General features: G+C 42.1%; 3 protein-coding genes across 18 annotated transcripts; all 3 read right to left on the reverse strand.

The window, feature by feature from the left end:
- Positions 1 to 359: 359 nt before the first annotated feature.
- On the reverse strand, positions 360 to 56661 carry ubash3ba (ubiquitin associated and SH3 domain containing Ba). Its single transcript, XM_039004882.1, has 13 exons — positions 56273 to 56661; positions 14316 to 14369; positions 13528 to 13714; positions 13034 to 13232; positions 8739 to 8908; positions 8254 to 8462; positions 7894 to 8038; positions 7522 to 7642; positions 7193 to 7408; positions 6925 to 7069; positions 5381 to 5487; positions 1010 to 1119; positions 360 to 787 (listed from the first exon to the last, which is right to left on the reverse strand). Exons 1-13 carry the CDS (start codon positions 56401 to 56403, stop codon positions 650 to 652), a joined length of 1932 nt encoding a protein of 643 aa, XP_038860810.1. The 5' UTR covers positions 56404 to 56661; the 3' UTR covers positions 360 to 649.
- A 783-nt stretch (positions 56662 to 57444) lies between these two features.
- On the reverse strand, positions 57445 to 93562 carry f11r.1 (F11 receptor, tandem duplicate 1). The gene is made up of 10 exons (XM_039005963.1): positions 93257 to 93562; positions 78044 to 78106; positions 77778 to 77894; positions 77426 to 77566; positions 73649 to 73851; positions 63541 to 63643; positions 60868 to 60975; positions 60569 to 60581; positions 60224 to 60281; positions 57445 to 59744 (listed from the first exon to the last, which is right to left on the reverse strand). Exons 1-10 carry the CDS (start codon positions 93303 to 93305, stop codon positions 59709 to 59711), a joined length of 891 nt encoding a protein of 296 aa, XP_038861891.1. The 5' UTR covers positions 93306 to 93562; the 3' UTR covers positions 57445 to 59708.
- Positions 93563 to 98423: 4861 nt separating this feature from the next.
- Positions 98424 to 115648, reverse strand: LOC120057371 (upstream stimulatory factor 1-like). 16 transcript variants are annotated; one of them, XM_039005967.1, is made up of 12 exons: positions 115497 to 115648; positions 114960 to 115030; positions 114764 to 114852; positions 113385 to 113530; positions 113115 to 113228; positions 112729 to 112870; positions 112425 to 112479; positions 112057 to 112115; positions 111832 to 111938; positions 99657 to 99785; positions 99233 to 99338; positions 98424 to 99077 (listed from the first exon to the last, which is right to left on the reverse strand). In XM_039005967.1, the coding sequence occupies exons 2-11, from the start codon at positions 114965 to 114967 to the stop codon at positions 99249 to 99251; spliced, it is 939 nt and encodes a 312-aa protein (XP_038861895.1). In that variant the 5' UTR covers positions 114968 to 115030; positions 115497 to 115648; the 3' UTR covers positions 98424 to 99077; positions 99233 to 99248. The 16 variants fall into 16 exon arrangements, 12 of the variants coding, with proteins under 12 accessions (XP_038861895.1, XP_038861894.1, XP_038861900.1 ...); XM_039005966.1 differs by having other exon boundaries at positions 98424 to 99081; XR_005477914.1 differs by lacking the exons at positions 98424 to 99077; positions 99233 to 99338 and adding exons at positions 107373 to 107496; positions 107611 to 107759 and having other exon boundaries at positions 99680 to 99785; positions 111844 to 111938.
- Between the last annotated feature and the right edge of the window lie 28531 nt (positions 115649 to 144179).

Here is a 144179-nt window from a genome sequence, read left to right on the forward strand (position 1 = left end):
ACCTGTTAAATCCACTTCAATCAGTGTAGACGAAGGAGAGGACACAGGTTAAAGAAGGATTTTTAAGCCTTGAGACATGGATTATGTATGTGTGCCAATCAGAGGGTGAATGGGCAAGACAAAATATTGAAGTGCCTTTGAACGAGGTATGGTTGCAAGTGCCAGGCGGTCCGGTTTGAGTGTGTAAAGAACTGCAACGCTGCTGGGTTTTTCATGCTCAATAATTTGCCGTGTGTATCAACCATTGGTCCACCAGCCAAAGGACATCCAGCCAACTTGACACAACTGTGGGAAGCATAGGAATCAACATGGGCCAGCATCCCTGTGGAACGCTTTCGACATCTGGTAGAGTCCACGCCCCAACGAATTGAGGCTGTTCAACTCAATACTAGGAAGGCATTCCTAATGTTTTGTACCCTCAGTGTATATAGACTCATTCAATGAGTGTGTTTTACACAGCATATGCGATGGAAGGCGTGGCATTTTTGGTCTGGTTTTGATAGCGGTGTGTGTGTGTGTGTGTGTACGTTTACCGCGCTAGTTAGATAGCAGAGGAAATGTTTGCTTTGCGCTTGCGTTAGCTGCATCCGTCTTAGCTCAGCAGTGTCTCTCTGGGCTGCTGGGAGATGGGGGCGTGGGCAGGAATTCCTCAGTCCTGCTGTAGCGTCTCCCTCCAATTGAAGCTGTGATTGGGCCCGTGGGTTAATGGAAGGATGGGCGGGTCCACCAGCTGCCACACCCCCGTCTCCCCCATCTCCTCAGCCGCACAGAAACCTAGGTAAGGAATCTATACAGGGAGAGAAGGAGAGATGGATGCGTATTGAGGGACAATCTGGTTTCATTAGAGAAGTGTGCGGGGGGAGGGGCAGAGAGAGAAAGGAGGCAGAGAGAAAAGGATAAAGAGAGAGAAAACGAGAGATACATTAGGAGGGAGAGAGCGAAAGCAAGCGAGATAGAGAGCAAGAAAGAGATAGCAGATCAAAAGATGTCCTGAAGAAAGCATGCTGACCTTCCTGACCACTTGTACAAAGTCCTTGGCGTTCTGTGGGCTGAGGCCCTGCATCTGGCGAGTACATGCCTCCAGGGAGGAAGCATGGGCCACGATCAGCACAGTGTTTCCTGTGTGAGAGCAGAGGGAGACCGCAGAGGTTACATACGTTTACATTTTTTGTCATTTAGCAGACGTTCTTATCCAGAGCGACTTACAAGAGCATTTGGGTTAAGTGCCTTGCTCAAGGGCACATCAACAGGTTTTTCACCTAGTCGGCTCGCGGATTCAAACCTTTCCGTTACTGGTCCAATGCTCTTAACCGCTAGGCTACCTACCACACATAACATGACTTACTTACAGTACATATGGACTTACACAAGCTAACTCACAAATACCATCACTTAAAGTACATGGACCAGTGGAGGCTTCTCAGAAGAGGAAGGGGAGGACCATCCTAATCAGTGAATTTCAGAAATAGATAAAACTATATTAAATATATTCACTTCACCAAGTAGCTGATTAAAACACACTGTTTTGCAATGGTCTATAGTAGTCTCAACAGCACCCTCTAGGGTAGCACCATGGTGTAGCCGGACGACAGCTATTTTCCATCCTCCTCTGGCTAAATTTATTTCAATACAAAACCTAGGAGGCTCGTGCTCCTCAACCCCTTCCATAGACCTACATGGTAATCATGACGACTTTCGGAGCACGTCCTCCAACCAATCAAAGCTTTTGCAGTATGAACTGACATGTTGTTCATCCAATTAAAGAATTAGAGAATGGACCTAGTACTACGCATGTGTGATTTAGAAGCTTGGTGAGTTGGTGACATTGTTGGTTAGATTGAGATTGGCATAGTGAATAGTGATAGCTAGTTAACTTATTATGGCTGAAGGGGCAGTATTGAGTAGCTTGGATGAAAGGTGCCCATTGTAAACGGCCAGCTCCTCAGTCGCTAATATATGCATATTATTATTAGTATTGGATAGAAAACTCTAAACTTTCCAAAACTGATTGAATTAAGTCTGTGAGATTAACAGAACTCATATGGCAGGCAAAAACCTGAGAAGTTCCACTTCCTGTTTTGATTTTTTTCTGGGGGTGCCATATTTTCAACCAAGCTCTTATTCAAAATACAGAGAGATATGGATGGGTTTTCACTTCCTACGGCTTCCACTAGATGTCAAGAGTCAATAGAACTAAGTCTGATGACTCTAATGTGAAGGGGGGGTCAAAGGAGACAGAATTTAGTAATCACTGCCATGGGGTGACCATGCATTCAACACGCGCGTTCACGTGAGAGGCAGCTCTGTTCCATCTCTCAATTGAAGTCGATTTAATTCTCCGGTTGGAACGTTATTCAAGATGTATGTTAACAACATTCTAAAGATTGATTCAGTACATCGTTTGCCATGTTTCTACTGACTAACGGAACGTTTGGACATTTCGTCACGTTATAGTGGTCGCACTTTGAGACTTTGGTTAAGGTATTTGGTAAACAATTCGAAAGTAGCTAATTTGACATAAATAACGGACATGAACGAACAAATCAAGCATTTATTGTGGACCTGGGATTCCTAGGACTGGATTCTGATGAATTCATCAAAGGTAAGGAAACATTTATCATGTATTTTCTGGTTTCTGTTGAGTCCAACATGGTGGCTAATTTGCCTAATCATCTGAGCTCCGTCTCAGATTATTGCATGGTTTATATTCCGTAAAGTTTTTTTGAAATCTGACACAGCGGTTGCATTAAGGAGAGGTATATCTATAATTCTATGTGTATTACTTGTATTATCATTTATATTTATGTTGAGTATTTCTGTTAACGATGTGGCTATGCAAAGTCACTTGATGTTTTTGCAACTAGTGAATCTAACGCCTCAATGTAAACTCAGATTTCTTTATATAAATATGAACTTAATCAAACAAAACATGCATGTATTGTGTAACATGAAGTCCTATGAGTGTCATCTGATGAAAATAATCGAAGGTTAGTGATTAATTTAATCTCTATTCTGGTTTTTGTGAAAGCTATCTTTAGCTGGAAAAAATGGCTGTGGTTATTGTGGTTTTGTGGTGACCTAACATAATCGTTTGTAGTGCTTTCGCTGAAAAGCCTATTTGAAATCGGACACTTTGGTGGGATTAACAACAAGATTACCTTTAAAATGATATAAGACACATGAATGTCTGAGGAATTTTAATTATGAGATTTCTGTTTTTTGAATTTGGCGCCCTGCACTTCGACTGGCTGTTGTCATATCGATCCCGTTAACGGGACTGCAGCCATAAGAAGTTAAGCGTTTTTAGGATATTCAATTAGTTTCTTCAAACTACAGGACACGAAGGTAAATTATATTGTTTTCTTGGTTTTATAACTTTATTTTTGTGTTAGTGCCGTTTATAAAAAAAAATGTGTAGCAAGTAGCTAGTTTAGCTACCAGAGTGCAGTTTTCTCTGCCAGAATTGCTGCTAATGCTAACAGCAATGTAGTGGATTTTTTGTTGAAGAACCCCTCATTGCCCACATCAGATGTTACGATGCTTTACTTGCTGAGCATATGGAAGTTTCTACTGTCTTCTTCTTCGATCATCTTCTTTGAGACAAAATCAATTCAGAATGATTTGATAGCTTCCATCGCACAATCCATCAAAAGTGAGATTAAAAGGTGACGCAGAGCATTTTGGCACATGGCAAATCAGCTGTCGCTCGCAGTTGTTAGCTGTGAATACAAATAGCCAATACAATTCCATTACAGAAGCGCCATCGTAGGTTTGTGCAACAAGTTTCTCCATGAAGTTAAACTCGGACTTTGCTCATTCCGAGATGTCCAACAGACTGCTCATTTGACACATCAAAGTAACCCAAGAAACGTTCCCGAATAAAGGCCTGATCATCCACATACCTGACGATAACTAACAACTGCGAGCGACAGCTGAGGTCTGTGGTTTCATCCATTTGCCATGAGACAAAATGCGCTGTCAACCTTTTAATATAACCTTTAAATGGATGGAAGCTATCAAATCATTCTGAATTGGCCTCCCGGGTGGCGCAGTGGTCTAGGGCACTGCATCGCAGTGCTAACTGCGCCACCAGAGTCTCTGGGTTCGCGCCCAGGCTCTGTCGCAGCCGGCCGCGACCGGGAGGTCCGTGGGGCGACGCACAATTGGCATAGCGTCGTCCGGGTTAGGGAGGGTTTGGCCGGTAGGGATATCCTTGTCTCATCGCGCTCCAGCGACTCCTGTGGCGGGCCGGGCGCAGTGCGCGCTAACCAAGGGGGCCAGGTACACGGTGTTTCCTCCGACACATTGGTGCGGCTGGCTTCCGGGTTGGAGGCGCGCTGTGTTAAGAAGCAGTGCGGCTTGGTTGGGTTGTGCTTCGGAGGACGCATGGCTTTCGACCTTCGTCTCTCCCGAGCCCGTACGGGAGTTGTAGCGATGAGACAAGATAGTAATTACTAGCGATTGGATACCACGAAAATTGGGGAGAAAATGGGATTAAAAAAAAATCGTTCTGAATTGATTTCGGCATCAAAGACGACAGTAGAGTCTTCCATATGCTCAGCAAGTAACGCATCGTAACTTGTTGCCCAAACCTAGGATGGCGCTTATGTAATGGAATGTATTGGCTATTTGTATTCACAGCCAAGTCCCCCCCTGTTCCCTGATGAAGAGGGGATGACCACTCCACTACCAGTGTCAACTCTCTCCTGACATGAACTGAAGCCGTGTCTCATGTGCCCTCTCATCCACTGGTGCATTGAATGTTTCCTCTCCAAGCATTGTGAGTAGACCTGTCAATTTTCTCTCATTACTGTATGTAGAGTCAATCACATTCACAATCACATTATTACACATCAGTGTGATTTCAATCCTTGCTTGGACTAACTCATTCTTTGCTCTTTTGTACTGCACCGTAGCCTTTGAACACAACTCATACCCACATTCAATCACTGCTGTGATCCCTTCCCAACACTGTAAGTAGCCATCTCATTCATTCCCATTCCCCATAATATTTCATTACAAATGTCTTTATTAAATGTATTAGGTTAAAATCCTTTGTCTTTGGCGATTTTTGAAACGCACCGTCTTCTTCGTGTGATCTGTGCCTATACCGTGGTTCTCTTATAATCCTCCATGTTTGAAGTTTACCAGCCTCTATTGATGTGGATACGCACACGCTAACTCAGGATCATCCCGAGCAATTAGTTGCACAGATTTGCTCATCTTGACCGCATCATGAGTAGTTATTTAGGATGCAGGATGATTTGTAGATCAGGGATTCTGCACAGAGCCTTGCTCAGGCCCATCCTCTGGAACACTCTGTATATGTAGCACAGTGTTACTTCACAGTGACTGTCTAATCTGCTTTGGTCCATCTTACCCAGGTTTTTGCACTCTGTCAGAATCTCCCTGGTGACCTGGAAGCTCCGGCTGATGTAGGTGTCATAGGACTCTGACACGCCAAGCTTGCTGATGGGAATATGAGGTCTGGAGGAGAAGGAGAGAAGAATCCGTTAGTTACACTGAGCCATGTCCTCTGTAGCTCAGTAGAGCATGACACTTGCAACGCCAGGATACTGGGTTCGATTCCCGGGACCACCGTACGTGAAATGTATGCAAGCATGACTATGTTACTTTGGATAAAAGCATCTGCTAAATTAAATATTCAGAAAATCCTTATAATGACACTCTATAACATTTTTATTGCTGGCTATTTTCTGTTTACAATGTATTTTCACCTGACTGCAACACTTACCAAAGAGCTGCAGTTAGTTTCAGAATGGGTAGCAAGGAATTAGTTAGTCCTAAATATTTCCAAAACTAAAAGGCATTGTATTTGGGACAAATCAATTATCTAAACCCTAAATCTCAACAACGTCTCGTAATGAATAATGTGGAAATTGAGCAAGTTGAGGTGACTAAACTGCTTGGTGTAACCCTGGATTGTAAAATGGTCAAAACATATTGATACAACAGAAGCTATGATAGGGAGAAGTCTGTCCATAATAAAGTGCTGCTCTGCCTTCTTAACAACACTGTCAACAAGGCAGGTCCTACAGGCCCTGGTTTTGTCGCACCTGGACAACTGTTCAGTCGTGTGGTCAGGTGCCACAAAGGGGGACTTGGGAAAATTGCAGTTGGCTCAGAACAGAGCAGTACGGCTGGCCCTTAAAAGTACACGGTGAGCTAACATTAATGTCGTGCATGTCAATCTCTCATGGCTCAAAGTGGAAGAGAGATTGACTTCATCATTACTTGTTTTTGTAAGAGGTTGACAAGCTGAATGTACCGAGCTGTCTGTTTAAAATTCTAGCATACAGCTCGGACATCCACGCATACCACACAAGACATGCCACCAGAGGTCTCTTCACAGTCCCCAAGTCCAGAACCGACTATGGAAGGCGCAGGGTACTACATAGAGCCATGACTACATGGAACTCTATTCCACATCAGGTAACTGATGCAAGCAGTAGAATCAGATTTAAAAAGCAGGTAAAAAATACGCCTTATGGAACAAAAGGTAGACACACACAAAGGCAGACACATGCATACGCACACATTGTGGTATTACATTTTTTGGGGGTTGTGGATATGTGGTGGTGAAGGGATGTTATATGATGTACTGTTTTACGTGGCCTTTAGATTGCAGGCCTACGTAAGAGTAAAGCAAAAGAACTGGCTAGGAACTGCTCTGATTCAGCCGCTATGGGGAGCCTAGCTGTGTGGAGGAGAAGGCACTTTTTGTTTCCTTAAGTGTCCTTGCATCACCAACCTTTGAAATGTTTGAATCCTTTACGATGTCATGTTATTTGTGGATTCAAATAAAGTATTTCAGGTGTGTGTATGTATGTATGTATGTATGTATGTATGTATGTATGTATATGTAGGTTCTGAGGTACTGTATTCAGACTAGGTGTACTGCACCTGTAGGTTGTGTCCACACACAGGCTAGCAGCAGCCATGTCAGTGGGAGGGATCCAGGCAGGGAGAGAGGTGCCAGACACCCACTTGGTCCACTCAAACAGACCAGGCTCTATACGGATCTTAGTCTTCCCCTCCTGCTGCAGGCCTGTGGAATAGAATAAAACAGAACAGAATACAATAGAATAGTTTATTGTAATCCGAGGAGGACATTCTTTGTTCATCAGACTGATGATTGTGGTGGATGGTGATGATATTGATCAGGACATACCTCTGAGGATGTTGTGGGCAGTCTGGACACAGCGCAGCGAGGGAGAACAGTACACAAAATCTATCACCGCTTGGCTCTCCAATAGGGCTTCACCCACAAGGCGGGCCTGAGTGGAGCCGAACACTGTGATTGGACAGTCTTTGTCGTAGTCTCGGAAGCCTCCACTCCTCGTTGGCAAACTAGACGGCATGTTGAGGTTGGAGCGAACATATCGGCCTAGAGTTATGAACGTAAAATAGGAGACAGACTGATTATCATAATGCAGTATGTACATAAGTACTACAGTAAAGCACATCCACTATTCAATCCAATACATTTCCCCCACTGACCTTTAGCATCAAAGCACTGAGTGATCCAGTGTTTCCCAAACACTACATCCATCCTCTCACCATGGCGACACACAAACAGACTCCTCTTGGGAAGACATGACTGAGTGGTGGGCCTCAGCATCTGGAGAACACAGTTTCATTACACAGTTAACACACCGTTCATACAGCATTGATACACTGTTAATACCCATTATTAAGTACTATTATTCAATCATGTCTGTACATAAACATTTTGAATTCTTATTCAGAGTAGAATAAGCAAGGTTGTACAGCCTTTAGTAACCTAAAAAATGCATTGTGAATTTTGTACATTTTATATATATCAAAAATGTGTTAAGTTTTGTGACAAATCATTCAGTGTAACACGACTACCTGGACAGGTGGACAGAGGACAGTGAGGCTGGATGGATCTCCAGGGTCGTCAAGAAAACGTCTGTCCAGCTGTCCATCAAATAACAGGCCGCCCACTGCACCCCCAGCGTTGGACGGGGAGGCTGGGTTGCTGAAAGAGTGAGATCTAGGGAACAGATATACAGAATCAGGAGATTAACTTGAACCTAAACCATATCAAAAGTAACAACGCTCTTTTAAAATCACTACGTTTTGGAGTAGCAAAACAGCAAGCAGAAAGGAAAGGGGACAACTCTACTGCATTAAAAACTCACTTTTATTTACAGAATCACATCCATAGCAAATCTCTACCCATTGAGTATGAAGCCTTCCTCTACTTACCCATGGAATACCCAGGTGTCACACTCATCTGCCCGCCTGACATAGTTCTCAGGCAGCAGTCCAGGTAGCCCAGTGCCCAGAGAGGTGCCATAGACCCAGCCCTCGCTGGCACTACCCTGCTCCACGGGGGTCATGAAGATAAAGTCGCCAGGCGCAAGCTCTAGCTCGTCCTCGTTCTGGGGCACGTATGGGTACATCACCCGCAGCGTCTGGGAGGGGGGGGGGGTTAGAGGGCAGGTATCAAACAGGTCACCAATCAGAGAGCAGGGCTCAAATCTAATTGCATTTAAAAGTTTTATTTAAAAATGTACTTTACAGTAAAACAATACAGTAAAACAATACAGTAAAACAATACAGCTAGACTAAAGTAAAAGAGATATAAGGAAAGGAAAACAAGAGATCAGTAATAAAGACAAAAAAGAGAGATGAATAACACATAGGCCACAACCAGGTCAGAGTAAGGCAGATTGGGGGGGCTGGTGTACCTCGTGGTTGGCAAATCGGATGTCCCGGGAGAAGAGCACGGCCAGCCAATCGCAGCCCAGCGACACGTCCACTCCCTTGGCCAGCTTCTCCAAGGCAGCCAGGTGATTGGTCTGGAAGTGGTAGGCCAGGGTCACATGGAGCTGCTTCTTATGGGGCTCCACGTGCACATCTGAGTTACGGAGGGAGAGAAACAGGAGCATTATAGACACCATTTATATATTTACAGCTATATGTTGTTTTTTTTTTTGAAAGTTCGATCATTGGAGAGAGACAGAAACGTTAGAGACATCTGAGCACAGAGGAGCATTAAAGACACTGTGTTGCTCTCATTTGCCATTTTTCTTTTTCATTCATTATAAGACACCACAGAGACAGAGGCGTGTGAGCACAGACATGTGAGCACAGAGGAACAGACACACACTACGTTTCAGGCACTATTATTGCTGGTATTGTCCATTTCTTTCTCATTCATTGCACCACAACACTGTACAGAGACACACAGAAGTATTCCATGCATTATTACGGCTATAATGCGGTTATTGCCCAGTTATTGTAATACAGAACAATACATGTTTACGATGGACTGAATGAATGTATTCTCCACTTCAGTCTCTGGTAGGAGCGCAGAATACATTCATTCAGTCCATCGTACACACTGAGGCAGAGGAACACAGTTCCCACCCGTCTGTATGACTGCAGTGGCTACAAAAGAGGGAGGAATGTACGAAGCATGAAACGTTACTGCTTTCATTCTTAGTATGTTGTATTGCTTAACAACGGGTGGATCTAATCCTGAATGCTGATTGGTTAAAACCGCATTCCAGCCGGTGTCTATTGCACGAGTTACCAACGTCTATGACGTTAAAATGGCTATTTACTCTGTTCCATCTGACTGCGCAATCCACTGTCTCATCAGCCCAGCCAGGGCAATTTAAAAACTTGATCTCCACTATAAAAAGCATCTAGACATCTCCCATTTCTTTTAGACTAACATTTTGTTTTCAACAGCGGAGATTTGAATAAACCTTGCTGTCTGTCCGACATTTGCAACATTTTTTCAATATTCAAATTCGATCTCCAGCTATCCCATAATAATGAACGTGTCGGGGTCGAGAGTCGGGACAAGAGACATGCAGGCAGCTTTTATCAGCCAGTCAAAATCATGAATCAGCATAATTTTTATGTATATACAGTATCAGTCAAAAGTTTGGGCACACCTACTCATTCAAGGATTTAGATTATTTTCTATATTGTAGTAACTATGAAATAACACATGACATTCTTCAAAGTAGCCACCTTTTGCCTTGATGACAGATTTTACACTTGGCATTCTCTCAACCAGCTTCATGAGGTAGTCACCTGGAATGCATTTCAATTAACAGGTGTGCCTTGTTAAAAGTTCATTTGTGGAATTTCTTTCCTTCTTAACGCGTTTGAGCCAATCAGTTATGTTGTGACAAGGTATGGGGTGGTATACAGAAGATATCCCTATTTGGTAAAAGACCAAGTCCATATTATGGCAAGAACAGCTCAAATAAGCAGTCCATCAATACTTAAAGACATGAAGGTCAGTCAATGCGGAACATTTCAAGAACTTCAAGTGCAGTTGCAAAAACCATCAAGCGATATGAGGCTCTCATGAGGACCGCCACAGGAAAGGAAGACCCAGAGTAACCTCTGTTGCAGAGGATAAGTTCATTAGAGTTACCAGCCTCAGAAATTGGCAATTAACTGCACCTCAGATTGCAGCCCAAATAAATGCTTCACAGAGTTCAAGTAACAGACACATCTCAACAACAACTGTTCAGAGGAGATTGCATGAATCAGGCATTCATGGTCAAATTGCTGCAAAGAAATCACTACTAAAGGACACTTTAATAATAAGAAGAGACTTTATTGGGCTTTATTGGGCCAAGAAACACGATCAATGGATATTAGACCGGTGGAAATTCAAAGGACTCATCTGAGTCACTGGCTTACTGGTGCTCTTCCATGCCATCCCTAGGAGGGGTGCGTCACTTGAGTGGGTTGAGTCACTGACGTGATCTTCCTGACCGGGTTGGCGCCCCCCCTGGGTTGTGCCGTGCGGGAGATCTTCGTGGGCTATACTCGGCCTTGTCTCAGGATGGTAAGTTGTATGGTTGGCGATATCCCTCTAGTGGTGTGGGGGCTGTACTTTGGCGAAGTGGGTGGGGTTATATCCTGCCTGTTTGGCCCTATCTGGGTGTATCGTCGGACGGGGCCACAGTGTCTCCCGACCCCTCCTGTCTCAGCCTCCAGTATTTATGTTGCAATAGTTTGTGTGTCGGGGGGCTAGGGTCAGTCTGTTATATCTGGAGAATTTCTCCTGTCTTATCCGGTGTCCTGTGTGAATTTAAGTATGCGCTCTCTAATTCTCTCTTTATTTCTCTCTCTCGGAGAACCTGAGCCCTAGGACCATGCCTCGGGACTACCTGGCCTGATGACTCCTTGCTGTCCCCAGTCCACCTGGTCGTGCTGCTGCTCCAGTTTCAACTGTTCTGCCTGCGGCTATGGAACCCTGACCTGTTCACCGGACGTGCTACCAGTCTCAGACCTGCTGCTCTACCTGCGGTAGAGATACTCTGAATGATCGGCTATGAAAAGCCAACTGACATTTACTCCTGAGGTGCTGACCTGTTGCACCCTCTACAACCACTGTGATTATTATTATTTGACCCTGCTGGTCATCTATGAACATTTGAAGATCTTGGCCATGTTCTGTTATGATCTCCGCCCGGCACAGCCAGAAGAGGACTCACCACCCCTCACAGCCTGGTTCCTCTCTGGGTTTCTTCCTAGGTTCTAGGGAGTTTTTCCTAGCCACCGTGCTTCTACACCTGCATTGCTAGCTGTTTGGGGTTTTAGGCTGGGTTTCTGTACAGCACTTTGTGACATCAGCTGATGTAAGAACGGCTTTATAAATAAATTTGATTGATGAGTCCAAATTTGAGATTTTTGGTTCCAAACGTCGTGTCTTTGTGAGACACAGAGTAGGTGAACGGATGATCTCCGCATGTGTGGTTCACCACCGTGAAGCATGGAGGAGGATGTGTGATGTTGCTTTGCTGGTGACACCATCTGTAATTTATTTCGAATTCAAGGCACACTTAACCAGCATGCCTACCACAGCATTCTTCAGCGATACGCCATCCCATCGGGTTTGCACTTAGTGTATCATTTGTTTTTCAACAGGACAATGACCCAAAACACACCTCCAGGCTGTGTAAAGGCTATTTGACCAAGAAGGAGAGTGATGGAGTGCTGCATCAGATGACCTGGCTTCCACAATCACCTGACCTCAACCCAATTGCGATGGTTTGGGATGAGTTAGACCGCAGAGTGAAGGAAAAGCAGCCAACAAGTGCTCAGCACATGTGGGAACTCCTTCAAGACTGTTGGAAATTCCAGATGAAACTGGCTAATGCCAAGTGTGTGCAAAGCTGTCATCAAGCCAAAGGGTGGCTACTTTGAAGAATCTAAAATATTTTGATTTGTTTAACACTTTTTGGATTACCACATGATTCCATATGTGTTATTTCATAGTTTTTGATGTCTTCACTATTATTCTCAATGTAGAAAATAGTAAAAATAAAGAAAAACCCTTGAATGAGTAGGTGTGTCCAAACTTTTGACTGGTACTGTATACAAAATAACTATCTATAGAAAACAGGTAAAACGAAATTAAGTGCAGCTAATTTGCAGTCTTTCCAGCTTCAGTTTGAAGTGATTGTGTTAGCTGTGTTGTTGGCTAGCTCTCGAACAACAGTGTCCTGAGCACATTGTCTATGGCAGGTCAAATCTCGCATGATTAGCTCATTGTTATGGATGTATCCAAATAAATATCACTAGAAAACAGCTTAAACAAATGCAAATGCAGCTACTTTGTTGTTATTCTGGCTGCCCTGTTTCACGTGACTGAAACTTAGCTGTAGTTGGCTAGCTAGCAAGCAAAGGATAAGAATGTGGCCAGCATGGTAATGGAACATTTAGAACAATCGACTGGGTCGCGTCCAGAGATACAGAACAAAAAGACTGAACGATTGGGTCGTGTCTCTGGCAACCCGAAACGATAGAACTAACGACCAGCCGGCTTGGGTAGCAACCCTAGATGTGTGTCGGAACTTGTGGAAGGATGAAACAGTGTGAATAAATGAATCAAAATACCATTTTCATTATTGGACTATGTTGGTAACCCGTTGTATATCCTCCAAACACCTGCTTCTCGGACAGTTTCATTTAAAAGTATTGTCCAATACATAAGTCCAATATATACCTGCTTTAGTAGCCGCCTCCGTAGCGAAGTCAGCGGCAAAGTCCTTGAGCACTTCTGCCACCTGCTCCTCCACAAAGAGGCCTATGAAGTTGGAGGAGGTATAGAGCTCCAGGGGGAGAGGGGTAGGGAAACGACCCCTCCACGACCCCACTGTAGCCTGTAGGGCCTCACTCAGTGCCTCCACCTTACCGTCCGCACACTGGAGAGAGAGGGTGACTGAGTTAGTTACATGTACAGTACAGACACGCAACTCTGTACACAGTGATGCGTAACACAGACATTGCACAGATACAGAGCGACGACAGCTGCGTCAAACCCAGTGAGCAGCATATACATGCACCATGGCACATTACACGGTAAAACAATGCCAAGAATCCAGGTCAAAGAAACCCAGCCAAGACGTGCAGTCACTGCCAGTACTGACGACAAACAGTCTCACGGTTTGTCCTGAAACAGACAAACAAGGGTCCCCCATTGGTCAGGGCAGTACTCACCATGAAGAACTGGCAGAGGGTGATGTGCGGGAAGATGTTGTGGGCCTTGTTCTTGCCGCAGGTGACCCGTGACTGCTGCCAGAAAGTGCTGAGCTGGTGGAGCAGGGGGCCGCTGGGGCGCAGGTACAACACATACTCCCTGGGGAGAGGGTCGTCCAGAAATGGGTCGTCCACATGAGAGAACAACCTTGGGCGAGGATAAGGGTAGGTGAGGAGAAGGAGAGGGGGAGGTGAGGAGGGAGGGTCAGTACACGGGGCGAATTCAAAGAGTCTCAGAGTAGGAGCACTGATTTAAGATCAGTCTTGCCTTTCAGATCATAACGAATATGACTATATGGACGAGCGTGGGGACCTGATCCTAGATCAGCATTCCTACACAGATGCCTTTGAAATATGAGCCTAGGGAACTGGATGTGGGTTACACCCTCAACCAACAACATGAGTCATGTCTTTATAATGAAGTGTCTGTCAAAATAGTATTTGACTTGACACTACAGTATTTTTCATTACTCTACAGTATATTCATTCATATAACAAAAAAACATATTTCTCCATTTTATAAAGCGGTACTGTGCAATAAAAAGAGTGTCGGGTAAGTGAGTGGTGCATTATTTGTTCCATCACCAGCAGCTAGCAACAGGGTTGCAGTAACAGAGTTACAGCGATGTCCTCATACAGTCTATGGACGGATGTCCTTAATGTGATCCGCTTGAATGATTACCACCTCTAACCAGGCCTTCACTATTAAGTCAGGAAGAAGTAAGTACGGGTGTGTGTTCAATACCCACCAATCACAGGCTGCCTGCACATTTCTGCCTCCCGTAGACACCAGAGCTTTTAGCCTGCAGAAAGAGAAAGAGAAAGACAGAGAGAGAGATGATCAGCAGAGTCTCAAAATCAATAGTGTCTTTTCCGGAGGATGTTTTATTAGAACTTTGTTTATTGGAACTTGTTCAAGAGTTTGTATTATTTCCATGTATCCCTGTATCACAGTACCCAGTACTGTCCCACAGCGAAAAATGTATCCAAGTGTGCAGGCCTTGCAGTAGGTATGGCTATAGTTTGCATTTTATATGGCTCTAAAATGCCACGACACAGTACAACCCCTGTCGGCAAAGTCAACTTCTGTTAATTTGCTTCGGAGAGTTATTAAATGAAGATGTGAAAACAGGGCTTATTAAGGGTTAAATAAACGACTGCTAATGCATGCTCAACACAAGCTAGTGTTCATTCTTTTCACACGCTAGGGAGGGAGGAGATATCACACGCTAGTTCCTCTTACACGTTATTAGTCATGAAGAAAAGTGTGGCCACTGACCATCTCAGACCGGCAAAGCATAGCCACTGTCCCTCATGTCACACAGCTGGAGTGGATGATATTCAGTGGACTGTAATCAATAGCTCCTTACACAACTCTTAACAGGCATCAATAACACACTTAGGCTTCCGTGGCAAGATTGAGCGGTCAAGATAGCGATAGCGTTTGACAACATGCATGTTTATTTGTGTCTTTATGGACGACGTGTATCCATGTGTGTCCGTGTCTGAGAGAGAGAGAAGAGTCATTGTGTGCAGTGATAAAAAAGGCAGCAGCTGCAGCTATATTTTCCTTGTTGAGATTAATGATTGAATATGTGAAGAAAATGCAAATGAGTTACTGCTGGGAAATTAGAAAAACATAAGCTCAAACTAAAGTGTGTGAAAGTCACTGAGGTCAATTAGAAACATTATTATCTACATTTGATGCTATCTATGAAGCTACGGTATAAAAAGCTAGCTAACTGTGCCATTTCCCAAAGCCAGTCAGCTGACATCTATGGGATTTTTTTTACTCTGAGTGAGCGAGAGCTAATGACATTACAGTTAATGAGAGCTTCTCAGATTATAATTGGTGTCTTTTTATAAAACCTCTAAAATCACATGTTCACACTCAACAGTAACTCTGTAGGGACTAGAATACCTGCTATGATGATCAGATGATCATAACTCCAAAGGACTACATATTAACCCAGAATACAAACTGACAACTGGACTACAACTCAGAAGGACTTCATAACCCAGAATCCCCACTGACTACGGCACTGGGGATGGTAATTAAATGTGAGCCGCATGGACAGAGTTAAGTGGATGGACTCTTATGGACACACACTCCCTACTCTCAGTGTGACACTGTTCTATGTCACATTGTTTCACACCCACCTCAGTCAGCCTGTCCTCAATGTGTCGTTTGTACCTGTGAAGGATCAATATTCACACACACGGACACCTGCACGCACGAATAAACACTTCAAGTGAATGACACAGATGAGAACTTTCACACACCGTCACACACGTTCGGATGCAACATACAACACCACGCTGTCTCTCTGACTCGAGCTGAGAATAGCAAAAGCCCTAGTTTATTTCAGATGACAATAGAACACCATTTGTTTGATGTTATCACAAAGAGGGCCATTGACTGATTCCTTTTCCTGGTTCTTCTCAAGGTTACTTCACTTCCTGCATCTCTTTCACAGGCTACTTACTAGTCACTTTAATAACGTTTACATATTTTGCATTACTCATCTCATATGTATATACTATATTCTATCCTATTCTACGGTATCTTAGTCTATGCCGCTCGGACATTGCTCATCCAAATATGTATATATTTCTAATTCCATTCCTTTACTTTAGATTGTGTCCAGATTGTGTGTTAGATATTACTTGTTAGATATTACTGCACTGTTGGATCTAGAAACACAAGCATTTCGCTACACCCGCAATAACATCTGCTAAACACGTGTATGTGACAAATAAAATGTTATTTGATAAACTGTATGCATTTTATTTCCGTTGGCGGTAAAGACTCGATCAAAAGTACTCGCGACTCTGCTCGATCACCATCAGCGAATGATTAACACACATTGTAAGAAGCACCACACAGACTAAATGTACTGTCTTTTTTTTTTTTTTTCCATTTCTGTTCGCAGCATAGAAACAACTGAGAAGACTAGTCTACCAATCACCCTGTTTGTGACTCTGCTCTCTTACTTTGCGTGTCTCATGATCTCACCATCTGTCTGTGAATGAGTTAAGTTTGAAGTTGTATTTGTCACATGCAAAATAACAGTGAAATGCTTAACTTGCAAGCCCTTCAAACAGTGCAACGACAGGTTGATGTAAGCTATATACAGGGTCAGTGCCAGTACCACACATACAATGTGCATACTAGAGCAGTAGAGGTAGATACAATGGTTTCATAAACTATTCATACCCCTTGACTTATGCCACAATTAGTTGTGTTTTTCGAAACGTTTGCAAATGTATTGAGAGTGAAATACAGAAATCTCATTGACATAATTATTCAGACCTCTGAGTCAATACTTTGTAGAAGCACCTTTGGCGGCGTTTACAGCTGGGAGTCTTTCTGGGTACGTCGAAGAAAGTGCCACACCTGACTGTGCAATACTGGACCATTATGTGGTCCAATATGTGGTCCCGTGTGGCTCAGTTGGTAGAGCATGGCGCTTGCAACGCCAGGGTTGTGGGTTCATTCCCCACGGGGGGACCAGGATGAATATGTATGAACTTTCCAATTTGTAAGTCGCTCTGGATAAGAGCGTCTGCTAAATGACTTAAATGTAAATGTAATTACGCTTTTCAAAATTCTTCAAGCTCTGTCAAATTGGTTGTTTATCATTGTTAGACAACCATTTGCAGGTGGTCGTAGAGTCAAGTCAAAACTGTAACTCGGACACTCGGGGACATTCACTGTCTCCTTGATAAGCAACTCCAGTGTAGATTTGCCCTTGTGTTTTAGGTTATTGTCCTGCTGAAAAGGTGAATTAATCTCCCAGCGTCTGATGGAAAGCAGACTAAACCAGGTTTTCCTCTAGGATTTTGTATGTGCTTAGCTCCTTTCCGTAATAATAACAATATAGCAGCAACATAAGTGGTGGGTGGGTGTGTGCATGGTGGTAAGTGTTTGTGTATATGTGACTGTGTGTGGGTGTAGTGTGTGTGTGTGTGCAAGAGTGTCAATGTGTATGAGTAGAGACTGAGTTTGCATTTAGTCAAAGGCATATGGTCCTTGGTGGGGGTAGGCAGCTATTGTCTATCTGTTTAAAAGTCTAATTGCTTGGGGGGGGTAGAAGCTGTCTTGGAGCCTGTTGTTCCGAGACCTAATACTCCGCTGCCGCCAGCCAGACGGAAGCAGAGAGAACAGTCTATGGAAGGGGTGGCTGGAATGTTTGGCCATTTTTCGGCCCTTCCACAGACACCGCTTGGTGTGTACAGTATGTCCTGAGGATAATTCAGTGTGTAGACTAGACACTTCATAAAGAGGTGGAAGCAAATAAGTGTCAAAGCCAACATTTACTATTACGTTTTTGTTAGCAGTATAGAAACTATCCAAGACACGAGCAACCAACCAACCAACCACCATGATTATGACTACTCACTGTGTGTGTGTGTCTCGGCTCTCTGTGTGTGAATGATTCATAATGGAAACAGAGCCTGCAGCCCAAATGGACCCCTTTTCCATGTATAGTGCACTAGAGTTGACCAGGGTCATAAAGCAATGCCCCATATAGGGAATCAGGTGCCATTTGGGACACATCCAGAGACCCCACCATCACCACTATGTGACCAGACCTCTTGGAGTGAGAAGCTAACAGTGAATGTAGTGCCACTCTGGTGTTCACAGTCGGCGAGCTATTTTTACACTAGCTATCCCCACAGAGAGAAAGCATGGCCCACAGAGCAGTGTGCCTGCCTGCCCTAGCTGCTGCCTGCCGCAATGCATTCTAGGATAAGAAAGTCCTGATTACCTCACCAGATGGCTCATACAGTCATGTAGAGAAAACACAAGAGACATACGGTCATTTCCATGTAAAATTACCCATGAGCACCAACATATGACGTTCAAAGGAGTATGTAAAATTGGGTGTGAAATATTTTGCAAAAGTAATTCATATATACACTACCAGTCAAAAGTTTAAGAACACCTACTCATTCAAGGGTCTTTATTTGTACTATTTTCTACATTGTATAATAATAGTGAAGACATCAAAACTATGAAATAATACATATGGAATCATGTAGCAACCAAAAAAGTGTTAAACAAATCAAAATATATTTTAGATGTTAGATTCTTCAAATGTGACCCATTTCAGGAAACTAGGCATATGTCGCTAGTCATGACTCACAGGAGAGACATTACATTTTTTTTTATCAAAATGCGTTTTTGGGCAGAAATGCCTTCTGGAATATGTGAACTTTCAAGTGCCTTAATAACAAACTTGTGTGGCATCTGTAAATACGAATACAATTGTAAAATTACGAGCCTTGTTGGTTAAGCCACAGAAAGAGACAGCAACCTTCCCACTAGCCATGATTGGCTGAGATAATGAGTGGGCTGGACATGCTGTGAGAGGAGTTCGGATTGGTCTGCCATATAGAGAGCTTCTGTCTATTTGAGCTGGACAGTATGTCTAGGTAATCATGTCAAACGTGGCATTAAAAAAAATATACACTGCATCTCAGTGCTAGAGGCAACACTACAGACCCTGGTTCGATCGGGAGTCCCATACGGCGGCGCACAATTGGCCAAGCGTCATCCGGGTTAGGGGAGGATTTGGCCGGAGTAGGCCGTCATTGTAAATAAGAATTTGTTCTTAACCTGATGAGGACAGAGGGCGCTGTTGTCACTTTGGGGGAAAAACGTGCCCAATTTAAACGGCCTCGTACTCAATTCTTGCTCGTACAATATGCATATTATTATTACTATTGGATAGAAAACACTCTAGTTTCTAAAACCGTTTGAATTATATCTGTGAGTGAAACAGAACTCATTTGGCACAAACTTCCTGACCAGGAAGTGGAAAATCTGAAATCGATGCTCTCTTCTGGGTCCTGCCTATAAATGGGCATGATACCTATTAGTATACATGCACGTCATACACCTTCCCCTGGATGTCAAGATCCAGTGAGAGAAGAAATGGAATGTTTATCTTGGTCTGAGATGGAATACGTCCTCTTGGAATGACGTGTCACCGATTTCCTGTTTTCAGGAAGGCGCGAGGAGGACAGTGGGATTGCCTTTTGAAAAGCTGTCGTTATAGGCGACTACTATCTCCGGCTTTGATTTTATTTGATACATGTGACAATATCATCGTAAAGTATGTTTTTTCAATATAGTTTTATTAGATTTTTGAAATTTATTTCGGGACGTTAGGCGTGTTGCGTTGTGTGCCTTTGTTCAGAAAGGAGAGCTTCGCGCCACTTGGCCAGTGTGCTTGCTAATTCAAGAGGGAAAAACGATGTTCTAAATCCAAACAACGACTGTTCTGGACAAAGGACCCCTTGTCCAACATTCTGATGGAAGATCACCAAAAGTAGGACCCATTTTGTGATGCTATTTCATACATCTGTCGAACTGTGTACTAGTAGTTTTGCGCCCAGGTTTTGGCCACTCTCTCGCTATAACATAAGCCTTATGTCGTAATGAAGATATTTTTAGAATTCTAACACTGCGATTGCATTAAGAACTAGTGTATCTATCATTTCCTATACAACATGTATTTTTTTGTAATGTTTATGAATAGCTATTTGGTCAGAATAGGTGAGAGTCTAATAGAAATATCCGCACATTCTGGGAAAAAGAAGCTACGTTAGCATAATGGATAACCACTGATTTCAGCTCTAAATATGCACATTTTCGAACAAAACATAAGTGTATGTATAACCTGATGTTATAGGACTGTCATCTGAGGAAGGTTTATGAAGGTTAGTGAAAATTAATATCTTTTGCTGGTTTATTCGCTAACGCTAACGTGCATATTGCTATCGCTAACGTGCCTTGATGAATGAATGCGGTAGTGTGGTAGGCTATTGTAGTAAGCTAATATAATGCTATATTGTGTTTTCGCTGTAAAACACTTAAAAAATCTGAAATATTGGCTGGATTCACAAGATGCTTGTCTTTCATTTGCTGTACACGATGCATTTTTCAGAAATGTTTTATGATGAGTATTTAGGTATTCCACGTTGGTCTCTATAATTACTCTGGCTGCTTCGGTGCTATTTTTGACGGTAGCTGTGATGGTAGCTGCAATGTAAAACTGATTTATACCTCAAATATGCACATTTTTCAAACAAAACATAGATTTATTGTGTAACATGTTATAAGACTGTCATCTGATGAAGTTGTTTCTTGGTTAGTTTGGTTGGTTCTTGGTTAGTTAGGTTGGCTTTGTGCATGCTACCTGTGCTGTGAAAAATGTCTGTCCTTTTTTGTATTTGGTGGTGAGCTAACATAAATATACGTGCTGTTTTCGCTGTAAAACATTTTAAAAATCGGACATGTTGGCTGGATTCACAAGATGTGTACCTTTCATTTGCTGTATTGGACTTGTTAATGTGTGAAAGTTAAATATTTCAAAAAAATATATTTTGAATTTCGCGCTCTGCCTTTTCAGTGGAATGTGGGAGGAGTTCCGCTGGCGGAACGCTGGAGCAGTAAAGGTTAACTAACTTGCCTAGTTAAATAAAACGGAGGTACATTTTACCGAAACTGTTACCAAACTTTGCATCGTCAGTAAAAATGTGTTTGTCGTCAAATGTTCTGTGTACATTGTTTATATATATATATATTTCAGCACAATTCCATTACCATGGAATTGCCCACATGTAGTGAGGGAGACATGTGGAAGCATAGGCCTACACACATACACAGTATATTCCACCTTTATTCAAGGGAGAAACTACGCTGAAGAAAAAAAATTAAACGCAACATGTAAAGTGTTGCTCCCATGTTTCATGAGTTGAAATGAAAGATCCCATTCATTTTCCATACTCACAAAAAGCTAATTTCTCTCAAATTGTATGTACACATTTGTTTACATACCTGTTACTGAGCATTTCTCCTTTGCCAAGATAATCCATCAACCTGACACGTGTGGCATATTAAGAAGCTGATTAAACAGCATTATCATTACATACTGTATATGCACCTAGAGACAAAAGGCCACTCTAAAATGTGCAGTTTTGTCACACAACACAATGCCACAGATGTCTCAAGTTGAGGGAGCAAGCAACTGACATGCTGACTGTAGGAATGTCCACCAGAGCTGTTGCCAAATAATTGAATGTTAATTTCTCTACCATGAGCCGCCTCCGTTGTCTTAGAGAATTTAGAAGTATGTCCAACTGGCCTCACAATCGCAGACCATGTATATGGCGTCGTGTGGGCGAGCAGTTTGCTGTTGTCAATGTTGTGAACAGAGTACCCCATGGTGGCGGTGGGGTCATGGTATGGGCAGGCGTAAGCTACGGACACTGAACACAATTGCATTGTATGGTGGCAATTTTAAATGGAAAGAGATGCCGTGAAGAGATCCTGAGGCCCATTTTCGTACCATTCATCCACCGCCATCATCTCATGTTTCAGCATGATAATGTATGGCCCCATTTCACAAGGATCTGTACACAATTCCTGGAATCTGAAAATGTCCCAGTTCTTCCATGGCCTGCATACTCACCAGACATGTCACCCATTGAGCACGTTTGGGATGCTCTGGATCAACGTGCATGTCAGCTTGTTCCAGTTACTGCCAATATCCAGCAACTTCGCACAGCCATTGAAGAGGAGTGGGAAAACAGTCCACAATCAACATCCTGATCAATTATATGCAAGAGACGTGTCGCGCTGCATTAGGCAAATGGTCTGACTGGTTCTGATCCACGCCCCTACTTTTTTCCCCCAGGTATCTGTGACTAACAGATGCATATCTGTATTCTCAGTCATGTGAAATCCATAATCCATAGATTAGGAGATAAAGAATTTATTCCAGTTGACTGATTTCCTTCTATGAACTGTAACTCAATAAAATCTTTGAAATTGTGGCATGTTGCGTTTATATTTTTGTTCAGTATATATAGATCTCCTATTTCTGCAGGAGATCTACTTATGAGATCACAGCGACCCAGAGGCGACCGAGTCTGACACCAATAACAAGTAGGACACTGCCCTCGCATAAAACATTTGGCACACAATCAAACGGAAGTGTGTTAGAACTCGTTTTCTCAATATTCTCAGTACAGCGTTCTATGGAAGACACCCCAGTGTGGTTAATATAAAGTAGCTAAATCTATGTAAGTGACACTTACAGCGACACAGACTAAAATACTTATCATCTCATGAGGATTAGTGTGAGAGAGTTTAACTCATTCAGGGGAGACTAGATGTAATATAACACACACACCTGTTAAAATGCTAGCTTGTCACATTCTCCAGTGTGTGTGCTGGCCAGATCTGGAGTTATTAACTCCAACCCCCTCCGCCCCTCACAATTCCTCTAGTCCCTAACAGTGATGGGAGAAAAAAAAAATCTATAGTTACATATCATATTTGATGATATTATAATAGACTATATCATATTGACAATATCTCAACATACTGTCATTTTTGCTCTAGTTGGCTGTACCTGCACCAAAAACCTTCATTAGCTAGATCTCCATCTTGTTTTTAAAAATAGGGAGGTACGCTCTTATTTCCACGACTGATCAAAACTCGTTTTCTCATGGCTCGTCCTTCTGCCGCCGACATACGGTCAGCGAAATGTTTGGAACATCGCAATACATATCGAACCGAGAGAGTCTCAATACATATCGTGTCGGCATTTAAGCATTGTGATAATATCGTATCGTGAGGTCCCTGGCAATTCCAGGCACTAGTTCCTAGCACCTCTCCTCACCTCGTCCACCCCGCCCCTCGGTTGCAAGCAGGAACTCAATGATTTATTTATAAACTGCATTTCCTGTTCAAGGCAAGCAAGGGATAAAAAAGGTTGGAGTGCACTCCGATAATGTACAATCATAGTAGTGGTGTGGTGAAAGGGAGTGTGGATTTGTCTGAATGGACATGTTGCATAGCCGTAGTGTATGTATGTTTTTGTTCTGGAATAAAATCACACAACAGGATCAAGCGGGAAGAACCTAACTGCTTGGTGATAAAGAAGAGGCGATATTTGAGCGAGTACAACATTTAGGAAACACTTTGGAGGGAGCTAAAAACCTAAAAACATACTCATCTGGTTGCATCCCCTATCAGCATCTGAGCTACAGCTCCCGCTGGCCCCTCCCCGACTCAGCCTCTATGGGGAAATTCACATTTCCTGTTTACAAAGCTGCCAGTGAGCACACATCACTCACCACTTATCACACTGACCGTGCAGAGAAAACTCCTCATCCACAACACACAAATCAACTGCACCTCCAAAACTATCAACAGAGGACGTGTCCTTCCCTGTATCTGGCCTGGCTTCTGACTCGCCCTTAGACAGCTGAGATAAGGCTTCACGGGCCTGATCCTCCTGCATCATCAGCCTGCATTTGAACTGAACCACACAGAATAAGAAAACACTTCCTCATCCTCACCAACTGTAGGGCCTTTTTTCAACAGCAGTTACCGCATTCATGTTGGATGACCTTGAAGAACAACACATTCTGTATGCCTCCGAAATGGCACCCTATAACCTACATAGTGTACTACTTCACAGTGCACCCTATGAGCCCTGGTCAATGTAGTGCACTGTGTAGAGAATAGGTGGCCATTGGGGACAGAGCCTATGTCTCAGTCTCGGTGCTCTGTTGTGCCGTAAACGCATCATCTCCAGCTCCGATCAGTCTCAATGAGACTCACTACATATCCCTACTCACTCAGGGAGGAGTGATGGCACACCTCGCTGTAATGTGCAGAGGTAGGCAGAGCACGGGGGGGGGAGAGGAGAGAGAGGGAGAAAGAGAGAGTTCTAAGACAGAGGATAGAGAGGGGGGGGGGGGGAGAAAGAAAAGGATATGGAAGACAACAGGAGGGAGACGGAAGAGAGTTAGGCGTGCTGATCCTCTGTGCTTAAACCACACAAAGCCCATTCTGTGCTGTATTGTCTTGCGAGCTGCTCAAACATCTTCTGAACCCAATAAAAAAGCTCAGCCCAGTAATTGGTTGTGTAAGACATCTTTGTTATCCAGGGCCAGTATTCATAAAGCCGCTCAGAATAGGAGTGCCAATCTAGGATCAGGTCTCCCTCCTGTCCATGTGATCTTATTCATTATCATCTAAAAAGGCAAAACGGATCCCTGATCAGCACTCTTACTATGAATACGGGCCCTGGTCTCTAGTACTGTGAATTAATTAATTGTGGTTAACAACTAGGCCTGAACTCTTTCCGTTCAGTGTCAGTGTTTCCCTCAGACCGTAGTCTCTCTACAAAGCCAACAGTATGATGAACCCCTCTGCCCTCCGCCAGTCTCACACAATCACTCAATTCATAAAAAACTATTTTTTTTAAAGAGGGTAGAGATAGCGGTGGGTGACACCATTAAACACAGAGCAAGAGAGAGAGAACGAGAAAGAAAAAACACATTTCCATGCACAGTTATGAGAGTTAAGTCATACCGTATAAAACATTTTTTTTTAAATCACAACAGCTGTGATGGAAACAGGAAGTTTCAGTACAATTTTTAATAAGTGGTGTGATCTGTGTCTGTAAAATGTATTATGCGAGAAATGGCGGTGGAAACATCTTTATGTGCAAATATTGATATAATAATCATATCGAAGTAAACTTGGAGTCACAGATGAAATAAATGATGAACTTCACAGGGTGGTGAAAGCGCACGGTGATGAATTGCCAATAAATATTGAGGCTCTTGTTCTGGTTACATGATCCATGCTTGACAAAAATATTCCATAATAAACTCATCCTGTAGGATAGCCTACCCACACAGCCTGCGAGCTGTTGGCTAGAGCGCACGTGCCAAGACCAGAGTAGGCACATTTGCTATTTAATGCAACGCTATTTGACAAAACTATCGGTAGAGGTGATAATGCGATGGAAACACACTGAACTTGAGATTTTTTTTATTTCGGTACATGAAAACGGAAGAAAGAAGAGAACAAGAAGCTCACATGGAAATGTAAAACCAACTACTAGTCCGTCTAACATTGGGAGTCTCCAGGCAGAACACTATACAGCAAGGACAGATGTGTGTGCAACGTTCTTCTTCATTGGTATAGTTTATCTTATCCGTTAGTCAGCACCACCTCATCTAAACGGTGTGTGTTCTTTATTTCATTCCCTTTCTCTCCAGAGCCACCAGAGAGATACGGTAGTGTCCTAAATGGCACCCCATCACCTATATAGTGCCCTACTTTTGACCAGAACCCTAAAGGGCCGTGGTCAAATGTAGTGCACTAAATAAGGAGTAGGGTGTAATTTGGGACATGGCCATAGCCTAACATCTGTCACACAGAAAGCCGAGTCAAGCTCAAGGAACCAGCAACATTTAATCCATCAGGTCCTCCCTATTCTACTCTAGCCTGGGTAGACCAGACTAAACACTGTACTTAGGTGGTGAGCGAATCGTACAGGCAGGTTTAACCAGGGCTGTGTTCAGTACAATTTTTAGTTCTGGCACGTTTAATTGAAGGGAACCGGTGCTGTACTGAACGACCATTTGAAAAACGGAACGTGGTTGGGTTGTGAAACGCTGTCAGCATGGCCACTGCCGTTTAAATATGTCACTCAATGCGTCAAGCCACACCCACCACGGTACATCCGCAAGACTAACCTAACTGTCAAACTGTAGAAATAGTAGCCCTTTACTGAAGTAGTACAACTTCAAAAGACTGGCTAGCTTTGCAAGGGGCACAAATAAAAATACTAAATAATACAACGATTAATAACCAAAAACGCTGATGTCACTGTAGCTATTTGGATATCTTTCCCCTCCATTGAATAATGCATGAGATGCTGAGTCCACAGAAACAGTAAAACACTAGTCTTTTGGTATTCACTTTTAGTTGACACAGAAGAGCCAGAGTAATCAATACAAAATATCTCCTCTCAAAGTCTGTTCTCAGTGGCTCAGATCAGGTTACAAATGCCCCACACACACAGTCAAACACCCAAAAACATTTTTTTTAACCGTCCCTCTCATTTTGGTTGTGGTCTAGTCCTTGTGTGTGGCTTTAAGCTACAGTATATTACCAATGACACTACAGCTTTCTGACTCAAGTCTACACTGTATGTACTGTCAGCAATCAAACCATACTTATTTTGAAATTCAAAAGAATTCCATCTATTCCAACAGATCTGAATCTGTCCACCATGCATGTTTGTCTCTCAGGGCCTGCTTGCTGAATGCACACGGTACAGAGCCTCAGTGAGCTATTCTGCAGACAGTCAGTCAGTAACCCCCCCCCCCCCCCCCCCCCCCCCACACACACACACACACACACACAAACAAACAAAGGAACATCAATATATCAATTTGCTTGTAGGCTACATCTAGCAATGTGGTAAACATCTCTACTGGATGTCCCTAGAAATGCAACTACAAAGCTTTTAGAAAACGGAAACAAGAACAGGAGAGAGAGAGTCTTTGCTAAAGTGTACTTTATACCAATAGTGTTGGATCTGTGACATTCACTTGTGTTGATCATATCTTCAATGCAATATCAGTTCCCATTGACTGTAGTGACCATAACATTGGCTTTCCTTGTTATTGCCACAAAGTACCAAAGGAAGGGCTTATAGTTATTGATAAGAGATCATACATGTTCTCAGGACTCGTTTGTTGAACATTTTAAAAGTGTATGTTAGTCTGATGTGTATAAGGAGGAGAATCCAGATGAAGCGCGGAGTATTTGTAAAATTATTCTTGCCAATTGTTGACAAGCATGCGTCTGTTAAGAAACTGTCGGAGCCCACTGGCTCGATGATGAATTGAAAAATTGTATGGTTCAAAGAAATGCAAAAAAAGGTGGCACACAAGTCAGGTTGTTTATCTGTTTGGTTGACATACCAAAACAAGATAAATAAATAAAAACTATGGATAAAGTCTTTGGAGCACCTTAAATGATAGGGAGTGGCTCCTAATCCATGACTGGATCTTTTATTTCTGAGGCTCAGTATCCGTGAGTGTGCAAATTCTTGCAGTATCTCACGGGAATTTGGGACTTCACTCATTTTCTCATGCCGAAATCAGATTAGATACATACAGTGCCTTCAGAAAGTGTTCATACCCCTTGACTTATTTCACAATCTGCTGTTTACAGCCCAAATTCAAAATTGATTAAATATTTTCTCACCCATCTACACACAATACCCCATAATGACAGTGAAAACATGTTTTTAGAAACTTTAGCAAATTTACTGAATTAAATTACAGAAATTCTCATTTACATAAGTATTCACACCCCTGAGTCAATACATGTAAGAATCACCTTTGGCAGTGATTACAGCTGCACATCTTTCTGGGTAATTCTTTAAGAGCTTTGCACACCTGGATTGTACAATGACTCCCTAGTCCTTGCTGATGCAAGCATACCCATAACATGATGCAGCCACCACCATGCTTGAAAATATGAAGTTTCTCAGTGATGTGGGTCGGATTTGCCCCAAACATAAAACTTTGTATTAAGGACATAAAGTTAATTTCTTTGGCACATTAGTTGCAGTATTACCTTAATGCCTTATTGTATATTTGTATGCGGTACAAGCTTCCTTCCTTTTACTCTGTCATTTAGGTTAGTAATTTGGAGTATCTACAATGTTTTGATCCATCCTACCATCAAAGCCATTAGACTAACTGTTTTAAATGTCACCATTGACCTCATGGTGAAATCCCTGAGCGGTTTCTGTCCTCTCCGGCACCTGACTTAGGAAGGATGCCTGTACTTTTGTAGTGACTGGGTGTATTGATACTCCATCCAAAGTGTAATTAACTTCACCATGATCAAAAGAATTTTCAATGTCTGTTTTCTTTTTTACCCATCTACCAATAGGTGCCTTCTTTGGGAGGTTTTCCAATGCCTCGCTTGTCTTTCTGGTTGAATCTTCGTTTGAAAATCAATGTTCGACTGAGGGACCTTACAGATAATTGTATGTATGTGTGGGGTAAAGAGACGAGGCAGTCAAAAAAAAAAATCATGTTAAACACGATTATTGAACAGAGTCCATGAAACTTATGTGACTTGTTGAATACCTAGCCACATAGCCAGCAGGGTTGCATCAGTTTTCATTGGACTAGAGCTAGCTAGGCTGGCTAGCTAGGTAGCTAACACTAGCTAGATAACATGAGCTGATCATCATGTAGCAGCCTCTGCTGACTAGCGTCGTTAGCATGCTAAAATTAGTTAGCTAGCTAGCAAAAATCAAGGAAAGTGTACTGAACGCATGACAAAATATTGTTTCAACATTGTAGTTGCTATTGATGTTTTGGTTGTTGTTTCTTTTGCTTAGTGACATTGTGAAAATCATATTTTTGCCATTTAACTCTAATTTAACTACCGGTATGTTTCTAAGAAGTCCTATAACTACCGGTATAAGAAGTCCTAAATTCCTGCGAAATTTTGTGCACTCACGGAGAGGGAGCCTCAGAAATAAAAGATCCGGTCACGCATTAGGAGACACACCATAAGTGATATTATGGGAAGAAAACCCAATTCATCTCCATAGTTTAGTGATGGGTCATTTATAACAAAACCTTTTGATATAGCCAGTCATTTCAATGATTATTTCACCGGTAAAGTGGACAAACTGAGAAGTGAAATGACAACATTGAACAGTGAACCGCCATATTTGTGTATTGAAGATCTATTAAATGTAAGAGAAGGATTGCCGTTTTGAATTTAGTCAAGTTTGTGTGTGGAAAAGGTGGAAAAACAGTTGTCATCAATGAAAAGCCACCAGGTATAGACAACCTAGATGGGAAATGATTGAGAATGGTAGCAGACTGTATAGCCACCCCTATTTGTCATGTCTTTAACCAAAGCCTAAAGAAATGGCACTGGAGGGGATGACTGACGTTTTACGGGACCCTAACTAATTGTGCTATTTTGTGTGTTTTTTCGCATTGTTTGTAATTTTGTATATGTTAATGCTAATGTCTCTTATCACTGAAAAGAGCTTCTGGATATCATAACAGCAATTACTCACCTCGAACTGGACAAAGATGTTTTCGTTAATGAGTCGGAAGCGAAGGATATAATGTTGCTCCCAGACAAGGCCCAAAACCCCGTCATACGCATTAAGAAAATAAGGAAATAGAGGGGGCGGAGATCATGGTGCCTTGTGAGAATTCGTTGGCAAGTGGGTAACCCGCCTCTACCATCCGTTCTATTAGCCAACATGCAATCCCTGGAAAATAAACTGGATGAGCGCCGTTCGAGACTATCCTACCAATGGGACATTAAAACCTGTAATATCTTATGTTTCACCAAGTCGTGGCTGAATGACAAGGATAATATACAGTTGGGTTGTCCGTGAATCGGCAGGACAGAACAGCTACGTCCGGTAAGACGATGGGTGGGGGTGTGGGTCTATTTGTCAAAAACAGCTGGTGCACAACGTCTAATATTAAGGTTCTCTCAAGTTATTGCTCGCCTGAGATAGAGTATCTCATGATAAGCTGTAGACTACACTATCTACCAAAGAGTTTATCTATATTTTTCATAGCAGTCTATTTACCACCACAAACCGAGGCTGGCAGTAAGACCACACTCAATGAGCTGTATTAGGCCATAAGCAAACAAGAAAATGCTAATCTAGAAGCGTCACTCCTGGTGGCCGGGGACTTTAATGCAGGCAACTTAAATCCGTTTTACCTCATTTCTAACATGTCAAATGTGCAACCAGAGGGGGAAAAGAAGACCACCATTACTCCACAGAGACGCGTACAAAGCTCTCCCTTACCCTTCATTTGGAAAATCTGACCATAATTCAATTCGCATGATTACAAGCAAAAAAATAAGGCAGGAAGTACCAGTGACTCACTGAATACAGAAGCGGTACAATGACACAGATGCTACAGGACTGTTTTGCTAGCACAGACTGGAATATGTTCCGGGATTCATCCAATGGCATTGAGGAGTATACCATCTCAGTCACAGGCTTCATCAATAAGTGCATCCACGACATCATCCCCACAGTGACCGTACATGAATATCCCAACCAGAAGCCATGGATTACAGACAACATCCGCACTGAGCTAAAGGCTAGAGCTGCTGCTTTCAAGGAGCGGGACACTAATCCGGACACTTATAAGACATCTCCCTAAGCCCTCAGACAAACCATCAAACAGGCAAAGCATCAATACAGGACTAAGATTGAATCCTACTACACCGGCTCGGACGCTCATCGGATGTGGCAGGGCTTGAAAACTATTACGGACTAAAGGGAAACCCAGCCACCAGCTGCAGAGTGACGCGAGCCTACCAGATGGGCTAAATGCCTTTTATGCTCGCTTTACGGCTCGCTTTATGCTTGCATGAGAGCACCAGATGTTCTGGACGACTGTGTGATCACGCTCTCCGTAGCCGATGTGGTCAAGACCTTTAAACAAGTCAACATTCACAAGGCCGCGGGGCTAGATGCATTACCAGGACGTGTACTCAGAGCAAGAGCGAACCAATTGGCAAGTTTCTTCACTGACATTTTCAACCTCTCCATGAGCGAGTCTGTAATACCTACATATTTCAAGCACAGCACCATAGTCCCTGTGCCCAAGGAAGTGAAGGTCACCTGCCAAAATGACTACTGCCCTGTAGCACTCATGAAGTGCTTTGAAAGGCTGGTCATGGCTCACAACACCATGATCCCGGAAACACTACACCCACTCCAATTTGCATACCGCCCTAACAGATCCAAAGATGACACAATCTCAGACTCCACACTGCCCTTTCCCACCTGGACAAAAGAAACACAAATGTGAGAATTCTGTTAATTGGCTACAGCTCAGCATTCAACACCATAGTGCCCACAATGCTCATTGCTAAGCTAAGGACCCAGGGATTAAACACCTCCCTCAAACTGGATCCTGGACTTCTGGACGGGCCGCCCCCAGGTGGTAAGGGTAGGCAACAACACATCTGCCACGCTGATCCTCAACACGGGAGCCCCTCAGTGGTGCATGCTGCTTTTCCCCCTCCTGTACTCCCTGTTCACTGACGACTGCGTGGCCAAGCACGACTCCAACATCATCATTAAGTTTACTTTTGACAACGATGACAGCCTATAGGGAGGAGGTCTGAGACAACCTCTCTCTCAACCTAAGCAAGACAAATGAGATGATTGTGGACTACAGGAAAAGGAGGGCCGAACACGCCCCCATTCACATCGACGGGGCTGTAGTGGAGCGAGTCGAGATTTAAGTTCCTTGGTTTCCACATCACCAACAAACTATCATGGTCCAAAACACACCAAGAAAGTCGCGAAGAGGGCACAACACCGTTTCCCTCTCAGGAGACTGAAAAGATTTGGCATGGGTCCCCAGATCCTCAAAAAGTTATAGAGCTGCACCACTGAGGGCATCCTGACCGGTTGCATCACCGGTATGGCAACTGCTTGGCATCCGACCGTAAGGCGCTAGAGGGTAATGCGTACAGGCCAGTACATCACTGGGGCCAATCTTCCTGCCATCCAGGACCTACAGTTGAAGTCGGATGTTTACATACACCTCTGCCAAATACATTTAAACTCAGTTTCACAATTCCTGACAATTAAACCTACTAATAATTCCCTGTCTTAGGTCAGTTAGTATCACCACTTTATTTTAAGAATGTGAAATGTCAGAATGATAGTAGAGAGAATGATTTATTTCAGCTTTTATTTATTTCATCACATTCCCCAGTGGGTCAGAAGTTTACATACACTCAATTAGTATTTGGTAGCATTGCCTTTTAAATTGTTTAACTTACATTTACATTTAAGTCATTTAGCAGACGCTCTTATCCAGAGCGACTTACAAATTGGTGCATTCACCTTATGATATCCAAGTTGGGTCAAATGTTTTGGGTAGCCTTCCACAAGCTTCCCACAATAAATGTAGTGAATTTTGGCCCATTCCTCCTGACAGAGCTGGTGTAAGTGAGTCAGGTTTGTAGGCCTCTTTGCTCGCACACGCTTTTTCAGTTCTGCCCACACATTTTCTATAGGATTGAGGTCAGTGCTTTGTGATGGCCACTCCAATACCTTGACATTGCTGTCCTTAAGCCATTTTGCCACAACTTTGGAAGTATGCTTGTGGTCATTGTCCATTTGCGACCAAGCATTAACTTCCTGACTGATGTCTTGAGATGTTGCTTCAATATATCCACAATTTTCCTGCCTCATGATTCCATCTATTTTGTGAAGTACACCAGTACCTCCTGCAGCAAAACATCCCCACAACATGATGCTCCCACCCCGTGCATCACGGTTGTGATGGTGTTCTTCGGCTTGCAAGCCTCCCCTATGCGGTGTCAGAGGAAGGCCCAAAAAAGTGTCAAGAACTCCAGTCACCCAAGTCATAGATTATTCTCTCTGCTACCGCATGGTAAGCGGTACTGGAGTGCCACGTCTAGATCCAAAAGGCTCCTTAACAGCGTCTACCCCCAAGCCATAAGACTGCTGAACAATTCATCAAATGGCCACCCTGACTATATGCATCGACACCCCTACTGACTTTCAGCATGCATATAGGGAAGGGCACTCAACTTGCACTACATTGACTCAAATGACTGATGATTGGCTAAAATAAATTGATAATAAGATAGTTGGCACTGTATTGTTAGATTTCAGTGCAACCTTTGATGTTATTGATCATAATTTGTTACTGAAAAAAACGCAATTGTTATGGCTTTACATCACATGAATGGAGAATTACTTATCCAATTGAACTCAGAGAATATTCATTAACGGAAGCTTCTCTAAAATCAGATATGTACAGTGCGGTATACCTGGGCCTTTACTCTTTATTTTTATACAAATTATTTGCCATTTGTCTTACAAGAAGCTAAAATGACTGTATGCCAATGATAACACACTCTACACATCAGCACCAACAGCCAGTGAACTCACTGAGACTCTTAGCAATCAGTTAGTCAGTGTCAGAATAGGTCATTAACAATAAACTGGTCTTAAATACATCTAAAACCAAAAGCATTGTATTCGGTTCAAAGCATTCTCTTAGACCTAAACCTCAACTGGAGTTGTGCATTGTCATGACTCTCTCTCCTTGGTGAGGATCAAAAGGCGCCAGATCAGCTCGGTACAGGGCTGACAGCCAGACCCCACCCCTCTCTCCCGCCAGAGAGGAAGGCCGGTTTGACACTTTCTCTCGCTTGCCCTGCAGTAAAAATCCCTTTGTTACACAGAGACTTCACCGCCAAAAACTTCAACATCAAACAACGGACACTGGGATAATATATTTCAACATCCAAACGTTGGAGATGAGGGATGGAATATGGAAAATTAAATGTCTATTTTGTGATGTCATAAAAAAAAAAATCAGAAAGACTGTACAACGGAAATACTAACTTAGGAAACACATTCTAGCTGTAAAGTTTCCGGCCTACAGGATGTTAATACAATATGAAGAGCAATGAAACTGTTTGAAAAGATCGAAAAATTTGTGTAATGAGTTTTTTCATGTCTGTTGCACATTAACTAAGCCACGCCCCTAATGAGGTCAGAGTTCATGTCCACATGGTTGAACCACCCTCCAAGGCCAGAGTGCTTAAAAGGACTCAGAGAATTTAAACACAGACCACGGGGACGTGGTCCACACGTTGAAATGGTTAAAACTACAAGACCAGAAAATGGTAAGACCCTCTGAAACTCGACGAGTGACGAAGGTGAAGACTAGACCAAACATTCATATTCTGCAGTCGGTATCTAAAGTAGTCTAGGATATTCGACCAAAGACGAGAGGGAAGAACAGATCCCTCTCACCACCATAGGTACCTCTGATGTCTTGGAGTGTTCGTTAAAATGGGTACAAGGACATTGTGAACTCTGGTGGACAACCAGAGACTTACATCGAACTACTCGCCATAGAGGGATCGAGTGGTTTACCGCACCCTCCCGCCCGACTAGATTCACTACTCTGGACGGTTCGGACCTAGAATATGTGGATAACTACAAATACCTAGGTGTCTGGCTAGACTGTAAACTCTCCTTCCAGACTCACATCAAGCATCTCCAATCCAAAATTAAATCTAAAATTGGCTTCCTATTTCGCAACAAAGCCTCCTTCACTCATGCCGCCAAAAATACCCTCGTAAACTGACTATCCTACCGATCCTTGACTTCAACGATGTAATTTACAAAATAGCCTCCACCACTCTACTCAGCAAACTGGATGTAGTCTATCACAGTGCCATCCGTTTTATCACCAAAGCCCCATATACTACCCACCACTGCTACCTGTATGCTCTCATTGGCTACATATCCGTCGCCAAACCTACTGGCTCCTGGTCATCTATAAGTCTTTGCTTTGCTAGGTAAAGTCCCGCCTTACCTCAGCTCACTGGTCACCATAGCAACACCCACCGTACCACGCGCTTCAGCTGGTATATTGCACTGGTCATCCAAAGCCAACACTTACTTTGGCCGCCTTTCCTTCCAGTTCTCTGCTGCCAATGACTGGAACGAATTGCAAAAATCTCTGAAGCTGTAGTTTTTTATCTCCCTCTCTAACTTTAAGCATCAGCTGTCTGAGCAGCTTACCTATCACTGCACTTGTATACAGCCAATCTGTAAATAGCACACCCGACTACCTCAACCCCATATTATTAATTACCCTCTTGCACCCCATTATCTCTACTTGCACATCATCATCTGCACATCTATGACTCCAGTATTAATGCTAATTTGTAATTATTTGCGCCTCAGGGCCTATTTATTGCCTACCTACCTCCCTACTCTTCTACATTTGCACACACTGTACATACATTTTTCTTTTGTGTTATTGACTGTACGTTTGTTAACGTGTAACTGTGCTGTTGTTTTTGTCACACTGCTTTGCTTTATCTTGGCCAGGTCGCAGTTGTAAATGAGAACTTGTTCTCAACTGGCCTACCTGGTTAACTAAAATATATATATATATTTTTTTAAAGAGACAGTAAGACATCTACGCGTAAATATGTTGCATGTCTAATCCGAATGAGCGGTTGTCAGGGTGCTAAATATTCTGACTCCGGTGGGCGTAGTTTCCAAATGTATGTACGAGAAGTTGACTCCGTCTCTCTCTCTCTCTCTCCTTACATACCCCCCCGCCCCTTTCCATTGTGTAACCAAACGGTCATGTTTTTGTTAGTCCACTAGGGACTGTTTTCATTGCTTTATGTTAGCAATCAATAACCTATACTGTGTGTGTTTATGTATTTCTGTGTGATTTAGTTAGTAAATAAATAAGCCAATTTGTGTATCGCTGATTCATCATCAGGGTTTGTGCAGATTTAAGAAAGTCAACAACGTTCAGAATGAGACCGATGAGGAAATAGTTAATAGTTGACTGTTATTGATGTAAGAGATATTTAGATTAAAGATGGGAGATAGTAACTTGTAAACAACTTTTCCCATGGTGCCCCAAATTCCTAATGAGTTAATTGTTACATGATTAATTAAAAAAAAATGTAAATTAAACCTAGGTAATTATTCAATAAAATAGCAGTTATCACATTAATGATAGTCATGACAGCATAAAGTGTGTAACCATTGAACAAGCTTGAAACATCTGCTTCCAACTCACTCTCAAACACATAGATCCCCTGAACGCAGCACACTCTCCAGATCCCAATCACCTGTTCACACACCTGTATGTCATTATCACACACCATTTAGTTCAGTTCTTTGCACCCCATCATTGTGAGGTATTGTTTGTTTTGTGACACCTATTCAGAGCTCTGTTTTTCCCGTAATTTAATCCTCCCGTGTATATAGTGAGGCAGGCCAAAACTAACGACTAGAGGTCGACCGATTAATCGAAATGGCCGATTTCAAGTTTTCATAACAATCGGAAATCTGTAATTTTGGAAGACGATTTTGCATTTTTTTTTTTTTTTTACACCTTTATTTAACTAGGAAGGTCAGTTAAGAACACGTTCTTATATTCAATGACGGCCTAGGAACGGTGGGTTAACTGCCTTGTTCAGGGGCAGAACGACAGATTTTTACCTTGTCAGCTCGGGGATTCAATCTTGCAACCTTACGGTTAACTAGTCCAACGCTCTAACCACCTGCCTCACGAGGAGCCCGCCTGTTACGTGAATGCAGTAAGAAGCCAAGGTAAGTTGCTAGCTAGCATTAAACTTAATCATAATCACTAGTTATAACTACACATGGTTGATGATATTACTAGTTTATCTAGCATGTTCCGCGTTGCATATAATCGATGCAGTGCGCATTCGCGAAAAAGGACTGTCGTTGCTCCAACGTGTACCTAACCATAAACATCAATGCCTTTCTTAAAATCAATACACAGAAGTATATATTTTCAAACCTGCTTATTTAGCTAAAAGAAATCCAGGTTAGCAGGCAATATTAACCAGGTGAAATTGTCACTTCTCTTGCGTTCATTGAACACAGAGTCAGGGTAAATGCAACAGTTTGGGCCGCCTGGCTCATTGCGAACTAATTTGCCAGAATTTTACGTAATTATGACATAACATTGCAAAACCTTCAATGTAACAGGAATATTTAGACTGATGGATGCCACCCGTTAGATAAAATACGGAACGGTTCCGTATTTCACTGAAAGAATAAATGTTTTGTTTGAGATGTTAGTTTCCGGATTCAACCATATTAATGACCTAAGGCTCGTATTTCTGTGTTATTATGTTATAATTAAGTCTATGATTTGATAGAGCAGTCTGAGCGATGGTGGGCACAAGCAGGCTCATAAGCATTAATTCAAACAGCACTTTTGTGCGTTTTGCCAGCAGCTCTGCTGTTTATGAATTCAAGCCTATCAACTTCCGAGATTAGGCTGGTGTAACCGATGTGAAATGGCTAGCTAGTTAGCGGGGTGTGCGTTAATAGCGTTTCAAACGTCACTCGCTCTGAGACTTGGAGTAGTTGTTCCCCTTCCTCTGCATGGGTAACGCTGCTTCGAGGGTGGCTGTTGTCGATGTGTTCCTGGTTCGAACCCAGGTAGCAGCGAGGAGAGGGACGGAAGCTATACTGTTACACTGGCAATACTAAAGTGCCTATAAGAACATCCAATAGTCAAAGGTATATGAAATACAAATGGTATAGAGAGAAATAGTCCTATAATAACTACAACCTAAAACTTCTTACCTGGCAATATTGAAGACTCATGTTAAAAGGAACCACCAGCTTTCATATGTTCTGAGCAAGGAACTTAAACGTTAGCTTTCTTACATGGCACATATTGCACTTTTACTTTCTTATCCAACACTTTGTTTTTGCATTATTTAAACCAAATTGAACAGGTTTCATTATTTATTTGAGGCTAAATTGATTTTATTGATGTATTATATTAAGTTAAAATAAGTGTTCATTCAGTATTGTTGTAATTGTCATTATTACAAATACTTTTTTTTTTTTTTTTTTTTTTTTAAATCGTCCGATTAAATCGGTATCGGCTTTTTTTGTCCTCCAATAATCGGTATCGAAAAATCATAATCGGTCGACCTCTACTACGACGCCTTTTGCCTATTCCCCGCCTGTACTTTAGCCTATTGGATTTCCTGTTATCAATCTATTGCCTGATCTCCCGGACGATGTTACTAGCCTTTTCCCTGCCTGTACTATTGCCTTTTTGGACCCCCTGTGTATGACCTTCTGCCTACCCCTGGACGCAGCTACCTGCCTCCTGCTGTGGTCCTTTACAATAAACACCCGCTGCGCCCTGCGCTTGCAACCAGCCCTCTGTGTCCCATCGTGTTCATTACAATAGCTGAACTCCTAGGAGAAACATTGAATGGTCAGTTATCATGTTCAAGTCAGTTGTTGTGAAGATGGGGAGAGGCTTGTCTGTTATAACATTTTGTGTTTAACACAAAGATCAACTGTACTAGTTGTTCAGGCTTTGATCTAGTCCCATCTTGATTACCATCCCGTAAAATGGTCAAGTGCAACAAGAAAGACCTAGCAAAGCTGCAACTGGCTCAAAAAACATGATTTCATGTGTTATTTCATATTTTTGATGTCTTAACTATTATTCCACAAAACAATTATCAGTACCAGTCAAACGCTTGGACGCCGACTTATTCAAGGGTTTCTTATTTTTTTTAAACTATTTTCTACATTGTAGAATAATAATGAAGACAAGCTATGAAATAACACATATGGAATCATGTAGTAACTAAGAAAAATAAAAAGTTAATCAAAAATACATTTTATGAGATTCTTCAAAGTAGCCACCCTTTGCCTTGACAGCTTTGCACAATCTAGGCATTCTCTCAACCAGCTTCATGAGGTAGTCACCTGGAATGCATTTCAATTAACAGGTGTGCCTTGTTAAAAATGTATTTCCTTCATAATGCGTATGAGCCAATCAGTTGTGTTGTGACAAGGTAGGGGTGGTATACAGAAGATAGCCCTATTTGATAAAATAACTAGTCCATATTATGGCAAGAACAGCTCAAATAAGCAAAGAGAAATGACAGTCCATCATTACAAGACATGAAGGTAAGTCAATACATAAAATGTAAACAACTTTGAAAGGTTTCTTCAAGTGCAGTTGCAAAAACCATCAAGCCCTATGATGTACTGGCACTCATGAGGACCGCCACAGGAAAGGAAGACCCAGAGTTACCTCTGCTGCAGGTTAATTAGAGTTAACTGTGCCTCAGATTCCAGCCCAAATAAATGCTTCACAGAAAACAAGTAACAGACATCAACTGTTCAGAGGAGACTGTGAAATCAGGCCTTCATGGTCAAATTGCTGCAAAGAAACCACTACTAAAGGACACCAATAATAAGAAGAAACTTGCTCGGGCCAAGAAACAAGAGCAATGGACATTACACCAGTGGAAAACCAGTCCTTTGTGTCCAAATGCGAATTTTTTGTTCCAACCGCCGTGTCTTTGCGAGTAGGTGAATGAATGATCTCTGCATGTGTGGTTCCCACCGTGAAGCATGGAGGAGAAGGTGTGATATGTGAGGGTGCTTTGCTGGTGACACTGTCAGTGATGTATTTAGAATTAAAAGGCACTTAACCAGCATGGCTACCAAAGCACTCGGCAGCAATACGCCATCCCATCTGGTTTGCACTTAGTGGGACTAAAATGACCCATAACACACCTCCAGGCTGTGTAAGGGCTATTTGACCAAGAAGAAGAGTGATGAGTGCTGCATCAGAAGACCTGGCCTCAATCCAATTGAGAAGGTTTGGGATGAGTTGGACCGCAGAGTGAATGAAAAGCAACAAGTGGTCAGCATATGTGGGAACTCCTTCAAGAGACTGTTGGAAAAGCATTCCTCATGAAGCTGGTGACAGATTGCCAAGAGCGTGCAAAGCTGTCATCAAGGCACTGGGTGGCTCCTTTAACTTCTTTGGTATAGGGGGCAGCATTTTCACTTTTGGATGAATTTTGTGCCCATAGTGAACTGCCTCATACTCTGTCCCAGATGCTAATATATGCATATTATTATTACTATTGGATAGAAAACACTCTGAAGTTTCTAAAACTGTTTGAATGATGTCTGAGAGTATAACATAACTCATATGGCAGGCAAAAACCTGAGAAAAAATCCAAACAGGAAGTGAAAATTCTGAGAGTGGTCGTTGTTAAAGTCATCGCCTATTCAATTCCCTGTAATATATGGATCTGTTTGCAATTCATACCCCTTCCACTAGATGTCAACAGTCAGTAGAACGTGGAATGAAGTTTATGCTGTGGGACCGGATGGGAGGGGAATGAGTTAGTGGTCTGGCAGATTGCCAGTTCTTGGTCACGCACTTTCCTCATGTTGTCGCCTTGCGTTCCATTACTTATACAGACATGAAATAATGCTTCGGTTGGAACGTTATTGGATATAAATGATAACATCCTGAAGATTGATTCTCTACTAAATTTGACCAGTTTATTCGACCTGGAATATAACTTTTTGAAGTTTTCGTCCAACGTTTGCCTGCATCTGCGCGAGCGTTTGGACACGTGTACTACACATGCTAGCAACATTATCTAATTGGACATAAGTAATGGACATTATCGAACAAAACGATTTATTGTGGAACTAGGATTCCTGGCACTGCATTCTGATGAAGATAATCAAAGGTAAGGGAATATTTATGCTGTAATTTCGTATTTCTGTTGACTCCAACAAGGCAGAGAAATTTTGTTAAATCTGAGCGCCATCTCAGATTATTGCATGGTGTGCTTTTTACGTAAAGTTTTTTTTTAATCTGACACAGCGGTTGCATTAAGAACAAGTGTATCTTTAATTATATGTAAAACATGTATCTTATCAAAGTTTGATGAGTATTTCTGTTATTTGACATGGCTCTGTAATTACTTCGGATATTTGGGAGGCATTTCTGAACATGGCGCCAATGTAAACCGAGATTTGTGGATATAAATATGCACATTTTCGAACAAAACATAAATGTATTGTGTAACATGATGTCATATGAGTGTCATCTGATGATGTTCAAAGGTTAGTGATTAATTTTATCTCTATTTCTGGTTTGTGTTACTATCTTTTGCTGGGAAAATGGCTGTGTTTTTCTGTGGCTATGTACTGAGCTAACATAATTGTTTGGTGTGCTTTCCCCGTAAATCCTTTTAGAAATCAGAAATGTTGGCTGGATTCACAACATGTGTAGCTTTAATTTGGTGTCTTTCAGGTGTGATTTCATGAAAGATTGATTTTTATAGTAATATATTGGAATTTGGCACGCTACATTTTTTCTGGATTTTGGCCAGGAGGGACGCTACCGTCCCACCTATCCTAGAGAAGTTAAAGAATCTCAAATATAAAAAATATTTTGATTTGTTTAACACTTTTTTGGTTATTACATGATTCCATGTGTTATTTCATAGCTTGGAGGTCTTCACTATTATACTACAATGTGGAAAATAGTAAAAATAAAGAAAAACCCTTGAATAAGTAGGTGTCCAAACTTTTGACTGGTACTGTATGTATGCATGCATGTACACACACTTGAAGTCGGAAGTTTACATACACATAGTCATTAAAACTCGTTTTTCAACCACACGTCTTGTTAACAAACTAGAGTTTTGGCAAGTTGGTTAGGACATCTACTTTGTGCATGACACAAGTAATTTTTCCAAATTGTTTACAGATTATTTTATGCTATCACAATTCCAGTGGGTCAGAAAATTCCAGAAAATGTCATGGCTTTAGAAGCTTCTGATAAATGATGTCAATTAGCCTGAGTCAATTTGAGGTGTACCTGTGGATGTATTTTAAGGCCTACCTTCAAACTCAGAGCATCTTTGCTTGACATCATGGGAAATTCAAAAGAAAATCAGCCAAGACCTCAGAAAAACAATTGTAGACCTCCACAAGTCTGGTTCATCTTTGGGAGCAATTTCCAAATGCCTGAAGTTACCACATTCATCTGTACAAACAATAGTACGCAAGTATAAACACCATGGGACCACGCAGCCGTCATACCGCTCAGGAAGGAGACGCGTTCTGTCTCCTAGAGATGAACATACTTTGGTGTGAAATGTGCAAATCAATCCGAGAACAGCAAAGGACCAGGTGAAGATGCTGGAGGAAACAGGTACAAAAGTATCTATATCCACATTAAAACGAGTCCTATATCGACATAACCTGAAAGGCCGCTCAGCAAGGAAGAAGCCACTGCTCCAAAACCACCATAAAAAAACAGACTACGGTTTGCAACTGCACATGGGGACAAATATAGTACTTTTAGGAGAAATATCCTCTGCTCTGATGAAACAAAAATAGAACTGTTTGGCCATAATGACCATTGTTATGTTTGGAGGAAAAAGGGAGGCTTGCAAGCCGAAGAACACCATCCCAACCGTGAAGCACGGGGGTGGCAGCATCATGGGGGTCTTTGCTGCAGGAGGGACTGGTGCACTTCACAAAATAGATGGCATCATGACGCAGGAAAATTATGTGGATATATTGAAGCAACATCTCAAGACATCAGTCAGGAAGTTAAAGCTTGGTCACAAATGGGTCTTCCAAATGGACAATGAACCCAAGCATACTTCCAAAGTTGTGGCAAAATGGCTTAAGGACAACAAAGTCAAGGTATTGGAGTGGCCATCAGAAAGCACTGACCTCAATCCTATAGAAAATGTGTGGGCAGAACTGAAAAAGTGTGTGCGAGTAAGGAGGCCTACAAACCTGACTCAGTTACACCAGCTCTGTCAGGAGGAATGGGACAAAATTCCCCCCAACTTAATGTGGGAAGATTGTGGAAGGCTACCCTAAACGTTTGACCCAAATGAAAAGGCAATGCTACCAAATACTAATTGAGTGTAAATGTCAACTTCTGACCCACTGGGAATGTGATGAAATTAAAGCTGAAAAATCTATTATTCTGGCATTTCACATTCTTAAAATAAAGTGGGGAGCCTAACTGACCTAAAATGGAATTTTTACTAGGATTAAATGTCAGGAATTGTGAAAAACTGAGTTTAAATGTATTTGGCTAAGGTGTATGTAAACTTCCGACTTCAACTGTACACACACATATAACTTATTTTATATTTAATTACATGTAATATCCTGTTCTGGTCTATTACTGTTCTGTTCTCTGTCATGTATTTGTAAGTTTTACATGGACCTGAGAACAGCAGCTGCTGCATGTGCAGTAGTTAATGGAGATCCTAATAAACTAAACTGTCTCGCTCTCAGCACTTTGATTCTGTAAAGGTCACAAACCACTTCCTCAAACAGTCCACTTCCTCTAGGCGAACAAATGAGAGACAGAGCCTGCCCTGCCAGCGTGGGTGGAGAATACGTGTGTGCATGAGTATGCATACATGTGTATTTGTGAGTGTGTGTGTAGACTTTCTTCTCTAATCAGAAAATGAATTAATAAAGAGAGGAAAAGGTGTACGTTGTTTGGTAGAGAGTAGTAGAGCATTTCAAAAGAGATATCTATTTTTACTCTCCGCATTATCATTCCGTGACCACAGAAAGAGAAAGACTGAAGTTCTCGGTTTAGGGAGGAGAGAAATAATAAACGAGAGGCTTGGTTGGAAGAGACATGTTGTTTAACACCACCATGAAGAAGAAAAATGGTGCTAATTATACAGGAAACGATTAATCCTCCCTGTATCATGTGACAAGAAGCCACACAGTGATCTAACGAGTGTCAAACATTAAGAATTTTACTTTCACTCCAGTATAATACAATGGCTCAGATATTTTGTCATGATCACACTATAGTAAGCAATTCTGTCTTAGCATGGTGCAAGTCGCCTATTTTAAGTGTGCAACATTGAAATACTGTTAATTTCATCAACAAAAATATTCAGTTTTTTTAAGTAAGCATTCCACTGTAAGGTGTACTACACCTGTTGTATTCGGCGCATGTGAGTAATAAAATTTGAATATTCATCAAACATTCATTTTTCAGTGGCAACTGACGAGACTATAACTGACTAAATAGACCCAGATAAAAAATATATTTCCAGTTGACTAAAACGAGAACATCTGACTAAAATCTGACTACTAAATGGACTGGATAAGAGTTGGAGAGATTAGAGCTTTTCAGTGATAAGCTAAATTAATATTAGAAGCACAGATGCAAAGCGTAATTCTGTTCAGCAGTTAGAAGGATGCGCCAAATCCGGCACATACAGCCTAGCCTACATCAGCTGGTGCGCTGCGGGAGAGCAAGAGATGAGTGTGGGCAGACGGGCTCCGCTCCAACGCCACCTCCGATTACACACGTCCCAGGCGACGCTTGCTTTCCAATAGCTAACCAGTCATCGCCAGCGTTCTAGTTAGATACCCTTTGCCTAGTTATGAAACACTAGCTGCTTTACGAAATTAAAAACAATAGCAGCATTAAGTTTAACAGTAAAACAAACAGCCTAGCTATGTTTCTCTCCCTTGAGTATAGAATGTTTTTGAATTTGTAGTCACGCTCAACCCTCGCACTTTCCCCACTGCATTTCATAGACAGGTACTGTAGCCAACGTACTAGCTGCGTCTCCCTCTTTTCCTCAGAGAAAACAGCTTGATTCTAGCCATTACTGTTCAAAAGTTTGGACCGATAAGACCGGCTATACGCATCTTTCCATCAGTGTATTGGAGGGCTGCATTTTACGTTCGTGAAACATATCGCAGGTCGTTGTAAAACTAGGCTACTTACCATTTTGTTTAGGCTACACCTTGTTCAATTCCGTAACCTCATCAGCTAGCTATAGCTAACAATCTGGGGTGAGTTCAGCACGATACAATGTTTTGGAACGTTTAGATAACATATTTCTATATAGAACAAACCTGCCTCTGACATGTTGAATAAGGAATAACGTCAATCTATTCATGGAATTTCTATCTGCAACGTATTGCAGCTGAACTTGGCCCTGGTAACATTACCAATAGCCTATATGTAAACATGTGGTGGCACGGGAAGACAGGAAAATGGATAGCAAACAATGTACTGACCAAATAACTTTATTTTGAGTTCATGTGGACTCAGTGACTCAGACTTGAGCACGGGGACTCTGACTTCAGCCATAGGGACTCGTGACTCGATAAGGGCTCTAGGTTTAGTGACTTGACTACATCTCTGGGCGTAATTACACAGTAACCACATTGTAGTATCACAGTAATAAGACAGTAGGACATAGGGCTGTTACTAAAAAATAAAAGTATTGCATGTCAGAGCAAAATGTCAGAGCTATTGTCCAGGGACAGTGGTATGCCATGCCTGCATATTGCCAAAGGTTGATTATCCATGTGACATACACTACATGGCCAAAAGTATGTGGACACCCGCTCGGCGAACATCTCATTACAAAATCATGGGCATTAATATAGGGATTTGCTTCGATTCAGCCACAAGAGCATTAGTGAGGTTGGGCGATTAGGCCTGGCACTCAGTCGGCGTCCCAAATCATCCCAAAGGCATTCAATGGAGTTGAGGTCGGGCTCTGTGCAGGCCAGTCAAGTTCTCCACACCGATCTTGCCAAACCATCTCTGTATGGACCTCGCTTTGTGCACAGGGGCACTGTCATGCTAAAACAAGAAAAGGCCTTCCCCAAACTGTTGCCACAAAGTTGGAAGCACAGAATCGTCTAGAATGTCATTGTATGCTGTAGTGTTAAGATGTCCTTTCTCTGGAACTAAGGGGCCTAGCCCAAACTGTGAAAAATAGCCCCAGACCATTATTCCTTCTCAACCAAACGTTATAGTTGGCACTATGCATTGGGGCACGTAGAGTTCTCCTGGCATCCACCAGACCCTGATTTATCCGTGGGACTGCCAGCTGGTGAAGCGTGATTTCGCACTCCAGAGAACGCGTTTCCAATGCTCAAGAGTTCAATAGCGGTGAGCTTTACACCACTCCAGACGACGTTTGGCTAGGGCTGGGCGATAGAGTGCATTCAGAAACTATTCCTTTGCTATGAAACTCGAAATTGAGATCAGGTGGATCCTGTTTCTATTGATCAACCTTGAGGTTGCTACAACTTGAATTGAGTCCACCTGTGGTAAATTCATTTGATTGGACATGATTTGGAAAGGCACACACCTATATAAAAAGGTCTCACAGTTGACAATGCATGTCAGAGCAAAAACCAAGCCATGAGGTTGAAGGAATTGTCCGTAGAGCTCCGAGACAGGATTGTGTCGAGGCACAGATCTGGGGGAGGGTACCACAAATTCTGCAGCATTGAAATTCCCCAAGCACATAGTGGCCTCCATTTTTAAATGAAAGAAGTTTGGAAGCGACAGGTAGCCTAGTGGTTAGAGCGTTGGGCCAGTCACCAAAAGGTTGCTAGATCGAATCCCCGAGCTGACAAGGTCGTTCTGTTGTTCTACTCCTGAACAAGGCAGTTAACCCACTGTTCCTGGGCCATCATTGTAAATAAGAATTTGTTCTTTACTGGCTTGCCTAGTTAAATAAAAAAAGTCTGTAACGTAACAAAATGTGGAGAAAGTCCAGGTCTAAATATTTTCTGAATGTATATCGAATACATTTGATTAATTTAAATTCATATTTTTGAGCGATATTCCAAATGCCTGTTTTGCAGAGTCAAGTTTTTTTTGTAATTTTCGTTTTGAGTGTTTATGTCCGCTTGTTCTCATGGTCACCTCTTTCTCCCAAGCCCATCCCTCTACCACTCACAACAAGATGAGAGATCAGGGACAGTGGAAAATGAATGCTCAGTTTGTCGTGCAAGCATTACGGCTGCATGTATTGCTAGCAACATTTAGTCAAATAAAGATAGCTATACTAGCTGTTTAGTCTGTTTTATAAATGTGCAATAAGCATTAAAAAATATATATATATATAAGGAATTGGCAACTAGTTCTCATTCTGAGAAATAACGTAGGCCACTTGATTTCAACATTGAACAAAGAGGACAGGCTAGCATGTTGATGAAAGTCTGAGACGGACAGAAGGTTGTGTTCATAATTCAACTGTGTTGCATTGTCAGCTGAATTCAGAGCTTGTACCTAGATCCAAGTTGGCAAAACTTGAAATATAAATATTAGCTGGCTACTCACTAGCACGTGGACTTGTGCTTGAGAGATTGTTTATGAGATCGGTGTTCATTTTATATAACGCCTGCTACATTATTAGTGAATGTGCATTATGCACGTTTCTGGTTAAATTTGTAACTAAAAGCTGCAGTTTGCCATGTTGCTAATGCTGGGTTACTATGTCACAACATCTCCCTGGTCATGTTTAGCAGTGTTTACATCTAACCAGAGTGGTCAGAGAATAAACAAACAAACAGAGGGAAGCTACAGGAGAAGAGAAAAATGAGGAAGAAAAGGAGGGGAAGAGGACAAGGCAGCAGTGAAATAAAAAACAAAATGTGCCAAGAAAAAGCAGATGGAGAAAATGGAGGAAGTATAGTCAGAGGAAGAGGCAGAGGCCGAAGAATAATAACAAAAGCAGAGCCGGGCTAAAGCCAGGCCAGTGAACCCCACGGTTGTGTCAAAGGGCCAAATGTAATCAGGCATTGTAATTAAAAGCCTATTACTCTGCAGCCATCCCATCCCAACCCAACAGAGAGCCAGAGAGCCATCTGCACTATGCTGTGTTGCACATGCCTTCCAGAGCCCTGCCAGACCCTACAGCCAGTGCCCACAGGCTCTCATCTCAGTATGGAAACAGACTGAGGATGGGCATTAACAGACTGGGAATGGATGGCGATTGAGCACGACCAGTATGGTACAGCAGGGAGGGATGCTTACTATGGCAACAGCGACTAGGCAGATGGCTCATCAATAAACACATGCACAGAGAGACACACTCGTACACAAAGACACCCTCCCTCTGTCAAACACACACACAAGGATAAACATGTGTTCAAACACACCAGTAATTACAGTCAAATGCATTACCCTCCAACAGAAGCATTGGCTACTCAAACATTAACAAGCAGCCTATGTCACATAATGCTAATGCAATGAGGCTGTGGAGTCAACACTTTTGTATTTTTCGGGTTGAGTAAGTACACACTTGTGGTCAACCTCATCTTAGATATACTGTACAGCAGACATGCAGGCACTGCGAAACACACTTCACCTGAACTGTGGAAACTGATGAAGACATCACTGTTAGTTTATACTGGTTGATTACAAAGCGGGGCTTAACTGCAATCTCACAGTCAAACTGCCAAAAAGATCTAATGAGCATGTGTGAGAGAAAGGTTAATACAGACATTTATGCTGTACAGAGACTTCCTGTCACAACATGTAAATGATTAAAGTTGTTTAAGTGAATAACTCAAATAAAAGGTTATAAAATGTTTAAACTGTACGTATAGATGTGTGGCAATACCTGGAGAAGCATAGCTTTTGTCCAGTAAAATACCGTACAAGCCACAGAGTCGCTCTGGCATCAACTCTGCTATCCTGGAAGGACACACTGGGCATTGAGATACACCCAAGTCATAAATTGTACTCTCCGCTATTGCATGGCAAGCGGTACCAATGCACCAAGTCTGGAACCAACAGGACCCTGAAGAGCATCTACCCCCAAGCCATAAGACAGCTAAATAGTTAAATAGCTAACCAATAACTACCCGGGTCTATCTGCATTAACCCTTTTTGCACTAACTCATCACATACGCTTCTGCTATTGTTTATCGTCTTTTTTATTTCACCTTTATTTAACCAGGTAAACTAGTTGAGAACAAGTTTATTTACAACTGCGACCTGGCCAAGATAAAGCAGTGCAACAGAAACAGTTACGCATGGAATAAACAAGTGTACAGTCAATAACAGAATAGAAAAAAAGAAAGTCTATATACAGTGTGTGCAAATGGCATGAGGTGGTATGGCAATAAATAGGCCATAGTAGCAAAGTAATTACAATTTAGCAGATTAACACGAGTGATAGATGAGCAGATGGTGTGTAAGTAGTGATACTGGTGTGCAAAAGAGCAGCAAAGTAAATAAAAACAATATGGGGGATGAGGCTATTTACAGATGGACTATGTACAGCTGCAGCGATCGGTTAGCTGCTCAGATAGCTGATGTTTAAAGTTAGTGAGGGAAATGTAAGTCTCCAACTTCAGCAATTTTCACAATTCGTTCCAGTCACTGGCAGCAGAGAACTGGAAGGAAAGGCGGCCAAAGCAGGTGTTGGCTTTGGGGATGACCAGTGACATATACCTGCTGGAGCACGTGCTACGGGTGGGTGTTGTTATCGTGACCAGTGAGCTGAGATAAGGCGGAGCTTTACCTAGCATTGACTTATAGATGACCTGGAGCCAGTGGGTCTGGCGACGAACATATAGCGAGGGCCAGCCGACTAGAGCATACAGGTCGCAGTGGTAGGTGGTAAAAGGCGCTTTGGTAACAAAACGGATGGCACTGTGATAGACTACATCCAATTTGTTGAGTAGAGTATTGGAAGCTATTTTGTAGAGGACGTCGCCTAAGTCGAGGATCGGTAGGATAGTCAGTTTTACTAGGGTAAGTTTGGCGGCGTGAGTGGAGGAGGCTTTGTTGCGAAATAGAAAGCCGATTCTAGATTTAATTTTGGATTGGAGATGTTTGATATGAGTCTGGAAGGAGAGTTTAGTCTAGCCAGACACCTAGGTATTTGTAGTTGTCCACGTATTCTAAGTCAGAACCGTCCAAAGTAGTGATGCCTAGTCACTTTATCCCCTGCACTGGTACCCCGTGTATATAGCCAAGTTATCTTGACTTGTGTATTTATTCCTCATGTTATAATTGTTCTATTTTTTCTCTGCATTTTTGGGAAGGGCCAGCAAGTAAGCATTTCACTGTTAGTCTATACTGGTTGTTTATGAAGCATGTGACATACAATTTGATTTGATGCAAACTTCAGCATTTCCAACCTTTCTCTTCCCTTTTTAATATCTTCTAGCTGTAAATTGTAAGTTCTTCTTCCTCAAGGTTGAGGGAGAGACTGGAGTGGAAATATTCCCCCCAGGAAGGGTAGTGTGTTTTGCAATGAAGGTCTACAGTAGCCTCAACAGCACTCTGTAGGGTGGCACCATGGTGGAGCCGGAGGACAGCTAGCTTCTGTCCTCCTCTGGGTAAATTTACTTCAACACAAAACCTAGGAGGCTCATGGTTCTCACCCCCTTCCATAGACTTACACCATAATTATGACAACTTCTGGGGAACATCCAACCTATCAGAGCTCTTGCAGCATGAACGGACATGTCCACCCAATCAAAACGATCAGAGAATGTATGAATCTAGTAGCTTGTTCAATGAACCATAATTAATGAACATGCACCTGTGGAACGGTCATTAAGACACTAACAGCGTACAGACAGTAGGCAATTAAGGTCACAGTTATGACAACTTAGGACACTAAAGAGGCCTTTCTACTGACTCTGAAAAAACCCAAAAGAAAGATGCCCAGGGTCCCTGCTCATCTGTGTGAATGTGCCTTAGGCATGCAGCAAGGAGGCATGAGCACATCAGATGTGGCCAGGGCAATAAATTGCAATGTCCATACTGTGAGACGCCTAAGACGGCGACACAGGGAGACAGGACGGACAGCTGATCGTCCTCGCAGTGGCAGACCACGTGTAACACCTGCACAGGAACGGTACATCCAAACATCACAGGTACAGGATGGCAACAACTGCCCAAGATACATCAGGAACGCACGATCCCTCCATCAGTGCTCAGACTGTCCGCAATAGGCTGAGAGAGGCTAGACTGAGGGCTTGTAGGCCTGTTGTAAGGCAGGTCCATGGGCACAAACCCACCGTCGCTGGACCAGAAAGGACTGGCAAAAAGTGCTCTTCACTGACAAGTCACGGTTTTGTCTCACCAGGGGGGATGGTCGAATTCGCGTTTATCGTCGAAGGAAGCCATGACCTCATAAAAAAAATTCTAGAACTCCACAAGTCTGGTTCATCCTTAGGAGCAATTTCCGAACACCTGAAGGTACCACATTCATCTGTACAAACAATAGAAAGCAAGTATAAACACCATGGGACCACGCAGCCGTCATACCGCTCAGGAAGGAGACGCGTTCTGTCTCCTAGAGATGAACTTACTTTGGTGCTAAATGTGCAAATCAATCCCAGAACAGCAGCAAAAGACCGTATGAAGATGCTGGAGGAAACAGGTACAAAAGTATCTATATCCACAGTAAAACGAGTCCTATATCGATACAACCTGAAAGGTCGCTCAGCAAGGAAGAAGCCACTGCTCGAACCTCAATAAAAAAGCAAGACAACAGTTTGCAACTGCACATTCGAGCGCTACAGACAGAAATGGACAATGACCCCAAGCATACTTCCAAAGTTGTGGCAAAATGGCTTAAGGACAACAAAGTCAAGGTATTGGAGTGGCCATCACAAAGCCCGGATCTGGGCAGAACTGAAAAAGCGTGTGCAAGCAAGGAGGCCTACAAACCTGACTCAGTTACACCAGCTGTCAGGTGGAATGGGCCAAAATTCACCCAACTTATTGTGGGAAGCTTGTGGAAGGCTACCCGAAACATTTGACCCAAGTTAAACAATTTAAAAAGGCAATGCTACCAAATACTAATTGAGTGTATGTAAACTTCTGACCCACTGGGAATGTGATGAAAGAAATAAAAGCTCAAATAAAAAAATCACTACTATTCTGACATTTCACATTCTTAAAATAAAGTGGTGATCATAACTAACCTAAGACAGGGAATTTTTTAATAGGATTAAATGTCAGGAATTGTGAAAAACTGAGTTTAAATCCGTTTGGCTAAGGTATATTTAAACTTCCGACCTCAACTGTGTGTGTGTGTGTGTGTGTGTGTGTGTGTGTATATAAAATCATTTTGGGGAAGGAAAGGAATAGCTCCCTTGTGTGCACTGCCGGTTATCAAGTCAACAGCCTTTCCTGCAAGACTTCTTGGAAACCAATCTTAAAATGGAGAAGCAGCAGGAAGCTAACAGCAACCACATTGAAATGTGAGATATTTACATCTTATAATTCTCTCAGACGGATCCATTTTCCACATGGCTGATCAAGCCTGGGTGCCAGTCTGTTTCTGCTCTCTTGCAACACACACACACACACACTTCCAGATCCCCTCTTGCAAGACAGCAGAAAGACTGGCACACAGGTTAGATCTGACCACCACACTCAGGATCACTGCCCCTTCCTCCTACAGTACTGCATGTGACAGTGGGTGACTGTGCGTGCAAGTGTCCAGTGCTGTGACAGTGGCTGACTGTCCAGCTAGATCACATCTCTGATTATCGCTGCTCAATGACAAATGATTCAGCATGAATTCCCTTCATACAACAGTAGGGTGGTATGATTCATGTTCTCCACACACACTGAAGCTCTTGTACTCGAAAGGCTATGCCAAAGATAGTTTCCCCCGGGACAAACATTTTGTCTTATCCTCATAGCTACAGTAGTCGGTGAGGCTTGTGTGTTTGTAGAGTGAATCATAACCCTTCTGTTGTAAGTATTAGTGCTTCTCTGTACCAGGAAACCTTCAATCACTACAGGGATTGACGGTAAAGAGACTCACTAAGCAATTAGCCATGCTAACAAACAGAAGGATACAGTGAAGTGAGGAGGGTTAAACCCCTGGTCAACTATCAATATTAAACTGTTTAAATACAAACCAATCAACACTCATTTCAAGATCTCAAATGTTTGGTTGAAAAACCATCATCTATAACAATTTGCTTGTCTTTCCCCATTTTCTCTCCTCCTTCCTCTGCTTACAAAGTTGGATACTTAAACCATCTGTGAAGCTCACATCTGGTGAGGAGTACTAGAGTTGAGTACACTAGCATGTAAAACAGTGTTTAGGCTCGGAGTATTGGAAGTATACTAGCATGTGAAACAGTGTTCAGGCTAGTATTCTAAGTATACTAGCATGTGAAACAGTGTTCAGGCCATTAGCATGCGATTGTGAAACAGTTCAGATTAATATGTAACACAATGCTGTTTGGTATAGGAAATGTTGAACACCCGACCAGTAAAAAAAAGTATATATATATTTTTTTTTAAACACCTGTTGCTACTTAGAGGTGTGACATGACGGTGCATTACTTTTAAGACAACAGATTTTCTTTGAGTGGTTTTGGTAAATCCTGAGAAGTATTTTCATATTACTTACAACCTCATGCTAATCACATTAGCCTACATTAGCTTAACTGTCCCGTAGGCGGGGGGGACAACAATCCTGTTCAGGTTAAGAAGAGTTTTTGGTAAATCCTGAGAAGTATTGCTTTAGCAGTACCCTCCTGTCCTGTCTTGACTGCCTGGGACGGTATTAAAAACAAACTAACATTTGGCCAGGAAGACAATTTCATTTCCCAAGACGCAATACATAAACAAATATGTGAACTCCTGTTTGTGTTCACATACTTTAGGTCATCTAGTGCATCATGGGCATTAAAATAGCAGCAAAGGGGGGACCAACTCCATAACAGCCTCCAATCTTCTGGGAAGGCTTTACATTAGATGGTGGAACATTGCTGCTTCCATTCAGCCACAAGAGCATTTGTGAGGTTGAGCACTGATGTTGGCCAGTTATGCCTGGCTTGTAGTCGGCATTCCCATTCATCCCAAAGGTGTTAGAAGAGGTTGAGATCAGGGTTCCTTGCAGGCCAGTCAAGTTCTTCCACACCGATTTCAACAAACCATTTCTGTATGGACCTCGCCTTGTGCACGGGGGCATTGCCATGCTGAAACAGGAAAAGGCCTTCCCCGAACTGTTGCTACAAAGTTGGAAGCACAGAATCGTCTAGAATGTCATTGTATGCTGTAGCGTTACAATTTCCCTTCACTGGAACTAAGGGGCCAGCCGGAACCATGAAAAAAAAAAACAGGCCATTATTTCTCCACCAAACTTTACAGTTGGCACTATGCATTGGGGCAGGTAGCATTCTACTGGCATCCGCAAAATCCAGATTTGTCAGTCGGACTGCCAGATGGGGGAAGAGTGATTCCTCACTCCAGAGAACGCGTTTCCACTGCTCCAAAGTCCAATGGCCGCAAGCTTTACACCACTCCAGCTGACACATGCATCGCGATCTTAGGCTTGTGTGTGGCTGCTCGGACATGGAAACCCCTTTCATGAAGCTCCCTACGAACAGTTCTTGTGCTGATATTGCTTCCAGAGGCAGTTTGGAACTAGTAGTGAGTGTTGCAACCAAGGACAGACGATTTTCACGCACTACAGCACTCTGCGGTCCAGTTCTGTGAGCTTGTGTGGCCTACCACTTCGCAGCTGAGCCGTTGTTGCTCCTAGACAATAACAACACTAACAGTTAACCGGGGCAGCTCTAGCAGGGCAGAAATTTGACAAACTGACTTGTTGGAAAGGTGGCATCCTATAACAGTGCAATGTTGAAAGTCACTGAGCTCTTCAGTAAGGTCCTTCTACTGCCAATGTCTATGGAGATTGCATGTCTGTGTGCTTGATTGTATATACCCGTCAGCAAAGGGTTTGGCCGAAATAGCCGAAACCACTAATTTGAAGGGGTGTCTCCAGACACACACACACACGTAATTCCAAAGCAACTAGGACAATTTTACAGTTGATCAATGTATTTATAAAAGGCTTTTTTACATCAGCAGTTGTCAAAGTGCTCATACAGAACTCAGCCCAAAACCTCAATGCAGATGTAGAAAACTCCCTAGAAAGGAAGTAACCTAGGAAGAAACCTAGAGAAGGACCAGGCTCTGAGGGGTGGCCGGTCATCTTCTGGCTGTGCCCGATGGAGATAAGACTACATGGCCATTCAGGCAAGATCGTTCAAGATATCCAACGCTCATAGATGACCAGCAGGGTCAAATAATAATCCAAGTGGTCATAGAGGGTGCAACAGGTCCAGGGGGGGGGGGGGTTGAAGAGAGCGCAAGAGAAAGAAGGGGATACTAGTCAGTTGCGCAACTGAATGCATTCAACCGAAATGTGTCTTCCACATTTAACCCAACCCCTTGAGATGTTAATGAAGGAGTTCAAGACCTGTCCAAGGTGGATGGTTGATCGTGACAACATTAGGCTATAGAGCAGGGATGGGCCATTTTGATAGGGGTGGGGGCCAAACAATTTATATACACACACACTTAATGACTCACAGGGAGTGCTGTTTTGAAGCCACCGCACGTCCATTTTGGTACTCAACCACGATTATAAAACAAATATTTGGGAAGCTATAGAAATGCATTGTGATGTCTACATTTAATATATTAGACACCTAAAATGCATACTTCAAGGAAAATGTTTAAGTAATAAAATGTTACGGTCCCCACTTCAAAATAAATAAAAAAAGACGTTACATTTTGTACTGTGGAATTCCATTCATTCCTATGGAGGACTGCTCCTTCTAGGGAGTGCCAATATGTCCAATCAGTGGCTTCATAGCCCCCCTTTAGCCATTACATCGCATCAGCAATCCAGGGTTTATATACACATCATTGGTCTGCATACCCACATGCAGTAAGAGCCAGCCCTAGCCTTTTGGGGGCCCTAAGCGACATTTTGTTGGGCCCTAGGCAGGCAAGGGCAATTACACAGCCATAATGCAAATACTCAAAAACAATACATCCAACACTAAAAATAAATAATGGATAGGTTATAAAGTCATCAGCGGTCATAGGTTTGGTTAAATTTGAGCCATGATTTAAATTTTCTCCAGTCCACGCAGTGTATTCCAGTTAATGGTAATTTTGTCAGTGACAATCTGCACTCAGTAAGTCAACTTTGACAATGGTGGTAACTGTTTGGTTTGTTATCAAAAATATGAAGTGTTTGTAGAGTGATTCAATTGATTCTAGAATGGTGGCTACTGCAAGTGAGAAAAAGGACTAATGTGAAAAGATCATTGCATGCAGTTGTGGGTTCCAGAGGTAGGTAAGGTCCTATAAACCTTAAATTTGATAGTCCAAACTAGACAGTGTTAACCACCTTCACCGGTTTCTTGAATGTCAAGTTGGAGTCCAAATGATGACGATATATAGGACATGGCATTTGACCCTCTACCAGTACCAACAATGGAGTGTTGTTTTTTTTTTTTTACACCGGTATGGAACAATATTGCTCTGCAACTTAAACTATAATAGCAGGCTTAAAAATAAAGCTTTGTTTGCGCAGCCCGATTCTGATATTTTTTCACTAATTGGTATTTTTTGACCAATCAGATCAGCTCTGAAAAGAGATCTGATGTGAAAACATCTGATTGGTCAATACCAATAAGTGGAAAAAATATCAGAATTGGCCTCCCTGTGTGAACGCAGCCTTAATCTAAAAATAGACTGCATTCGCTAGGGAAAGTAGTCTAATGAATAGCGGCAGTACTCTAGCTTCAGGTCAGATACTCACGCCCTGGTCTTGGGGAATCCCATCGACAGCAGCACGTCCAGACTTGACCCATGTTTTACAGTGCCCGATCGATTCTGGCGCTGCCTCCGCGGGGTGACTTTGGTGTAAAGCTCTTCTTTAGCTGCCATCATAACTCACCGTTCCATTGGTATTTCAGTCCTCGGTTTCACTTACTTTCAGTAAAACCGGAAAGATGGAGGCGGCGGCAGACATTGAAAACAGCGGATAATTTGTGCTAAACGGAATTAGACTCGATTTGGCTACACATGAACGACAATCCCTTGGAATAAAGCGAACAAGAGGTTCTGTAGACAAATGTTCTGAACACAGAATTAACTAAGCAGCTTCCTGGTGAAACGCAGATAAAGTCATAACCATAGCTGCAGAAGGGGGGTCACTAGTCGGAAGTCACTTTTGCTCTCACAACGTCGCCGAGTCGAATGCGCTGACTAGGATGTAAACTATTTTTGCTGCGAGTTTCTTGCAATTGTTCGCTAAAAACGTTAACACATTTATGTCCTGAAATTATTTATCTAATGTAACTATGCCTCAAATGTCTTATTTATGAATGGATTTTGAGTGAGCGTCGGGCCAGCCTGTCAAAAAGGTTGCAGCTCTCAACAGCACCGCCCCTTTTTCTTAAAGAGACAGGATTCACTTGCAACGGAACATCTTTCTGTGTGATCAAATGTATCCATTCAGTGATTATACAGTGACTGCGCAAACAGAATAGAAGTTTAACCATGTGCATGTGGTGCAGAGAGGGTATCTGTGGAATTTGTAATACATTCCTAATTACAAAAACTATTTAAGGATATCGGTCTGTAACTGTACCAATTGTATATCTTTAAAATGTTTGGGTCTGGAAAGCAGTAAACCTACATGGGGACACCTAATTGGCACAGGTCAGAGGGCATATTAACATGTTCTAATTAGCCCTACACCAAGCCTGCTATGCACTGTAAACAAAACATTTTATACAGTGCACCTTAAGAATATTATCTCCCTCAATCTAGGCTGAACTGATTATGGTAAAGGGGAGTTAATACTCAACGGTGCTGAAGGACCATGGATGATCTTAGCTAGCACCTTGTGGATACATTGTACATAATAACAATAGCTCAAAGTCAAAGATATGGAAAGCACAACTATTACAAAAATGGTCTTTCAGAGACTGTTCTTCAAATATGATTTAATATTAGAATCAGGTGTTACCTTATAAAACAACAAATACATGAATCTGTCAAAATCGTAAAATGCTCAATAAAAAGGATCTAGATTAAGACCTGACTAATTTTTGCAAAATAAATATCTTAAGTACGACTGCACCCATGTACCTTGTATGATGGGATATTGTGCTCACAGCAACATCTTTGGGATGCTAAACTTGATAACTTGCAAAGAAGGAGACTGTTCATCTCAACAAGCCTGGTTGCTAGTCTGTTACTGCCCTTGACAACTTCTCATGGAATTGTCATGCCAAACGTGTTTAATAGTGAGTGACAAAGAGTTGACACAGCAGCATAAACCGATCTGGGACCAGCAACAAACAATACAAATTTGAAGAATACAAACATTAGGAATGTGACCAAAATAGCATTTTACCACCTGAGAAACATTGCCAAGGTGGGTCCGTTTCCATGCTTTTATTCCAAGCATGCTTGACTACTGTAATGCTCTCCTGTCTGGTCTACCCAAGAAAGCCAGTGGTCAACTGCAAAACATACAGAATGCTGCAGCACGGGTCCTGACCAAGACCAGACGGAGAAGCCACATTACACTGTTTTTATGGTCCCTGCACTGGCTGCCTGTGAGTTTTAGAATTTACTTTAAGATTATTCTATTGGTTTTTAAAATCAATCCACAATTGTGCACCCAATACATGTAAGGCATGCTTTTAAGTTATGTACCCAGTAGGTTCCTCTGGCATTGGCCTTTTAACTATCCCTAGGACCAAGAGGTATGGAAAGGCAGCCTTTAGTTACTATGCCCCCAGACTCTTGAATAGCCTGCCAGAGAACCTGAGGGGGGTCAAAACTGTGGACATTATTTAAAGAGATCTTAATACATCTTTTTAGATATGCATTTCCTTAGGGTGCTTTTTAGTCATTCAGTTTGTTATTCTTTAGTTTTTTTCTGCTCTTATGTAGTGTAGTAAAGTGTAGTAAATATCAGTTTATTTATTGTTTTTATTCCCCCCCCCCACCACCACCACCCCTGTAAAGCACATTGTGTTGCATTCCATGTCAGAAATGTGCTGTATAAATAAAGCTCGATGTGAGTTGATCAAACACAATTTAAAACTATCTGTAGCTACCGTAAACAAAACATTTCACATTACAACTCACTTAACAGCATGGATATTCACAGCACACAAGGTATGCGTATCAAACTGCACCCTATTCCCTACATAAATGCCCTAGAGCCTTGGTCAAAAGTAGTGCAGTATATACAGAATAGGGTGCCATTTGGGATACAGCCAGGCATGGGACAGAGGGAGCTGTGGAATTTCCAAAGCTTGTGTCAGGTTGAACAATCAAGATTTCACAAGGTGAATCCCTTGTGAAGAATGTAGGTTGTAGCTCAAAATGACACTAATCCCCATATAGTGCACTTCTTTTGACCAGGGCCCATAGAGCTCTATATTGGGCTAGCCTAGCAGTTAAGTGTTGCGCAAGAAACCAAAAGGTCTTTGGTTCAAATCCCCTTCTGCCCTTGAGCAAGGCAGTTAACCCACAACAACTACTCCCCAGGCACAGATGACATGGATGTCGATTAAGGCAGCCCGCCACACCTCTCCGATTCAGCGGGGTTGGGTTAAATGCAGTAGACATTTTGGTTGAATGCCTTCAGTTGTGCAACAGAGTAGGTATTCCCTTTCCCCTTCCTTCTAGTCACTATATAGTGAATAGGGTGCAATTTGGGACGCAGGGCATAAAATGCATGTTCGATTGGGGTTAGAAAAATATCAATGACCAGCGTTATTGAAATATTTTGGGGAAAATAGAAAAGTCCTATACACACAGCCGCCACAAAATAATGCAGACATACAGTAGGTAGACTGCCGGTTAGAGAAATATTAAAGTGGAAATAGTTTTTATAAACAGATGGAATTAAAAAAAGATAACATTAAAATCAATCCACACCGAGCAGGTAAAAGGGCCAGTGGTATTAGCATTTACCCAATTATCTCTCCTTCCTCCCAAAGTGTGCACTTTGCTTCACTGATTTGAAAGGAAATGGCTGGTATAAGGAAAAAAATGTGGAAACTCCCACAAGCCCATGCCACTGCCAATCCAATGCTTTGAGATTTGTGGGAAGCAGTGAACAAGAGCACACTTCAGGAGAAAAGGGAGATGTTATTGGGACGCACCCGTATTCATTGTCGTTGCCGTAGACTCCTGAGTATATCCTGGATATGTGTTGCATACCCTGGCTATACCACGAAAGAAGACTTCTGTTTGAATTCCCCCTGGAACAGACAGAAAACTGCAATTACAAGACTGCACCTTTTCACTGGAAAAAAAGGACAAAGGACAGTAACCATTAAGTCTTTAGAGAGATGGTCCTCTGCAGCTCAGTTGGTAGCGCATGGCGCTTGCGACGCCAGGATATTGGGGCCGATTCTCGGGACAACCCACACGTAAAAATGTAGGCACGCATGACTGAGTCGCTTGGATAAAAGAATCTGCTAAATATTATATTTCCCTGACAACCAAACAATACACTACAATCGTAATAATCTAATTCTCAGAAATTGAATTTGAGAGCAGAGAGAAAACAAAAGCATATACAAATTATTTTCAGCACAATATTGCCTGTTATCTTTTGAATAATCTTCTGCTTGCTAAAATGTTACAAACATACCAGAGAAATGGAAGAAATACTTAGAAATGAATGTCTAAAAAGCACCAGACTTATAAAGACATTACAAAGACCGATGAAACTTACATCCTCTTCATCGCCATACTCCGATGTTGGCTGGTAGACCACTGAGGGTTTGGGTTGGCTGTAAGAGGAACACACCAAGTGAGCCTACAGTGACATCTACACAGCCATCAGCCACTTTAAAGTGTACTATGTTGTTGTATTATTTACATGATGATGTTCTCTTTTTATGAAATGTTACATAAAATCCTTAATTAAAAAGCATCCTAACTAAGCCCTCAGCAACAGGGGCTGAGGCAACCAAAGGAGGACACGGATGTAATTTGACACTGGCACTGAAAACCAATTTGCTAAGTCCTGCATTAACATGATCAGACAAAGTAATCAGTTATTAAAGAGTCCACTTACCTTGCACTCTTTTCTGTGAGGGCAAAAATAAATAAAAGTGAGTTAAATGTAGAGACATTTGTATGATGATTTGAATTTGAAGGTTATAACTTGCAGTTCATAATGTTTCAGTCACTGATCTGGGCCCGTATTTATTAAAATGTCTTTGAATAAGAGTTCTGATCTAGGATTAGGTCCCTTCTGTCCATGCAATCTTATTCATTATGATCTAAAAGTCCAATCTGTTCCTAGATCAGCACTCCTACTTTGAGATGCTTTATGAATACAAGACCAGGAGTGGTTAGGGGGTGTGAACTCACTGGGCAGGTATCCTTTGCGGCGGGCGTACCACAGTCCAAAGCCCAGCAGGGCCAGGGCTAGGAGAGCCACGATCACCCCGGCAACAATACCTCCAGTGTTGATGTCACCTAGACAGAGAGAAAAAGGAAAAAAGGAGAGTAAATTCCACCAAAATGTATCTGTTGATGCATCTTCCCACACTACAACCATCCGCACATTACTAAAACACTGTACTAGCAGATAACCTCAGCAAGAAAAGAAACGTCTGTTTCTCAGGACCCTGTCTTTCAAAGATAATTAGTAAAAACCTAAATCATTTCACAGATCTTCATTGTAAAGGGTTTAAACACTGTATCCCATCCTTGTTCAATGAACCATTAACAATTAATGAACATGCACCTGTGGAACGGTCGTTAAAACACTAACAGCTTACAGACAGTAGGCAATTAAGGTCACAGTGATGAAAACTTAGGACACTACAGAGGCCTTTCTACTGACTCTGAAAAAACCCAAAAGAAAAGACACCCAGGGTCCCTGCTCATCTGCGTATTTGAATGTGCCTTAGGCATGCTGCAAGGAGGCATGAGGACCAGGGTAAAAAATTGCGATGTCCATACTGTGAGACACCTAAAACAACGCAACAGGGAGTCAGGACAGACAGCTGATCGTCCTCGCAGTGGCAGACCACCTGCACAGGATCCTGCACAGGATCGGTACATCCGAACATCATACCCGCGGGACAGGTAGAGGATGGCAACAACTGCCCGAGTTACACCAGGAATGCACAATCCCTCCATCAGTGCTCAGACTGTCCACAATAGGCTGAGAGAGGCTGGACAGAGCTTGTAGGCATGTATGGCAGGTCCTCACCAGACATCACCGGCAACAACGTCGCCTATTGGCACAAACCCACTGTCGCTGGACTAGACATGACTGGCAAAAAGTGCTCTTCACTGACGAGTCGCGGTTTTGTCTCAACAGGGGTGATGGTCAGATTCGTGTTTATCGTCAAAGGAATGAGCGTTACGCCGAGGCCTGTACTCTGGAGGTGGAGGGTTCGTCATGGTCTGGGGCGGTGTGTCACAGCATCATCGGACTGAGCTTGTCGTCAATCTCAACGCTGTGCGTTACAGGCAAGACATCCTCCTCCCTCATGTGGTACCCTTTCTGCAGGCGCATCCTGACATGACCCTCCAGCATGACAATGCCACCAGCCATACTGCTCATTCTGTGCGTGATTTCCTGCAAGACAGGAATGTCAGTGTTCTGACATGGCCAGCGAAGAGCCCGGATCTCAATCCCATTGAGCACGTCTGGACCTGTTGGATCGGAGGGTGAGGGCCATTCCCCCCCAGAAATGTTCGGGAACTTGCACGTGCCTTGGTGGAAGAGTGGGGTAACATCTCACAGCAAGAACTGGCAAATCTGGTGCAGTCCATGAGGAGGAGATGCACTGCAGTACTTAATGCAGATGGTGGCCATACCCGATACTGACTTACTTTCGATTTTGACCCCCCCTTTGTTCAGGGACACATTCAATTTCTGTTAGTCACATGTAGGTGGAACTTGTTCAGTTTGTCTCAGTTGTTGAATCTAGTTTGCTGAAAATAAACACAGTTGACAGAGGACATTTATTTTTATGCTGAGTTTATAACACTTGAAATGTATCTTTTCTAAACCTGTTGAGTGCAATGTTCATTATTCATTTCTAATAGTTTAAATTTGTTTATTCTCAGTTGTATTTCTTCATTTCACTTGCTTTGGCAAATGTAAACATGTTTCCTTTGAGGGAGAGACCGATAGAGAAATTAGATACATTACCCTGGCTCACAAAGTCAAAATGGGAGAGTGAAATAGCCTAACATCCTTGTCATTGAGTGTAAAAGGAATATGTGCATTCACTATGCCATAAAGACCAAAGCAAATAATGATAATATTCGGGGGGTGCTTGTTACACACACACACACGTAATGGAAATAAATCGTTTTTGCATATCCCAAGTTCCGAGACAACTGCAGGGAGTGGGGTCACGGCCAAGGTCACCTGCCACTGGAGCAATTAGGGTTAAGTGCCTTTGCTTCACCTCGTTGACGCCGGGATTCGAACCACCGACCTTCCGGTTACTCGCCCAACGCTCGAACCTATCTGCCGCCCACATCTAGGTCTGGTTATAGTAAAAGCACTTGTGCTGATGTAAAAACTTTGATTCCAGGGGTTGTTAGGAAACATATCCACCAACCAAACCAGCATAACAATAATTTAGGTGTACATAATGTGAATCTGTATGGTATGACCTACATTTGAATGAAGGAAACACTTTCCTATATCGCCTTCACATTTTTGTATTAGGCCAGTAGGCTGCTATCAAAACCAAATAAGAGTGATTCACATTAGGGATGAGGGTCGGAAATAATTTCTGTATTCGAATAGCATCATGATTTAACTTTTGACTGGTACTGTATATCAAAAAATAACTAATCCTTCCAGGGTTTCTTCATTTTTACTACATCGTAGAATAATAGTGAAGACATCACAACTATGAAATAACACACATGGAATCATGCAACCAAAAGAAGTGTTGAACAAAATCAAAATATATTTTGTATTTGAGATTGTTCAAAATAGCCACCCTTTGCCTTGACAGCTTTGCACTCTTGGCATTCCCCTATCCATAGAAAACGAAGAGCACTTACGGACTTCCATTCTGACAGCCTGACAGCGTTTAGCAGGGCCGGCGTCGTTCACAGCCTCACAGCTGTAGTCTCCTGTATCCATCTTAGAAGCAGACGGAAACTCCTGCAGGGATAGAACGAGGCGTTTACAAGCGCTGATATGAAATAAAAAAAATTAAAAAAGGGAAACAATTGAAATAAGAGACTTAATGTTGAATACCACACAGTACTGTTGTGTTAGCCTGGTACCAGATGTATTTGTGCTATACAGCCAACTATGGTCAGTCTGTTTGGCATCCCAATGATCATAGGAGTTAACTATACAGCACACGTGTTATTAGCCGTAGCCTATTTAGCTAGCTCAAACCAGCTAAAATGCCACGATGGATATCAGAAATTGGCTTTGATAAAGTACCCAAACAAAGCCAAAGTAGAAGGGGACACCTTGCTACTGTGTCAGTGGATGTTAAAAGTTGACAGCACTGGAGTTCCTCGGGCACTAAATGCAAGTGTTCGTAAAAAACAGAGTAAGACTGGAGGCTACAGGGTTGCTGAAGGCGGTGAAAGTTTACAGCCACCATTGTGCACATAATCCTCAGTCGTCGCGATCCTTCAAACAAATTACTCCAGGCAACAGCAACAGATCTTTACACTGAAGTCAGTGGTCCGCAGTGCATCGAGAAGTTGGTGTGACAGCAACTTCAAAAACCATTTGGTAACAGTTCAGTGCCAGCGGCACTAACGCACCACCAGCTCCGAGCAAATGACAACGTTATGCAAGTACAACTCTCCAGCAATACGTGGTAGACAGTACAGTAGGCCAGCAGGACAGAGGAGAAAAAACGGCATCGTTCTGACATGTCACCAAGAACAGAGAAGGCAATAGCCAACTGGTGGAGGCCCTGTGTGCCCTTGACACAGAGAACCATGTATAGAAGGTGAAACCGCTGCTGGATCTAAGCAACACCCGATTTGGTGGAAGCGGAGCTGTCGCTCGCCAGTTTTTGCAAACTGAAATCGCCCGCTAAGGCTCCAATGTGCCATATCACAGCGTGTTGCTGAACTCAAGAACACCATGATTATCCATGTTTGACGCATGCCTACATCTCACTGTAGTAGTCGTCTGTTTTGGCTCTCCAGTCGCCTTTTGTTTACTGTTAACTAGCCTGTATCGATCTGGTATTTGGTTTACTAAGCCTACTTGGTATCGCCGCTTTGTTCTGTTCGCATTCATTCGTTTGCATTAGCAGTTATGTCAGTATTCTAAGTCAAACTGATATTCATTACTTTTGTTTTCATGCATGAATAACTAGGTTGCTACTTTCCAATGCAAGAACCCCCCCCCCCCAAAATTGTGCCCCCTCACCGATTTCAACTGCCCCCTTAGTCACTTTATCCCGGCGCCGGGTCTGGAAACACCCGCAGCGGGAGTGCACCTGGCCTGGGGAGACCATCAGCTGTGCCATGGCTACCAGTGATGGGCACACTTAAGGGATGAACGGTCTCTAGACAGAATTGGCTATTGCTGCTGTCAGATTGACCAGATTATTATTTCCAATAATTGCAAGAGGGTCTTAAATACAATAGCTAGAATGCAGTTTTACTTTTAAACGTGATCCTATTTTATTTTCAATTTCATTAAGCAGTTTATGCGTCTATATTTGCGCGCAGGCCAGGTAGCCTATAGGCCTACTTCTGTGTGTGCGCGTCCCTTACTCAACATTGACAGGAGCGCTCCAAACAAAAAAATAACTAAATTCATAAATGGAATGAAATTAATCAAAACTTGTTTCTCACAAGTGTAGCATAGGTTGTGCATTCTGCAAACAATGTGTCCACTCCGACAATGAGAACAGGAAGACTGGAATAATAATATTGAATGCATTAAAATAAATGACCGTAAATAAAGTAAAACATTGTAGATTTGAAATTAACAGTAAATGCACTACTGGTGATACAGCATGTAAAATGGGGAATTGTTATACACTAACATTCAAACAATTCACACCATGAAGTTGTGAAACAATGACTGCACAAATTGGTGGGGAGTGCGCACATTCTGGAGAGAGAAGTGCATTGTGCATTTGGGAGAAGCATGCATTGGCCATGCAGCATTTATGGTGATATGGCCTCAGCAGAAGTCAGGCATACTTATTGCGCTTCTTGGAGCAATGCAGACCTGTTGTCAAACAGTTTGTGTTTATACAGGATTTTTATTTAACACCCCTACCTACCGTTAACCAATCATGTCAATGCAGGGACCTCCTCTTTGTTACAAAATTTGGGAGGCGCATGGCGATGCGGTACAGAGCTCGACTTGGACTCTGCATGCCTATGGAGGCTCCGCAACTGCGTCACACCCAACTACATTTTCGGATCAAGCATAAATTGGCTTTTAGTTTAGGCCCCCGAAATGGATTAGTTCACCGAGATGGGAGCAAATATAAATATATATATATATATCTAAATAAAAATTCTTGGTCGACCAACAGCCTAAAGACCAAACAAATTGACGTCAGCCCTAGTGCACAAGTAAAGAAATGTCATACAGTATGCTTTTAGTTGATGTTATAGGCTATCAAGCAATTTAGCTAGGTAGCCTTACGTTAACTTCCTCACACTTGGCTGGTTCATTTTTGCCATTAAGCTAGCTAGTTAACATGAGCCTACATATTGAACTTCAAATTGTCTCAGGCCAGTGGCACAATATGAAATGTATGGTTAAATCAGAAATCGCCTTCATAATCATTGGCCTGTACAGAGAAGTCAAGAACACAACGGCCAATTTAGCAAGTTACTACTACAGCAGGACAACACAAGCAGACCAGAAACTGACACGTTTTTCTGACAATGACATTTTGCTTTAGATGTGATTTGATTGGTGTGAAGCCAAATCCAAACTGGCCTCCCGTGAGGGAGGTTTTGCTGTGCCAGGACAACCCACAGTTGAGCTCAGCTCAACACTGATTGGCAAACTAGCCAAACATTTTAACATGTTTAGGAAACACCTTGGTATAGTGAACTGGCTCCTATTAGGCAAGTCAGAGTAAAGAAAAGATCTAGCCCTTGGTTTAGTCATTAAATCAAGGAAGGCCTTTAAGAAATAAATATTTCAGGACCCTGTCTTTCAAAGATGATTCGTAAAAATCCAAACAACTTCAGATTTATTGTAAAGGGTTAAAACCCTGTTTCCCCATGCTTGTTCAATAAGCCATAAACAATTAATAAACATGCACCTGTGGAACGGTCGTTAAAACACTAACAAGGTCACAGTTATGAAAACGTAGGACACTAAAGAGGCCTTTCTACTGACTCTGAAAAACACCAAAAGAAAGATGCCTAGGGTCCCTGCTCATCTGCGTGAACATTCCTTAGGAATGCTGCAAGGAGGTATGAGGACTGCAGATGTAGCCATGGCAATAAATTGCAATGTCCGTACCGTGAGACGCCTAAGACAGCGCTACAGGGAGACAGGACAGACAGCTGATCGTCCTCGCAGTGGCAGACCACGTGTAACACCTGCACAGGATCAGTACATCCAATCGTCACACCTGTGGGACAGGATGGCAACAACTGCCCAAGTTACACCAGGAACGCACAATCCCTGCCTCAGTGCTCAGACTGTCCACAATAGGCTGAGAGGCTGGACTGAGGGCTTGTTGTACGGCAGGTCCTCACCAGACATCACCGGCAACAGCGTCACCTATGGGCACAAACCCACCGTCGCTGGACCAGACGGGACTGGCAAAAAGTGCTCTTCACTGACGAGTCGCAGTTGTCTCACCAGGGTTGATGATCGGATTTGCGTTTATCGTCGAAGGAATGAGCGTTACACCGAGGCCTGTACTCTGGAGCGGGATCGATTTGGTGGTGGAGGGTCCGTCATGATCTGGGGCGGTATCACAGCATCATTGAACTGAGCTTGTTGTCATTGCAGGCAATCTCAACGCTGTGTGTTACAGGCAAGACATCCTCCTCCCTCATGTGGTACCCTTCCTGCAGGCTCATCCTGACATGGCCCTCCAGCATGACAATGCCACCAGCCATACTGCTCGTTCTGTGCGTGATTTCCTGCAAGACAGGAATGTCAGTGTTCTGCCATGGCCAGCGAAGAGCCCAGATCTCAAACCCATTGAGCACGTCTGGGACCTGTTGGATCAGAAGGTGAGGGCTAGGGCCATTTCCCCCCCCCCAGAAATGTCCGGGAACTTGCACGTGCCTTGGTGGAAGAGTGGGATAACATCTCACAGCAAGAACTGGCAAATCTGGTGCAGTCCATGAGGAGGAGATGCACTGCAGTACTTAATGCAGATGGTGGCCACACCAGATACTGACTGTTACTTTTGATTTTGACCTCCCCTTTGTTCAGGGACACATTATTCATTTTCTGTTAGTCACATGTCTGTGGAACTTGTTCAGTTTGTGTCTGTTGAGTCTTATATGCATACAAATATTTATACATAAACGCAGTTGACAGTGAGAGGAGTTTAGTAAAACCCAAGATCATTCTGACTTCCTTTTATATAAAAAGGGCTCAAGAGGAATGATGTTCAGAAAAAGATAACAGCCAAGAGAGGGAACAAAAGCCCCAAAAATGTATTCTAAGAATTAGGATGTAGTAACTCTGCCAAAAACAAATCTAATAGTATTGCCTAGACATTATGAGTGGGCTGGTTTCCAACAAAACAAAATGGTGGCTAATGAATGCAACTCATGTTTTACTTCTGTTGCCAATAAGTTGGTTAGCAACTTACCCACCACTTGTTTGGGAATTAACAACTCAAGAGCTACTACGCCGATCTGGGGTCCAACCCAACTCTTTTCTTCTTTAAAAAGTGTTTATGTAGCCACGGTAGCTAAAATGCTAGTGGAGCTTAACTGCTCCAAAGCCACTGGCGTGGATGCTATACCAGCAAGGTTGTTGAGACGCAGCAGTTCAAATTGCCCCATGTATTACTCACGTAATTAACCTCTTGAGCTAGGTACATTCCCAAACGAAAAATGGCCAGTCATTAATTTGCACAAGGGGCGAGTGAGACCAAACATGGGAACTACAGGCCAGTCTCCATCCTCACTGTCAAGACCAAAATCTTAGAATGTGGTTCATGAGCAGCTCTACTTGCATGTAAATCTCATTCATTAATTCCAGTCAAGGTTCATAAAATCATACTCTACCGACTCATACTTAAAAATGTCCACATAAGGAAGGAGATTGATAATGGTACCGCTTGACCTCAAGGCTTTCGATAAAGTTAATCATAAAATTCCTACTTGCCAAGTTAGAGGCTCCGGGTTGGGAAGTACCACTCTTGAATGGCTTGTATGCATGCATGTCCTACTTGCTAGGGAGGGAACATGTGGTTGAAGTAAATGGTTTGCCCTCCAAGGCCAAACCCATAAGCGGTGGAGTGCCATAGGGGAGCGTGCTAGGGCTTCGGTTATTCCTGCTACACATGCAGTACCAGTCAAAAGTTGACAGCTACTAATTCCAGTGGTTTACTTTAAATTTTATTATTTTCTACATTGTAGAATAGTGAAGATGTCAAAACTAAGAAATAACATGGAATCATGTGGTAACCAAAAGTAGTGTTAAATTAAAATATTTTATATTTGAATAATGTCAAAGTAACCACCCTTTGCCTTGATGACAACTTTGCACACGCTTGGCATTCTCAACCAGCTTCATGCATTTAAATTAACAGGTGTGCCGCCTTGTTAAAAGCTAATTTGTGGAATTTCTTTCCTTCTTAATGTGTTTGAGCTAATCAGTTGTGTTGTGAAAAGGCAGAAAATAGCCCTATTTGGTAAAAGACCAAGTTCATATTGGTAAAAGACCAAGTTCATATTATGGCAAGAATAAGCTCAAATAAGCAAAGACAAAATGACAGTCCATTACTTTAAGACATGGTCAGTCAATTCGGAAAATGTCAAGTGCAGTCGCTAAAACCAAGCTCTGATGAAGTAACTGGCTCATGAGGACCACCACAGGAAAGGAAGTAGAGGTCGACCGATTATGATTTTTCAACGCCGATACCGATTATTGGAGGACCAAAAAAGCCGATACCGATTAATCGGCCGATTTTTTTATTTTATTTGTAATAATGACAATTACAACAATACTGAATGAACACTTATTTTAACTTAATATAATACATCAATAAAATCAATTTAGCCTCAAATAAATAATGAAACATGTTCAATTTGGTTTAAATAATGCAAAAACAAAGTGTTGAAGAAAGTAAAAGTGCAATATGTGCCATGTAAGAAAGCTAACGTTTAAGTTCCTTGCTCAGAACATATGAAAGCTGGTGGTTCCTTTTAACATGAGTCTTCAATATTCCCAGGTAAGAAGTTTTAGGTTGTAGTTATTATAGGAATATTTCTCTACACGATTTGTATTTCAAATACCTTTGACTATTGGATGTTCTTATAAGCACTTTAGTATTGCCAGTGTAACAGTATAGCCAGTGTAACAGTATAGCGTCCGTTCCTCTCCTCGCTCCAACCTGGGCTCAAACCAGGAACACATCGACAACAGCCACCCTCGAAGCAGCGTTACCCATGCAGAGCAAGGGGAACAACTACTCCAAGTCTCAGAGCAAGTGACGTTTGAATCGCTATTAGTGCGCACCCCGCTAAGCATTTCACATTTGTTACACCAGCCTAATCTCGGGAAATGATAGGCTTGAAGTCATAAACAGTGCAATGCTTGAAGCACAGCGACGAGCTGCTGGCAAAACGCACGAAAATGCTGTTTGAATGAATGCTTACGAGCCTGATGGTGCCTACCACCACTCAGTCAGACTGCTCTATCAAATCATAGACTTAACATAATAACACAGAAATACGAACCTTAGGTCATTAATATGGTCAAATCCGGAAACTATAATTTCAAAAACAAAACGTTTATTCTTTTAGTGAAATACGGAACCGTTCCGTATTTTATCTAACGGGTGGCATCCATAAGTCTAAATATTCCTGTTACATTGCACAACCTTCAATGTTATGTCATAATTACGTAAAATTCTGGCAAATTAGTTCGCAACGAGCCAGGCGGCCCAAACTGTTGCATATACCCTGACACTGTGCAATGAACGCAAGAGAAGTGACTATTTCACCTGGTTAATATTGCCTGCTAACCTGGATTTCTTTTAGCTAAATATGCAGGTTTAAAAATATATACTTCTGTGTATTGATTTTAAGAAAGGCATTGATGTTTATGGTTAGGTACACGTTGGAGCAACGACAGTCCTTTTTTGCGAATGCCACCGCATCGATTATATGCAACGGAGGGCACGCTAGATAAACTAGTAATATCAACCATGTGTAGTTAACTAGTGATTATGATTGTATTTTATAAGATACGTTTAATGCTAGCTAGCAACTTACCTTGGCTTCTACTGCATTCGCGTAACAGGCAGGCTCCTCGTGGAGTGCAATGTAAGGCAGCTGGTTAGAGCGTTGGACTAGTTAACTGTAAGGTTGCAAGATTGAATCCCTGAGCTGACAAGGTAAAAAATCTGTCGTTCTGCCCTTGAACAAGGCAGTTAACCCACCGTTCCTAGGCCGTCATTGAAAATAAGAACGTGTTCTTGACCGACTTCCCTAGTTAAATAAAGGTGTAAAAATATAATTTTAAAAAAATATTTAAAAAAAAAATCGGCTAAATCGGTGTCCAAAAATACAGATTTCCGATTGTTATGAAAACTTGAAAATCAGCCCTAATAAAAAAAAAATAATAATAATAATAATAATTTAAATAAAAAAATAAATATTTAAAAAATATTATATATATATATATATAAATAAATAAAAATCGGCCATTCCGATTAGTCGGTCGACCTCTAAAAGGAAGACCAAGTTACCTCTGCTGCAGAGGACAAGTTCATTCGAGTTACCAGCCTCAGAAATTGCAGCCCAAATAAATGCAGAGTTTAAGTAACAGAAACTGTTCACAGGAGAGACTGAATTAGGCCTTCATGGTCAAATTGCTGCAAAGATATTACTACTAAAAGGACACCAATAAGAAGATTTGCTTGGGCCAAGAAACACGAGCAACATACATTAGACCAGTGGAAATCTGTCCTTTGGTCTTATGAGTCCAAATTAGATTTTTGGTTCCAACCGTCGTGTCTGTGAGACGCAGAGTAGGTGAATGGACGATCTCCGCATATGTGGTTCCCACTGTGAAGCATGGAATAGGAGGTGTAATGTGTGGGGGTGCTTTGCTGGTGACACTGATTTATTTAGAATTCAAGGCACACTTAACCAGCATGGTTACCACAGCGATACACCATCCCATCTGGTTTGCGCATAGTGGAACTATCATTTGTTTTTCAACAGGACAACGACCCAACACACCTCCAGGCTGTGTAAGGGTTATTTGACCAAGGTGCTGCATCAGATGACCTGGCCTCCACAATCAGCCAACCTCAACCCAATTGAGATGGTTTGGGATGAGTTGGACCGCAGAGCTTAGGAAACGCAGCCAACAAGTGCTCCGCATGTGGGAACTCCTTCAAGACTGTTTGAAAAGCATTCCTCATGAAGCTGGTTGAGAGAATGTCAAGAGTGTGCAAAGCGTGGCTAATTAGAAAAATAGAATATATTTTGACTCGTTTAATACTTTTTTGGTGACTACATGATTCCATGTGTGTTATTTCATAGTTTGCATCTTCACTATTATTCTACAATGTAGAAAATGCAAAAATTAAGAAAAACCTTTCAATGAGTAGGTGTTCAAACTTTTGACTTGTACTGTAAATAATATGAAGGATGTTGGACGGACCCCAATTAGTCAACTGTTTGGTCAATAGGCTATTGGTCGACCAAGATATACATTTCTTATTCGAGAAGAAGCACACTTTTTATTATTAATCTTTTTATTTATTTATTTTTTTTTTAAATGGCACACGAGACACCTGTGAGTCGCACCCATGTGAGTGAACTAATCCATTGTGGAGGCCGTGTGGATGGCACAGTCCAAGAACGGGCTGCACGTCTCAATGTGACTCCTGCCAATTTGTGCACTTTCATTGTGTGAATTGTTAGTGTATATCAATTCCCCCATTACATTTACCGTTAATGCCTATAATTTGTAATCTACAATGTTTGTTTGGTTATGTGAATTTCTGTTAATGCATTCAACATTATTCCGGTCTTTTGCCGTTCTCATTGTCAGAGTGGAGAGGTTGTTTGCACTGAGCACAACATATACTACACAAGAGAAAAGCTTTGGTTTATTTCATTCCATTTACGAGTTGTCAATTTAGTCATCGTCTTTTGTTCGGAGCACTACTGTCAATGTTGAGTAAGGACGAGCACGCATAGAAGTAGGCCTACAGGCTACCTGGCCTGCGTGCAAATGTAGGTATATAAAACATACCCTGATAGTATTTCTGATTGGCTTAATGAACCACCACTAATGACCTGTGGAACTTCTCAAAGTAATGTTTTACCTCTAACAGCAAGCAAACAAAGTATGTTATTACATCCAATGAGAATGGATGCTATTGTCAATGTATTTTTTTTTTTTTTATCTTTCCAGCCCTCTCCCTTTCAATAACCACTCAGCATGAAGGGGAAAAAAATGTCTTGAGTGGTGATTATGGTTCATTGCTTAGCTTGCTAGCTACATGTCTTGGCAAAAGACTACACGTGTCCATTTTAATAGAACGTCAATGCGACAACTGTTAGCCAGTTGGCTTGGGTGCTTGACTGTTACGACAGAACGCTCGAATCAACCCTTAGAGATGGGTGTGGCTAAAGCTTAAGAGGGTGTGAATAATGCATTGTTCCTCAAATGCAGTGTATGATATACCATTTTGTAGCCCCTGTGCGTGTCTGCTTTTATCCAATGTAAAAAAACACCATTTCAAACACCATTCCTTTTTTGCTACATTAGATCGAATCAAGGCGGTCGGTCACATACGCCAAACACTATCATGAAAGAGGACCACGATGGATATAAGCAGACTGCTTACCCTCAACAATTCTTAAATCAAGTGCATAATTGTGTACGTGTACACAAAACGTTTTGTTCCCATGTGCTGCAATGAATATGACCCAGGTTAATGTTGTGTAGGCCTAGCAATGAGAGTTGGGGTGAAAAGGATGCCGCAACACTGACCAGGTTGCCAATGAGAGTGTTGATCTTGTAGGTGTAGTTCTTGAAGGCAGCGAACTTGCTGGGGTCCTCCGGGAGAGGGTTATTGTCTTTGTACCACTTGTAGGTAGGGGGAGGTGACCCCTGGGCATCATAGCAGGAAAGCAGCACGCTATGCGCCGTTGTCACAGAGGCTGGGACCCTACACATAGGCATGGATGGAGGCACTGCAGGAAAACGGAATATAGTGTTACTGACATCTTATTGTCGTGGTATCCTGAATCAATTCACACAGGGTCATAGAATTGTCACATTACAAGGGAGTTTCTATCCTGTGTATAACATTTACAGGTAATATAATTTCTCAGATGAACTCCGATGAAGATAATCCCTCAAAGCAGTGTCTAGCTCATGTAATAATAAACCCGGGTAGTTTGGGTCCTAGATGCTGATTGGCTGAAACAGAATTTCAGCTGTAGGTACATCAGATAATATACCACGGGTATGACGCATAAAACACTTGTTTACTGTTCTATTCATGTTGGTAATCATTTTAAAATAGCAATAAGGCACCTCTGGGGTGCCTATAAGAACATCCAATAGTCAAAGGTATTTGAAATACAAATTGTGTAGAGAAAGTCCTATAATTCCTATACCTCAGCTCAAATAATATATTTGAGGTTAGACACTTTGATTCCATGTGTTATTTAATAGTTTATGTCTATTATTCTACAATGTAGGAAATATAGAAGAACCCTGGAATGGAGGTGGTGTGCAAACTTTTGACTGGTACTATATAATGTTTTGTAAATATTATTTTCTCCTAACCCGACCACCCCTCCCCTACTTGAAGTTAACTAATGGAACACTTAGGCTTCCCCTTCCAGTTTATGCATACGATATACATTTTACAGAGTGTATTTTACAATAGTGATCTTTAGTTTGTTTTTAATCCAATCCTTCAGAACAAAAACAAGCTTAAATATATATTAGACAGTACCAAATCAAATTATCTAATGAATGTCTCGGAGTAAAATCTGCAGAGCTGGCACGTGCGCACACACACAAAAATTCTAAGTTCTGAATCCGGCGTCATCAGTTCATAAAACTTTAACTATTTTGCAATCTTTGTGGCACAGCTGGCAATTCGTGTCTTTAAATTAAACTGGTATACTTTATTAAATCACAATTTTTTTTAGCCAATTTTGGTCTTTAATGCATGGCCCGAACGACAAGTTCCTTACTCTTCTCCCCTCTTCCATTTCTGCAGTAATGCTGCAATTACTTGGTTGTAAATTTGGGTAGAGCAGATATTTCCATATTTTTGTTAGCTGCATGTGTGACTTAACTCCACCAGTCCTATTTCTTATATTGTTGACAAAAGATTTAATTTATTCCAAAAGTAATGTTTGTTTTTATCCATTAGTATATTAGAGTTTAACCATAATATTTTTTCTGTCTTTCCTGGTGGATTAAACTGAAATAGCAACCAACTTTCTAGAGCTTGTTTTGAAAAAAGATGCGATATTTGAGAATTCATTTTTAATAACCGAAAGTGAGAGGTTGTAATCTGAATAAAGGGGGAAAAAGGCCATTCTTGAACATGGGGCGAGATATTCTTAATCTGATAAAGAACAACTTCAGATACAAAAGATATGCATATGACTCATGCCTTTAGTGAGGTTGAATGCTTTAATAATATTTGCCCTTCGAATTCATATTCATTATATAAATAGGCCCGTCCAATTGTGTCTGGCTTGCCGTTTCCAAATAATATATATATATATACACTTTTTTTTTTTTCCATAATTAAAAAAAAAAACTATAAACAAGTTGCTAGGTATAGGCAAGGCCATACGTAAATAGTTAAACTGGGATATGACTAAAGAGTTAAATCAGGGTGATTTTTCACACAAAATGGACAGGTATTTTCCATTCCATGGTAGCAAGTTCCTTTTTATTTTTATGCTAACTTTCTATTAAAATATATTGTACCAAGATCATATCCTGAAAAATTAAGACCGAGTATGTCCACATCAGTCAGACAATTTTATTGGTAAACTACACGGTAATGTAAGTCAAATTTTTTGTGATCTAATATGTAATAGTACACTTATAATTTCGTTGTAATCCAGAGAGGTTAGAAAAGTATCTAGATCCTCTATGACGCTGTGGAGGAAAATTGTGGATATATTAGAAAACTTGAATCTGCATACAATGACACCCTTGTTTTTAAGCCCTGGATTTCTAGACCCTTGGGATTGTTTGATATGATTTTAATAGCTCACATTTCAATGGCCTTAATACATATACAGTGCATTAAGAGAGTATTCAGACCCCTTGACTTTTTCCATGTTACAGCCTTATCCTAAAATATATATTTTAATGAAAATCCTCAATCTACACACACTACCCCATAGTGACAAATCGAAAACCGGTTTAGACATTTTTGCAGAACCCAATGGTCTGACAGAGCTCCTTGATTCCTCTGTGGAGGAGAGACTCTTCCAGAAGAACATCTCTGTAGCACTCCACCAATCAGGCCTTTATGGTAGAGTAGGCAGACGGAAGCCACTTCAGTAAAAAAGGCACAACAGCCAGCTTGGAGTTTGCCAAAATGGCACCGAAAGACACTCAGACCATGAGAAACAAGATTCTCTGGTCTAATAAAACCAAGATTGAACTCTTTGGACTGGAGGAAACCTGGCACCATCCCTACAGTAAAACATGGTGGTGGCAGCATCATGCTGTGGGGATGCTTTTCAGAGGCAGGGACTGGGAGACTAGTCAGGATCGAGGGAAAGAGGAACTGAGAAAAGTACAGCGAGATCCTTGATGAAAACCTGCTCCAAAGCGCTCAGTACCTCAGACTGGGGTGAATGTTCCAACAGGATAACAACCCTAAGCTAACAGCCAAGACAACGCAGGAGTGGCTTCAGGTCTCTGAATGTCCTTGAGTGGCCCAGCCAGAGTGGCCCAGCCTTGAACCCGATCGAACATCTCTGGAGAGACCTGCAAATAGCCATGCAGTGGAGAGGATCTGCAGAGCAGAAATGGGAAAAACTCCCCAAATACAGGTGGACCAAGCTTGTAGCGTCACACCCAAGGCTGTAATCACTGCCAACAAAGGTGCTTCAACAAAGTACAGGGACTGAATACTTAAGTAAATTAAGTTTCAGTTTAAATGTTTATATAACTTTGTAAAATTCTTAAAACCTCATTGCTTGTCATTTTGGGTTACTGTGTGTAGATTGATGAGAATTTTTTCATCCATTTTAGAATAAGGCTGTAATGTAACAAAATATGGAAAAAGTCAGAGGGTCTGAATACTTTCCAAATGCACTGAACATAATTTCAGTCCATTGTACTAGAGATGATCCAAAATTGAAATATTCCAGGCATTTATATAAATTCCAGTCGTACTTTATCAAAAGTATTTTTAAAAGTCAGCTATGACTACCAGGCCTGGTTTCCCAGATTTTTCAGTGTTCTATTGTTTATAGTACTTGTCTTATTTTTTTTTTGTGTATCGTCCATGTAAAAGAACCTGGCTAATTAAGAAAAATATCAACAATACCTTTTTAATTCTATGCGCCATGCATTTTGCTAGCATTTCTGGATCACAACACTGCAGTGTAAGGGGCCTCAAATTTTTTTATGGACTGGATCTTTATATGCAACACTTGGGTCCCGTTTCAGTAATAATGAAAAATCAGGCCTTGTTGAGTATCTGATAATCTACAATTTGTATAGGAGTTGTTAAAAAAACATGCTAATAACAGTCCTCTAGATTGTACTTACCTAAAACGGTGAGCTTCACTTTGACCTCCCCAAACTTCTGACTACCAGACACGGCACAATAAAACTCCCCATTATCGTTCCGCGTCACGTCAATGAACCTCAGCACCCCATCAAACATATTGACACGGCCGGCATACGGTGCTGAGAGAGGGAGGAAACGTTATACTGGAGGAATGGCCAGTCACTCATTTGTAGGGATAACAAAAGTGTTCGGGTTTGAATAGAAGAATGGTCTAACCGTTAACGTGGATGAATACACAAGCAAATAATTACAAGTCCTACAAATACAAGAGGCCATACGTAATGCATTTCTTTGGAATAAACAAACAGTCTGAAAAGTTGATGTACTTACTGGTAGGTTTCCCATCAAAAATGACATGAGTTGTAGAGCCCTTCATGTCCTTAAACTTCCACTCAACTCTGGCATTTGCACCAAAGTCAGCAGAGTGAGTGCAGGTAAGATCAGCACCTGTAGAGAACAGTCTGATCAGTTTAAACCACAAAGCTGTGGGACAAACACAATTAAACATTCTCAATATAATATTCTGTATTCCTTCCTTGCAACAGACAACAGAAAACATGCCAATTGATATCTCATTTCCATTCTCCACGACTAACCTTCATTTTCTTTAGCCCTCACATCTGCATTGCTGGTTGTGACTGTGAAGGCACAGTCTATACCTGGGGAGAGAGAAGTAGAGAGATCAGAGACATTAAAGATGTGAAATTACTTGAGGGATGCATTGCATCTTCGGTATTCAAACACCAAGTGCTCAAGTCTTAACTCCACCATCTACCATTAACATAAACACCTGCCGAGATGACTGTTTTGGTTTCCGCTGAACTCTAAAGCCTTTCAATTTTAAATCAGGGAGTCATATCAATGACCTGCTCCCCTCTAAAGCCCTAAGAGCATGCCTGGTGATGTGCCAACCAATGGCCTGAAGCACACAGGGTGTGGACTAGGTCTTCACGGGTCTGGGGTAGGAAAAACTGTAGTTGACCCTCGGATCCGGGTCAGGTCCCGTTCTGTGTCCTCGGGTCTATGTAACTACAGCTGATAGGCTATACAGAGCCATGGTTGGGTCTAGAACATTTCTTTTTGCACGAAAGTGAATTTATTGACTTAACTTCTTTGAGTAGCTTGGATAAAAAGGTGCCCAGAGTAAACTGCCTGCTACTCAGTCCTAAAAGCTAGAATATGCATGTAATTAGTAGATTTGGATAGAAAACTCTGAAAACACAGTTGCGCAGGCTGTACACACTTCAACAGTGTCATTCACAATAACTCGAATTTCCCGGGTGCATCCCCTTTGTGTGCCTGTAATGCCACCTAAAAAACATCCATGCCTTTTGCGGCCAGTGGCCGTTGTATAATAATGATTTTAATTCCCTTCTGCGTGCCGAAGCATTGCTCACTCACATGGCTCGCCGTGACCGGATCACAGATTGAAATATGTCTTATTGTTCTATGGATGTATGAATTTGAAGCTTCCGCTTAGCGTTTCCACTCACTACCAAATATGGTAATGAGGGGAAGCCCAGCGGCCGCAGTGAGAGTAGATGGATTTTGGCCTACATCCTGCACATTCTCATCGATGAAACATTTTATCTAAATACAGTTCCCCAAACTAGAATCTTATGACCAGAGTTGACAATTTTGTAGACTTTAGCCTTTGCCAAAGTTTGAAAAACAAAAGTGCATTGTTTAGGAGTGCAAAAGCATATTGAGTGATTGCACATGTGCACTTCAGAGTAGGCATTCCCCAACTGAAACATGCAGATTTAAGCTACAACGGGACAATTGGATCTCGCAAACTCATGCTTGGATCTGCCCACCTCCTTGCTTATGCTGCCCACTATGACTTATCTGTTCTCAAAGGAAATGACAGGCTGTTGTCCATCTTGATTTAGTTATAAAAATCTTTGATTGGGTCTGAGGCTACAAGTGAAGACACATCGGGGACACAACTGAGTGCATCCTTATCCAGATCCGAAGCGCATATTGAAGATATTGGAATAACTGTCCACATGTTATTATTTTTTTCCACCAGCCAACAAGATGAGTAGGGTAACTGTAACCAACGCACTTTTGTACATTGTGCTGGTCCGTAATATTGACCTTATTTTAGCGCCCCAAAAACATAATACTTCCAGGTCAACTGTAATATCAATACCATTGTAAAGCACAATTTCTCCCCTTTCAGCAAAATCAACGACGAGACCTTCAAGATGCCCATCTCTGCATGATTGAAGGAAATGAGCTCCTTCGGGTCTTTTAAAAAATGGTAGGTGGGGAAGTGAAACCTACTGTGTGAGTGAAAGTTGTGGAGAAACTGCTTTTTTCACCCGATCTGTCCAACTTATCACCTCTAAAATGTAAATAAAACAGTATAGAGTTTATTTAATGTGTCAATACATACCCATTTGAAGGTTTGTGTCGAATTTGAATAAGGTTTTTAGGGCGGTGCTAAAGTTCAGAATTAAACAGCGGCTGTCGCGGCTTTTGAAAGTCTTGATGGATTGCAGTGATGACAAAATGAATGCATTCAGCTGTACAATTGACTAGGTATCCCTCTTACCCTGTCCCTTTGTTTTTAATATGCAAGAGAGAAAGGCTACCCCTGGTGGAAAGAGGCTGTAAGGCACAAAATGAGTTGCAAATGCACGCTGTACGTTACGTCGTGACACTTCACGATGTAACGTACTGCGTCAGAGGGGTCCGTTTTTTTTTCCCTTCATCATTTCTCAAATTAGGTTATTACCGTGTCAATCCACGCAGAATCGAAAATAAACACCCCGGATTTAGATGCAACAGTCCCATTATTTTTCATTTCAGCCTCATTTGAATGCTGCAGTTGTGCAAATTTGTACAGAATGGGGTTAGTCACCGTTACTAGCCCCCCCCAAGAACAATGTCTAATTGCTTTTTGTCTCAAAATTGCAATGGGGATGAAGGTCATTCTAAGAACAATAAAACATGGAAATAAACAGCTAAAGTTAACACTAGGTATTTCATGAAATGTTTTTAGAGCACAACTCATGAGCCCACCTCCTGCACTGCTCACACCTAATCCAGTCCACACCTGGAACTGAACAGGGGGAGAGATGCCAATTGAAAACCTCTTAAAAATAGCTAGCTATGATTTTTAACTTAATTTAACCAGGTATGAACAAGTTCTCATTAACAACTGTGACTTGGCCAAGATTAAGAAAAGCGACAAACAGTTACACCTAAATGTAAAGTCAATAACACAGTAGAAAGATCTTCGTACCGTGTATGCAAATGTAGAAGAGTATGGAGGCTACCCAAGGCTGTTGTGTCTGCCGATAAGAATGTGGTGATTGACAGAGTCGAAAGCCTTGGGTTATGATATCGTTTAGGACCAGTAAGGCAATAAAATGGGCCAGAGGCAAAATAATTACAATTTAGCATTAACACTGGAGTGATAGATGTGCAAGTAGAGTAACTGGGGTGCAAAAGCACCCCCCAAAAAACAATATTGGGATGAGGTTCTTGGATGGGTTATTTACAGGTACAGTGATAGGTAAGCTGCTCTGACAGCTGATGCTTAATGTTAGTGAGGGAGATATGGGTCTCCAGCTTCAGTGGTTTTTGCAATTCGTTCCAGTCATTGGCAGCAGAGAACTGGAAGGAAAGGTAGCCAAAAAGGTGGTGTTGGCTTTGGGGATGACCAGTGAAGTATACCTGCTGGAACACGTGCTACGGGTGGGTGTTGCTATGGTGACCAGTGAGCTGAGGTAAGACGGGACTTTACCTAGCAAAGCAAAGACTTATAGATGACCTGGAGCCAGTGGGTTTGGCGACGGATATGTAGCGAGGGCCAGCCAACTAGAGCATACAGGTCGCAGATGGGTAGTATATGGGGCTTTGGTGACAAAACGGGATGGCACTGTGATAGCAAACTGGATGTAGTCTGAGTAGAGTGTTAGGGGCTATTCTGTAAAGGATCGGTAGGTTAGTCAGTTTTACGAGGGTATGTTGGCAGCATGAGTGTAGCAGGCTTTGTTGTGAAATAGGAAGCTGATTCTAGACTTAATTTTGGATTGGAGGTGCTTAATGTGAGTCTGGAAGGAGAGTTCAGTCTAACCAGACACCTAGGTATTTGTAGTTATCCACATAAAGTCAGAACCGTCCAGAGTAGTGATGCTAGTCGGGTGGGTGCAGCCAACAATTGGTTGAAGAGCATGCATTTAGTTTTACTAGCATTTAAAAACAGTTGGAGGCCACGGAAGGAGTACTGTATGGCATTGAAGCTTGTTGAGATTTGTTAAGTGTCCAAAGAAGGGCCAGATGTATACAGAATGGTGTCATCTGTGTAAAGATGGCTCAGAGAATCACCAACAGCGACATCAATTGATATATACAGAGAAAAAAGTCGGCCCGAGAATTAAACCCTGTGGCACCCCCATAGAGACTGCCAGAGGTCCGGACACCCGGCCCCCCGATTTGACACACTGAACTCCAGCTGAGAAGTAGTTAGTGAACCAGGTGAGGCACTCATTAGAGAAACCAAGGCTGTTGTGTCTGCCGATAAGAATGTGGTGATTGACAGGGTCGAAAGCCTTGGGTTATGATATCGTTTAGGACCATGAGCGCGGCTGAGATGCACCCATGACCAGCTGGGAAGATTGCATAGTGAAGAAGGTACGGTCGGATTCAAAATGGTCGGTGATCTGTTAACTTGGCAAGGTCTTGAACAGTTTGGGTCTAGAGTGCCTCCCCCTTTCAAGAGGGGGATGACCGCAGCAGCTTTCCAGTCTTTGGGGATCTCAGACGATACGAAAGAGGTTGAACAGGCTAGTAATAGGGGTAACAACAATTTCAGCTGATAATTTTAGAAATAGAGGGTCCAGATTGTTTAGCCTAGCTGATTTGTAGGGATCCAGATTTTGCAGCTCTTTCAGAACATCAGCTGTCTGGATTTGGGTGAAGGAGAAGCAGGGGGGTCTTGGGCAAGTTTCTGCGGGGGTGCAGAGACTTTAGCCAGGGTTGGGGTAGCCAGGTGGAAAGCATAGCCAGCCATAGAGAAATGCTTATTGAAATTCTTCATTATCGTGGATTTATCAGTGGTGACAGTGTTTCCTATCCTCAGTGCATTGGGCAGCTGGGAGGAGGTGCTCTTATTCTCCATGGACTTTAGTGTCCCAAAGCTTTTTGCAATTAGTGCTACAGGATACACATTTCTTTTTGAAAAAGCTAGCCGTTGCTTTCCTAACTGACTGAGTATATTGGTTCCTGACTTCCCTGAAAATTTGCATACCACAGCAGTTATTCAAGGCTAATGCAGTAAGCCACAGGATGTTTTGTGCTGGTCAAGGACAGTCAAGTCTAGGATTAACCAAGGGCTATATCTGTTCTTAGTTCTACGTTTTTTGAATGGGGCATGCTTATTTAAGATCGTGAGGAAGGCACTTTTAAAGAGCAACCAGGCATCCTCTACTGACGGGATGAGGTCAATATCCTTCCAGGATACCCGGGCCAGGTCGATTAGAAAGAACCGCTCGCAGAAGTGTTTTAGGGAACGTTTGACTGTGATGAGGGGTGGTCGTTTGACCGCAGACCCATTATGGAAGCAGGCAATAAGGCAGTGATTGCTGAGATCCTGGTTGAAGACAGCAGACGTGTATTTAGAGGGCAAATTGGTCAGGATGATATCGATGAGGGTGCCCATGGATTTGGGGTTGTACCTGGTAGGTTCCTTGATAACTTGTGAGATTTAGGGCATCTAGCTTAGATTGTAGGACGCCAGGGTGTTAAGCATATCCCAGTTTAGGTCACCTAACAGTAGGAACTCTGACATGGGATGGGGGGCAATCAAATCACATATGGTGTCCAGGGCACAGCTGGGGGCTGAGGGTCTATAACAAGCGGCAACGGTGAGAGACTTGTTTCTGGATAGACAGATTTTTAAAAAGGTAGAAGCTCGAATTGTTTGGGCACAGACATGGATATTATGACAGCACATCTCAGATGGCTGGGTAAAATTGCTAAAAGGCTATAAAATAACATTAACTGTAAAGCTATCAGTCACCTAGCCCTCACCTTCCGATCTAACAGGTCCCAGACCTGCTCATTGGGATTGAGATCCGGGCTCTTCGCTGGCCATTGCAGATCGCTGACATTCCTGTCTTGCAGGAAATCACACACAGAATGAGCAGTATGGCTGGCGGCATTGTCATGCTGGAGGGTTATGTCAGGATGAGCCCGCAGGAAGGGTACCACATGAGAGAGGAGGATGTTTTCCCTGTAACGCATAGCATTGAGATTGCCTATAATGACAACAAGCTCAGTCCAATGACGATGTGACACCACCCCAGACCATGACGGACCCTCCACCTCAATAACGCTCATTCCTTCAACGATAAACGCTAATCCAACCCTGGTGAGACAAAACTGTGACTCGTCAGTTTAGAGCACTTTTTGCCAGTCCCATCTGGTCCAGCAACGGTGGGTTTGTGCCCATGGGCGACGTTGTTGCCGGTGATGTCTGGTGAGGACCTGCCTTACAACAGGCCTACAAGCCCTCAGTCCAGCCTCTCAGCCTATTGCGGACAGACTGAGCACTGATGGCGGGATTGTGCGTTCCTGGTGTAACTTCACACATTCTACAGTCACAAGACGACTTCAGATGGGCCTATGGCATGTCAAGGGAACTGTAGCCTACCATTTAGATGGGTTAAATGAAAACTGAAATCCTGGACGACTAAACAGAATAACCTACTATTTTGGGGCAAATTCCTGATGATACTAGTCCCTTGCAAATTGACATCCCTGTTTTGAGAGAAAATGTCAGAGTTTCAGGTGTTGCTCACAGTTTGAGCAAGGAAACTGATTCGATAAATTGAATGAATGGCCTACATGAACCTACTTTCACAGTGAATGTTTGTTTATACGTTTTGTGGGAATGAATTGATCACCAAATGCATCATTAAAACAATATTGCACCTATCACTTAAATCTAATTTTTTGTCACATGCACTGTGAAATGCTTACTTACAAGTCCTTAACCAACAACGCACTTAAGAAAAAAAAAAATAGTAAAAAAAATAAACACAAATAGTTAAAGAGCAGCAGTAAAATGACAGTAGCGAGGCTATATACAGGGGGTACCAGTACAGAGTCAATGTGCAGGGGCACCGGTTAGTTTAGGTAATATGTACAAGGTAGAGACTCGAAATTGAGCTCAGGTGCATCCTGTTCCCATTGATCATCCTTGATATGTTTCTACAACTTGGAGTCCACCAGAGTTCAATTCAATTGATTGGACATTTGGAAAAGCACACACCTGTCTATATAACAAGGACCCACAGTTGGCAGTGCATGTCAGAGCAAAAACCAAGCCATGAGATCGAAAGCATTGTCTGTAGAGCTCTGAGGCAGGATTGTGTCAAGGCACAGATCTGGGGAAGGGGACCAAAACATTTCTGCTGTAATGAAGGTCCCCAAAAACAGTGGCATCCATCATTCATAAAATGGAAGAAGTTTGGAACGACCAAGACTGCCCGGCCTGGCCGCTTAGGCCAAACTGAGCAATCGGGGGAGAAGGGAATTGGTCAGGGAGGTGACCAAGTATCCGATCGTCACTGACAGAGCTCCTCTGTGGAGATGGGAGACTCTTCCAGAAGGACAACCATCTCTGAAGCACTCCACAAATCAGGCCTTTATGGTAGAGTAGACAGACGGAAGCCACCCAGTAAAACACACATGACAGCTCGTTTGGAGTTTGCCAAAAGGCACCTAAAGCAGAAACAAGATTCTCTGGTCTGATGAAATCAAGATTGAACTCTTTGGCCTGAATGCCAAGTGTCACGTGTGGAGGACACATGGCACCATCCCTACAGTGAAGCATGGTGGTGGCAGCATCATGCGGTGGGGATGTTTTTCAGCAGCAGGGACTGGGAGACTAGTCAGGACTAGTCAGGGAAAGATGAACTGAGAAAAGCCAGAGCCCGGACTTGAACCCGACCGAACATCTCTGGAGAGACCTGAAAATAGCTGTGCAGCGACACTCCCCATCCAACCGGACAGAGCTTGAGAGGATCTGCAGAGAAGAAAATGGGAGGAACTCCCCAAATACAGGTGTGCAAAGCTTGTAGCGTCATACCCAAGAAGACTCGATGCGGTCATCACTGCCAAAGGTGCTTCAACAAATATCTGAGTGAATGGTCTGAATTCTTATGTAAATTAGTTTTTTTTCTTCAATAAATTTGCAACAATTTCTAAAAACCTGTTTTTGCATTCTCATTATGAGGTATTGTGTGTAGATTGAGGGGGGGGGGGGGGGTGGGGAGCAAATGAATCCCTTTTAGAATAAGGCTATAAACGTAACAAAATGTGGAAAAAGGGGTCTGAATAATCCAAAAGCGCTGTATAAATTGCAATGCAGCATACAACTGAGCTACACGTTTGGAACAAGTTCACTTTCTCATCCATAGCCTAAACACACATATCAAGTTCAAGTTAGCAGTTAAGCTCACATCTGAAGGCATTTAGGACGTCTTCTTCTGCGGATCATTAAAATATCCTAATGATTATGGCGACACTACACCAAAGATGGTTTGATATGGTTTAGAAAAACTTGGGAACCAAGCTTGAGTTATCAACTGGACAAAAACCCCTAGGATTCCATCATAACTGTCATTTAAATAGATATTTAATTTTCATTAATTAAAAAAAAGGGGCTACTTTGGAAAATATGTATCCCATCTGAAACATACTTTGGAATAAATGACATTTTGGGGCAATAAATACATAACCAACAGTCTAGTAACACTAGTCCCTTCTGAATAGAGCTACAGCCTTAACTCCTGCAGAAAATGACAAATGTACACATTTCTTTCTGCATCTTGAGAATGCAATGCTCAGTTATAAAACATGTAGAGGTGCTGTCTTCATCATAAAAGCTGATAGTATTACACCCATAAAATATGTATTGCTTTATTGTATTTTCTCCCCAGTCCATAAACGTCATTGTTCCACGAAAGAGGAGAATTTTACCAATGTAAACTAGATTGACGCATTCTATTACATTCTGTTGAGCAAGGTTTTTTTTCTCTTCAAGGGCAACAGGACAAAGGAGAAGCTACATGTATCTAATTATAGACAAGTTAACTAACAAAGCCAGAAATAAGCAGAAACATAACTACAATCAGGCAAAACAAACTCATGCACCCCCCCCCCCCATCAAAAAAAATTGTTATGCAGTCCGTCTGTAGCGCGGGTTGGGTGCGGGCCTCAGATTTTCACATATAGTCCGTGGTTGTGGAAGGGTTATTAGCCATTGCGGGCGGGTGCGGGTGAACAAACAGCTGACATGCGCACCGCTTACAGGGATGTAAACAAATTTGTGCACAGAATGACAGAAATAAGCTTTTTGTGCATACAGTATGGAACATTTCTGTGATGTTTAATTTCAGATCCTGAACAATTTTTTTAAATAAAAATGGGACCAACACGTCACATGTTGCGTTTATAATTTTGTTCAGTATAGATCATTTGTAGTCATCAACATGGGAGTGATTGCTTCCAGCAAGAGCACAAAACATCTACATTTGTGACCCGTTTCAGGAAGCTAGGAGTATAATAGCTAAGGAGATGAGAAAACACAGGTCTCCGAATTACATCTTCAAACTAAGGGCAACCATGGCATCCGACCGGAGACGCATCCATCCATGATGTATACGGGTAAGACATTCAGAGATTACACGTTTCTAATTGACAGAAAGTGGCTTAATTTCAAGTTAAAAAGTGCTGGCTTGCTAACATTACACGTATGATCTTATTATTCAAATCTCAGAGCCATTTGCTTGGCTAGTTCTCGCCGAAGGTTAACATTGATCCTGGTAGGTTAGCTACCTGCAGATGTATGCAGCGTATTAATGTAATGAGTTGGGATTATGGTTAATTGTTTAGCTAGCTACATGTCTTAAGACTCCATTATGAAAGTAACAATTTCGGGTGCGTTCGTAAATTCAGTCAGGCCATCTACTCAGATTTCAGAGCACTCGTCTGTGTGCCAGAGCGCAGAATAACTGATGAATTTACGAACGCTCAACACCAGTTGAATATGGCTGGTGTCAGTAAACGTTGGCAAAAAATACAATTTAAATTGTTGCCAGCAGCAGTTAGTCACCAACGCTTGGATAACATGAAAACAGCCTAACCAGCTCTGCTAGGGCGAGTAAAATTGTCAGAGTAGGTTGTTCTCTCATGTGTCTGGAAGTAGCTAGCAAGCTAGCCAGTGAACGACAGTCAAGCACCCAAGCTGTGAGAACGATCGGCTCAACCCTACTCGTCGACCAGAGCATCCAGTAGGCCGCTCCGAGAGCGAAACGCTCAATTTACAAAAGGACAACCTGACAGCACAGTTAGTCACCAACACTCTGGATAACATGAAAACAGCCTAAACAGCTCTGCTAGGGTAAGTAATGTTTAGTGAGCTGTTCACTCATTTGTCTGGAAGTAGCTAGCAAGTTAGCTTGACTGCTGTTAGTGCAGAACGCTTGGATCAACCCTCAACTAGATGGGTGGGGCTAAAGCATAAGAGGGTGTGAACAATGCTAAATGGAAGTAGACAAAGGGCTCTCCAATAGTAGTCCCAAAACATTCAAAGGCCATTTTCTCAAAAGTGAGTTTACAAGTTAATCAACTTTTCAAAGCAGAATAACTTTCCCATTGTTCCTCAAATGTAGTGTATGATACAATTTTGTAGCTCCAAGTCTAATTTTATCCAATGTTAAAAAAGGTTGTTACATAAGACCGTTGAGCCGGTCAGTCACATTAGACATCTTTGAAAATAGTTGGGTAGAGCTTCTTTTTTTTTCTTCTCAAAAAGCAGTAGTATTTTATTTTGAGACAGGCTTGAATAAGCTTACTTAGTGAGGATCTTAAGGGCCAAGAAATGATCAACCTCCTGAGGTTGAAGAGGCGCTGTAGCCCAGTGTGGTTGGACTACACGCCCCTATCCACAACACTGGGTGGATCATTTCAGATTGTCAGTGATGTGTACGCTGTGGGAACTTGAAGCTCTTCACCTTCTCCACTGCAGTCCCGTGAATGTGTATAGGGGCTTGCTCCCTCTTCAGGCTCCTGAAGTCCACGATCAGCTCCTTTGTTTTGTTGACATTGAGGGAGAGGTTATTTATTCTCCTGGCACCATTCCTCAAAGGCCCTCACCTCCTCCCTTTAGGCCATCTAGTCATTGTTGTTGTCAGGCCTACTACTGTTGTGTCATCTCCAAACTTAAATGATTGAGTTGGAGGCATGCGTGGCCACACAGTCATGGGTGAACATGGAGTACAGGAGGGGGCTGAGCAAACACCCTTATGGGGCCCCTGTGTTGAGGATCAGCATAGTAGAGGTTGTGTGCAGTGCGATGGCATCCTCTTTGGATCTATTGGGGCGGGATGCAAATTGAAGTGGGTCTAGGGTGTCAGGTAAGGTGGAGGTGATATAATCCTTGACTAGTCGCAAAGCACTTCATGATGACAGAAATGAGTTCTACAAGGCAATAATCATTTAGTTCAGTTACCTTTGCTTTCTTGGGTACAAGAACAATGGTGGACATATTGAAGCAAGAGGGACAGCAGACTGGGATAGGGAGAGATTGAATATGTCCATAAACACTCCAGCCAGCTGGTCTGCGCATGTTCTTAAGACGTGGCTAGGGATGCCATCTGGGCCGGCAGCCTTGCGAGGGTTAACACGCTTAAATGTCTTACTCACGTCGACCACGGAGAAGGAGCCCACAGACCTTGGGAGCAGGGCGCGGTTGCGGCACTTATCCAACGCGGGCGAAGAAAGTGTTTAGCTTATCCAGGAGCAAGACTGTCCGCCACGTGGCTGGTTTGACTGACTGCCTTGACTGTCTGTAGACCCTGCCACATACATCATGTCTGAGGCATTGAATTGCGACTCCACTTTCTCTGTAGTGACATTGCCTGTTTGCTTTTACACGGTTTGTATTTTGACCATATTCTAAGTCACCTTGCAGTGGTAAATTTTTTTAATATATATTTAACCTTTAATGTGGTGGTTTGCGCTTTAAGTTGAGCAAACAGTCATCTATCCACAGTTTTTGGTTTGGGTAGGTTTTAGTCACAGTGTGAACAACATTCCCTATACACTTCCTGATGAACTCAGTCACCATGTATAGGTCAATGTTATTCTTCGAGGCTACCCGGAACATATCCCAGTCCTCGTGATCAAAACAATCTTGAAGCATGGATTCCGATTGGTCAGACCAGCATTGAATAGACCTTAACATGGCTACTTCCTTTTTGAGTTTGAGCCTATAGGAAGGAAGGAGCCGAATGGAGTCATGATCTGATTTGCCCAAAGGGAGTGCAGGAGAGGGCCTTGTAGCCATGCCAGAAGGGAGTGTAACAATGGTCTTGAGTTGAAGTGTGAGTACTACAGGCAAATGTGTTGATAGAACTTTGTTAGCATTTTCCTCAAATTTGAATTGTTAAAATCCCCAGCTACAATAAATGCAGCCTCAGGATGTGGTTTCCAGTTTGTACAAAGTCCAGTGTAGTTTCTTGAGGACCGTAGTGGTATCAGCTTGGGGGAAATATACACGGCTGTGACTATAACAAAATAATTATCTTGGGAGATAATACGTCGGTATTCTAGGTATGGTAAACAAATGGACTTGAGTTCCTGTACATTATCACAATCACACCATGAGTAGTTAGTCATGAAACATACACCACCGCCTTTCTTCTTCCCGGAGAGTTCTTTATTCCTGTCTGCGCAATGTACTGAGAACCCAACTGGCTGTATGGACGGGGAAAGTAAATCCAGAGAGAGCCATGATTCTGTGAAACAGTATGTTATAGTCCCTGATGTCTCTGGAAGGAGATCCTTGCCCTGAACTCATCTACTTCATTGTCCAGGGACTGAACATTAGCGAGTAATATACTCTGCCTTGAAGTCCACTACGAATACACAAAAAAACACTGGACTAATGTTTCAAAAAATAAAATTTTAAAAACTGCAAAATTTCTTAGAAGCTAGAGGCAGAGCTTCCATGTCGGTCGGCGTCATCTTGAGGGAATGTCTGCATGGTCAATGCAGCACAAGCAACAATGACAACTATGCTGTTTTCCCATTGCTTCTTAATATAAACCCACTAGCGTTCTATAATTACACTAGCTTGTTTCTTACTTCTGCAAACTAGCTTGTCTTTTCTTAACAAGTTGGGCCTAAATTGTGTTAGCGGCTAATGCTAGTCAACTAATAAATGTACTGAGTCTGCACGAACGTAATTAGCTATACAGCCTGATAATGCCAGTGATGATGTAGACCTAAATCAGCATGTTGTTTGTGCTTCTAAATCAAAGAGCAATACGCAACGTATTAATGTTCGCAACATGAATACAATTTTTGCTACCTTAACTGAGAGCAAGAAATGCAGAAATGTATGAAAATTGTTTTTGGTTATAGATGAATTGAACATTATAAACTGGGTGGTTCGAGCCCTGACTGCCGTGATATCAGACCACAGGTATGACAAAACATTCATTTGTACTGCTCTAATCACGTTGGTAGACAGTTACTAATAGCAATAAGGCACCCCGTGGGTTTGTGGTATATGGCAAATATACCACAGCTAAGGGCTGTATCCAGGCACTCCGCATTGTGTAAGAACAGCCCTTAGCTGTGATATATTGGCAATAGAATGGAGAAAGTACCATTGAAATCACTTAAAATGTATATGTTGCCACCCTAGGTTCACGCAAAACTATTATTCAAAAACAGTCATACCATCAAAAAATGTAAATTACCGTGATATGATATTTTGGCCATATCTCCCAGCCCTAATTCTTTGTAATAGTGGTATGGGAATAATAATGCATTTGATTTTTTGAAGTGGTTTCTTGCAAACATTTTCAGCCACCTCCTTGTCTGAAAAACAAGTGGATAAACAGGTTAATATCAAGCCCTGCATGTTTTTTTTTTTAAGACTCATGGAATGTAGGCCTACATTGAACACCACACAATGGCTGCTACTGTAGGCTGAATGATAGCTATTTACATGTTAAAATGTTATGGGATGCATTTTCTCCATTGTTTGATGGTAGGCCTATATTAAGATCAGACAGCCACAGTAGCCTACTTGATCACTGTCTGAGAAACTAACTTAAAAAGTGAGTACAGCCTATGTGCACAGTAAACGCGCACTGGAAGTTGCACAGAAGTCTCACAACATTCAAGTTTGCGCTCAGCAAACCTGAAATTTGCTCAGTGGTGAAAAACAGAGGGAACATTGGTATGGGCCTCATCAGGTACATGGAGGACAGGATAGCTTAGCTCAGTTCTACACACTATTGCATCTGTGAAGTTGTATTAAAAGAGGATATTATATGTCCAGGGTACAGCTTGTACAGTAGAGCTCCCAATGCGCTGCTCAGTTACAAAGCAATCTCAACCTCCATTATCATTTATCAATCTCAACTCATCAGCTTTTATCTGAAGGTAGCAGTGAAGACTGAACTGAGTGAAAACAGTTTGGTTTGCCCCATTTAGATTAATGGTTTGTCCAGATAAAAGCACGGGAACTAAGTCTATAGTGTGTAAAATGAAACCAGAGAATTGTCTCGTTTGCTTGTCGTGTGAGTTTCGGAGGTGGGGAGGCAGAGCTAGGGTTTCCAAGGTAAAGCAATAACCACATAACAGGTGGAAAGTATAGGTCCCCTTGCACTGATTTTATGAATGTTTAAAGGCCTTCTAGACCAATATTTCATTCAACTCTTGAAACTAAGCTAATAGTCCTGAGGGCTGATTTATTTGAAGCTGTTTTGCACTGTCTAAAATGACAATCTAAAGAGAAGCCTATTAGTTTATTGATCCCAATTTGTTAAATTGTTCTATCTCCAACACCTAATTAAAGACATGAATGCACCATAGTAGCCATACTTAAATAGGGTAAGAATTCTTGTTGTGTCCCCAACTCTGAAAAAGTAATCTTCCATTCATTACTCAATGGTTAAGACAGCAAAGTAAACAATTCGGCTGCAGATGAATTCGAAAAACTTGCCTGGAAACCAAAAAAAGTGTTCGGATATTTAAAAAAAGTTCCCTCACAGGAACTCAACAAGCCATAATGTTGAATTCCGGTATACTTTCCTGTGGATACTCTCACATTCCTACCGTCAGAAGAACCAACAGCGGTAACAACCGGTAGAGCGTGTTTAAATGTCACTTTTTTCAACATGCTGGCTTGATTTGATTTATTAGGATTCCCATTAGCGAAAGCTAATCTTACTGGGGTCCGACAACGAAAGACAGTACAGGCAAAAGGTGATGAGGAAACATTTCTGATCCAAAATACATTTTTACCCGAGGTAGAATTCAATGCAATTCAACGTCGGGTTTCCAGGCAATCGAATATCCTTCTCTCCCGTAGGGTTTTCAGCGCCCACAGTTGGCTTCGTGTAACTACACTTCCTACAGTTATTTTTTTATTTTTAGTTTACACATGTGTTCTGATCAAGCTAGACAACTAACGTTAATAAACCCAGGTAGCAGCCTTCATCTTCCCTCAGTATTCTGTAAACAAGCGCTGTAACATTGCGAAGTCCATGTGGGAACACTAACCCTATAAAAAGGTATCAATAAGCAATTTGTTATTTATTACTAATATGAAAGATAAGGTCCTTATGCTTCCAAAAAAACGTAGTTGTAGTTTAGTAATAGTTTTACATTAGTTATAATCATCAAGTTTGTCTTTCCAATACAATATACCGATTGAAACGTAATCTAAAACCAGAAGAGGAGTTTTGATCGACAGTAGGAGCACTAACCTGTTGCATGAAGGAAGACAAACACCGATACCAAGCCGCCGACAAACATATCGGCCCCGACAATTGAAGCCCTATTTGTTTTCAAAGCTGGTGAAGTGTCCGATTTCGATAGTCACTTTCAAATCAAAACTTTTCGATTAATCCAAAAATCTATGTATGGTTAAGTAATTGTTGAAACTGTGGCCCACTCCGATTGAAATATCATTTCGAAGAACAAAAACTCGACGCCCTACCGAATGCACCTGTAGAACAGTATGACGAGTCTTCTTTTAACTGCACCTGTAGAAAGGAATGATTCTTCTTCTTCTTTTAACTTTTGTGGCAGACTACACCTATTGGTGTATTGCTGCCACCTATTGTACGGGGTATTGAAACAAAACCAAAAAAATCCATTGCGGGACATAATACAAAATACAAAAATACTCCACTTCTTCAGTGATAATCCAAATCACATCCCTAAACAGGCTCAGGGGCCTGTGTGGACGGGAACATTCGACAGGATTCCTTATTTTGCCTCTGCTGTAAAATCCCTGAGTCCCAAAACACGTTCAGCTGCACTCACAATTGATGCCTATTTTCTCAGATTTCATCTTTGTTTGTGCTGTACAGTTTATAACCAATGCAATAAACAAGTCCACATGTTTTAACATGCAACATGTCAGGATCCATTTGGTGAGCAACATTTATTGATGTCTCTAATCCAACTACCATGGTTTCTTCAAAGTTACTCCCTTCTTCGACTCTTCTCACCGCCTCCGGATAGGAGACATGCTGGACAGCCCTTATTCTTGACACCTCGGTCTCCTTCACCTCATTCAACAGGCACTTCATGAATTCTGGTGCATGCTCGCCACCATAATTGCAGCATGTCTACATACACTTGACACATGTCCCAATAGTTTACATTATCATACCGGAAGGGTTTGGGCACAAAGGCTCTTACAGGATATCTCACATCACCCAAATGTACGTATGACGGGAGAGACTCTTCTTCAAATAACAAAATAAAGGATGACCATACGGGTCAGTCGGTGTGCACCAACCACTGCCTCTACTTCTTCAGTTATATCCTCTGCACTCACTTCTGCACCCCCTTGCTTCACAGATCCACATACTACATGTTCCAATCCGATATCTTTTTCAGGTGCAAAGCGTGCTCCTTCTGCTCCTCGGACATACAACATTTGAAAAAATCTTGTTATTTTCACGTACGCCACCTCATCTAACGCATCTATAATTTTCATTGAGACTTCAAACGGATCTCCCAGGTATCTTGATCGATCGAACACCCTCACTCTGAGTAAAAAAGAGTCAGAACTAGGCTTGGATTTACTAGACTCCACGACCACTGTAATCCAATCCTTCTCACTCTCATCTCCACTCGACACGCCATCAATTTCAAACAAAACATCCACCTCCGCCATCTTCTGCCCAGTGGTATGATTGGTCTTCCTCCAAAGTAGTCCTAAAACCCAGAAATAACTTCCCCGTACTCATGATTCTTGTTAGTTCCTGTTTTCTAGTTCTCCTGTGTTTTCGACCATTCAGTCTTGACAGAACTCAGAGAAAAGGGGAACGGGGAACGGGAAAAACTTAAATTGCACTATAATGTAACCCTGCACCTACACACTATCCCCCAAAACCCACCACCCCTTTCCACTACTTGGCCCTAAACGATCCTACACCAGACCGTCGACCTGGGATGATGGAACCCCTTCTCTCAAAACTTCCTGTAGATCTTCTGCACTAAAATCTCTCACACCCAAATATGTATCTGTTGCTGCAACTACCACATCTATCTTCTGTGATTTCCACTCCATCAGTGCAGTGCAGTTGATTATCATGGCTATAAATGCAAGAAATCCAACCTTACTAAAACTCATCCTCTATGGCTCTCTCTCTTCAGGCATAGGAATACTCACTGGGGGGCTTCCAGTCAACTCACTCACACTTGGGCTATCCTCTACTCTCTTCACTGTCTCAGCATAGAAAAGTTTCTGCCCTACTCAAACTCTGTCAATCTCAACTTGTCTTTCTCTCACAGGGCACTTCTGATCTCCAGCTGCATGGGCACCCCCAAATGTACACTCTCTCTGACTATGCCCTCCTGCACATTTCTCAAATTGTGGGATCTCCCTTCTACACACTGTTGCAACATGTCCGAATCCTTGGCACCTAAAGCACCAAAGCGGGTTTGTAACATAGACCCTCACAGAATAGCAAATAAAACTTAACCCAAAGATTATGGATATACTGACAAGATACATGTCTCTCCGCCCTAACAATGGGAGTCGTTGTCCACAAAACCGCACAGTGGGCTGTCTAGCTCCCGCCTATCCTTTCTTTGAATTGGAGGATACATCTCATTATTGTAATCCTTTTTAAAATATTGACATCAACTGCCTGTTTTCAATGGAGAGAGATACTACACTACTAACCTCATGCCATGAATATGCATAACCATCTCGAGACAACTCTGATATAAAGTGTTTATTCTCAAAGTTGCAGGGATGTCACGTGTCCTACTTATATCAGTACACTCATAACAATTTAAGCATAACGAAACTTCTATTCGATCAAACAAACCTCACGTAGCAAATAAGTCATACATTTTTTGTTGTTGACCAAATTCGCCACCCTCTCATTGACCTCCATACAGATTTTCAGCCGATTTGGGACTATTTCTTCCTCTCTGCCTGACCTGACCAGGAATAAACTCTGTCAAAACTCAACAAGACAGACGGTATTCTCAATCTCGCCATTGCCACTGGGTCTACGTCTCACCAAACGACAGGCGTCACAAACTCTGTGACGTAAATCCATGAGGTGGTTTGATTAATCTCGCCCGGGCGCCCGTGTAGACTTGGTTTACATTGGCTGAAAGTTGATTGCATTCGATGTTGAACTGGGCCGCCTCCCGGGGGTGAGCCAGGTGCCGCGTTCAAAGCCCACGGCGAAGTCTGCTCAAAACAAAAGTGACGCAATTAAGCAAGTGTAGTAATCACTAGGATTCTGTTTCCCATGCAAAATGGATTGCTTTTGATAAAAACGCTTTATCTGCCTTCCCAATGAAAACTAATTAGACAATTCTAACATTGATTTTATGAAAAATAGATGTATGTTTCTGGACGATGCATCATGCTGCTTTGTTGACAAAATGACCGAGTGGTGCAGATTACTGTTCGATTTGAGAAGGGCGTGCCTCCCTCCCTCCCTGCTTTCGACCAATGATGTGACCTCATACCCGGTGGCCCGCTGGTCAGCATAATCAAATCCGTGAATTTCAAACACAGATTCAACCACAAAGACCAGGGACGTTTTCCAATGCCTCGCAAAGAAGGGCACCTATTGGTAGAAAAAAGCAGACATTGAATATCCCTCTGAGCATGGTGAAGTTATGAATTACACCGAGTCACTACAAAGATACAGGCATCCTTCCTAAATCAGTTGCCGGAGAAGAAGGAAATCGCTCAGGGATTTCACCATGAGGCCAGTGGTGACTTTAAAACAGTTACAGAGTTTAATGGCTGTGATAGGAGAAAACTGAGTTTAGAAATTGAGTGTTTTAATACTCACATGTACAGGGTTGCGGGTGTGATTAAAGGGTACAGTGAAAATCTTAGGCTCTGAGCTACAACATGCACGACTAAGTGAAATAAAGTAATGAAAATGGTAATTTAAAAAAAAGGTAACGTTCATAGGGGGAGTAGCCGGGGGGGTGTTGAAGTCACTGTCGTGCCTTCTTCACCACGGTGTCCGGATAGTTATACCATTTCAGCTTCTCTGAGATGTGTACGCCGAGGAATTTGAATATACTGACCGTCTCTACGGCGTCCCCGTTGATGAGGATGGGGGCGTGTCCAGCCTGGTTCTTCCTAAAGTCCACAATCATCTCCTTTGTTTTTCTAACGTTGAGGGAGAGGTTGTTTACCTGGCACCACGCCGTCCGAGTTCCTACCTCCTAACTGTATGCTGCCTTGTCCTTGTCGGTAATCATGCCTACTAATGTTGTGTTGTCAGAGAACTTGATGATGGAGTTTGAAATGTGAGGTCACGCAGTTGTGCGTATAAAGGGAATACAGGAGGGAACTGAGGATGCACCGTTGTGGGGCCCCTGTGCTGAGAATCAGTGTCGAGGAGGTAATGTTTCCTACGTTCACCACCTGGGGGCGGCCCGTCAGGAAGTCCAGAACCCAGTTGCATAGGGAGGAGTTCAAATCCAGGGCGGTGAGTTTTATAATGAGCTTATAGGGCACTATGGCAAACCTTGGGGCTAGTAAATATCCTACTGCAAATTTGTTTTGAGTACCTTCCTTGTATTTATATTTCTGCTAAATGTATTCTATTTTATTCCATTGAGCTTTAAAAAATATATTTTTTTACTTACTCCTATTCTTTTTATTGTCGCATTGTGGTGATACTGGTGGTTTGTTTGCATAGCAAGTTAGGAGAATTAACGTGGCATGTTAGGATAATTGACATAGCAGGTTAGAAGAACTAACATGGCAGGTGAGGATAATTAACATAACAGGTTAGGAGAATGAGGTTAAGGTTAGGAAAAGGGTAAGGCTTAGCTGAAATTCTAGAATTGTCAACCGTTATCCGACGCGACACCTAGATGGAGCTGTACTGGTAGCCACAACCATACAAACCATCAGTCTGGACAAACCATCAGTATCATAACACCTGCAAGTATTTCATTGTACTGTGTACCATGTGTATTCTGCATATGACAAATAAACTTGACTGACTTGAAAGTAATAAGGGCGGCAGGTAGTCTAACAGTTAGATTTTTGGGTCAGTAACCGAAATGTCACTAGTTTGAATCCCAGAGCTGATAAGGGGACAAATCTGTCCATGTACCCTTGAGAGCAAGGCATTTAACCCTAATTGCTCCATGGTTGGCGTTGATAATGGCAAACTCTGGCTGTGAACCCACTCTCAGCGTGAGATGGGATATGCAAAAAAAAACATTTCCAATTCACAAGTGTATAATACATACTTGTACATGTGTGAAATGAGACAAATATAAGCACACACCCACATTATTATAAGTCTCACTCAATCAGCATTGGTGAATTCAAGGTACATTGTCCACTCATGATAGTGACAGATTGTTAATACCATAAGTTGATTTCATTTCCAGTGTCTGTAAATCAACAAGATATTTCTTTCAGACGAATTTAATAGAAATGACAACAAATCAACCTATAACACAAAATAATATTAGAGGCTGAAGGTGGTAGTAACGTCAGAAATAGGTTAGTCCCAAATTTTGGAAAACTAAAAATACACAAAGAACCATCAAATTCATTATTTGCTCAGTGACTGATACAAACTGATGGAGAACACCAGTGTCAGTCAGCTGGTAGTGAACCAGTCAACCAACAGACATGGTGTTTGGTTTAGTCTAGCATTTAAATAAGCCTTTTCATCAAATATTTTATTTCAAACATAAAAGGCATCACATTTTTTTCTTTCAAATAATGTGTGGCAAGAGCGTACAAATACCCATATATGGGCAAGTTGTTTGAGGGATCACAAAATACATTTTATTTCAAAAGTGATAAAGAACACAGACATGAGTATTATGCCTGTGTAGCTTAAGTGTTTTTTCTAGGTAGGATGAATGTCCATGATCATGGGGAGTCCATAAAATTGTCAAGGAAGAAAACATCACGGAGGAGATCCAAAAAGCGTGCAGTCCAGATTTGTTGGAAGCCACCCTCTGCATACAACCGCCTCCACTGACCAATGTTGTCGTATTCCAACAGTTGTCCACAACATCCTAGACCTTGTTCGAATGCTTTCCAAATACATCCTTCCTAGATGAAATTACAGATATAAGATGACTGGGTTGGTGTCATTGGGACCCTACGTTTCACCTCTCCAATCACATACAGATCAGTTACTACCTCAAGTGAGGAAAGGAGGGTGTATTTTCTGACAATTCAAACAGAGCCCTCGAACAGGCACCTTTGTCACTTCTCCCTCACTGTGGATCTACACCTGCTGCTCCCACAATGCCGTTCTGTCTCAGCTGGCTTCTCATCATCTGGTTCTTGGTTTTCCAATCATCAACCTGTGAGTGGGAAAAGGGAATATGTTATTGTGGTATGATTGTGAGTTGTCATAGTAACCCACATCACCAGCTCTTGACCAACACCGATGCACTACTAATGCATCATCGAGGTTTCTTTGGCTACGTATAGATCTTTAGCATGTTTGAGAGGATCAGTCTGAGCAAGGTGCTGTGGATGAATCACTGGTCTACAGTCCCCCTGCAACTAGTTGTTATGTGGTCAAGGTTAGCAAATCTGTGCAGCACATTGCTCAGACAGATCCCCTTGAACATGGTGATTGTGTGTTTGAGTGGGAACAGTCTGAGCTGCTGCAGTACCTCCTGTCTGAGCAACTGGTTGTCCATGCGTAGTCTCTCCAGATTCTCCAGGTCCTCCCCCAGTCTGGCGTTGCTCTGACGCAGCTCCTGGATGTAGTCACAAGCCTTGGACAGGATCCCTCCTTTACTCTGTAGGGAACAGACAGGACAGGAGGACACCACACTGGTCACAGCACTGGCATCATGCCTTGATATATACAATGAACAAAATTATAAAACACAACATGTAATAGGCTTCATAGGCTGAAATTTAAAAAAAGAACCCAGAACTTTTGTATACGCACAAAAAGCTTATTTCTCTCAAATTTTGCGCACAAATTTGATTACATCTCTGTTAGTGAGTGTTTCTCCTTAGCCAAGATAATACAGCCACCAGACAGGTATGGCATATCAAGAAGCTGATTAAACAGCAGTATCATTACACAGGTGCACCTTGTGCCGGGGACAAAAGGCAACTATAAAATGTGCAGTTTTGTCACACAACACAATGTCACAGATGTCTCAAGTTGAGGGGGCGTGCAATTGGCATGCTGACTGCAGGAATGCACACCAGCAATGTTGCCAGAGAATTTTATGTTAATTTATCTACCATGCTTAGCTGCCTCCAACGTCATTTTAGAGAATTTTGCGCTAATAGCGTTTCAATCGGTGACGTCACTCGCTCTGAGACCTGAAGTAGTTGTTCCCCTGGCTTTTGTGGTGCGATGGGTAACGATGCTTTGTGGGTGACTGTTGATGTGTACAGAGGGTTCCTGGTTCGAGCCCGGGTAGGGGCGAGGGGATGGACGAAAGTTATGTTACATGAACAGTGCCCCATGGTGGCGGTAGGGTTATGGTATGGGCAGGCATAAGCTACAGACAACGAACACAATTGCATTTTATCGATGGCAATTTGAATGCACAGAACTATCGTGATGAGATCCTGAGGCCCATTCCTTTTAAGGTATCTGTAACCAACAGATGCAAATCTGTAGTTCCAGTAATGTGAAATCCATAGATTAGGGTCTAATGAATTTATTTCAATTGACTGATTTCCTCATATGAACTGTAACTCAGTAAAATCTTATAAATTGTTGCATGTTGTTTATATTTTTGTTCAGTATAATAATAATAATGCCATTTAGCAGACACTTTTATCCAAAGCGATTTACATAGCTTGCTACGGCCCACCACCAATCTCCTTTAGTTTTTCGAGATTATCAATCTCTGTTGAGGGAGGAGCTGAATTTTACATATTGTGTATATTTAATTCTTCTGAACACAAGTTCAATTCTTGCAAATGTTCTTAAAATACTTACTTTTATGTTCGCTAGCTGGACAGGCAAACACCTCTGGTACTAAACTGTAAACCAATCAAAACTTGTGTAGTGTCTCTGCTGATCACGTCTGCCAATCACGTTATCCTTATCTAAGGTAGTAGACACCTGGTGACATCTTGAGAGAGCTCCGACCGACAAACTCCTCAAGCAAAGTCTTATTATTTATTTGTAATCTAACTATTTGGTTATAGAAACTTGATACCATCAATGCAAGCTGTAAAATGACTCCCAACTTAGAACACAGCAAGTAATGTAGCTAGCTTGCTAGTTACAACAAATACATATGTTGCTAGCTAGCAGTAGCAGATAGTTTTATCACTAGATGCGCCGAATACAACCTTACCGTGATATGCTTACTTACGAGCCCTTAACCAACAATGCAGAGTTTAAAAAAGTACAAAAACATTGCTAAATAACTATGAAAAATAGTACCAAAATAACAATAACGAGGCTATATACAAGGGGTATGGGTTAATTGAGGTAAGAGCGTTTTAGCTATCAGTTTATTACAAGTAATTTGACTACAAACATCTATAGGACAAGTAGTGTAAATCTAATAGTCATCAAGGCAGGACCCACTCATTTATTTCATACTGACAAATAAATCCCACATTATCCCTGTCAATAGTTGGAGTAGGATGATTGCAGAGCACCCTGCCTCAGACTGTCAGGATCTTCATTTTCTAGCTCACAAACACCATTCCTTTGCTGTGATGATTTATTTGATGAATTCGTGTCTCTCACTTTTGTCTCACATAAATCTATTATGCCCTCCTATGTCCTAGTCCCATAGATCAACCAAGTGCTATTCACCAAGCATGGGCCGATTCACTCCTACTGCAGTTTGAACTAGACCTGATGTCACGATTTAGACATTGGGACCCCCATATGAATACGCATTTGCCTGTTGTCTTTTCTTTGTGGGTTTTGTCTTGCACAGTCTACTGCATTTTACAGTTGAAGAACACCAACCAACTAGATACATGCTTGTTTGAACATGTTTATTCAGTATCTCTCACTTGTGGCCTGGGCACACAAATGCTCCGAGCGAGAAGGGTGAATACTGAAGCATACGTTGATGACAGTTCTAGTCTCCATCAGAGGCCCAGGCTTTTGACATAGATGGTAAAGCTCTCATTTCTGGACTGCAACATTGTAAGATTGTGCCCTCCTCGGCACTTGATATACATGTATTGGTAGGTTACACTATATTTAGATTCCTCAAATACTGCCCGAGACACCTTTGCCATTTGTCTTAGTTCTCAATAAATAGTTAAACACTATTTGTGATGGTGTTCTTTGTTCGAATATACAGTTTGAATGTACAGTATATGCATGAAACGACGTACATTGTGGAAAACGTCTCACACTCAGTCATAGTTAGTAGAATAATGAATGGATTGGCAAGACTTTGGCACCGTCAACTTTGAGAAGTTTAATAGGAAAGTTAATAATTTAAACCACCTAAATATACTTGTATTTACTGAACATTTATTTCCCAAATGCTTTTTCTATAATCCTACAGGTTCTTTGTCATTTCCATACCTTATATTCCAATGCAGAGCACATTGTACAATTGTTTTTATTGAATATTGTTTTGCAAGGTATGCTATATGTGTAGGCTATGACATATACATTGGCTAATATGCAAATGAAGCGGAAACCTCCATTCTAGCAAACATTACATATTTTTATCTACATGCTTTTATTTGGGTTTCTATGCAAAGATAAGATGGCGCTGACAGACATGGCAGCTCTGCTTCTAGCTCCGAAGCAACTTTGCAGTATTTTTTTTTGTGTGTGTTATTTCTTACATTATTAGCTCCGAAGGTTTTTTAGAGTTATTACATAGACGGAAATTACTTTTGGACATCAGTCAAACTCACCAACATTACGACCAGGAATACGACTCCCGAATTGTATCCTTTGTTTGTACCCGACTGGGCAATTTAACTTATCCCAGAGGCTGCTCCAAGACGCCTCCGGCGGAGAGGATGTATTCGGAGTGGACTTCCAGCTCAACTCAGGAGGCAGGCACACCATCCACCACTTCTAAGTATATTATTCACTAATGTTCAGTCTCTGGACAATAAAGTAGACGAGCTCATAGCGAGGGACTGTAACAGGGACTGTAACATACTGTTTCACGGAATCATGGCTCTCTCTGGATATACTTTCCCCGTCCATACAGCCAGCTGGGTTCTCAGTACATCGCGCACTCCCCGGGAAGAAGCAAGGCAGTGGTATATATTTCATGATTAACTACTCATGGTGTGACTGTGATAACATACAGAAACTCAAGTCCTTTTGTTCACCCGACCTAGAATACCTCACAATCAAATGCCGACCGTATTACTTCCCAAGAGAATTATCTTCGGTTATAGTCACAGCCGTGTATATTACCCCTCATGCCGATACCACGATGGCCCTCAAGTAACTACACTTGACATTGTGCAAACTGGAAACCACATATCCTGAGGCTGCATTCATTGTATCTGGGGATTTTAACAAAGCAAATCTGAGGAAAACACTACCGAAGTTCTATCAACACATTGACTGTAGTACTCGTGCTGGAAAACCGCTCAACCACTGCTACTCCCCCTTCAGGCACACCTACAAGGCCCTGCCCCGCCCTCTCTTCGGCAAATCAGATCACAACTCCATTTTGCCCCTCCCTTCCTATAGGTAAAAACTCCAACAGGAAGCGCCCGTGCGAAGGTCTATTCAACGCTGGTCTGACCAATCGGAAGCCATGCGGACTGCAATATGTTCCGGGTAGCCTCTGCGAGTAACATTGACGTATCCACGGACACGGTGACTGAGTTGATCAAGAAGTGTATAGGGGAAGATGTTCCCACCGTGACTCCTAAAACCTACCCAAACCAGAAACCGTAGATAGATGTCAGCAATCGCGGAAAACTGAACGTGCAAACCCCCGCATTTAACCATGGCAAGGTGACTGGGAATAAGGTCGAACAGGCAAAACATCAGTACAGAGACAAAGTGGAGTCGCAATTCAACGGCTCAGACACGAGACGTACAGTGGTTCTTCCTTTAAAAGTTGCATTGTACTGCAGCACACCTTGCGGGCTACCGCAGGATTCTATGGCACGTTATAAGTGTCAGCCATTGTTGCCATTGATGCTAGTTAGTGCTAGTTTGACCACCAGAGGGCATCTGAGAAGCATTTGACTTTTTTTAAATATTGGCTGTACTGGAGAATTTAAAACCTTTTTTGTAAGAACATAGTATATGGGATTGATTTTAAGAAATGTAGCTTAATTAATTTGATTAATATTATGGTGTTTCTATTCGAAGAAAAACAAAACCCTGTACAATGTAATCCTAACATTTCCACAACCTAATTGTAGGCTAACCAATACCCAAATGGAGATTCAGTGAAAATAACTCGAATTGATTTATCAAGACCAGTCCCCATGCTTGTCTCAGAGCAGCGCGAAACGGTGCTGAAATAGTTGACCACACACGGGTAGGCTATTGCTTCAAATCCTATTGCTTCTATCTTCAATGTGCTTTAAATGCCACAATGTCACACATAATCGAACACACACCATTATTCAAACTCTGAGAAGGGTAATAGGAGGTGATCTGCACTGCATATTAAACTGACATTCTTATTGCTATATTCCACTCGTTACTGTATCTGTTTCGATCCTCTTTCTTTCTCTCTCTCTCACACTAACAGGTAATATCTAACAATTCCCCAACAAAACCTAATACACACAATCTAGTAAAGGAATGGGATAAGAATATATAAGTATAAAATATATGGATAAGCAGTGACAGAGCAGCTAAAATGCCATAGATAGTAAAGAATAGATAGTGAAGTATACAGTATATACATATGAGATGAGTAATGCAAGATATGTAATAATTCTTAAAGTAGCATTATTAAAGTGACTAGTGTTCCGTTTATTAAAGTGGCCAATGATATCGAGTCTGTAGGTGGGCAGCCGCCTCTCTGTGCTAGTGGTGGCTGTTTAACAATCTGATGGCCTTGAGATAGAATAATGACACTTAAGGTTTTCTGGACTAACAATGTAAGAAATAATACATTAAAAAAAATACTGCACAGTTTCCTAAGGACTAGAAGCGAAGCTGCCATCTCTATCGGAGCCATCTTGCAAAGTTGCCTTGCTGTCTTGACGTTTGTATGCTCGGCTATAAAAAGCCAACTGGCATTTACTCCGAAGGTGCTGACTGGTTGCACCCTCTATAACCACTGTTTATATTATTTGACCCTGCTGGTCATCTATGAATGTTTGAACAGCTTTAAAAAATTATCCAACCAGTTCGGATTTAAGTATAACTTTTGTATGACTGACGCCTTTCGTAAGAGGTCTAATGCCTTAATATTTAATCATTTCTGCCCTCCGGTTTCATATTCCTTATATGATTAGGCCCATGTACATCTTCATCAGATGAACTGCAACATGTCGGTTAAAGCGATTTAATTCATGAATGCATAACCCTGCATTATAATTATATAAAAACAGCTGGAGGCATATTGTTTTTCACAAGTGTAGCAGGCTGTGAATTCTGAAAAAAAGCCAACCAAACTAAGAAAGACATGTCGTTGGTTGCCATGGTGAATAATCCAATAATAAATGGTAAAATACATAAAAGGAAACAAAGAGTTTACCGGAATCTCTAAATGAAAATACTGGAAGATCAATAAAATATCCTTGTACAGTGTAGATCTAATTAAATGTAAAGGATTCTAAATTAATATCTAAGGGGCTTTTATATAATTATAATGCAGTGTTAATAATACATTTATATATTTGCAGGGGTTGATGCATTTTTTTATTGGGGCAAATCTGGTTTTAGAGTACTTAAAACAATGCATTTGGTGGACTCGGTAAGATGGACTGATGGTTGAAGATGATGAGCGATCAGCAAAGGCAATCAACATCGCTCTAATCAGTCAGAAGACAGCTGAAAAAACTTGAGTGGACTTATGGAAAGGCTCTGTAAAACATCTTATATATATATAATATTATTTATACTTTTTTTCAGAACATTAACCATGTGTGTTCTCGATATCTACTGTTCTGTAGTTTCGACCCAATGATTAGTCTGACAAAGAACTTTGCGTGCTGCAGGCCCAGGCATGGATCAAAGCTGTCGAGACATTCAATGACATCACCAAGAGATATGGAGGACCCTATGTCAGAGAGGAGTTTTGGGGACCACATCGTGTCTATTGTCCTGCTAATAGCCCTTGTGAAAAACAAGTGTTTGAATACATTTTTCCCCCTTCCACTTGCCTCTTTTATTAATTTTGAAAGAGTATTTTAATCATTATTTTATTAACAAAAGCATAATCCAGATGTTGAAGAAATACTGTACACTATATGCTTTATCCAACATTTTGCGGTTGCATGAGGTTTGGACTTAGAGAACTTAATACATTAATAAAAAATACAAAATTATATTTAGCCGAGCTATCCTTTTGTAAAGGTTGAAGAGTGTATAGTCCTGCTAATAGCTCATCATCACTTTGATCATGCTATAACATACTGTAGCACCATTACCAGGATCTCTATTCATTTAAGTGAGCAGATTAGGGCTTTCAGGAGGAACGGAAAATTGCATGTCAATTCATAAATGTGCCATGGAATCGGTACATCGAAAATCTCTCCCCGACTATTTAGCTAAGTGATGAATCTCATTGATTTATCAAGACCAGTCCCCATGCTGGTCTCAGAGCAGCGCAAAACGGCACTGAAATAGTTGACCACACACGGTTAGGCTATTGCTTCAAATCATATTAGAACAATTGGATGACTTTGGGTGTTCCAGTAAGCAACAATTTGCTTACCTTCATTAGCCTACTTTATTCCAATTTGTAAGTCGTTCTGGATAAGAGCGTCTGCTAAATGACTTAAATGTAAATGTAATTCCAATATTTATGAAAGTCAGTGATTTTTATTCCCATAGTAATTCATTATGGATCCATAACAAAATAAACATTAGCATTTTGAAAGAGTATTTTTATAATTATTTTATTAACGAAAGCATTAAGATGTTGATGAAGAAATACTGTACAGTATATGCTTTATCCGACATTTTGCGGTTGCATGAGGTCACCCACACGCACTTTAAACATTGGGATAATTAAGCATTTAAAGCATATTGAAGATAGAAGCCGCCTGTATATGTTCATTAAGCTACTGTGCAGTTTGACAAGTAAACATATCCTACAGTACATAGTAAACATGGTAAAGTGCCTAATTCCTTACATAAGGGAGAGCAGGCCATGTCCAGACTTTCTCGGTGACCTCAAGTACTCATTAACTCTGTCTTTAATGCCTTTTCGGGTTGCATCAGTCATGGACAGAAACTTCTGAGACACAGTATTAAGGATAAACACCTGGAGGTTCACTGGTAAGCCACATTTGCCTCAGGATCCATCCCAGTTGGTATTCTGTGGAATCATGCATTTTTTCGGTGCAGCCCGTTGTCTAGCCCCTTTGTTGTCGGCATGGTTGTATGCTCTGCAAAAACACATTCACGTTTTTAGTACACAATTATTGATTTTATTAGTATGCCTACACATTGATAGGCTATATACATTATTTTTTGGGGAAAATGCACTGAAACCAAAATACCTTTTAGTTTTGGTGATCCTCTCAGCTCCGGCTCATTTTCAAGTCCTCCGGTGGTTACAGTCCTAACCCTGGAACGGGTAGCACCATAGAAAGAAGCTGGCTTGATGAAAACTGTAAGCCGGAAAAGGGTCTGCTCGGACCTAAACACACTGCCGCCCAGGTTTGCAATGCAAATGAGGGCATAAACTGGGTCAAGACGCCAGCAGAGTAAGTAGACCTTTATGTAGTAAAATATTCATCCGTAACTCTGCCAAGCCTACAAGCAAAGATGAACTGGTGAAGGCAATCAATACGTTTTGGCTTGAGAAATTGACGATACAATTCTCCCCCTACCCTCCTCCTTGGATGGGTGGATGGATGGCTTCTTTTGTATTCCAATGTATTGAATGAATGTATGAATTAGTACTGGAAACTGGAAACGTTGTTCCCAGAGTTCAATCTCATTTTCAAGTCCTTGTTTGAAAAGAATTACGTTATTTTGGAGATGATTTCGTTTTCAAATAACCGAAAGTAAGCGGTTGTAACCTGAATAAAGGGAAAAAGGCCATTCTTGAAAACGGCGTGAGACAATATGCCCTTTAAATTTTGTCTGGCTTGCCATTTCAAATAAAATGTAATATTTTTTTTTCTCGTGTAATTTAAACAGGTCGCTCTCCACCCGATTCTCCGCCAATGCCACCTGACTCTCCGCCAATGACGGTACTCTCCGCCAATGATTAAAAGTTAGAGGATTGGAGGATTCTAAAATTACTATCTAAGGGGCATTTTTCGTTAGGGAAAATCTGGTCTGTGAGAATATCTAATGGCCTTTTATATAATTATTAACAAAGCGATTATTATTAACCCTGCATTATAAGGATGCATTATGAAAGTAAATGGTAATATTTTTCCTTTTAGAGACTATAATACATGGCATCCAGGTCAGGATAACCAATAATATACACAAATTACTATCCCTGACTCTTGGTTTTAAGTGTTCATAGGTCTATAAAAGACAGGGTCCTGAAAAAGGGACGTCTTAAGTTTATAATCACTTCTATTTTTCACTTCTAGACTATCAGAAAGAATGTTGGTACATTATTTTGATCCAAAGCCATGAATGAGTGAGTCACTCAGCAGGTGCCGAGGCTATATGACCACTCCATCAACTTGATTATTTAGCAAACATCACTTGCTTCTTCTATTTCAGTCAACATATATCTTAAGAATATAACCTAACTTTTTTAAAGCTTCCAAAAGCATAATCAGTGCTCTAACTCCCCCTTGCGGTGGTCTGGAGCAATGAAGCAGTGATGCAGGGTAATGTACTAAACCACAAATTACCTCCAAGTCCTGCGGCATAATCTCAAAACTTTAAATTGAGGAACCACTGTACGTGGCAGGGTCTACAGATAATCACTGATTACAAAAGGAAAACCAGCCATGTCGGACAGTGACGTCTTGCTCCCGGACAAGCTGAACAGCTTCTTTGCCCGCTTTGAGGATAACACAGTGCCATCGACGCGGCCGACTCCCCAAGGATTGTGGACTCTTGTTCTCCATGGCCGACAAGAGTAAGATATTTAAGCGTGTTAACCCTCACAAGGCTGCCGGCCCAGACGGTATCCCTAGCCGCGTCCTCAGAGGATGTGCAGACCAGCTGGCTGGAGTGTTTCCGGGTATTCAATCTCTCCCTATCCCAGTCTGCTGTCCCCACTTTCAAGATGTCCACCATTGTTCCTGTACCCAAGAAAACAAAGGTAACTGAACTAAATGACTATCGCCCCGTGGCACTTCTTTCATCAAGTGCTTTGAGAGGTTAGTTAAGGATTATATTACCTCCACCTTACCTGACACCATAGACCCACTTCGATTTGCATTCCGCCCCAATAGATCCACAGACCATGCAATCGCCATCGCACTGCCCTATCCCATCTGGACAAAAGGAATACCTATGTAAGAATTCTGTTCATTGACTATAGCTCAGCATTCAACACCATCTGGGGTCTGAACCCCGCCCTGTGTAACTGGGTCCTGGACTTCCTGACGGGCCACCCCCAGGTAGGAAACAACACCTCCACTTCACTGATCCTTAACACAGGGGCCCCACGCTCAGCTCCCTGTTCACACATGACTGCGTGGCCAAACACGCCTCCAACTCAATCATCAAGTTTGCAAACGACACAACAGTAGTAGGTCCGATTACCAACAATGACTAGACAGCCAACAGGGAGGTGAGGGCCCTGGCAGAGTGGTGTCAGAAAAGAACCTCTCCCCCAACAGAACGAAGGAGCTGATCATAGACTTCAGGAAACAGCAGAGGGAGCACGCCTCTATCCACATCGACTGGAACGCAATGGAGAAGGTGGAAAGCTTCAAGTTCCTCGGCGGACACATCACTGACAATCTGAAATGGTCCACCCACAGTGTGGTGAAGAAGGCGCAACACCGCTTCTTCAACCTCAGGAGGCTAAAGAAATTCAGCTTGGCCCCTAAAACCCTCACAAACTTTTACATATGCACAATTGAGAGCATCCTGTTGGGATATCCTGCCGCCTGGTACGGCAACTGCACCGCTCAGAACAGCAGGGCTCTGCCCAACGCATCACTGGGGTACACTGCCTGCCCTCCAGGACACCCAATGTGCTGTAGGAATGCCAAAAAGATCATCAAGGAGTTCAACCACCTGAGCCACAGCCTGTTCACCCTGCTACCATCCAGAAGGCAAGGTCAGTACAGGTGCAGCAAAGCTGGGACCGAGAGACTGAAAAACAGCTCCTCTCACGGACATCAGACTGTTAACTAGCCATCACAAGCCGGCTAACACCCGGTTACTCAACCCTGCACCTTAGAGGCTGCTGCCCATATACATAGAATCACTGGTCACTTGAATAATGTTCACATACTGCTTTACTCAGTTCATATGTATATACTGTATTCTATTCTAAATGTATTTTAGTCAATGCCACTCCAACATTGCTCATCCTAATATTTATATATTTCTTAATTCCATTCTTTTACATGTGTGTATTGTTGAAAATTGTTAAGACACTACTGCACTGCTGGATCTAGGAACATAAGTATTTCTGTACACCCACGATATCATCTACTAAATATGTGTACGTGACCAATAAAATTTGATTTGAGTATACAGTACAAAACAAGTTATTTCCATGACAGCCTGACCAGGTGAAAGCTATGATCGCTTATTGTCACTTATATCCACTTCAATCAGTGTAGATGAAGGGGAGGAGACAGGTTAAAGTATTTTTATCCCATGATACAATTGAGACATGGATTGTGTATGTGTGTCATTTAAAGGGTGAAAGGCCAAGACAACAAATGTAAATGCCTTTGAACGGGGGTATGGTAGTAGGCGCCAGGCACACCGGTTTGTGTCAAGAACTGCAACGCTGCTGTGTTTTTTACGCTCAACAGTTTCCTGTGTGTATCATTTTTTTTTATTTAACTAGGCAAGTCAGGTAAGAACAGGGTTTGGCCGGCAGGCATGTCCTTGTCCCATCGCGCACTAGCGACTCCTGTGGCGGGCCGGGCACAGTGCATGCTGACACGGTGGCCATGTGTACGGTGTTTCCTCCGACACATTGGTGCGGCTGGCTTGTTTCGGAGGACGCACGGCTCTCAACCTTCGCCTCTCCGAGTCCGGACGGGAGTTGCAGCGATGAGACAATTGGATACCACGAAATTGGGGAGAAAAAAGGGTAAAAAAATTAATAATAATATTATATGTTATTCTATTCCTTTGAAAACACATTTTATTTGTCTTGTTTCATACGACCTTCCAAAACAAATTAATAATGGATTTCTTTGTGATGGTGTATATCAATGGATTTATTAAAATAGACTCCAGCCCACATATGCACACCCCTACTCCCACTCCTCACCCGCATGCGTGTGGGAGGTACAAAATGCTTATGCTGGCAAGAATGTGGTAAAAATGGGCCTGTTTGAAAGGGGGGGGTCATAGAAACATTTCCCACATTTGAATAAGTTGTACAGGCAACATACTGTGTAAGCGCATTCATCTTAGGTAGCTAGGTGAGAAAACAACATCTGTTTTCTTCTAAAAAAGCAGTTATCTGAAAAGTTTTTTGTTTTAAAGGGAGAAGGGGGGTGCTGTGGGAATAATCAAGAAAGAAGGACTAGAAAGAGAATCTCAGAAATGCATCCATGTGAAAACGTATACCAGTTGAATAAAATATGAAGACTTGACTTGAGTACCTGGGAACTCACCTGCCCATTCTTCGTAGCATCCAGGGTGCAGTCTGGGATGGTTTTGGACAGCTGGACGATCCAGTTGTTTATCTTATCTCTGCGTCGGCGCTCAACTGGGGACGGATTAAAAGGGTTGTTTATAAAATGTTTTGAACAAATATAAAACAAGACTTCACAGATCGACATCCTTGAACATTTTCAAGGTCACAGTACTGCTGTATATTCAAGTACCTTCATTGTGTTGCGCTCGTCTCTTGTCATCTCTAGATGTACGAGGAGGCTCTGACTTGCTGTAGAAGAGAAAAAGAGGATTCAAAACAGTAGCCCAATGTACAACATGTAGACCTATCACCACATTTAAATACTATTGGCAATGTCATGTGTTATTTTAACTAGGGTCGTGTTCATTAGGTCACACAACAGAAAACATTTTGTAACATTTTGCAATGGGAAACCAAATGAGCTTTTCTTATTGGACAACCCATGTTCCCTTGAAGAAGGCCTAGTCAGTGACGGGTTATGTCATATCATATCATAACCTGGACACAGAGCGGATGTGATGTTATGTGTTGGATATCTTTGTGGAGGGTGCTATGGACCTCTGGTTTGTTCCGCCCAACACGTCCTGTGGGGACATCATCACATATAGCTGACCTGGAAGACACAGGGCACTATTAAGCAAACAGACAATGTACAGATTGACTGACTATTTCAGCTGGCCCAAATTCGCTCTCTCCACCATGGCCTTGGACCTAACCCTTCAGCTTTTGCAGATCTGAAGTCTCTTGATTAGGTATAACCGGAAAAGTGCTATCTTGCTTACATCTTACAGATATGCCAACATTGAAAGATGGGGCAGGGAGCTAATTGGGACATGTTTTGAATGACATAATTTCAACTGACCGGTGGGTGTGCTCTGAGTGAGCAGTGTTTCTGGAGCTTGTACATTCTCAACCATGGTAGTCTGTGTGGCATCAGTGACGGGGTAGTAGTAGTGAGTCTCTGAGGCTTCCCCCTCCAGTCCCTCAGACTGGGAAAACACCGCCTGACAGACAGACAACACACATGACAGATATTTAGATAGGAACAGATGCAACTAATAAACTGAATGGACAGCTGGTAGTATGCTTTGCATGCACAATAAAGTGTGTGGGGAAAGGAAATGATGGGTGAAACTTTATCAAGAGATGCACTCCAGCCAAAGGGGATGATATATGTGAGACAAAGCAAACTTGTGAATTGTGTGTGTGTGTGTGTGTGTGTGTCTCAACACCATCCAAGAGTTGTACCTGTGTGACAGTCTGTGTCGTTGCGGGGAAGCCTGTCACCACGCTAACAGCAGAGGCGCCGTCTGTCTGTCCGTCCACCTGTCCATCAGACACCTGGATCACCCGGTACGTCACCTGAACAGAGGGGGGGGATCAGTAAAGGGATCGCTAGGACATAATCTGGTCGTTCAACCTTACAGATGTGCAAACATTGAAGGTTTAGGGCCAAGGGGAAGGGAGAAAATTAGGACAAACTGTTTGAGTGTATGTGGCATGCAAAGTCCCTTCTACCTGCCCTGAGGGAGGGTACAACTCCCCTACCGGCAACCCGCCTCCTTCTGTCTTGAACAGGTACTTGATTGGCTGATCAGACGAGAAGGTGGCTGCAGACTGGATGGTGGTGATGGCAGTTGGGTCATCGGCCGTGGCAACAGCACCTGAGGGCGAGACAGGAGAGTCTTGTAGTTTTTGTATTATTTTTTTATTTAAGTCAGTTAAGAACAAATTCTTATTTACAATGACGGCCTACCCTGGTCAAACTCTCCCCTAACCCGGACGAAGCTAGGCCAATTATGCGCCGCCCTAGGGGAAGCCCGATCACGGCCGGTTGTGATACAGCCCGGGATTGAATCCGGGTCTGTAGTGACGCCTCTAGCACTGAGATGCAGTGACTTAGACCGCTGCGCCACTCGGTCCCCCAAAGTAATAAATCAGATCAACCTGACTGACCAGTTTTTACATTAACATTAGCAGGATGTATGAGAGACAACTTGGCAGAACAAGAAGTCTCTTGCTCAAACACAAGACAAAGCAACAAAAAAAAGGAGCCACAGATAGGAACACAGACGGTCGTAAAATGGGAACAGTTTGAAAGCTAGAATACTCAATTGAGTCTATTGGGCAACTCGGTCCTCAAGTTTTGATTTTTGCTTTAGCACTACACAGCTGATTCATATAATAAACTAATCATCAAGCTTTGATTATTTGAATCAGCTGTGTAGTGTCAGGGCAAAATCCAAAACGTGCACCCCTTGGGGTCCCCAGGATTGAGTTTGGGAAACTATAGGGCCTAGGCCCATGGCTATGACAGTGTGTGTACTTGCATAGATCACAGCCTGAATCATTTCAGTAAACACACATCACATTGACCATTCAGTGAAGCAATGCAAAGGACGTATATAGTTTACACTGAACAAAAGTATAGAACGCAACTCCCCTACCGGCAACCCGCCTCCTTCTGTCTTGAACAGGTACTTGATTGGCTGATCAGACGAGAAGGTGGCTGCAGACTGAAAGGTTGCTGGATCGAATCCCCGAGCGGACAAGGTAAAAAAAAAAGTTGTTCTGCCCCTGAACAAAGCAGTTAGCCCACTGTTCCATGGTAGGCAGTCATTGTAAATAAAGGTTAAAATAATCTGTATTCCCAGTCATGTGAAATCCAAAGATTAGGGCCTACTACATTTATTTCACAATACTGGATTTCCTTTTATTTAACTAGGCAAGAACGGATTCTTATTTACAATGACGGCCTACCGGGTTAACTGCCTTGTTCAGGGCAACGCTCTAACCACTAAGCTAACATGCCGCCCCGAATTGCAACTCAGTAAAATCAAAGTAGTCGTTGCGTTTATATTTTTGTTCAGTTTATAACAAAAGTAGTTAGTTCTCACCATTATGATAAATCATAGAATACTCTCTATGGTGCTCACCTTCATCGATTATGGGCACGTCACCGTCGTCATCCGGGCTCTTCTGCTGCCTGTGGTAAAGGGGAGAAGGCGGCAACAATCAGCCAGTAGCTAACGTTAACAAGACAACACAAAAGGTCGATTGTCCATTAACGAAAGCTTTTTCTGCCACACTTACCCCTTCATCTCGTTTTGCTGCTCTATGCCTTTAAAAAACAGCAGAGGCGATTCTGTCCGCTACAGTTTAACCTATAACGTTATTTACCAGAATCTAAAAATTAGGGCTATATTAAAACCAACCATGAAAAACATTGCCATGTTTATCTCGCACTGTAAAGCTAACGTTAACTGGCTTGCTAGCTAACTAAAACCTCGATACAGTCCACAACAATTACGAATTAGCTAGGCACCCCTCGTAAATATAGATAGTTAAGCAGTATTAACTGACAAATAAAAATGAGTGTGTGATGGCAATATGTTCTAGCTAAGATACCAACTCAAATTCAATCCGAAACCTCAAACACTGCACGGCAGGGCTCGAAAATGGTTAGCTAGCTATCTATCGTTAGCAATGTAAACAAGGCAAATGTGCTAGTTAGCTTGCCAAACAACCAATCGGCGCTAGAATTCGTTAGAAAACCAAGGGAGAATCTCCCCAAATCGCGAGCTCATCATACGTTTAATGCGTGTTTAATCAAATTGAAGCCAAACTAACCCGTAAATATTGTAGCGCAGCTAGTCCACCCATCCATAAGACAAAGATTTTATATTATATTGACAAGATAGTCGAATGACCGCTCTACATGTCCTCAAAGATGGAAGCCCTGTACTGATTTTTATTATAACTATCCCAAGACCGACCACAGCCTGTCGTTTCCAATATAGTAATGGCGTCTTTTTGTAGGTACTAACTCTGCCATGGTGCGTTGGACATAGCCTATTGGGGAAATTAATTTAGTTTTTGTAGGGGTTTTGGATAAACGCCAAATATAAGGTATGTGGTAAACATAAAACAAAAAGTTATCCTAAACCTATGTGTTCATCTTCATCAGCTAACATCACTTTTTGTGAATTTTGAAGCACTTATGAAATAAAATAAAAAGCACAAATAATTTATAAAGTTAATGTTAAATTAACTAACTAAATCTCAAACTTTTAAGATCGCCTAAACCTCAGACCTAATTTTCGGCGTTAATCCCGAAACCCTATTCTTTCCCCATTAATTTTCCACATAGGAATGGCTGAACAAAACAAAGGTAACTAATTTCTGGGTTTCATTATTATGAGCTGTATTGAAGCAAATTAATCATGGCGGCTTTTCCACTGCACTGCCGTGATTTTCACAGTTCCTCGTTTTGTTTCCAATTGCTCACGGCCCGCTTGATTCCTGGAACCCAGCGGGATATTCAGCCTCATTTGATATCTTCGATGAGGTTAAAAGGTGGTTGGCATCCAATAAATGTTGCATTACCACTACCAACTACACTGGAGTATAACTCCATAATACTTTGCTTTGAAAAAAGGAAATACATCAACCAATACCCTATCATCTAACCCTACACTCATTAAAAACCCACCTCCCTACTCCACTAAATCTATCTAGTCATACCTCAGACCAACAGCCTGAAAGGATGGGACCACTCAACACACCCTGTAACTCTTCTGGCATAAAATCTCGTACACCCAAATACTTCTCTGCAGCTGCCACCACAACCAAAAGGTTCTGTGACTTACATTCCATCCCTGCAGTACAGTTGATAACCATTGCTATAAACACAAAAAATCCAATATAAGTGAAGCATATAGTGTATAACTTGTTGGCCTATCCCTCTGTACTGGTCCAGATCTACTACTCACACCATTCCTCTCAAGATCCCTCCACCATTGACCTATCTTCCTCTACTTTCTTCACTGCCTCAGCATATGACAACTTCTGCACTACTCTAACCCTGGAAACCTCAACCTGCCTCTCTCTCACCGGACATTTCTGATCCCCAGCCCCATGGGCACCCCTACAATTAACACATGCTGCTTCTTTACCCAATGCTACACATACCTTTGTCTCATGCCCTTCTGCACACTTCTCACACCTCGGAACCTCCCTCGCACACACTGCTGCCACATGCCCATAAGCTTGACACCGCACCCTGACTGAGTCTGTAATACCTACAGGTTTCAAGCAGATCACCATAGTCCCTGTGCCCAAGAAAGTGAAGGTAACCTGCCTAAATGACTACCACCCTGCAGCACTCACGTTGGTAGCAATGAAGTGCTTTGAAAGGCTGGTAATGGCTCACAACAACACCATCATCCCAGAAACCCTAGACCCACTCCAATTCACATACTGCCCTAACAGATCCACAGATGACACAATCTCAATCGCACTCCACATTGCCCTTTCCCACCTGGACAAAAGAAACACCTATGTGAGAATGCTGTTCATTGACTACAGCTCAGCGTTCAACACTATAGTGCCCAAAGATCATCACTAAGCTAAGGACCCTGGGACTAAACACCTCACTCTGCAACTGGATCCTGGACTTCCAGACGGGCTGCCCCCAGGTGGTAAGAGTAGGCAACAACACATCTGTCACGCTGTTCCTCAAAACGGGGGCCCCTCGGGGGAATCCCGGTCGAAACCGGATGCCGTTTGATTGCCATCTAAAGTGGAGGTCCAATTCACTAACGTTGCCCCCTCGGCCCTCAATTTAGGTAAAGGGAGCGAGTGAGCAACTTTGGTCACTTGCAAGGTTGATATGACCCACAATTCAATGCAAACTGTAGTCACATGTCAAACACTGGTGGCCGTGAAGTGTCAAATGTAATCAACAAGGCTGCATTTTCGGCATGTCAGAAAAAAAGTATGAAGCTAGCAAACTTAACGATGGTGTCTTGCTTGGCCACACAGCTGTGGGTGAACAGGGAGTACAGGAGGGGACTAAACACACTTCCCTGAGGGGCCCCCGTTTTGAGGATCAGCGTGACAGATGTGTGGATAGCGCAAGGGCTGAGGGGGTAAAAATAACGTGTTTGGACTGCAGCCAGTGAATCTTCCCCTTCAGTTGGTCTACTTTCACATTTACCGCTACCCCAGTAATCACTCCTTTCAATGGCACCCTTTTCTTGAGCGCAAAATGATTCACATATCTTGTCCCCAGTCATTTGGCTCGGAGCGCCTGCTCCCTCTGACCTGCAGAAACACAAACAATTATCACAAGACCACTTCGGGTTACTTTCACCGATTCCACAGCACCCAACTCCGTTTTCACCCACCCTGAAACCACAAATGGATAAACCAAAAGGCAAGGGTCCAGTTTTTCCGAAGTTTTCACTCCTACCGTTCGTTTGATATCTGGTACTAACCTCAAACCAAGTAGGCTGGTGGGTGGGGTTACAAATGGCCGTACTCAATGATTGGTCTCACGCAATGATGTCACAGTGTTGCGTATGTTGTTAATACTCTGAAGCAACACAAACATAGGCACAAACACATGCGTACAAACACACGATAATAAACGCACATATACACATGTAAACATAGATTTTGTGTTGTATATATGTGGTAGTACAGTATGGGACTTTGGGCACACACTTAATATGTTGTGAATGTATTGTCATGTCAAACATTTTTTATCTGCTTTAATTTTGCTGGACCCCAGGAAGCGTAGCTGCTTCATTGGCAGCAGCTAATGGGGATCCATAATGAATACAAATACAAATTGAGTCAGGGGCTCCATTTTCAAAACATAAGGTACATCTGACTACAAACAGTGCAGCTACACTAAGCAATAACTCTGAAGCTAAAAATGAATAATGGAGGCAGCAAATTGGTCAGTTGGAGATGTTCAAGGCTTTTGAGCATCTGGGCAAAATCCAGCATGGTCCATGTACTTTTTTGGCCAATTAATATTTCCTTTTAGAGGACAAGATAAAAATTGAGTATAGAGTCATGGGCCATGTGCTTATGGATAATTCCTATTTGTGTAATCTCGGCAAGGCCTAACAAAAGGAAATTAATCATTTTATAATTTTTGTAGTTGAAAAAAAATTGGATATCAACTTGTTTTCTCTTTTATGGTTTCCAAATGAGGCATTGAGTAACAGAAAACAAATAAAGACAAAATGTATCACATTTCTTCTTTTTTCTTTTTATTCATACCTGGAAGTAGACGCCCTATGTTGCCATAATATAATATTCACGGTGCATAGCGGGTCTGGGTTGAGCTGCAGTGTCGGCAGCACAGAAGAAAGGATTAGACATTTGTGTGACAGGAAGATAAAAATATTAACGTTAGCTAAGATGTTTAAATAATCATGAAGTTAGCATGCCAATAGAACGAACTCAGTAACAACTGAACAAAGTTGGCTTGCACTACCTGGCTAGCTAGCATTAGCCAGCTAACATTAATGCTGACTAGCTAACAAGCTGGCTAACTGACTAGCTAGCAGGTGGTGCAAACCAATTAGTGGTGCAAACCCTACCTGGCTACTGGCTATAGTCATGCTAGCTAGTGGAAATTAGTTTGTCCCTCATGCTAGCTAGTAGTAGCTAGCTAGTGGAAGTAAGTTAACGTTAGTCTCTCAACCTGCTGCAAGATAAAGCAGCCCGGCCAGAGGAACCTGCTGTAGAAAGGGGAGATTTCTACATTAATTTCTGTAGCTAACTTAGCTGGATCTTCTGTCTGGTTGGTGCTTATTTACTGAGTAGGGTAATAATTAACAGTGTTTATTGTAAATGGTTACCTATCTGGCCCTTTGCGTAGCAATTTTTTTTACATTCAATACAACAATATCCAGTTAAGCTACAGTCAATGCTGATATTGTGGGTGAGGGGGTTCAGAATGTGCCCACAGGAGAAGGACACAGTATGGTGTCATGGAAATTGCCACTAGGGACTCAGTCAAACTTAAATTAATCATCCTTTATTATCAGCAAGCTGGAGAGGTTCCAACAAACTTAATGCACCATAGCACACGTTGGTCGGGAGCTCTTATATACTGCTTTCACAGACAAGTTATAATTGCACGATTTACATTATTCATTATTAATCATTAATTCATCATTAACGTTTGGTTCCTGTGTAACAGTTTTAACTTTACGTCCGTCCCCTCGCCCATACCCGGGCGCGAACCAGGGACCCTCTGCACACATCAACAACAGTCACCCACGAAGCATCGTTACCCATCGCTCCACAAAAGCCGCGGCCCTTGCAGAGCAAGGGGAACCACTACTTCAAGTCTCAGAGCAAGTGACGTCACCGATTGAAAGGCTGCTAGCGCGTACCACCGCTACCTAGCTAGCCATTTCACATCGGTTACACCTGCATGTGACCGACCAATACCTCACGAGGCTTCTTCTCTCCAAGCTGAGACCTTGAAACTGAGATATCCCCTTTGGTTCCCAGAACAATGTTCTGGAAGTACTGCCAATTGGTCTGAGGAGGAGGTCACAGTCACCTGCACAAACCAATTCAATGCTATCTCTACAGACAACAACATTTTCCCTCACATTCGCTGCTGTATCGTTAAATTTGAAAGTAACATATCGGCGACCTCACCGCAGAGTTACAGGGTCAGGGAGTCAGAGGGCTAATCCGTAGGGAGAAATCCCAACCATCCAGCAGACACAATCTGGTGTGATTTGTATTGAAGCAAGACAAAAACAACACAAACAAAAACAACAACAGCAATACACTTCTTCATATAAAACACCTTATTCACTACCCAATCAAGCTCTCTGTCCGTAAGGTGTCATAGAAATTCATAGTACTGAGAGAGACTTTGTCATTTCTTCAAACAATCATCTTCATTTAAAATTGATTCATTATTGCAATAATGAAGCTGTTCGACACACACTCCGAAGTGTGTGTTGCCGAGAGCTTAGCCTTTAACAGGTGTGCCTTGTTAAAAGTTCATTTGTGGAATTTCTTTCCTTCTTAATGCGTTTGAGCCAGTCAGTTGTGTTGTGACAAGCTAGGGGTGGTATATAGAAGATAGCCCTATTTGGTAAAAGACCAAGTCCATGTTATGGCAAGAACAGCTCAAATAAGAAAAGAGAAACGACAGTCCATCATTACTTTAAGACATGAAGGTCAGTCAATACGGAACATTTCAAGAACTTTTAAAGTTTCTTCAAGTGCAGTCGCAAGAACCATCAGGCACTCTGATGAAACTGGCTCTCATGAGGACCGCCACAGGAAAGGACGACCCAGAGTTACCTCTGCTGCGGAAGATAAGCTCAGTAGAGTTAACTGCATCTCAGATTGCAGCCCAAATAAAGTAACAGACACATCTCAACATCAACTGTTCAGAGGAGACTGCAGGCCTTCATGGTTGAATTGCGGCAAAGAAATCACTATTAAAGAACACCAATAATAAGAAGAAACTTGCTTGGGCCAAGAAACACAAGCAATGGACATTAGACTGGAGGAAATCTGTCCTTTGGTCGGATGAGTCCAAATTTGAGATTTTTGGTTCCATCCGCCGGTGTCTTTGTGAGATCCAGAGTAGGTGAACGGATGAGCTCTGCATGTGTGGTTCCCACCGTGAAGCATGGAGGAGATGGTGTGATAGTATGTGGGTGCTTTGCTGGTGACACTGTCAGTGATTTATTTAGAATTCAAGGCACACTTAACCAGCATGGTACCACAGCATTCTGCAGCGATACACAATCCCATCTGGTTTATGCTTAGTGGGACTATCATTTGTTTTTCAACAGGACAATGACCCAACATACCTCCATGCTGTGTAAGGGCTATTTGACCAAGAAGGATAGTGATGGAGTGCTGCATCAGATAACCTGGCCTCCACAATCACCTGACCTCAACCCAATTGAGATGGTTTGGGATGAGTTAGACCACAGAGTGAAAGAAAAGCAGCCATCAAGTGCTCAGCATATGTGGGAACTCCTTCAAGACTGTTAGAAAAGCATTCCAGGTGAAGCTGGTTGAGAGAATGCCAAGAGTGTCCAAAGTTGTCATCAAGGCAAAGGGTGGCTATTTCAAGAATCTCAAATATAAAATATATTTTGAATTGTTTAACACATTTTCGGTCACTACATGATTCCATATGTGTTATTTCATAGTTTTAATGTCTTCTACTATTCTAGAATGTAGAAAATAGTAAAAAATAAACAAAAACTCTTGAATGAGTAGGTCTTCTAAAACTTTTGCCCGGTAGTGTATGTGGGAACTCCTTCAAGACTGTTGGAAAAGCATTCCTTATGAAGCTGGTTGAGAGAATGCCAAGAGTGTGCAAAAGCTGTCATCAAGTCAAAGGGTGGCTACTTTGAAGAATCTAAAATCTAAAATATATTTTGATTTGTTTAACACTTTTTTGGTTATTACATGATTCCATATGTGTTATTTCATAGTTTTGATGTCTTCACTATTATTCTACAATTAATAAAATAAAGTAAAACCCTTGAATGAGTAGCTGTGTCCAAACTTTTTACTGGTACTGCATATATACTGTATATACGTATATTCCAGTTGAAGAACTTGGGTGAGAGGCCTCAGGTGGTGGCTCGTCAACTTCCTCCGGCTACTTGATCTCATTATTTTTATCCTCGTCTTCTTCGAGTAGCTCAGCATCAAGGGCATCTTCCTCTAAGGCCATACCTTCATGGTCCTCCTCGTCCTGCAGGCCTTCCACAGCAATAACCGGCAGCTCATCTGCCATTAGTGTCCTCCTCCTCATGGATAGGGACTGAATTATCCGCTGGTACTGGTCTCCTATGTCCATTTCTAAAACTATAAACTATAAACTATAAAGACATAAAATATAAAGACAAACAATGAAAATTAATCCGTAACAACCCCTCTAAAGAATAACCTAAGATTGACAAAAAGTTAAGAGAATCAATGAAAGTGAATATTGAATACACAAGTTATCAAGGTGGCAAAATTACATTTTATAATCCAAAGGTTTTCATTATAACATTTGAAAAAGCATGTCTGATAATTGCATGTCTGATAGTCCATAACTGAAATAATATGGCCATGTATGCCTGTAAGTAGCAAAGTCACAAACCAGCTAGACCAGGAACTTTTAGTTACCAAACTGAACACCAAAGTCATTATTTATATGCTATTATCATACTGTTCAGGCGATAATCAACAGCCAAAAGGCTTACTATTTTATAGGAATCACATCACAGATAAACAAACACCTAAAGAAATATATAGCCAGGGGGGAATATGACTAGCTTGTAAAATATAGCCATCCAATTATCCTTCACAGCTCCCCTCTATCAGGAATCAAGGTAAGACCCAAGTGCAGACTGTGTGAAGTAACAATGTTTATTGTAACAACAGGGGCAGGCAAGCGACAGGTCAAGGCAGGCAGGGGTCGATAATCCAGAGTAGAGGCCAAGCTACAGGACGGCAGGCAGGCCCAGGTCAGGCAGAGGTCGGTAATCCAGAGGTGGAGCAAAGGAACAGGACGGCAAGCTCAGGGTCAGAGACAGGCAGTGGTCAGGTGGGCGGGTACAGGGTCAGGACAGGTAAATGTCGAAAACCAGGAGGACGAGAAAAAGAGAGACTGGGAATAAACAGGAGCTGAGACAAAACGCTGGTTGGCTTGAACAAACAAGACGAACTGGCACAGACAGACAGAAAACACAGGTATAAATACCCATGGGATAAGCGGGGAAGATGGGAGACACCTGAAGGGGGTGGAGAGAAGTACAAGGACAGGGGAAACAGATTAGGGCATGACACCCTCTGTCTTTTGGCTGGCTAGGTAGGGACAAAATATAATCACTAGGCAGTTTGTTTTTTTAGCTCTAATACCGAATGACAAATGCTTTTTATTTTGTACTGTTATCAAAGACAACATTAACATCAAAAAGACAAGACGAGCTAAATCAAGTAGGCTACCTTGCTCCATCTTGAGTGACTTACTTGACCAACACAAGCCATCATAGTTATCTGAGGAGATTTAAAAAAAATCTTTGATTCACTTCATAAAGCTTTTCATATACAATACTTAAAAAATATGGATGTCATTGATCAGATAATATAAACTTTTTCCTCAGATAGAAATTGTCAACTCACTTTCAAGCTAATTCTATTATTCAAGTCTACTTCGTTTGGTAGCTAGTTAGCTCACCAGGTGTAAAAAGTTAGTTATACAGACTCGTCGTATCAATAAAAAATAAAAAAATAAATTTTTTAAATATTATCATTACCAACATAAAAACTAATGATATACTGTTTTTTTTTACCTTGATATTGTTGTCCAAATCTGAATGATGGCACTGCCAAAGTTGGACATAACCTGTTAGATGGAGTCGGGGAGAGGTGCCTCCCTGTGGCAGCAGCATCAAATTAGCCATTTTCGTGTTGAGTTTTTCCTTTTAAATGTTTTTCCAATTCCCACCCTTTAACCCCTTAACCAATCATATGCCATTAATGCAGACATTGTAACCTATCAAAGAGGGGTTTTATGAAAGTGATGGTGGTTGTAGAACAGCGATATTGACATGACAACCATCAGAAACATGTTTCAGATTTTTAAAATGGCTGGAAAGGATGAAAAGCTACCACATACAACTGAACTTAAAGAAAACAATCAAATTTAAAATTCACTAGGCCTTTTCTGAAATGTTGATAAGAATGCCAAAAATCTTTGTTTATATCCATGAAAGCACACATTTCTTTGGTTTTCAATACTGATGAGCTTTAGGTCTACATAGGCAAGGGCATGAAATATACATTTTTAGAATAATTTTATGCACTGTGGCCCAATAAACAGGTGCGAAGAGTCTGAATTAGAATTATATTCCCTATAATAAAATGTCACAATTGTCTCATCTCCACAATGACTTATTACATGTGACTTTTTCTACAATGGTAAGTGGATCAGGGGTCTGGTCCTCAGTGCTAAAACAGCAGCTTCATCTGCTACATACATAGAGGGACCTGGTCAGTGACTCTAGATCAGCAATGCTACCCTGAGACACTTTGTGAACACAGACTTAGATCTTCCTTGAATTATATGTGTGTAAGTAGGTGGGAGCTGGGAGAGGAGTGCATTGCAAGTGTGTGTGGTGGCCTGGCTGGTCATTTGTTAGTGGGCTGTAGCCTCAGGCCTTTGCCTCCTCCTCTTTATTTTATAGCAGAGACAACAAATGGGAGTATTTGTGCAGTAAAAGGGAATATTCACAAGGTACAGACAACACCTCCAACTTGATTTAAGATATTTAAAGTTACAGACAGGAGTTGGGGGCTCAACATGACCAACTTAAACCCACTTGACGCTTAAACTTTGCATGTCACGTGTCACATGTGACTGGATCACAACTTGTCATATACTATACAGTTGAAGTCGGAAGTTTTCATACACTTAGGTTGGAGTCATTAAAACTTGTTTTTCAACCACTCCACAAATTTCTTGTTAATAAACTATAGTTTTGGTAAGTCGGTTAGGACATCTACTTTGTGCATGACACAAGTAATTTTTCTAAAATTAGATTACAGACAGATTATTTAACTTATAATTCACTGTATCACAATTCCAGTGGGTCAGAAGCTTACATACACTAAATTGACTGTGCCTTTAAACAGCTTGGAAAATTCCAGAAAATTATGTCATGGCTTTAGAAGCTAATTGACATAATTTGAGTCAATTGGAGGTGTACCTAAGCATACTTCCAAAGTTGTGGCAAAATGGCTTAAGGACAACAAAGTCAAGGTATTGGAGTGGCCATCACAAAGCCCTGACCTCAATCCCATAGAAAATGTGTGGGCAGAACTGAAAAAGCGTGAGCGAGCAAGGAGGTCTACAAACCTGATTCAGTTACACCAGCTCTGTCAGGAGGAATGGGCCAACATTCACCAAACTTATTGTGGAAGGCTACCCGAAATGTTTGACCCAAGTTAAACAATTTAAAGGCAATGCTACCAAATACTATGTATGTAAACGTCTGACCCACTGGGAATGTGATGAAAGAAATAAAAGCTGAAATAAATCATTCTCTGTACTACTATTCTGACATTTCAAATTCTTAAAATAAAGTGGTGATCCTAACTGACTTAAGACATGGAATTGTTACTAGGATTAAATGTCAGGAATTGTGAAAAACTGAGTTTAAATGTATTTGGCTAAGGTGTACGTAAACTTCCGACTTCAACTGTATATGCATAAGTATGTGGACACCCCTTCAAATGATTGGATTCGACTATTTCAGCCACGCCCATTAATGACAGGTGTATAAAAAAAGCGAGGCCCATACAGAAATGGTTTGTCGAGATCGGTGTGAAAGAACGTGACTGGCCTGCACAGAGCCCTGACCTCAACCCTATCGAAAATCTTTGGGATGAATAGGAACGCCGACTGCGAGCCAGGCCTAATAGCCCAACATCAGTGCCCAACCTCACTAATGCTCTTGTGGCTGAATGGAAGCAAGTCCCCACAGCAATGTTCCAACATCGAGTTGAAAGCCTTCCCAGAAGAGTGAAGGCATTTATAGTAGCAAAGGGGGGACCAACTCCATATTCATCCCCATGATTTTGGAATGAGATATTCGATGAGTAGGTGTCCACATACTTTTGTGTGGTATGTAGTATATCTAGTATCCATAAACGCAACATTCAGGGAATTTCAGGAATTTTTACATTTGCTCAGTACTTAAAGGGTGAATAGAAAAACTCTCACATTAGACCTCTTTGAAGGTGGTAGGACATTACTGCCATCTAGTGGATAAAAACATTATACAACACAGGTTATTCTGTAAATGCTCTACAATTCAACCTTATTTTAGACTTGACGCAGGACTAATAATAGTAACTTCAAACCATGTCAGTTTTAAGGATATTGGATACCTTACTGTACATACAGTACCAATATATAAATAATCATAACAATACAGCCTGTGTCACATGTTTGACACTTCATCCAAAGTGCTATACATAGATTTCTACAATTTTTCTCAGTTGTTTAAACACAAAAACTTGTTCCTGTATCACAAAAACCCATATCCTTACGTCATTCCCCAAAACACACACACATTTCCCATAACCGTAAACACTATTCACCTGTTTACACACGTGTCAAAACTCTTTCTGCAAAATCTTACACAAGTGGCCAAATAAATCATTCATTGCACTATATATTCGTTATATAATTAACTCAAGTCATCACAACCTAAACTCAAAGAGCACACCTTTCTCCAGGTGCAAACACTAAGCCTCAAAATTGTTAACACACCTATCAGAATTGCAGGATCAATAAATAGGGCCTAGGGGCATGTCCATGTGCTTTGGAACAATGGATCCTGACAATGCCGAAGTTGCAAGACAACAGAGAGCATGACAACGACAAGTAATCTCAGATGAGAGAAGCTGGACATCAGGTGCAACACTACCTAAGCCGTTACACGGTGGCATCCATTGTCCGTACTTTCAGAATGGAAAACAGGTCATTTGCCTTGTTACTGTGATGCATGTAATGTTGTAGTGCATATAGACTGAATCCCCACTTTGTTCTCAGTGTACTTTTTACCGCAGTAATGGGTCAGTAATGGTCTAATTTCATTTTTGCAGAACTGAGAGAACTCCATCTATTGGAGGTAGGCGGAGACTTCTCACAGCTGTGCAGGAGACTGCCCTGGTGAATCTGGTGAATGCCAATAATAGTTTTAATTTTTAATTTCACCTTTATTTAACCAGGTAGGCAAGTTGAGAACAAGTTCTCATTTACAATTGCGACCTGGCCAAGATAAAGCAAAGCAGTTCAACACATACAACACAGTTACACATGGAGTAAAACAAACATACAGTCAATAATACAGTAGAAAAATAAGTCTATATACAATGTGAGCAAATTAGGTGAGATAAGGGAGGTAAAGGCAAAAAAAAATGACAAAAAAAAGGCCATGGTGGCGAAGTAAATACAATATAGCAAGTAAAACACTGGAACACTAGATTTGTAGTGGAAGAATGTGCAAAGTAGAGAGAAATAATGGGGTGCAAAGGAGCTAAGGGGTACAGTAGGGGGAGAGGTAGTTGTTTGGGCTAAATTATAGATGGGCTATGTACAGGTGCAGTAATCTGTGAGCTGCTCTGACAGCTGGTGCTTAAAGCTAGTGAGGGAGATAAGTGTTTCCAGTTTCAGAGATTTTTGTAGTTCGTTCCAGTCATTGGCAGCAGAGAACTGGAAGGAGAGGCGGCCAAAGGAAGAATTGGTTTTGGGGATGACCAGAGAGATATACCTGCTGGAGCGCGTGCTACAGGTGGGTGCTGCTATGGTGACCAGCGAGCTGAGATAAGGGACTTTACCTAGCAGGGTCTTGTAGATGACCTGGAGCCAGTGGGTTTGGCGACGAGTATGAAGCGAGGGCCAGCCAACGAGAGCGTACAGGTCGCAGTGGTGGGTAGTATATGGGGCTTTGGTGACAAAACGGATGGCACTGTGATAGACTGCATCCAATTTATTGAGTAGGGTATTGGAGGCTATTTTGTAAATGACATCGCCGAAGTCGAGGATCAGTAGGATGGTCAGTTTTACAAGGGTATGTTTGGCAGCATGAGTGAAGGATGCTTTGTTGCGAAATAGGAAGCCAATTCTAGATTTAACTTTGAGATGTTTGATGTGAGTCTGGAAGGAGAGTTTACAGTCTAACCAGACACCTAGGTAGTTGTCCACATATTCTAAGTCAGAACCGTGCAGAGTAATGATGTTGGTTGGGCGGGCAGGTGCAGGCAGCGATCGGTTGAAGAGCATGCATTTAGTTTTACTTGTATTTAAGAGCAATTGGAGGCCACGGAAGGAGAGTTGTATGGCATTGAAGCTCGTCTGGAAGGTTGTTAACAGTGTCCAAAGAAGGGCCAGAAGTATACAGAATGGTGTAATAATGCCATCTGTTTGAGGGAAATTCAAACCCAAATAGTTGAAGACCAGGTACTGTAGTCTTCCAAGGAATGGTCAGCATTTCTACCATTGACCGGATCGTTTAGAAGAACCACATAAGGACAAAGCAGCTGTACCGTGTGCCTTTTGAAAGGAATCCAAACATAGTTAAGGAGCAACAATTCCAATATGTGCAGGTAATTGCTATACTGTGCAGAATTTTTACAGTATGGCTCATCTCTCCAGCATATCAATACAGTACTGTATAGTAATGTGTTACAGTAACTTTTACAAAGTTCCAAATTATTTATCTGAAAACCTATTCTAAACAGTTTGGTAGCAGTGTTTTGAATGAATCCCTCCAGTGTGTAACAAACAGTCATGTAGTCTGTGTTTTTGACAGCTTGTGTGTGTTGTCTGAGGGCAAAGTTTGAATTGGGACTCCAGAAGTTAGATGTTTGTACCGTTGGGGGTGTGTTTTTAAAATTGTGTGTGAAGATTTGAGAAAATGCTGAGTTGTTCCAGGAATTGTGTCTAAGCAATTGAGAAACTGTAAAACAGGAAATGCTAGCTGAAGTGGATGGCGACTGCATTCGGCCAGTAGTGAATAGATGTGTAAAGACAAAGTAATTTAACAAAATCTCATTTTTTTCTTAGCTTGTAACTTTTCTAAAATATGACATTCTATTAGATGTGGGATCACGGGTCCCTTCAAGAGAAGGGAGGTAAGGGGGACTTTCCGTCAGAAATTCTATAGGAAGAGAGACTGCAGATTCTTTCAAACAACAATTGTACTTTAAGATGTGTAAAAATTGAGCAGTTAACCATGCTCTTCAATAGTGCATATTTAAGGCCCAACGAACAGAGTTGTCTCTCCTCTTATAGAAACAGTACAATCTATTTTGTCTACGTGGCAGTTTAGCAAATGGGTGCAAACAGGGGTGGGGAACATGGTGTTTATTTTGTCTGTGTAGATCGCCTGACTTTGCCACCATTGTCTGTTCCTTCCTGCATGTTTCCATTTAAGTTCCTGTAGATTGTCAAAACAACAGGATCTCACTTACTGCAGTCGTACCCCAAACGGCTCTTATCGGTACGCCCAGACTTATGACTAAGTCACACGACAAGCTTGTATCAGTAAAAATATTGACATATCACAATAGACAATTCTCTTAAGTAAAAACAGCACAGTGTGCCTAATTAAACAGTGCAGTATGTAATTGATATTTACATTTCCACCACATCGCCAACCTTTTGAGATGACTCTCAACCTACAATAATAGGACATTTACATATAAGCATTTTCATCAAGCAAGCATTAACATGAGGAAAAATTGAAGACTGTCTAACTCTTAGTACATTACAATCATAAATTACCTCCATTGTCATTGAGTTTCAACCCTCCATATAGTGCAATTCATTCCAAGAAGGGGGAAAGGAACATATGATTTTAAACATCAGTATATACTTTATCACCACACACAAGGCAATCGCTTCGAAGAGACTGTTCATATTGCCACAGGGTCACCATGGCTGTACGCCCGGTCATGACTGGCCTGTGAGGATCAGCTTACCGTGGATCACAGTTCTACAGAGATATCCCTCACTCCCGCAGAGGGGGAGAGGTATAGAGGGATTGATGGGGGGGGGTGGGGGGGGTTATGACACCTCACGCCCATTGTAAATCTGAAGGCAGCAGATGAATCCTTGGTCCTGTAAGTGTTTGGGACTGGAAAGACTTTGTGTGGCACTTATGGAGAGTTTACAGCCCAAAACCACAGAACATCAAATGAATGGACTTTGGGACAATATATTTCATCAGCCAAAATGGTGGTAACAATGATAGATGGAATATGAAAATGAATGTCATTTTCATTATGTTATTAAACGTTAAATGACGACGTTATAATGAAAACATTGTAACTTGACGAGTTTTCATATGTACATGATGTTTACATACTGTGCGACATGTAGAAAATATCCAGATCAAAGATAATGTTTTTGTAAAGATGAACTGTGAATTTAGTTGTCTAAACTAGATCAGAGTAAAATCCTGATACCTTGCCTTGTAACGAGCTATGCCACAGGGAACCCAGAGAGCATGTCATAAAGATGGAAACGCCCCTTTGTGACCCATGGGTATAAAACCTGTAAGCTAAGAATTTACATACAGACTAAAAGGACCACAGCTGCAGCATGATCGAAGATAGTCGCGATCCCAAAACGCAACACGAGGAAGAGGACAAAGGAACCTAACATTCAAGGCTACGGTTGATTACTGTATCTAAGAAGGTGATTTCAAGAAGAACCAACCGATTATTCGCTTTCAGTCATCCGTTGTCTACATGGCCCTCCTACCCAAGCTGGGAGCTTCGACACGGCTGACTAGCCTCCTCGGAAGTCCACTCTCACAGAATGAGTGCAAGGGAACAGATCACTAAGAGAAAGGACACTGACATTGTGTGGACAATCAGAGACTTACACCCGATAACGAAGGAGAAGGAGGAGGAGAAGGTCGTCGGCTAAACCTTCTAAGCGGAACTCGGTCCACGAAGAGATACCCAACGGAGACTTTCAACAAGTAAATACAATTCGGATGTTTGCACTCATGAGACTCCCAGTTACACAACAAATGTTATTTTTGTTCGATAAATATTACTTTTATAACAAAAAAACGCCATTTGGGTTGCGCGTTATGTTCAGAAAACTACAGCCTCGTTCCGTTCTACAAAAATTCCAAAAAGTGTGTTTCTATCTTGTGCACTTTCTCTCTTTCTTTAAATCTACATTTTGTGTAACACGTGTCATTGTCACGCTCTGACCATAGAGAGCCCTTGGTTCTCTATGGTGTAGTAGGTCAGGGCGTGACTAGGGGGTGTGCCAGCTCCCCGCACTCGCCCTGAAGTGCGTGTCACCAGTCTGGTGCCACCTGTGCCGGCTCCACGCACCTGGCCTCCAGTGCGCCTCCCCAGTCCAGTACGTCCTGTGCCAGCTCCCCGCACACTCCCTGAAGTGCGTGTCACCAGTCCGGTGCCACCTGTGCCGGCTCCACGCACCAGGCCTCCAGTGCGCCTCCCCAGTCCCGCTCCTAGGCCGGAGCCTTCCTCTGCGCCGATGCCCAGTCCAAGCACGGCGTTCAGCCCGGCGCCATGGCCGGAGCCTTCCTCTGCGCCGGTGCCCAGTCCAGGCACGGCGTTCAGCCCAGCGCAACGACACTAGTCACCCCCCCTAACCCCCCCATTTGGTTTCAGGTTTTGCGGCCAGAGTCCGCACCTTTGGGGGGGTTCTCTATGGTTCTCTATGGTGTAATAGGTCAGGGCGTGACTAGGGGGTGTTCTAGTTCAATATTTCTATGTTGGTGTTTTGTATGGTTCCCAATTAGAGGCAGCTGGTAATCGTTGCCTCTAATTGGGGTTCATATTTAGGTAGCCATTTTTCCCACCTGTGTTTGTGGGATATTGTTTTGTATTTGTGCATGTGCACCACTACTTTCACGTTTCTTTATTGTTTTTGTTTAAGTTTTCCGTAATAAAGATGTGGAACTTCGATCACGCTGCGCCTTGGTCCGCTCATTACGACAATCGTGACACATATTGTGTTGGTCCGATAGGGACCTTTCTGCCATTGTATGAAGTTATAACCAATAACCTAGACCGTTTGTGTATGTGTATCTTATATTATCATTTAGCTTGTTAGTAAATAAATAATCAACCTAATTTGTGTGGTACAGAATGATTTAGTGAGACCCGGGTTTATGCAGATTTACGAATTATGCGACATTCAGGATGAGACTGATTAGGAAATTAATTAACCTCTCTGCGCACAGATCCCTTTAGCGGGATCATTTCCCTAAACAACCGCTGAATTGCAGGGCGCCAATTTCAAAAATATTTATAACCATGCAATCACAAGTGAAATATACCACCTATCGTGTCAGATTTTGAAAATATGCTTTACAGAGAAAGAAATCCAAGCTTTTGTGAGTATCAATCAATGCTACAACAGCTAGCCCCAAATTAGCATGGTCAGAAAAGCAATAAAATTAATCGCTTACCTTTGATAATCTTCGGATGTTTGCACTCATGAGACTCCCAGTTACACAACAAATGTTCTTTTTGTTCGATAAATATTACTTTTATAACAAAAAAACGCCATCAATCCTCAGGTTGTTTATAACAAACATAATCGATAATATTTCAACCGGACCGTAACCTATTCAATAAGAGAGAAAAGGAAAATGGAGATCTCCCCTCTCGTGCGCAGGAACTATTCAGAGGACACCTGACTACTTTTGAAAAATCTCGTTCATTTTTCAAAATAAAAGCCTGAAACTATGTCTAAAGCCTGGTCACAGCCTGAGGAAGCCATTGGAAAAGGAATCTGGTTGATACCCCTTTAAATGGAAGAAAGACTGGCCAGGAAACACAGATGTTTTTTTTTTTAAATATCACTTCCGGGTTAGATTTTCTCAGGTTTTCGCCTGCAGAATCAGTTTTGTTATACTCACAGACAATATTTGACAGTTTTGGAAACTTTGGAGTGTTTTCTATCCTAATCTGTAAATTATATGCATATTCTACGATCTGGACCTGAGAAATAGTCCGTTTACCTTGGGAACGTTATTTTAAAAATATAAAAAAATCTGACCCCTAGCGTCAAGAAGTTTTAATTAGTGTCTGCTAGGAAATCGATATTCTTATATTGTTTGAGTTAATTTGGTAAACGGTAACTCATTAAACAAACTTCCCATGGTGCCCCAGGTTACTGACTTAATGGTTACCTAATTAATCACATAATTATAAACACAGTTAATTATTCGACTAATAGCAGTCGTCACATTAATGATACAATGTCACGACAGACTTAAGTCTACCTTGGGAGAATCATTCACATACCCCCCACTGTGAGCATTGCCTATGGACATGCTGCACCATTAAGTAAATGTTTTTACCTTGGTTTTATGGATTATCATCTTCATCAGACATGTAATCAGACATAGGATGTAAATCAGGTAGATAGGGTTCTTAGGCGTCTCCTTCAAGGGTCAGTAGTGGCATGGCAAGAAGGATCAAAGGCTTAGCTGCACAATTTCTTAACACAAGTTATAATAAGCATTTATTGAAAGAAAAACACTAAGCCATAAATCAACCAATTAAATATTGTAGCTCCTATAACACCAAATAATGCCTGAACCCATCCAAATGGATTCCAATTGTTGTCTGGTTGGTGTTCATTTGCAATACCACCGCTGATCTCTTTCAGATGTTCCACTACAATAGTCAAGTTACCCTCACCCCGAGTTATGAATGTACAGCTATCATTTGGCGCAATCTTATGCAAACATTCTGTCTCAAACATGTGCCCAGTATGTACAAATAAATCATTCTATCTAACCCATAACACGTTAGTCACTACTGCTCAAACGCATACACAGTTATAAACATACTAAAACATGCTCAAGTCAATTGTACTGTATCATCCAGAAAGCCATATGTATTGATGCACTTTAACATTAGAATTCTGATAACATTGTAAAAGAAAACCCCTACATTCAATGTTATACAATCCAAATTTAGAATGACAGTCTTCAATGCTCCACGTTGAGTCTATCACTCAAATTCAAGACCCTCAATATAGCATACATCGACACAGTTAGAATGTACATTTACAAACAGTATATTCATCTTATATTTCCAGCATGAACTATTCTCATCACTTGTGGTAATGACAGATTGGTATCGCAATGCATTCTTAGTCAAAATTACTATACATTGCACAGTGTGCAGACCTCCACAATCAACCTGATACCCCAAATAAATCATTTTGGATAAGCCTAAATCAATTACGGACACGGTTGACCACCCCCTGTTTCCCGGCTCTCATCCTTCTGGTGTGTCTTCATGTTCTTCTTCAGATAGTTTCAGTTCTTCCTCCCAAATGGCATATGTTCAAAGTGGATGGCCCTTGATGATGTCTCTCACCTGAGCCGACACTGTCCTTTACAGTCCATTATGTCTTATCCATTTTCCTACCAGTACACCAGCAGCATGAAAGAAGTTGACAGGATCTCTTTCCATGCTCACTCGACGTGGACTCGTGTCACACTCCTGAGAGTAAAAGGCATGACAGAAAAGGCAGTTGATAGCTTCGACTGGTTGCTGGCTCGGTCTCATGGTATGAGTGGTGCAGGACCATACTGAACGCCGTTGTCGACATTGATTCAGCCGGTTAGGGGGAGTTGATGATCACACTGTTCTTGGTCAAATTATCCCTTTCATGTATCTAGATACCATCTGTGGTCACCTTTGCCATAACCTCAAGAGAGGATAGACCAGAACAACAGTTTAGTTTAGGGCATTTCTGATTTAGGAAATCCAGACAAATTATTTATTGTATGACAAATGATTACTACTAGCAATATTCTTAACCTGTCTAGGACTGGGGTTCCGCTACCCTGTTCCCCCATTCCGCTAGCGGAACCCCTCGCCAACAGCCAATGAAATTGCAGGACACCAAATTCAATCAACAGAAATCTCATAATTCAATTTTCTCAAACATACAAGTATTAGACACCATTTTAAAAATACAATTCTCGTTAATCCAACCACAATGTCCGATTTCAAAAAGGCTTTTAGGTGAAAGCAGAACACATCATTATCTTAGGTCAGCAAATAGTGATTTTCCAACCAAAGAGAGGAGTCACAAAAAGCAGAAATAAGAGAGATAAAATAAAATAAAATAAAAATTAATCACTAACCTTTGATATTCTTCATCAATGACACTCCCGGGAAAACATGTTACACAATACATGTATTTTTTGTTCAATCAAGTTCATATTTATATCCAAAAACCTCAGTTTACATTTGGCTTTGCCTCCAAAACATCCCGTGAATTTGCACAGCGCCACATCAAATCACAGAAATACTCATAATAAACATTGATAAAAGATACAAGTGTTATTCACAGATTTAAAGATATACTTCTACTTAATAATGCAACCGCTGTGTCAGGTTTTTTTTAAATTACGGAAAAAGCAAACCATGCAATAATCTGAGTACGGCACTCAGAGACCAACACAACCCAAGAAGATATCCGCCATGTTGGAGTCAACATAAGTCAGAAATAGCATTATAAATATTCACTTACCTTTGATGATATTCGTCAGAATGCACTCCTAGGAATCCCAGTTCCACAATAAATGTTTGATTTGTTCCATAAAGTCCATTTATGTCCAAATTCCTCCTTGTTGTTCGCGCGTTCAGTACACAATCTAAACTCACGACGCGCGGGCAGGTCCAGGCAAAAGTTCAGACAAAGTCATATTACAGTCCGTAGAAACATGTCAAACGAAGTATAGAATCAATCTTTAGGATGTTTTTAACAAATCTTCAATAATGTTCCAACCGGAGAATTCCTTTGTCTTCAGAAAAGCAATGGAACAGAGCTCGCTCTCACGTGAACGAGCGTCACGAGCTCAAGGCATTCTGGCAGACCTCTGACTCATTCCCCTCTCATTCGGCCCCACTTCACAGTAGAAGCATCAAACAAGGTTCTATAGACTGTGGACATCCATTGGAAGCCTTTGGAAGTGCAATGTGACCCGTATCCCACTATCTTCAATAGGGAATGAGTTGAAAAACGACCAACCTCAGATTTCCCACATCCTGGTTGGATTTTTTCTCAGGTTTTTGCCTGCCATATGAGTTCTGTTATACTCACAGACATCATTCAAACAGTTTTAGAAACTTCAGAGTGTTTTCTATCCAACTATACTCATAATATGTATATATTAGCAACTGGGACTGTAACGACGTTCGTCTGAGGAAGGAGAGGACCAAGGTGCAGCGTGGTACGTGTTCATGACTTTTAATAATACTGAACACTAGAACAAAAAATAACAAAACGAAACAGTCCTGTCTGATGTAGACACAAAACAGGAAACAACTACCCACAAAACATAGGTGGGAAAAGGATACCTAAGTATGGTTCTCAATCAGAGACAACGATAGACAGCTGCCTCTGATTTGAGAACCACACCCGGCCAAACACATAGAAATAGACAACATAGAACAAAAACATAGAATGCCCACCCCAACTCACGCCCTGACCAACCAAAATAGAGACATAAAAAGGATCTCTAAGGTCAGGGCGTGACAGGGGCTGAGTAGCAGGTAGTTTCCTCTGGGCACGCTTTTCATCCAAACGTGAAAATGCTGCCCCCTATCCATAACAAGTTAAGGACAACAAAGTCAAGATATTGGAGTGGCCATCACAAAGCCCTGACCTCAATCCCATAGAAAATTTGTGGGCAGAACTGAAAAAGCGTGTGCGAGCAAGGAGGCCTACAAACCTGACTCAGTTACACCAGCTCTGTCAGGAGGAATGGGCCAAATTCATATTGTGGAAGGCTACCCGAAACGTTTGACCCAAGTTAAACAATTTAAAGGCAATGCTACCAAATACTAATTGAGTGTGTAAACTTCTGACCCGCTGGGAATGTAATGAAAGAAATAAAAGCTGAAATAAATCATTCTCTCTACTATTATTCTGACATTTCACATTCTTAAAATGAAGTGGTGATCATAACCTACCTAAGACAGGGAATTTTTACTAGGATTAAATGTCAGGAATTGTGAAAACTGAGTTTAAATGTTTTTGGCTAAGGTGTATGTAAACTTCCGACTTCAACTGTGCATACACATTTTATCAATATACTCACATACCCAAGCAGTGTTCGAATACCCATATGTCATTTCCGGTCACAACTTGTGGACTTGTGGTTTGTTGCTAATGTTACTTTGCTACCTGCCAACTTTACCGTTTTTATATATATATATTTTTCCTCACTCAACTTATTTTCTTTCAACTTTTCACCCCGGACGCTTTATCTGGAAATGGTTCTACAGGACCTCCACCAGCCGCAGCTAAGTAGTAACATTAACATTATGCCTTCTAATTGCAGTCGCTGTACTCATAATATTCAGGAGAACGATTACCTTACGGTGAAGATAGCCGTGCTGCAAGCCCAGCTTCAGATGCAAGGGTAATTTAAGTGTAGGAAAGGATGAAACGGTGTCTGTGCCACCAATAAGTACAGATAGTAGTATAAATCCCCTCGCACAGTCCCCGCTGCCGGACAATTTTATCATGGCTTCTGGAAGGAAATGCTGTAGGAATGCTCAACCGGTGTCGCTCATTAAGCCGACAGAAACTTTCAACCGTTTCTCCCCATTGAGCAACGAGTCGGAGTCAGAGGCCGAGCCTTCTCTGGTCTCTCCTCCACCCATTACGGGGTCTGAGACGCCGAAGCCTCCCACTATTACCTCTGACAAATTTAAGAATCATCTAGCAATCACACACTGTTTACCAGGGGGCAGGGCTTCTGACAATAAGGCTAATCTGAAGATGGTGCTGGCTTAGGCTAAAACTGGTGATTGTAAAGAGTATAGGGATATTGTTATCCCCATCGGCACCAACAATGTTAGGATGAAACAGTCAGAGGTCACCAAGCGCAACATATCTTCAGTGTGTAACTCAGCTAGAAAGATGTGTCGGCATCGAGTAATTGTCTCTGGCCCCCTCCCAGTTAGGGGGAGTGATGAGCTCTACAGCAGTCTTACAACTCAATCACTGGTTGAAAACTGTTTTCTGCCCCTCCCAAAAGATAGAATTTGTAGATAATTGGCCCTCTTCTGGGACTCACCCACAAACAGGACCAAGCCTGGCTGAGGAGTGACGGACTCCATCCTGGCTGAAGGGGTGCTCTCATCTTATCTATGAATATAGACAGGGCTCTAACTCTTTTAGCTAAACAATGAGATAGGGTGCAGGCCAGGCAGCCATCTTAGTGGAGTCTGCCACCAGCAGTCAGTGTAGTCAGCTCAGCTATCCCCGTTGAGTGTCTATGCCTCGATCTAGGTTGGGCAAAACTAAACAGGGTGTTGTTCGCCTTAGTAATCTCATTGCAATAAAGACCTCCTACATTCCTGTCAATATTGAAAGAGATTGTGATACCTCACATCTCAAAATAGGGCTACTTAATGTTAGATCCCTCACTTCAAACACAGTTACAGTCAATGAACTAATCACTGATCATAATCTTGATGTGATTGACCTGACTGAAACATGACTTAAGCTTGATGAATTTACTGTGTTAAATGAGGCCTCTCCTCCTGGTTACACTAGTGACCATATCCCCGCGCATCCCGCAAAGGCGGAGGTGTTGCTAACATTTACGAGAGCAAATGTCAATTTACCCCCCCCAAAAATGACTGCGTTTTCATCTTTTGAGCTTCTAGTCAAGAAATCTATGCTGCCTACTCAATCACTTTTTATAGCTACTGTTTACAGGCCTCCTGGGCCGTATATAGCGTTTCTCACTGAGTTCCCTAAATTCCTATCAGACCATGGAGTCATGGCAGATAATATTCTACTTTAAGGTGACTTTAAAATCCACATGGAAAAGGCCACAGACCCTCTCAAAAAGGCTATCGGACCCATCATCGACTCAGTGGGTTTTGTACAACATGTCTCCGGACCCACTCATTGCCACAGTCATCCTCTGGACCTAGTTTTGTCCCGTGGAATAAATATTGTGGATCTTAATATATTTCCTCATAATCCTGGACTATTGGACCACCATTTTATTACATTTGCAGTCGCAACAAATAATCTGCTCAGACATCAACCATGGATCATCAAAAGCCGTGCTATAAATTCTTGGACAACCCAAAGATTCCTAGATGCCCTTCCAGACTCCCTCCACCTACCCAAGGACGTCAGAGTACAAAAATCTAAAATAAACCGCCTAACTGAGGAACTAAATTGAGCCTTGCATAATACCCTAGATGCAGTCGCACCCCTAAAAACATTTGTCATCAGAAACTAGCTCCCTGGTATACAGAAAATACCCGAGCCCTGAAGAAAGCTTCCAGAAAATTGGAACGGAGATGACGCTACACCAAATTAGAAGTCTTCCGACTAGCTTGGAAAGACAGTACCATGCAGTATCGAAGAGCCCTCACTGCTGCTCGATCATCCTATTTTTTTCCAACTTAATTGAGGAGAATAAGAACAATCCAAATTTTCGGTTTGATACTGTCGCAAAGCTAACTAAAAAGCAGCATTCCCCAAGAGAGGATTGCTTTCCTTTCATCAGTGATAAATTAATTTACTTCTTTGACGAAAAGATCACGATCATGAGAAAGCAAATTACGGACACCTCTTTGAATCTGCGTATTTCTCCGAAGCTCAGTTGTCCTGAGTCTGCACAACACTGCCAGGACGTAGGATCAAGGGAGACACTCAACCTTTTGAATTATATATCTCTTGACACATTCATGAAAATACTCATGGCCTCTAAACCTTCAAACTGCATTCTGCCCTACCAAGCAAAAAGGCAGTAACTGCTGATAGCGTGGAACTGAGAAATTGCTTTAATTTACGTTGGTTTCACAGTAACTTTATGCAGTTACTGCTAACATGACCCCCATTTTCTCCAAACCACAATACATTAGAGGCAGGATACTTGTCCACATGACATGAACTCATTTTTGACCAAATGAGCAGTTACTGCCTTTTTGCTTGGTAGGGCAGCATACCGGACCCTATTCCAACTAAACTACTGAAAGAGCTGCTTGCTGTGCTTGGCCCTCCTATGTTGAATATAATAAACGGCTCCCTATCCTCCAGATGTGTACCAAACTCACTAATAGTGGGAGTAATAAAGCCTCTCTTGAAAAAGCCAAACATTGACCCAGAAAATATAAAAAACTGTCAGCCTATATCAAACCTCCCATTCATCTCAAACATTTTTGAAAAAGCTGTTGCGCAGCAGCTCACTGTCTTCCCGAAGACAAACAATGTATACGAAACGCTTCAGTCTGGTTTTAGACCCCATCATAGCACTGAGACTGCACTAGTGAAGGTGGTAAATTACCTTTTAATGGTGTCAGACCAAGGCTCTGCATCTGTCCTCGTGTTCCTAGACCTTAGTGCTGCTTTTGATACCATCGATCACCACATTCTTTTGGAGAGTTTGGAAACCCAAATGGGTCTACACGGACAAGTTCTGGCCTGGTTTAGATCTTATCTGTCGGAAAGATATCAGTTTGTCTCTGGATGGTTTGTCCTCTGACAAATCAACTGTAAATGTCGGTATTCCTCAAGGTTCCATTTTAGGACCACTATTGTTTTCACTATATATTTGACCTCTTGGTGATGTTATTCGGAAACATAATGTTAACTTTCACTGTTATGCGGACAATAAAACGCTGTACATTTCGATGAAACATGGTAAAGCCTCAAAATTGCCCTCCCTGGAAGCCTGTGTTTCAGACATAAGGAAATGGATGGCGGCTAATGTTTTACTTTTAAACTTGGACAAAACAGAGGTTCTAGTTCTAGGTCCCAAGAAACAAAGAGATCTTCTGTTGGATCTGACAATTAATCTTGATGGTTGTACAGTCGTCTCAAATAAAACTGTGAAGGACCTTGGCGTTACTCTGGACCCTGATCTCTCTTTTGACGAACATATCAAGACTGTTTCAAGGACAGCTTTTTTCCATCTACATTGCAAAAATCTGGGAAAAAATGATGCTGAAAAATGTATCCATGCTTTTCTCACTTCTAGATTAGACTTCTGCAATGCTCTGCTTTCCGGCTACCCGGATAAAGCCCTAAATAAACTTCAGTTGGTGCTAAACATGGCTGCTAGAATCTTGACTAGAACTAAAACAATTTATCATATTACTCCAGTGCTAGCCTCTCTATACTGACTTCCTGTTAAGGCTAGTATCAAGGTACAAGTTGAGACCCAGATGCAGAAACAGGAGGCAAATGGTTGGAGTCTTACAATGTTTAATAATCCAAAGGGGTAGGCAAGAGAATGGTCATGGACAGGCAAATATGTCAAAACCAGATCAGAGTCCAGTATGTACAGAGTGGCAGACAGGCTCGTGGTCAAGGCAGGCAGAATGGTCAGGCAGGCGGGTACAAAGTCCAGAAAACAGGCAAGGGTCAAAACCGGGAGGACTAGAAAAAGGAGAATAGCAAAAGGAGTACGGGAAAAACATGCTGGTTGACTTGACTAAACATACAAGACAAACTGGCACAGAGAGACAGGAAACACAGGGATAAATACACTGGGGAAAATAAGGGACACCTAGAGGGGGTGGAGACAATCACAGGAACAGGTGAAACAGATCAGGGCGTGACAGCTAGGGCTGATTTCAAGGTTTTACTGCTAACCTACAAAGCATTACATGGGCTTGCTCCTACCTATCTTTCCGATCTGGTCCTGCTGTACATACCTACACATATGCTATGGTCACAAGACGCAGGCCTCCTTACTGTCCCTAGAATTTCTAAGCAAACAGCTGGAGTCAGGGCTTTCTCCTATAGAGCTCCATTTTTATGGAATGTTCTATCAACCTTTAATAAGTCTTTATTGAAGACTCATCTCTTCAGTAGGTCCTATGATTGAGTGTAGTCTGGCCCGGGGGTGTGAAGGTGAATGGAAAGGCACTGGAGTGACGAAATGCTGTCTCTGCCTGGCAGGTTCCCCTCTCTCCACTGGGACTCTCTGCCTCAAACCCTATCACGGGGGCTGAGTCACTGGCTTACTGGTGCTCTTCCATGCCATCCCTAGGAGGGGTGCGTCACTTGAGTGGGTTGAGTCACTGACGTGATCTTCCTGTCCGGGTTGGCGCCCCCACTTGGGATCGTGCCATGGGGGAGATTTTTGTGGGCTATACTCAGCCTTGTCTCAGGGTAGTAAGTTGGTGGTTGAAGATATCCCTCTAGTGGTGTGGGGGCTGTGCTTTGGCAAATTGGGTGGGGTTATATCCTGCCTGGTTGGCACTGTCCCGGGGTATTGTCGGACGGGGCCACAGTGTCTCCCAACCCCTCCTGTCTCAGCCAACAGTATTTATGCTGCAATAGTTTATGTGTCAGTGGCTAGGGCCAGTCTGTTATATCTGGAGTATTTCTCCTGTCTTATCCGGTGTCATGTGTGAATTTAAGTATGCTCCCTCTAATTCTCTCTCTCTTTCTCTCATTTCTCGGAGGACCTGAGCCCTAGGACCATGCCTCAGGACTACCTGGCTTGATGACTCCTTGCTGTCCCCAGTCCACCTGGTCGTGCTGCTGCTCCAGTTTCAACTGTTCTGCCTGCGGATATGGAACACTGACCTGTTCACCGGATGTGCTATCTTGTTCCGGACCTGCTGTTTTCGACTCTCTCTCTCTACCGCACCTGCTCTCTCTCTCTCTAACTCTGAATGATCAGCTATGAAAAGCCAACTGACATTTACTCCTGAGGTGCTGACCTGTTGCACCCTCTACAACCACTGTGAATATTAGTATTTGACCCTGCTGGTCATCTGTGAACGTTTGAACATCTTGGCCATGTACTGTTATAATCTCCACCCGGCACAGCCAGAAGAGGACTGGCCACCCTTCAGAGCCTGGTTCCTCTCTAGGTTTCTTTCTAGGTTCCTGCCTTTCTAGGGAGTTTTTCCTAGCCACCGTGCTTCTACATCTGCATTGCTTGCTGTTAGGTGTTTTAGACTGAGTTTCTATATAGCACTTTGTGACATCGGCTGATGTAAAAAGGGCTTCATAAATACATTTTATTGATTGAAATTTGATTGTATACTACATACTTAATGAGTATATACTACATACTATTAGTTAATTTAAGTATACTGTAAGTAAACGGTAACCTTCCAGTTGTGCTTCGCATGTCTACCGGAAGTTGATGCTGTTGCTATGCAGCCTCTTGCTAGCTTGTTAGCGTAATAAATTCCAAGTTAGATATTTTACGACTTCAGATGTTTGGAAATTTAGACTGTTCGGATCACACACTGTCCACTCTGGCCGAGGAGCAGAGTTGATCCGAGCGTTCTGACCTCACCATGGCAGTCAAGCACCCAAGCCAACTGGCTAAAGTTGTTTAGCTTGCTAGCTACTTCTACTTCCAGACACAAATAAGAGAACACCTCACTTTGACCATTTACTCACCCTAGCAGAGCTGGTTAGGCTTTTTTCATGTTATCCAAAGCATTGGTGACTAACTGTGCTGCTGGCGACAATTTAATTACGTTCTTTTCCCCGATGTTTTCTGACACCGGCCATATTAAACGTGTGTTGAGTGTTCATAAATTCATCAGTTATTCTGCACTCTGGTATATTCAGACGAGAGTGCTCATTGACGAAGAGACAAACCATCGGTTCCTCACTGGGGTTTGAAAAAAATCTTTAAATGCTGTCCAAGGGTGTCAACTGTCTCTACCTCATGTCAGTCCATATATGAGTTCTAAAGGCTTGTTTTTGGTGGAGGTCTGGTTTTCCAACCTCCCCCCGCTGCCCTCTGTTTGGTCGATTCGTTTCAACATGTTCTGGCGAAATGTCCCTCCTTTCCTCATTGTAACAAGCAAAGATCCTATCCTGTAGTAGCTTTCGTCCAGCCCGTCCGTCAGCACTGGCACCCCTTCCTCCACCCCTTCCTCTTCCCTTCTGTCCATTGTTTGGAGGAGCTCCCTGAGCCT

The sequence above is a fragment of the Salvelinus namaycush genome, chromosome 12 (assembly GCF_016432855.1).
Source record: "Salvelinus namaycush isolate Seneca chromosome 12, SaNama_1.0, whole genome shotgun sequence".
Lineage (NCBI taxonomy): Eukaryota > Metazoa > Chordata > Actinopteri > Salmoniformes > Salmonidae > Salvelinus > Salvelinus namaycush.

What these genes read in the sequence shown, in the direction of transcription:
- ubash3ba (XM_039004882.1), bottom strand. Translation starts at nt 56,403, where the DNA reads ATGATGGCAGCTAAAGAAGAGCTTTACACCAAAGTCACCCCGCGGAGG. An exon ending in GGATTCCCCAAGACCAGGGC is followed by an intron (nt 14,370 to 56,272) that starts GTGAGTATCTGA and finishes CTCTTTCTGCAG; the next exon opens with GCTAAAAGCTCTGGTGTCTA. An exon ending in CCCTCTGCCAGTTCTTCATG is followed by an intron (nt 13,233 to 13,527) that starts GTGAGTACTGCC and finishes CTCTCTCTCCAG; the next exon opens with TGTGCGGACGGTAAGGTGGA.
- f11r.1 (XM_039005963.1), bottom strand. Translation starts at nt 93,305, where the DNA reads ATGTTTGTCGGCGGCTTGGTATCGGTGTTTGTCTTCCTTCATGCAACA. An exon ending in GAGGGCTAAAGAAAATGAAG is followed by an intron (nt 77,895 to 78,043) that starts GTTAGTCGTGGA and finishes TGTTCTCTACAG; the next exon opens with GTGCTGATCTTACCTGCACT. An exon ending in AGTGAAGCTCACCGTTTTAG is followed by an intron (nt 73,852 to 77,425) that starts GTAAGTACAATC and finishes GTTTTCCTGCAG; the next exon opens with TGCCTCCATCCATGCCTATG.
- LOC120057371 (XM_039005967.1), bottom strand. An exon ending in TTCTATGATTTATCATAATG is followed by an intron (nt 113,531 to 114,763) that starts GTGAGAACTAAC and finishes TCTCGCCCTCAG; the next exon opens with GTGCTGTTGCCACGGCCGAT. An exon ending in ACGAGCGCAACACAATGAAG is followed by an intron (nt 111,939 to 112,056) that starts GTACTTGAATAT and finishes ATCCGTCCCCAG; the next exon opens with TTGAGCGCCGACGCAGAGAT.